The 144179-nt window shown below is 38.2% G+C and overlaps 1 protein-coding gene across 1 annotated transcript; it reads left to right on the top strand.

The window, feature by feature from the left end:
- The first annotated feature begins 11952 nt into the window (after positions 1-11952).
- STK31 (serine/threonine kinase 31) lies at positions 11953-98988 on the top strand. The gene is made up of 24 exons (XM_064290410.1): positions 11953-12094; positions 13362-13448; positions 13533-13585; positions 17834-17932; positions 20991-21065; positions 22632-22790; positions 27678-28036; positions 28955-29129; positions 44400-44515; positions 46336-46495; positions 49438-49560; positions 57960-58139; positions 60734-60850; positions 62056-62175; positions 63804-63935; positions 65588-65689; positions 74511-74591; positions 76394-76519; positions 77058-77183; positions 77511-77597; positions 78589-78738; positions 81282-81404; positions 95137-95205; positions 98432-98988. Exons 1-24 carry the CDS (start codon positions 11953-11955, stop codon positions 98660-98662), a joined length of 3192 nt encoding a protein of 1063 aa, XP_064146480.1. The 3' UTR covers positions 98663-98988.
- Positions 98989-144179: the final 45191 nt, after the last annotated feature.

The following is a 144179-nucleotide window of genomic DNA, read 5'->3' on the forward strand; positions in this document are numbered from 1 at the left end:
TAGGCTCTGCTTTAGGCACCAGGAATGGCCTTAGAAAGCAAACCCTTAGGATGGGATTCTGTGACTGGATCAGTCACTGGACAGATGGGATAACTGGTGGTAAGTGGGGCAGTGATACCTCCTAGCATGCAGGAGTGTCACAGTTACTGCAGGTGGGAGGTGAAGTGTTAGGCTATGCATAGTTGTGGTGTTAAGACTTGAATGGGAGTTGGAAGAAATTATAAAGATCTAGGTACTGGTTACTTATTGATAGCTGCTTTAGAATCCTTGAAAAAAGAAAATGGCTTAGGCTCAGGTTACCCACCTATCAGTTTAAACATGGGGTGAAAGCCAGAGTGCCTCTATAACGCTCTTGAAGGAAAACCTCATCTGCAGCTTCAGGACAGAATGTGCTGACAATCGGGCCAATGTAATACAGCAAAGGTGGCAGGGCTACAAAGGGAACTGAATGTACAGCTTCAGTAGTCTACCCATGTCAGCATGCTGACAGGATAATAATGGAACTCTCAACTATGGGTTGAGGACATTTGAGTTGTTGAGCCAGAGAATCATGAGTTCTCAGGTTTCTTTGGATTTCTGCTCTGACAGACGCAGGCTTCTTTGCTAGCGGAAACCAGCTTGTCTTTGTGTGGAGATCCTGCAAAGACTTCTTTTTTTTTTTTTTTTTTTTATTGTGCTTTAAGTGCACAAGTTTACAAATCAAGTCAGTCTCTCACACAAAAATTTATATCCACTTTGCTATATACTCCTCATTGCTCTCCCCCAATGAGGCAGACTGCTCCTTCCCTCCACTCTGTCTTTTCGTGTCCATTCTACCAGCTTCTAACCCCCTCTTCCCTCTCATCTCCCCTCCAGATGGGAGATGCCAACATAGTCTCAAGTGTCTGCTTGATACAAGAAGCTCATTCTTCAGCATTTTTTTTTATCCCGTTGTCCAGTCCAATCCCTGTCTGAAGAGTTGGCTTTGGGACTGGTTCCTGTCCTGGGCTAACAGAAGGTCTGGGGGCCATGACCACCGGGGTCCTTCTAGTCTCAGTCAGACCATTAAGTCTGGTCTTTTTTACAAGAATTTGGGGTCTGCATCCCGCTGCTCTCCTGCTCCCTCAGGGGTTCCCTGTTGTGTTCCCTGTCAGAGCTGTCATCGGTGTAGCTGGGCACCATCTAGTTCTTCTGGTGTCAGGCTGACGTAGTCTCTGGTTTATGTGGCCCTTCCTGTCTCCTGGGCTTGTAATTACCTTGGGTCCTTGATGTTCTTCATACTCCTTTGATCCAGGTAGGTTGAGATCAATTGATGCATCTTAGATGGTCCTGCAAAGACTTTATCTGAGGTAGTCTTATTGCCACATGATACTTGTCCTCCTCAAGACCCACTCCAGCTACCTCATTGACTCCAAACTCTGATGATTATAGAGTCAGGTCTCAGTATACCCCAAATAGGGAAATACAGCCCTCCCTCTAGGAGAACAGGTTATACTCTGAATGAACTGCAGATCCTGGTTAATATGTATTGGCAGGAACCCAGGAAACATGCCTGGTAGTAGATCTTGAGAATGTTGAATCAGGGGGTGTCTTGGTAAGATATAAGGCTTGATAGGGAAGAGTGACATGGGAGCACTCACTCATGATTCCGGCTTTAATGCCCTGGTGAGGATGTCTGGAGTCACTCCTAACATGCAGCTAGGAAGCTCCTTGATGATAAATGATGGTGTATAGAAGATGTGGTAGAAATGCCAGGTGTTACTTGGCCTGGTATTGAGAAAGGGATGAAAAGGCTCAGGGAAATGGGACTATTAATGGATTTATTATTTAAGACTGGAGAAGCTACCACCTGTCTTCCCCGGGAAGATCCAGATGACACTCATCACCAAGGCAATAAGAAATGTTATGATGAGGGGCTTACTGGCAACTTTGACAAGCTTGGCAGTGGCTGACCTCTACAGACTAGAATTGACAGGAAACATAGCCATGGAACTTGGCTCCCTGGTTTCAATGTAGGAGATGGAGGACAGGCTGTGGAACTTAACTGTCAGAGGCCCAGTGGACATAATTACCTTAATAAGCACCAAGCTAAGGATCTGTAAAGAAGGCTAATAGATCATGATGTTCTAAGGGGCAGAACAGAAGGACAGCTGATAAGGGTGTTGTTTGACTTATATAACTGCAACCCTCCCCTACAAAAAAATTGAGAACTGGTAAGCAGAAGACAAGGAGCCCTGGTGGCACAATGGTCGAGTGCTCGGCTGCTAACCAAAAGGTTGGCAGTTCAAACCCACCAGTGGCTTTACTTGGGAGAAAAGACCTGGTGATCTGCTCATACAAAGAGTACAGCCTAGAAATCCCTATGGGGCAGTTCTACTCTGTCATGTAGGGTTGCTATGAGTCCAAATCAATTCAACAGCACACAACAACAAACAGAAGGCTGACCTAACCATGATAATGAAAAACTACAGTTCCCCACCCAGGTTCCAGATCTAACACAGCTCAGATCTAGAGCCCACTGATGGAAGGCAGAGCCCAGATCCCCTTGAGAAAGGGTCTTCAAGTATATATGATAAACATCCCTTGGATCCTTCCTCAAGGAAGCAACATTTACTTATCAAGCCCAGTGATAAATGAAGTTCTGGCCCAAGTCCATCTCACAGTGGATACGATGGTTCTGTCACCACTCTTTATTTCTACACTCCCTAAGTACATATAATTGGGTAGATATGCTTAGAAACCAGGGCTTCCAACCAGTTCATTCTGGTTCAAACCCCTGCTAAGAATTTGCATTTCACCCCAAATATAGTGAATTAGAATCTACATTTTAACAAGATCCCCAGGTGAAGAATCAATATATTGGGGGTGGAAATGCAAATTCTGGAATGAACCAGTTTGAAGCCCTGTCTTAGTCAACTAGTGCTGCTATAACAGAAATACCACAAGTGGATGGCTTTAACAAGAAGAAATTTATTTTCCCAGTCCAGTAGGCTAGAAGTCTGAATTCAGGGCACGGGCTCCAGGGAAAGGCTTTCTCTCTCTTTTGGCTCTGAAGGAAGGTCCTTGTGATGCATCAGTATTCCCTTGGTCTGGAAGCATCTCAGTGCAGGAACCTCAGGTCCAAAGGATGAGTTCTGCTCCTGGCACTGCTTTCTTGGTGGTATGAGGTCCCCAACTCTCTGCTTGCTTCCTTTCCTTTTATCTATTGCAGGCCACACCTCAGGGAAACCCCCTTTACATTGGAAACACAAAATTACAATCACAAAATGGAGGACAACCACACAATACTGGGAATCATGGCCCAGCCAAACTGATACATTTTTGGGGGGACATAATTCAATCCATGACAAGCCCTGATAGAAACTGACAGAATCCATGGACCTATGCTGATACCTCTTGTTTCTTGCCCCAGGACTTCTCTCATGCTGCAGGCTTGGAACAGAGTTACTGCTCTAGGTGTCTCCCTGACCAATGGGTCGTGTAGACAGAAAATAAGTAAGGGCAGAAAACTTGAGTGACACTATTAACTAACTTGACCTAACTGACATTTATAGGACTCTCTAGCCAATAACAACAGAATATGCATTCTAATTTTTAGTGCGTGAGGAACATTTACTAAGATTGATCACATTCTAGGCCATAAAACTTATCTCAATAAGATGAAGATGCTTCAGATCCTACAAAGTATGTTTTCTGACTATAATGGAATTATTCTGACTAAAATTGAATTAAATTAAATAACATATCTAGAAAATCTCCAAATGTTTGGAAATTTTATAGCACATTATCTAACTCATATACCAAAGAAAAGTATTTTAATTTAATGAAAATAAAACCAACACTGCAATATTTCTGGGATGCAGCTACAGCAGTGCTTAGAGGGAAACTTATAGCATCAAATGCTTATATCAGAAAACAAAGATCTCAATTCAATCATCTCAGTAAGAAACTAGAAAAAGGAGAGCAAATGAATCGTAAAGTAAAAGATCAGAACGGAAATCGTTGAAATAGAAAAGCGATAAAGAAAATCAATAAAACCAAAGGTGTTTCTTTAAAGATCAATAAAGTTGATAAATCTCTAGCCATGCTGATGAGCAAACATAAATAAATAAAGAAATAGGTAAAATAGACACACATTACCAATATCAGAAATGAGAAAGCTGACACCACTATAGGGAATATTATGAACAACTTTATCCCAATGAATCTGACAACTTAAACGGACAAATTCCTTGAAAGACAAACTATCAAACTGTTGATCTGATTAGACAATATGTATTAGAGAAATTGAATTTGTAGTTAAAAATGTTCCCAATAAATAAAACTCCAGGCCCAGATGGCTCTACTGTGAATTTTACCAAGTATTTAAAGAAGAAATAATAACCAATTCTATACATATTTTTTCAGAAAATTAGAGTTGGGAATTCTTTCCAACTCATTCTATGCAGCCAGGATTACTTTGATAGCAAAACCTGACAAAGACATTACCAGAAAAGAAAACTTCAGACCAATATCACTCTTGAACATACATGCAAAATTTCTTAACATAATTTTAGCAAATTTAATACAATATATAAAAACAGTACTATATTATTATATTATTAAAAAAAGGGTTTATCTCAGGAATGCGAGGTTGGTTTAACATTTGAAAATAAATCAATGTAATTCACCATATTAATAAACTAAAAAAGAAGAACCAAATGACCATCTAATAGATACAGAAGTATATGACAAAATTCAACATGCATTCTTGATAAAAACTATCAGGAAACTGGGAATAGAAGCTAACTTCTTTAATCTGATAAACGGCATGTACTAAAAACTCACAGCTAACACCATACTTAATGGTGAAGGGCGAATGCTTTTCTTCTCAGATCAGGAACATGGCAAGGATGTTTGTTCTCATCACTTCTATTCAACATTGTACTGGAGATTCTACTCACTCCAATAAAACAAGATAAAAGAAATAAAAGGCACCCAGATTGAAAAGGAAGTAAAACAGTCTTTACTTGCATATGCCATGAGCATTTATGCAGATAATTCTGTTTAATCTACAAAAAACTATCACTAGAAATAAGTGAATTTAGCAAGGATGCAGTAAACAGGATCAATATACAAAATTGTATTTCTATATTTTTTATATATTAGCAACAACCAACCAGAAAATGAAATTAATAATACCGTTTGCACAAAAAATGAAATACTTAGAGATAAATCAGACAAAAGATGTGAAACCTTTACACAGAAAAATACAAAACAGTGCCAGCATAAATAAAAGGAAACCTAAAGAAATGGAGATGCATACTGTGTTCATGGATCCAAAAATACAATATTAAGATGTCATTTCTCCCCTCAAGTTGATCTGTGGGTTTAATGCAATCTCAATCAAAATCTCAGCAGACTGTGTGTATGTATATATGTGTGTAGAAATTGAAAAGGTGACTTTAAAATCACAGAAAATTCCAAAGCTAAAACAACTTTGAAAAAGAAAGTTGGAGGGCTTATAGTACATGTCTTCGAGACTTATTATAAAGTACAATAATCAAGACAGTGTGGTACTAGTGTAAATAAAGCAAATAGATTAATGTAACAGAATAGAGAAACCAGAAATAAATCTGCACATATATGGTCAATTGATCTTTGACAATGTTGCAAAGACAACTCAATGGAGAAAGGATAATGTTTATAACAAATGGTGCTAGAAAAGTTGGATATCCATATGCAAAAAAGTGAAATTTGATTCACAGTCACATCTTATACAAAAAATTAACTAAAAAAAGATTATAGACCTAAATGTAAATCCTAAATACAGAAAATTTCTGGAAGAAAATATATGAGAAAACTTTTGTGAACTGGGTAGCAAGAGATAGATAAAACACAAAAGCATGATCCATAAAAGACAAAATTGATAAATTGGACTTCATCAAAATTAAAAATGTTCACTCTTTGAAATACTCTTTTTAAGGGATGAAAAGCCAGTCTGGGAGAAAATTTTGCAAATATGAAGAAGTTGTATCCACAGTATATAAAGAACTGTCAAGCACTCAATAAGAAAACAATCCATTAAAAAAAAAAAAGGAAAAAAAAAAGATTTGAATAGATACTTCACCTAAGAAGATATATAGATGAAAAATAAACATATGAAAAGATGCTCAACATTTTTAGACAATAGGAAAATGCAAATTAAAACCACTATACATAAATGTCTAAACTTAAAAACACTGATTTATCAAGTAATGGTGGCAATATGGAGGAACTAGGACTCTCAAACACTGCTATTGGGAATATAAAATAATAAACTATGAAACAGTCTGGCAGTTTCTTAAGAAGTTAAACTCATACCTACTACATAGCCCAGGCATTCCACTCCTAGGTATTTACCCAAGAGAAATGAAAGCGTGTGTTACAGAGAAAAACTTCAACACTATTTCAGGTTAAAACAATTGCAATTGGGGAACTATGTAGCCCATTGAAAACAGAACCAGGTAGTCCAGAGTGGTTCCGTTATACAAATATTTTTATGGGGTAAAAAGATGAACCAAACCATAAGGAGGGCAATTACAGGGAAATCAATGAATACTGTAATAATCACACTCTGTTGTTGTTGTTAGGTGCCGTTGAGTCAGTTCCGACTCATAGCGACCCTATGCACAACAGAACCAAACACTGCCTGGTCCTGAGCCATCCTCACAATTGTTATGCTTGAGCTCATTGTTGCAGTCACAGTGTCAATCCACCTTGTTGAGGGTCTTCCTCTTTTCAGCTGACCCTGTACTCTGCCAACCACGATGTCCTTCTCCAGGGACTGATGGATCCCTCCTGACAACATGTCCAAAGTATGTAAGATGCAGTCTTGCCATCCTTGCTTCTAAGGAGCATTCTGGCTGTACTTCTTCTAGGACAGATTTGTTCATTCTTTTGGCAGTCCATGGGTATATTCAATATTCTTTGCCAACACCACAATTCAAAGGCATCAATTCTTTGGTCTTCCTTATTCATTGTCCAGTTTTCACATGCATATGATGCGATTGAAAATACCATGGCTTGGGTCAGGCGCACCTTAGTCTTCAAGGTGACATCTTTGCTCTTCAACACTTTAAAGAGGTCCTTTGCAGCAGATTTACCCATTGCAATGTGTCTTTTGAGTTCTCGACTGCTGCTTCCATGGCTGTTGATTGTGGATCCAAGTAAAATGAAATCCTTGACAACTTCAATCTTTTCTCCGTTTATCATGATATTGCTCATTGGTCCAGTTGTGAGGATCTTTGTTTTCTTTATGTTGAGGTGTAATCCATACTGAAGGCTGTGGTCTTTGATCTGATTGGTTACCGATTATTAATAGTTTTAGTGATTACAGATAGTTTCACAGGATGCTGAGATCATGGTCACAAGATACTTACATGTATTTTGTCTATCTTGAAAAATACCTTGTTGACAACAGCACTCAGACCGCACTCTTCCTGAGTATGTGTATTTTGAGGGATGCACTTGGTCACTTGGTCAAGAGCCCTCAGCTTATAGTTTCACATCCTGGTTTTGCCCGCTGAGAAAAAAAAAATGTTTTTCTCAAAAACATAGCTGTTAGTCTAGAAATCCAGTTTAAGATTAGATAGCATGGTGAGCAAATTATGCCTCTATCTTGTTGACTGCACTAGAAGTTTTCTTTTCCTGAGACACATAAATCCATACAAAGACTTGTACACATATGATCATAGTAGCTTTATTTTGAACTAACCCCGAACTAGAAAAAATCCAAATGTCTATCAAAAGGTGGATAAACAAATTGTGATACATCCAAACAATGGAAAAGTATTCAGCAATAAAAAGCAAAAAACTACTGATATGTATGACAAAATGGATGAATCTCAAAATAATTATGGTGAGTGAAAGAAGCCAGACCAAAAAATCAATATCAAGTTCTGGAAAATGCAAACTAATGTGTTGTTGTTAGGTGCCATCGAGTCGGTTCCGACTCAACGACCCTATGCACAACAGAACGAAACAATGCCCGGTCCTGCACCATCCTTATAACTGTTGTTATGCTTGAGCTCATTGTTGCAGCCACGGTGTCAGTCCACCTTGTTGAGGGTCTTCCTCTTTTCCGCTGACCCTGTACTCTGCCAAGCATGATGTCCTTCTCCAGGGACTCATCCCTCCTGACAACATGTCCAAAGTAGGTAAGACGCAGTCTTGCCATCCTTGCTTCTAAGGAGCATTCTGGTTGTACCTCTTCTAAGACAGATTTGTTTGTTCTTTTGGCAGTCCATGGTATTTTCTTCACCAACACCACAATTCAGAGGCGTCAACCCTTCTTCGGTCTTCCTTATTCACTGTCCAGCTTTCACATGCATATGATGTGATTGAAAATACCATGGCGTGGGTCAGGTGCACCTTAGTTTTCAGGGTGACATCTTTGCTCTTCAACACTTTGAAGAGGCCCTTTGCAGCAGATTTACCCAAATGCAACGTGTCTTGATTTCTTGACTGCTGATTGTGGATCCAAGTAAAATGAAATCCTTGACAACTTCAATCTTTTCTTGGTTTATCATGATGGTGCTCATTGGTCCAGTTGTGAGGATTTTTGTTTTCTTTATGTTGAGCTGCAGTCCATTACTGAAGGCTGTGGTCTTTGAGCTTCGTTAGTAAGTACTTCAAGTCCTCTTCACTTTTAGCAAGCAAGGTTGTGTTATCTGCGTAACGCAGGTTGTTAATGAATCTTCCTCCAATCTTGATGCCCCGTTCTTCTTCATATAGTCCAGCTTCTTTGATTATTTGTTCAGCATACAGATTAAATAGGTATGGTGAAAGAATACAACCCTGACACACACCTTTCCTGACTTGAAACCAATCAGTACCCCCTTGTTCTGTCCGAACAACTGCCTCTTGATCTATGTAAAGGTTCCTCATGAGCACAATTAAGTGTTCCAGAATTCCCATTCTTCACAGTGTTATCCATAGTTTGTTATGATCCACACAGTCAAATGCCTTTGCATAATCAATAAAACACAGGTAAACATCCTTCTGGTATTCTCTGCTTTCAGCCACAATCCATCTGACATCAGCAATGATATCCCTGGTTCAATGTTCTCTTCTGAAACCGGCCTGAATTTCTGGCAGTTCCCTGTCGATATACTGCTGCAGCCGCTTTTGAATGATCTCCAAAATTTCGCTTGAGTGTGATATTAATGATATTGTTCTATAATTTCCACATTCAGTTGGATCACCTTTCTTGGGAATAGGCATAAATATGGATCTCTTCCAATCAGTGGGCCAGGAAGCTGTCTTCCATATTTCTTGGCATAGATGAGTGAGCACCTCCAGCGCTGCATCTGTTTTTTGAAACATCTCAATTGATATTCTATCAATTCCTGGAGCCTTGCTTCTTGCCAATGCCTTCAGAGCAGCTTGGACTTCTTCAGTACCATCGGTTCCTGATCATATGCCACCTCTTGAAATGGTTGAATATCAACTAATTCTTTTTGGTATAATGACTCTGCGTATTCCTTCTTTTGATGCTTCCTGCGTCGTTTAATATTTTCCCCCATGGAATCCTTTCACTATTGCAACTCAAGGCTTGAATTTTTTCTTCAGTTCTTTCAGCTTGAGAAACGCTGAGCGTGTTATTCCCTTTTGGTTTTCCATCTCCAGCTTTTTGCATGTCATTATAATACTTTATTTTTTCTTCTCGAGAGGTCCTTTGAAATCTTTATGTTCAGTTCTTTTACTTCATCAATTCTTCCCTTTGCTTTAGCTGCCTGACACTCAAGAACAAGTTTCAGAGTCTCCTCTGACATCCACCTTGGTCTTTTCTTTCTCGTCTTTTCAGTGACCTCTTGCTTTCTTCATGGATGTGATGTCCTTGATGTCATTCCACAACTCGTCTGGTCCTCGGTCACTAGTGTTCAATGCGTCAAATGTATTCTTGAGATGGTCTCTAAATTCAGGTGGGATATACTCAAGATCATATTTTGGCTCTTGTGGACTTGCTCTGATTTTCTTCAGTTTCAGCCTGAACTTGCATATGAGCAATTGATGGTCTGTTCCACAGTCGGCCCCTGGCCTTGTTCTGAGTGATATTGAGCTTTTCCATTGTCTCTTTCCACAGATGTAGTCAATTTGATTTCTGTGTGTCCCATCTGGCGAGGTCCATGTGTATAGTTGCTGTTTACGTTGGTGAAAGAAGGTATTTGCAATGAAGAAGTAATTGGTCTTGCAAAATTCTATCATATGATCTCTGGCATTGTTTCGATCACCAAGGCCATATTTTCCAACTACTGATCCTTCTTCGTTTCCAACTTTTGCATTTCAATCGCCAGTAATTATCAATGCATCTTGATTGCATGTTCGATCAATTTCAGACTGCAGTAGCTGATAAAAATCTTCTATTTCTTCGTCTTTGGCCCTAGTGGTTGGTGCGCAAATTTGAATAACAGTCGTATTAACTGGTCTTCCTATCACTGACAGCGTCGTACTTCAGGATAGATCTTGAAACGTTCTTTTTGACGATGAATGCTACACCATTCCTCTTCGAGTTGTCATTCCCAGCATAGTAGACTATATGATTGTCCGATTCAAAATGGCCAATAACAGTCCATTTCAGCTTACTAATGCCTAGGATATCGATGTATATGTATTCCATTTCATTTTTGACGATTTCCAATTTTCCTAGATTCATACTTCGTACATTCCAGGTTTTGAGTATTAATGGATGTTTGCAGCTGTTTCTTCTCATTTTGAGTCATGCTACATCAGGAAATGAAGGTCCTGAAAGCTTTACTCCATCCATGTCATTAAGGTCAACTCTACTTTGAGGAGGCAGCTTTTCCCCAGTCATCTTTTGAGTGCCTTCCAACCTGGGGGGCACATCTTCCAGCACTATATCAGAGAATGTTCCACTCCTATTCATAAGGTTTTCACGGGCTAATGCTTTTCAGAAGTAGACTGCCCGGTCCTTCTTCCTAGTCTTTGTCTGGATGCTCAGCTGAAACCTGTCCTCCATGGATGACCCTGCTGGTATTTGAATACCGGTGGCATAGTTTCCAGCATCACGGCAGCACACAAGCCCCCACAGTACAAGAAACTGACAGGCACATGGGGGAAAACTAATGTATGGTGATAGAAAACATATCAGTGGTTACTTTGGGGGGGGCAGGTATTACAAAGGAGCATGAGTTAACTTTTGGGAATGACGGAAATGTTTATCTTGATTGTGGGGATAATTTTCACTTGTATATACATATGGCTGCTCTTATAAAATTTCAACTTTGAATATGTGCAGTTTATTATATATTAATTATACCTCAATCAGGCTTTAAAAAATTAGAGAGAGTTCTCACTTGAGCAAGGTATGCCACAAAGTCTAATATCTGCATAGAAGTGGACAGCGAAGATACAGTTTTTTCCCCCCACCTTAATGTGAGAAAAGCTGCAATGCTAGAGAGCGATGTTGATGCTTATGGGCTGAGAAATGCTGGCTTATAAAGTTACTAAACTGAAAAACTACTTAGCACTTACAAATGTCAATTTCCCCTTTCCAACTTGTAAAAGGAATGTTGGGTATCTTCTAATTAAGCTGTTTTAAAATTAAAATCAACGTGAGCCAATTCGTAAAGACAACAAAATCCACTCCATTGGCCTACGTCATTATTTGAAGCCTTGTGGAAGGAGCCCTGATGGCACACTGGTTACTCCTTCCGCTGCTAACCAAACGGTCAGCAGTTCGAATTCACCAGCCGCTCCTTGGAAACCCTACGGGGCAATTCTACGCTGCCCTATAGGGTTGCCGTGAGTCGCAAACAACTCCAAAGGAAAGGGTTTTGTAGAACGAACTGTCCTCAGCCGCACGAGACCTCGGTGCTGAGCTCTCTGCCTGCGGCGAGGGCACCAGCGAGCGCCTAGCCCCGCCCCTGCTTAGCCTTAAGCACGAGGTCTCGGCGGCCACGTGAGCGAGGCAGAGGCTGCCGCCAAACCCGGATGATCGCGCAGGCTCGTGTGCGCAAGCGCAGCGTGCGCCTGAGTCCCAAACGCCAGGGAGCGTGCGGTAAGGGTCTGCACGTGCGCGACAGCCGGGTGAGCTCTTGTCGCAGTGGCGGGCGGAGGGCTGAGGGCCTAGCATGTGGGGTCGGGGTCACTTCACTAGAGCTTCTGTGGCGCAAAGTGTGAGGTCAGTAAGTAGTAGCCCTTAGGGCAGGTGCGATGATGGCCGCCCCAGGGTTACTGTGGTTACGGTTGAGGTCGCCAAATCTCGGGCAAGGCCCTTCTCTTGGCCTTCCTGCGTCCTCGAGCTGAGGGTGAATGGCACCCTGATTCTGAATGTGGCGCTGGTGGGCGAAACCTGATTGCAGATAACTCTGTTCTCCGTGAAGAGGGGACACACAGGCCTAACCTGGGGTGAAACTCACCCTTTCTTTGCCTTCCTGCAAATTCCGTTTCCTTTAAACTTTAAGGAAACCCTGGTGGCGTAATGGTTAAGTGCTATGGCACCTAACCAAAAGGTCGGCAGTTCGAATCTGCCAGGCGCTCTTTGGAAACTCTATGGGGCAGTTCTGCTCTGTCTTATAGCGTCGCTATGAGTCAGAATCGACTCCACGGCAGTGGGTTTCAGTGGGTGGGCTAAAGTTTAACCCCCCTCGTAAAAACCGTGCCAGGGAGCTACCTGTACCCAATTATTACGAATTCTAGTCATGAAATAGAGATTTGGAGCAATAGGAATTGCCATTTGGTAATCCAGGCATGCAGAAAGTGATACAGTATCAGTTCCTTCATAATCATTGCAGAAGTAATTTTTCCTCCTTTGAAATAAGATTTCAAAATTAACTTATTCCACAAATAACTTTTCAGAGATGTAGGTGGAGGAATTTCCAAAGTAAAGGTTTTCTTCATTTTACTAAGTTTAAGACAATGTTTTCCAGAGAAATGTTTGATGAAATTGTAAAATACAGTATACTCAATAAGAAGACTAAAAGAATAAGTTACTGAAGAAAATGTCTTGCAACGCCACAGTACCAGAGTTTCAGATGATCTCCTAGTTATGGAAAGAGAAAAGTTATGAGCTCTGTAAATGTCGCAGGACAAAAAAATAATAGAACTTTAATACTTTATTCTTACAGTTTTTGTTACAGCTTAAAAATAATTTTTTCAAACATAGTAAATAGTACCAGAATGTCTTCAAAACAGATTCTTCCTCCAATACTGATCAGAAAGTAAAGTACGAAGAATTTTAAAATTTAACTGACCAAAAGCTTGTAAAATTGATTTGGAATTTGTTTGGGGAGCGCTATGTTTTTAATTTAGAGTTTGAAATTTGATATGTTTATTAATGACAAAACATTTTTTTATGAGAATTTTAACATACGTGGTTTAGTCTTTATTCACGTTACCAGATGATTATAATAACCTAATCAAGGTATTGAATTGTTTCAGTCTTTCAGGAATTGTCAACATGGACGAAGATCCACATTACAATAAAGGTACCGATGCTAATATTTTTGGGTGTAAGAGCTAGGTGATATTGATTAATGTCTAATTTTCTTTGTGTTGTGATTTGGTTTTAGTTGACGATGTTGTTGGAAGTCATGTAGAAGATGCGGTAACGTTTTGGGCACAGGTAAATAGTACCTCTGTTGATTCCTCTTCCCCTACCCCAGTAACCCATGTTCCCAACAAAAACAAAAATAAAAACACTGGGACATATTTATCATTGTTTTTTCTATTCCTAATGCCTAATTTTTTTATTCCTAATGCCTAATTTTTATTGAACATTATTTAGCACAGGCATTATTTAGAAGGCAGATGGCCATAGCCGAGGCTTCACCTGAGTTATGAGCGGTATATTTATAATAGATTGAGCCCCTGAAAATAAAAAAATAAAAAAAAATAAGGAAGATTGTGATTTCACTCAATTTAAACCAAGAATCTACCCCCCAGTGCTGTCGAGTCGATTCTGACTTATAGCGACCCCATAGAACAGAGTAGAACTGGCCCATAGAGTTTCCAAGGAGTGCCTGGTGAATTCGAACTGCCAATCCTTTGATTAGCAGCCATAGCACTTAACCACTACACCACCAGGGCTTCCAGAATGATCTAGGCTGCATAAATTGCACGAGATGCTGAGAGACTGTTGTATTTGTTAAGTTACAGCCCCATCTAGGGGTCTTTTTTAAGATTGTTTCTTGAAAGATATTAAGCCTTCACATCTCTGGTAATTTTTTCTAAATGACTTAATTTTCAATTTGAGACACGGTATCTTACTAAATGTAAAATTGGAAGCACTCCTGAACAATTTTCTAATTACTCTATACTTTCTATAGCGTGGAAACTCCTTTTTCAGGGTGGGATGAATTGGCAAGGTGGAAAATAGAAGAATTTATGAGAAGAAAAATTATAGAAGAACATTATTAACCCAGTGTTCTTAAATCTTTATATAAAGCATTTTGTAAAAGGGGTTATTCATAGAAATTTACTGTGGTAGATTTGTGTCTCTGCTTATGCACATATTCTCTAAAGGATGCACACGTATTCTGATTCTTTGCACATCGTGTGTTAATTGTACCTCCATTATGTTCCACAGTGTCCAAATTGGATGATAAATTGTATATTTAAGTTCGATGTATAGGGACATCATTTATTATTTTAAATAAGATTTTCTAGACTAACGTGTTGCTGTCGAATTGATTCCGACTCATAGCAACCCAATAGGACAGAGTAGTACTGCCCCATAGGGTTTCCAAGGAATGGCTGGTGGATTCGAACTGCTGACCTTTTGGTTAGCAGCCGAACTCTTAACCAGGGCTTCAAGATACAGAGTCACCCAAGTAATTTTAAATTTTATCACAGCAACATTAAAAAAAAAAAGGAAATATACTAATACATTTAATTTAATATAGCTAAAATATTAACATTTCAACATGATATTAGCATAAGAAATGCTAACAAGATGTTTTACATTTTTTAGTGCTAAATTTTTGAAATCCAGTGTCTATTTTAGACTTAGGCACATCTCAAATCAGACTAGTCGCTTGTGAAGTGGATAGTGGCTATTGTATTGATCAGTGCATCTCTAGACTTTGATTTCGGTTAAGTCCTATGTGAAGCTGTTGATTGAGTTTGGAATTATGATTTGAACTTAGGGCTTAAATGTATGATTTAAAGAGTTAGATCATAAATATGTTACGCTTTGTTGCAACTACACAACTTTGCCTTTTCTGCTCTTGTAGTGTAAAAGCAGCCATAGCCAATCCATAAATGAATATGCATAGCTGTGATCCAATAAGATTGCAAAAACAGGAGTTGGGGGGGGGTCGTAATTTGCCATCCTCTGATTTAAACTGTGATGTTGAGGCCCTTGTAAAAATTTAAACGAATTTCAAAAAGTCATGAGACATGTCTTAAATGAATGAAGAGATTAAAAATTAGTACTAGTAATGGTGTCCAAATGAACCTAATGATTATTTCAAGAAAACCAGAAAACCAAACCAAACCTGTTGCCCTCGTGTTGATTCTGATTCATAGTAATCCTATAGGAAAGAGTAGAACTGCCCCCTAGGGTTTCCAGGGAGCGGCTGGCCAGTCTCTTAACCACTGTGCCACCAGGGCTCCTATTCCAAGAAAGAAATTGTAAAATTTGGTTGGGGGTGTAGGCATGAAGAAGAGCAAATAGAGATTTGTTTTGTTTTTTGTTGTTGACGGGTCAGGTCTACTCACCTATGTTGTCTGTTTTTCTGCCGTAGTGAATTTTTACCATGTAATCCGCTTATACTAGAACACTTGTAAATTATTAGTATGCCCAGTTGGATGGGTGGCTGTTCAAGGAATCTTAGTATTTGACCTTATTTTGAAAGAAAGAGCTTCCATATATTTTAATCCATATAGCTACAAAGTCTAATTGTGTAGAATATTTTGGTATATTCTGATCTATGGAATGCTAATTCCAGGAGTTTTTTTTCAGAAAGACAGTGTCTGATGTGTCTTGTGGTCTGTTTACATTTAGTTTCCATTTTTACTGTACAGTGACATAGGTACTCATCCCGATGATCTTGGAACTGCTTTTCCAGAGTTTCTTTTCGATCATCATAATCATGTTCTTTCCAGTGTTACTGAATATTTTGTTGGTATAACATTTAGCACGTATGTATATTTAACTTTTCTTTTTGGAGTAACTTTTATAGAAAGTTGCAAAATTGGTACGGAGGGTTTCCATATATGCTTCACTCAGCTTTCCCGTCTAACATTTTACATAGCCGTAGTACGTTTATCAAAACCAGGAAATTAACACTGGTACATTGCTGTTAACTAAACTACAGACAGCATTCGCATTTCACCAGTTTTTTCATTGTCTTTTTTTCAGGATCCCACATTGTGCTTAGTCGTCATGTTTCCTTCCATTTTTCATAGTTCCTCAGTTTTTCCTTGTCTTCCAGGACTTTGACATTTTTGATGAGTACTAGTCAGTTACTTTATAGCATATCCCTCTATTTGGGTTTGTTTGATGCTTTCTCATAAATAGATTGGCAAGAATACCACAAAGTAAAGTTATATCCTTTTCACTGCTCATATTGGAGGTTTACGATGTTGATATATCTCGTTATTGGTGATAATAGATAGCCTTGATGCACTTGGTTAAGGTGGTAACTGCTGGATTTCTTCACTGTAAAGTTATGTTTTTGTCTTAGCAATCAATAAATGTTTTAGGGAGAGAGACTGTGAGACTACGCAAATGTCCTGTGTCTCCTTGACTTTTCATCCACTAATTTTATTTATTTTTTTGGTGCTTGACTAATAGTGATTTCCTATTCCTCTCAATATTTGTACATATATTAATTGGAATTATTCTTCAAGGAAGATGTATCCCTTCTCTGTGAGTTATTTACTTATATTAATTTGACCCCATGGGTATTTATTCCTTGGATTATAATCCAATACTGTCATTACTTATTCTGTTGCTTAAAGTGACCCAGTTTTGGCCATTGGGAGATCCTTCAGCTTGGCTTCTGTGTCCTTTAAATGTGACCCTATTCTTTTTTTTGGTACTTTACTTTATAGCACCACCGGATGTTCCAGAATCATCTTTTATTTCCTTGTCTCAAGCCTGGAATCAACTAGTCTCCAAGAAATTATGGTTCTTTTTATTGGAGATTGGTGTTCATAAACACAGATCTGGACAGTAGGTGTGCTTACTGCTGTTGGAGTGTACACACACCCACCCACCCACCAACTGTGAATTCATACTGATACTTTCCAGTTCTAACCTAATACAATCAGGTTCATTCTAGCGTGACTTCGTTCTTTACTTGTAATTTCTTTAACAGTTAGAAACCCTGCTATTATTAGGTATAATGTATTTAATTATCTCTTCAATCCTAGTGTATATCTAGTTTCCAAATTGCCAACCCATAACCCTGTGATAAACAAATTTACAGTATTTGTGTGCAGAGGAATGTATATATTTTAAAACTGTTTTTATGTGTTTCTTTTATAAATTCACACAGTAAATACGTGAGGAGATTCGACAGTTTAAGAAAATATGCCATCCGTTTTGAGTAATTGGAAATTGATCTACAGTAAAATCTAGAGATAATTATTGTGTAAAGCAACCTCTCCATATGATTTAAATAATATTTGGTACCTTGGTTTGAATTCTAAGTAATATGAACTCCTTGGGAAATAACCTTTTTCTATGGCCTGGTCCTATTTCTTATAAAGACATTATTTGAATTACAAAAGACCACACACATAAGAATTTGATTTAATTTCTAATAGTCCATAATCTTTTAAAGATCAAGCTTAGTAGAACTTTCAGTTGTATAACACAGCCAAATAGTATTTTATTGAATCTTAAACCTATTCTTCGTTATAGAGCATCAGTAGAAATAAGGATATTGTGAAGATTGGTTGCTCATTGTCTGAAGTTTGTCCTCATGCCAGCTCAGTTTTTGGGAATCTTGATCCAAAGAAGGTGAGCCATAATTTTGGATATAATTATTCTATCTCTCTTGTTAGCTTTCTTATTTGTGTAGGAATGTTACATTTTCCTATATGTAAGGTTTTATAGTTTTTGGGATTCTTGGTATTTGCAAGGAAGAAGCAAGTTTTTAGAATTTATATCAACTGCAGCCTTAATAAATTTATTCATCCAAATGTGTAAATGGCCAATATGCACATGAAAAGCTGCTCAACATATTAGTCATCAGGGAATGCAAATCAAAACCACACTTCATACCTACTAGAATGGTTAGACTGAAAAGGTCAGGAAACAACAAGTGTTGGCAAGGATGTGGAGAAATCAGAGTCCTCATACCCTGCTGATGGGAATGTAAAATGGTCTAGCCACTTTGGAAAACAGTCTGGCAGTTCATCAAATGATTAAACGCAGAGTTACCATATGACCCAGCAGTTCTACTCCTAGTATTCTACGCAAGAGAAATGAAAACATATGTTCACACAAAAACATATAGCACAAATTTTTATAGCAGCATTACTCATAACAGACAAAAGGTGGAATGGATAAACAAAATGTGGTATATACATACAATGGAATGTTATTTGGACATACAGAGGAATAAAGTACTGATACACATTACCACATGGGTTAACCTTGGAAACATAATGCTAAGTGAAAGAAGCCGCTTACAAAAGGCTGCATACTTTCTGATTCCATTCATATGAAAGTCCAGAATAGGGAAATCTGTAGAGACGAAGTGGATTAGTGATTGTTTAGGGCTAGGGGATGGGGGGCAAGTGGGATAAGGGGAGCTAGCTAAAGGAGACAGGGTTTCTTATTGAAGTGATGGAAATGTTCTGAAATTTACTGTGGTGCTGGTTGTGCATACTTGTGAATATGCTAAAAACCATTGAATTGTTCACTTTAAACGGGACAATTGTATGGCATGTGAATTATATTTCAGTGAAGCTGCTAAAAATACCATGTTTTATGTACTAGGCACTGTGTTAAGCACTGAATGTACAATGATGAATAAAGTAGAACCCTTGTCTTTGACACTAATTCAGAAAAAATCTGTAGGAGACCTTTTGAAGAGTAGTTTGAGTTATATTTTTTCCTTTGTTGAGGTATAATTCACTTAAAGTGTGTAACTTAAGGATACAGCATGAATGAATTTTGTTGAATTTCATGAATTTTTTTCCCCACCAAATATTGTGCTTTAGATGAAGGTTTACAGAGCAAATTAATTTCTCATTAAACACTTAATACATATATTGTTTTGTGACATTGGTTGCCAACCCCACGACATATCAGTACTCCCCCATTTTCAACCTTGGGTTCCCGACTTCCACTTGTCCAGCTTTCCTGTCCCCTCCTGCCTTCTCATCCTTGGCCCTAGTCTGCTGTGCCCGTTTAGTCTCACATACATGATTGAGCTGTTTATGTATTATTGCTTGTTTTATGGGCCTGTCTAATCTTTGGCTGAAGGGTGAACCTCAGGAATAATTTCAGTACTGATTAAAAGGGTGTCCAGGGCCATACTCTTGGGGTTTTTCCAGTCTCTGTCAGACCGGTAAGTCTGGTCTTTTTTTTTTTTTAATCTTTATCGTGCTTTGAGTGAAAGTTTAAAAATCAAGTCAGCCTCTCATACAAAAACTTACATACACCTTGCTACATACTCCCAGTTGCTCTCCCTCTAATGAGACAGCCTGCTCCCTCCCTCCACTCTCTCTTTTTGTGCCCATTTCGCCAGTTTTTAACCCCCTCTACCCTCTCATCTCCCTTCCAGGCAGATGGAGCCAACATAGTCTCAAGTGTGCACCTAATCTAAGAACCTCACTCCTCACTGGCATCCCTCTCCATTCCATTGTCCAGTCCAATCCCTGTCTGAAGAGTTGGCTCTGGGAATGATTCCTGTCCTGGGCCAAAAGAAGGTCTGGGGGCCATGACCTCTGGGGTCCTTCTAGTCTCAGTCAGACCATTAAGTCTGGTCTTGTGAGAATTTGGGGTCTGCATCCCACTGCTCTCCTGTTCCTTCAGGGGTTTTCTGTTGTGTTCCCTGTCAGGGCAGTCTTCGGTTGTAGCCAGGCACCATCTAGTTCTTCTGGTCTCAGGCTGATGTAGCCTCTGGTTTAAGTGGCCCTTTCTGTCTCTTGGGCTCATGATTACTTTGTATCCTTGGTGTTCTTCATTCTCCTTTGATCCAGGTGGGTTGAGACTAATTGATGCATCTTAGATGGCCGCTTGCTAGCATTTAAGACTCCAGACACCACTCTTCAAAGTAGGCTGCGGAATGTTTTCTTAATAGATTTTATTATGCCAATTGATTTAGATATCCCCTGAAACCATGGTCCCCAAACACCCGCCCCTGCTACGCTGGCCTTCGAAATACTCAGTTTATTCAGGAAACTTCTTTTCTTTTGGTTCAGTCCAGTTGTGCTGACCTCGCCTGTATTGTGTGTTGTCTTTCCCTTCACCTAAAGTAGTTCTTATCTACTAGCTAATTAGTGAATACCCCTCTAGCACCCTTCCTCCCTCCCCCTTCTCGTAACCATCAAAGAACATTTTCTTCTCCGTTTAAACTATTTCTTAAGTTCTTAAAATAGTGATCTTATACAATATTTGTCTTTTTGCAACTGACTAAATTGACTCAGCATAATGCCTTCCAGATTTCCTCCATGTTATGAAATATTTCACCGATTCATCACTGTTCTTTATCGATGCGTAGTATTCCATTGTGTGGATATACCATAATTTAAAACCAGTATGATTTTAAGCCTTTTTTTTTTTCTTTTTTTAATTTTTCCATTTTGTCTTTTGGGAGGCAGAAGAGTGTAATACACTCTGAAGTTAAATTGCCTGTATTTGAATCTTGGTTCTGCTGCTTCCTAGCTTATGCCTTTGGGCATAGTGTGGTGAAAATACTTGCTTCATAGTGCTGTTGTGGGAATTAAATACGTTGTTATGTATAAAGTGCTTCTTGTACAATCAGTGCCTAATCAGTAGTAACCATTATTCTGATCTACTTAGCGTGCTTTAGTTGGTTAAAATTTTGCCTTTTTTTCTCTTGTAGATTTATGGCGGATTGTTTTCTGAAGATAAATGTTGGTACAGATGCAAAGTGTTGAAAGTCATCAGTGATGAAAAGGCAGGAAATAAGTGTTTAGTTCTTTTGACTTGGTGAATTATGTATTGTAGTTCCAAACTCTGATGCTTATTTAGCCCTTCATTGTTTATTCATAGTAGTTATATGATCTGGTTCACTGAAATAATAAATTGATTGAAATGTACTTTTTCTTTTCTAGTGAACACAGAAGAGATTGCTTTTAAAAAAGAAAACATAAAAGTCAGGAATGTTCTTCTGAATTTAAGTTGTTCAAGACTTGATGATATAATTTGTAGGTTATCTTTGGTGACCAGTTCGTTCTTTGTACCTTAGTTCTTAATATTTGGTTCTTGCTAATGAGTAACTTTTAAAGTTCATTGTGTTAAAATTGACGAGAAGGAAAATAACATTTGATTGACTCTGAAGTTAGATTATTTTTTACATACTTGATATCAATATTGTTAATAATCTTATACCTGAATTAAATGTAATGAATTTCCTTTGTGTTTAGCAATTTTATTTTTCACATGTGAACTTGTGGGAGATTTTTAAGGGGACTTGGGGAGACAGGATTCTTAATAGCTGCTTGGTGGCAGTTAGTTGTACATTGCAGCTATGTAATAGCATCTTTGTAGGCTTTTCTTTAGTGTTTTTTCTACATCTGCTTTCCTAGCCTTAAAGCATTTTATATTTTATAGTACTTTATAATATTATATAGCTTTTTTACATATTTTTCTTTGTGTAATAAGGTAGCGATAAGTTGAAGCAGTTTGACTAATGCTGTGAATAACTTGGGTTCTTTTTTTTTAATCTTGTGATTTATTACTATCATAGGTAACAGTTTATCTTAGTGAAATGGACCTTTCTAATTGACATTTCCTTTGGATCACAGTGATCTGATCCCATTGTGCATGGGGTCTTCATGAGTCAGGGTCAACTCAGTGGCAGTTAACAACAGCACCAGTAGAGCTGTGCTCTATAATATGACAGCTGGAGATGGTAGTTTTTATTTGCTTTTGGGTTGGATTTAACTTCTTAAATAAGGGGCAAAATGAATTTTGACTTTAAAATAAATGAAAGGGCAAGATTACTTTTGACTTTGTAATAAATTATTTTTATTTTTTTTAAAACAGATGTAGAGCTAGAGGTAAGGGTGAATATGAGTTGTTTGCAAGGTCTGGTAACTGGAGTGTGTTCAGTTTTTTCAAAAGAAGTTTGATAATTTTGCCTTTCTTTTCAGGTCTTATTGTCAGGTCATCTTGAATTTCAGAATGATGATTGATTTTAACATCAGGAGAGAGAGGAGAGGACCATAAGCATCATGGGCTTATATTTATTTAAAATACCAATTGTTTAAAAAAAAAGTTAAAATGAGAAATGGTACTGATGGGATTTAACAAGTACTAAAAATAGACATCACTTTGTCTCATGGACTATAGGCTTTGTTCTGAGGTTATTTCTAGAGCTCTGTTTCTGACTGTTTTGTCAATTTTAGATAAAATGCTATCTTGATTTACAGGTAATTAATAGAAAGCAGCAAATTAGTGATTTCTTTCGTGATATTTAATCTAAGTTCAGTATTAGTATTTGGTTCTTATCCTTTTCCAGTGTCTGGTGAGGTACATTGACTATGGAAACACTGAAATTCTAAATCGATCTGATATAGTTGAGATTCCTTTGGAATTACAGTTTTCCAGTGTTGCCAAAAAGTATAGACTTTGGGGACTACAAATTCCTGCCGGCCAAGAAGTTACCCAGTTTGATCAGGCAAGTCACAGATTTTAAGTACGTTTATTAATGACAATAAAACTATGTACTTGAAACAAAATACAAGTGTAGTTAAATCTCACTAATTTTGTTTGATTTAAAAATGGATAAATAGGTGAAAAATAATGAATCATAGAATAATTCAGAAGCAATTATATAATGTATTTGTGCTCATCCTTATAGGGTAGAGGTTCTTGATGAACAGATAAGGGTGATCTATAAGGTAAATAAATGTGAATAGTTTCTTTTGATGTGAAAGCTTAAAAGGATAGCTTCTTATATGATAAAGTAATGTATAAAATTACTTTGATGTCTTCTGGTTTTGAGAAAGTATTAAGTAAAATATCACAAATTTCAAATTAATGGCGTTGTAATTAGTCAGATTTTATTGTTTTGGCAAAGGCTCGTACTGTTTGATATAGTAATTGACAGTGATGTTCTGTTAATCCAGATTCTAGTTTATAATCATTTCCATTGAATTTTGGGTTAGTAACCTAATCGTAGGAGCTTGGTGGTGCAGTGGTTAAGTGCTCGACTGCTAACTGACAGGTTAGTGGTTTGAACCTGCCAGCTCTCTGCAGGAGAAAGATGTGGCAGTCTGCTTCCATAAAGGCTGTTATTTTACAAATAAGGGAATTGTGGCCTAAAACAATGAAGTGACTTATTTAAAGTAATAAAGGTAATTAGAGCGCAGCGAAGACTAGAACTCAAGTCCTTTGCTGTTTTCATAGTATGTAAGATGACACAAATTTATGTTGATTAAGATAAACATGAATCAAGGGGAAAAAGCATCTTTAAGTTAGTTTTGGAATTGAAAGAGTAAACTTCAGTTATTGAGAATATTTTCTTACGCTACGTAGATTTCTCATAGGTGATACTGTATACAACTACTTGTATTTGAATGTTTAGTTCAGTAAAAAGATTATTGATTAGAGTTGATCTAACTGGCAAACTGAATGTTTTTTGGGGAAAAAAGTTATTGTTGAATGTACCTGCTTAGAAAGCCTGTTTATTCATTAACTCTGAGCCCAAGGCTCATATGTAATCTGCTATGTGAAATATTTGCTAATATTCACCATCCGCACCCCTACAGCTGTTTTTGTTTTAGTCATTTAGTATATAAAGCATGTAGAACTGTAATTCTTCCTGCAGAAGATACAAGATGAAACAAGAAGTCCATTTTATTTGTTTTTGTATGCTTCATCTCCCTGTCCCTGTTTGTTAGGTGCCAGATGAGCATCTAATTTATCTAGCATTTGAATGAATTAATGAATAGTAGAGATTCGTTTTTTTTTTTTTGAAGAACTGGCAGAAGGTGTTATGAGCACTAAAATAGCTTCAGCATGTTTTACAGCACAGTTGAAACTATTATTTGGAGTGATGGTTACAAATTGCTGAAGAGCAAAGGAAGATTAAATTACATCCCATATGCCTTATTTAAAAAATTATATATAAAGCCAGGGAATGAGAACTAGAGATTGGGATTTGGGTTTGACAATTTAATGTCCTTTAGCCTGTTTGTTAATATACCCAGACAGATTTTGTAAAGTAAAGGAGAAAGCAAGTGATGCTTTCATGTTCTGAATAAAGCTTACCAGTTTGGAAAACAGAATGAAATATATCTTAGAAAAGGGGTGTTAATCTTTTTTTAATGTTTGAAAGTGCTGTGTTTTCTAAGTCAGTGACAAGATTTGTTTAAGATAATTTTTATACCATCTAGACACTCAAAAAAAAATGCTTAAAAAGTACATGTATATGTCTATCTCCAGCTTACAGATTAGATTGGAAATACAACACATTTATAAGTATAAAAGTTAAGCATTTGACATTTACAAAAGAATATATAGTATGTATGTTCATGATAAAGTGTAATATTGAAACACACTTATATCATCTATCCTGTCATTCTTTTTGTTAGTAAGAATTGAGGAGAACTCAGATTTTATTGCAAGTTCAGCATTCTGTCTTTGTGGTCATATTTGGTCCAAGGAGAATCTAGTTGAACGATTTTGTATGTACTATGATTGGTGACCATAACCAAAAGGAGCTTGACTTCAAGGAGAAGTCTAAAAATCAGATTTCTGCATAAAAATTCTTTAAGTGTGGGATAGTTTACTTTTAGAACATTCTTTTTTAGGTAATTGGAACTTTTGTAGAAAGTTGATTATTTCCAGTTAAATTCGTACATTGCTGAAAGCCAGAGTGTCTTGAAATACTAAGAAATTCATACATTCATACATTTCAGTAATAATTTTCAAACACTTCAGTTAACATTGGTTAGGGGTAGAAATTGTACTAGAACTTCAGGTAGACTTTCATCAATAAGGGTTGAAACCAAGAGTTTTTTTTAATAGAAGCAGTTGACCAGTAAACTGCATTCTGATTGATAGAAATTAATCAGATGATACATAGAAATATGTCAGATGCGATATATTTCAGTGACTTACAATACGAATTTGTTAGCTTTGCCTGCTTGACCTCATTTGTTTGGTGATACCTTCCTGGACCACCTACACTATCTTGGTATTCTTGGTGCATTCAAGCTTTTCTATGTAATATGTCTATTAAAATTTTGAGAATTAAAAAAATTTTTATAACCCTTTTATTAATCTAAAATACTTTGCAATTTTTGGCTTGTGGATTAAAAAAAAAGTTTGTTTTCTATTTTTTGATAGGGATGGTTGATGATTCTTGAGCACAGGTACTTTGAATCTCCTTTTTTGCCCCTTTAGATATATCCTCCTAGTCCCAGGGGTTCTTAATTTGGAGTTAAGTTGTATCACAGTGTAACCATTTCCTTTGTAATCTTATGCGTTTTGTTTTATGCATTTAAAAACTGTTCTGAGAAGGAGTCCAAAGGGTTTACCAAACTGGTAGATCAGCCCATGGCACAAACAAGATTAAGAATGCCTATGTAGGTCTCATTTCTACCCTCTCTACTTGCATGGCTGAAAAAGAAAATGACAGTAGAGTTACTTTCTACCAATATTATATCATTTCTTAGACCTCGAAGATTTTTTTCTTTTCCTTCCCTTTCCCTTTCTGCTCTTTCCCTCTTTCTTCTCTTTCTTCCCAGCTTGCATTTTCAAGTTTTTATAAATTTTTAAAAAATTTTATTGTGCTTTAAGTGAAAGTTTACAAATCAAGTCAGTCTCTCCTACAAAACCTTATATATACCTTACTATATACTCCTAGTTGTTCTCCCCCAATGAGACAGCACACTCCTTCTCTCTACCCTGTTTTTCCATACCCATTCAGCCAGCTTCTGTCACCCTTGACCTTCACATCTCCCCTCCAGACAGGAGCTGTACACGTAGTCTCATGTGTCTTCTTGATCCAAGAAGCTTACTCCTCACCAGTATCATTTTCTGTCTTATAGTCTATTTCAATCACTGTTTGAAGAGTTGGCTTTGTGAATGGTTCCTGTCTTGGGCTAACAGAAGGTCTGGAGACCATAACCTCCCGGGTCCTTCTAGTCTCATTCAGACCATTAAGTCTGGTCTTTTTACGAGAATTTGGTGTCTGCATCCCATTGCTCTCCTGCTCCTTCAGAGATTCTCGGTTGTGTTCCCTGTCAAGGCAGTCATCAGTTATAGCCAGGCACCATCTAGTTCTTCTGGTCTCAGTCTGATGTAGTCTCTGATTTATGTGGCCCACTCTGATTCTTGGGCTTGTATTTAACCTTGTGTCTTTGGTGTTCTTCATTCTCCTTTGCTCCATGTGGGTTGAGACCATGTCTTTAGGTTGTTGTTTCCTTGATTATTGATATGATTTCTTAGTGGATTTACTTTCTTTGCATAAACTATATTATTTACGGATATCTAGTAGAAATCTAGCTAAAAATAAAGCTCTTACCTCTGAGATTTGGTCCATCAGGTTAATTACATCCCTATTCCAAGGAAGATATGAACCAGTATATTTGAGCAATACCATTTTTCTTATAACTTTGGTCTTTATATATTCTGGGAAATTATTTATTCCCTTTTTAGTCCAGAGTGCAATCAGGAAAGGAACTTAGAGAAATTTGGGAATAAAGAATAATAGTCAAATTAGACCATATCAAAGTAACTTTAGGGCTTAAAATTTTGTGGGGGAGTAGACAAATTGTTAAAAAAGTTTCAAGATATTTTCCAAACCCAGATATGCTTTCAGTATATCTGTGCTCAGTGCTGTGGATGATAATAATTTTAAGCTAATTTTGAGTTTAATTAAAAGTTAGCAAGCACCTGATTTCTCACATGGCTGCTTATATATGCCAGTTGTACAGAAGTGTCCCCTTTAAACAAAATTTTAAGAGGATTTTTGTTTAGGATTTTCTAACATCTCACATTCCATAATTTCAACTTGTTGACATTTTGTGCTTTGAATTGCTAATTTTGTTCTTGCTCTTACCTTACTTTAAAACTACCTGATTCTTTTTAAAGCTTTTTTTTTTTTTTTTAAGTTGAACACCTTTTCTAAATAACAGTTAATTTATCATGTAGCTCCTCAGCACACCAGTCTGCTTAGTTGGAGGTCAAAATAGTCAACACAAGCACAATCTGCTGGATTTAAAAAGATTATTCAAGGACATTTGATTAGTACATGTTTTAAAATTTATAAATACGGTTGCCTTAGTTATTGGTATTAGTCTGCTAACTCTATTAGCTCTGCTGGGTAGGTATTAGCTCTAGTTCTAGAAGGGAAGATTTTAGCAAGTCTGTAACTGGAATACGTTCATAGACATGCAGAAGTGTATTTCCATATAGCCAACAGTAAGGTAAGGCTGCTTTTATAGAGATTTCAGAGTGAAGAAATAACGTTTCTTGGGAAAACTGGGTAGAAGCAAAATATGTGAAGAAAAACATGTTGGTAGTTGGTTTATGTGTTCTTTCCTATCTTTCTTAGGGGAGAACCTTTTTGGGAAGCTTGATTTTTGAAAAAGAAATAAAAATGAAAATTAAAGCAACCTATCAAGATGGAACAGTTATTGCTCAGGCTGAATATGGCAGTGTGGATATAGGGGAAGAAGTAGCTAAGAAAGGATTTGCAGAAAAATGCAAACAAGCTTCCAGCACTAACGTCTGTGAGGAAAAAAAATCAGACACTGGCCAGCTTGCTCTCAGGAACCTCAAAAGTCCCATTCCCTTGTGGGGGCATAGATCAAACCAGTCAACCTTCAGCAAGTCAAAGGGGCGCTTGAGTGGGAGGCCGACTCTTGACTTGAAGAATGAAAATAATGTGGGAAATCACGTGACATTTCCAAAGTAAGGCTATGGTGGGCTTTTAAGTCTTAACTGATTTCTAATTTATATTAGAACCTCTTGTCATAGTAGAATAGAAGTCAAAGCTTAGGTTTTTTAGTTCTTAACTATGTCAGTGATTTGGGATGATAATGATTTATTATTTCTATTTTTCTCAAACATGTATTCCTTTAGCAGAAACATTTTCGGTAAAAACCATTGTGAAAGAAAATTGTTCCTGAATTCTTTAAAATTTACATGGCAACTCTTTTGAATACATCATCAAAAATAAAAATGTCCATCTAGATTTGAATTACTCAGGCAGAACCAGAATTTTATACGTTTGAAATTTTTCTTGTGACTATAAGAATGTGTTAGTGAGTTTCAATGAATTGCCTTTTCTAACAAAAGAGAGCCTTGTGAAAATTGATCGAGATGGAATTTGATTATTCCAAAAGGAGCTTACTTTTAGATAATTTTGAATTATACACTTGAGACAGAAAGCCAGATTTGATGTTTATATGTACTAAAACATTCACATAATCCTCTGTCATGCCATGGTGTCAGGTCTTGGGTGGTATAGCTGGCTTTTTGTTGGGATCTTATCAGTGATTTAGCAACTAAACCGTCAAAATGGGTGGGGGGGATGGAGAGGAGGGATTGTAAGAAACTGATATAGAAATGCTTTTTACTGTATTTGCTGGAGTTGATAGTGCTATAAGGCAGTGGAATTAGAGGCATTGTTTTTGAAATAGGACTTCAGTTATAAAATCTAGTTTGTATTAAATATTTTTAATGTTGAACTAGGTAAAGGTTTCAGATTAGTTTCCAAATTTAACTTTAAAATGTATCGTGGGTAAAAAGTGTAATTTAGTCTAGATTTCTGATCTCTGTCCGTTTATACTGGTTGGCTTTTAAAATGAGTCAATTTGTTTTTAATAGAGAAAGTTTGGCTGCTGGTGACTTTAATTTAAGGTCTAATGTCAGCCTGGCAAAAATTAAGCAGGACCAGAAACTGATTGAAGAAAATGAAAAGCTTAAAACAGAGAAGGAGGTTCTTCTTGAAAGTTACAAGACTTTAGAATTGAAAGTAGAACAGACTGCCCAAGAGCTGAAGGTATGTTCAGTGTCTTAAGGGAAAGAATGTCCAACTGGGGAATCTCTTTAATCGCCTGCTCATATTGTTTATTTAACTTCCTGTTACCTCTCATCCCTTTCCTTCTCCTTCCCTTCTCTCTTTTCTTGTATTTGTTATAAGATGAAATTTTTTTCTTGTATTGTAAAATAATCATTTTTGGATTTCATTGACTATTACATTTTCATTTTCTTTTCTGTTTTTTAAAAAACTCAACTATAGAAATTTTCAAAAGTTTACGAAAGAGTGAATTGAATAGTTAACTCTTACATACCTATTACCCAAATTTTACAGTTATTAACATGACCATTCTTTTTTTTAAGCTATACCTCCTGAGCTATTTTGAAACAACAAATTCCGTTCGTAATATTTCACTGTAAATGCTTTAGTACGTATCTCTAATAGATTTTTTAAATATAATTGCCATAATGTTCATAATTAAAAATTAATAATTCCTGAATGTCATTTAATATCCAGTCAGTGGTCACATTTCCTTTATTATCCCATGAGTGTCCTTTTACAGTCGGTATCTTGGAATCAAGATCCCCGTGAAGTCCATGCGTTGCGTTTTCGTTAATGTATCTCTTACAACACTTAATCTGCATCCTTGTGTTACTAACAGGCTTCTTTTATCCCTGCATATTTATGTATTTCCTTTTTTAGTAGTTAGATTTCAACATTTGCTCAGATTCAGTTTCAATTTTTTTTTTTCCCGAGAATACTTTGTAGATGGTGCTGTGTCTTTTCCACTTCGGTTTTTCAGAAGACTGACAGTGAGTTCAGGTGTTACTAGTCTGATTCATTATAGTTTTTCATCAACCTTTAACCTATGGATTTGGCAGTCAGCAATGATTGCTATCTGTAACCATTTTTTTTTTCCCATCAAGGGCTGTATTTATTAACTGGAAATTTTCAACTATTTTGTCATGCTGAAACATAGTTTGTTCAAGAAAGGGAGGATAAATATTTGATTCTTTCCTTTTATGTATCAGTTTTCAGAATAATAAGTTTATTCCTTAGCATTATCCAACATTGATCAGAGAGGGTAGTTTTTCTCTCTTTGAGTATCACTGTCATTAATAAATTTTAAGCATATTTAAAGTGCTTTAATCTTCTGTAGCCATTATTCTTTTTGATGCTCAGATTATCCCATCTTTGACCTTTAGAAGCCCTTTAAGTTGGCTGCCGTGTACTTTTGACATGATCTAGTCATGTGAAAGCTTCCTTGCTTTCTGGTGGAACAAGATGTTACATGTTCGTATTGTACATTTTTCTGACCCAGTCCTGGAAAGCAGTCATTTCTCAGAGGGATGTGGTTCCTTTTAGTGGAAAGAGGTATTTGGAGACTAGAATCTGGGTGTTAGTAATGTACATGGTTACTAATTTTGTCATTGCTTTTAGGCTTAATAGAATTTCTAATAGAGTTAGGAAATACAGTTTTATTTTTCTAATAGAACTTTATTGAGGTATAATTTCATACAGTAAAAATGCACAAATCTCATGTAGAGTTTAATCAATTTTGACAGATTATACACTCCTTTAATTATCACCCTTATCAAGACTGAGCTAACATACAGGATTGGATTTTCAGATCAGACACAAAGATCTTACCAAGTGTCAAACTTTACCAGTAATTTTAAGGAGAATCAGATGAAACAGAGTTCTGAACATCAAGGGTAGGCCCTAAATCCTGTATTCTTGTATCGGACATCACCTCTGGTAACTTTTATACACCAGTTTTGAAATACCTCCATTTTATATCCTAGAGAGTTGTGTATGTGACATAAATCCATAAATCATGGGTTTTGTCCACTGTAACAGAAAGATGTTTACCTGTGTTTTATTGATGTGCAGAGGCATTTGACTGTGTAAATCATAACAAATTATGGATAACGTTGTGAAGAGTGGAAATTCCAGAACACTTAATTGTGCACATGTAGAACCTGTACATAGACCACTAAGCAATTGTTTGAACAGAAGGGGGATACTGCGTGTTTTAAAATCAGGAAAGGTGTGTGTCAGGGTTGTGTCCTTTCACCAGACTTATTCAGTCTCTATGTTGAGCAGATAATTCGAGAAGCTGGACTGTACAAAGAAGAATGTTGCATCAGGATTGATGGAAGACTCATTAAGACCTGTGATTATAGATGACACAGCCTTGCTTGTTGAAAGTGAAGGGGACTTGAAGCACTTCTTGATGAAGATCAAAGACTACAGCCTTCAGTATGGGTTATATCTCAGCATAAAGACAATAGAGATCCTCACAACTGGACCAATAAGCAATGTCATGACCAAGGAAGAAAATACTGAAGCTGTCAAAGATTTCATTTTACTTGGATCCACAATCAGTGCCGGTGGAAGCAGCAGTCAAGAAATCAAAGCATTGGGAAATCTGCTGCAAAAGACCTCTTTAAAGTGTTGAAAAACAGAGGTGTCACTTTGAGAACTAAGTTATGCCTGACCCAAGCCATGATATTTTCAGTTTTTTTTTTTTTTTCATATGCATGCGAAAGCTGGACAAGCAATAAGGAAGACCGAAGAAGAATTGATGCCTTTGAATTATGGTGTTGGTGAAGAATATCCAATATACCATGAACTTCCAGAAGAATAAACAAGTCTGTCTTGGAAGAAGTACAACCAGAGTGCTCCTTGGAAGGGAGGATGGAGAGACTTCGTCTCATGCACTTTGGATATGTAGAAGGATGTCATGCTTGATAAATTTAGAGGATCAGTGAAACAGAGGAAGAACCTTAATGAGGTGGATTGACACAGTGACTACATCAATGGGCTTGAACATAGGAATGATTGTGAGAATGGCGTAGGACCTGGCCATGCTTCATTCTGTTGTACATAGGGCCGCTTAGAGTCAGAACAGACTCAACAGCTCCTAATAACAACATTCACTGTAACTAATCCTTTAGACAGAAGTGTCCTGCTAAGGGCATTTCAGAGATAAGGTCTCTTCTTCTTAGCAAATAATCTAAGCAAATTACCTAGAGATCTAGTTGATAGGGAGATTAGACTGGTTAAAACCCAAACACCAAACCCACTGCCGTTGAGTCGATTCCAACTCTTAGCAACCCTATAGAACAGAGTAGAACTGCCCCATAGAGTTTTCAAGGAGCGCCTGGCAGATTTGAACTGCCGACCCGTTGGTTAGCAGCTGTAGCACTTAACCACTACGCACCAGGGTTTCCATTGCCTTTTATTCTTTTTTCTGGAGGCATTCCTTTCTGCTTCTGTAAAGGGAGTAAGTGGATTACTGGCCATCTGCTTTGCCTCCCAAAGATATAGGCCATTTTCCTCAACCCCAGGAAGTTTCTTTCCAGCTGATTGTCCCCTCTTCCCACCCAGAGCAACTATCATTCTGTTTTATATCACTGTAATTTAGTTTTCCTGGTTTTGTACTTTACATAAATGGAATCATACGTACTCTTCTGTGTTTGGCTTCATTGCTTAATATCTGTGAGATTTATCTATCTAGTGTACATCAGATATTTCTCACTGCTGAGTAGTATTCCATTATGTCAAAGTACCACAGTTTTTTTCTTTTGTTGATAGGTATTTAGGTTGTTGCCAGTTTGTAGCCATTATGAATAAAGCCGCTATGAGTATTCTTGTACAAGTCTTTTTACAGAAATATGGATTCATATATCTTGGATTGTAAGAGTGGAATTTCTGGGTCAAAGGGGAGGTGTTTTACTATTAGAAACTTCCAAATAATTTTTCAAAGTTGCACCATTTACATTCCCACCAGCAGTGTATGGGAGTTTTTGCCCATGTCTTTTCCAGCTCTTAATATTATCATTCATTCTAGTGTTAGCCAACGTGCTGAGTGTATAGTGATATCTTAGTATGCTTTTAAATTGTATTTTCCTGCTGACTGCTGATGTTGAGAATTTTTTCATGTGTTAATTGGCTATTCAGGTATTTAAATAGGTAGCTGTTGAAGTATTTCCTCATCTGTTAAAGCTGGATTCTTGGATTTTTTCTTACAGATTTGTGGTTCTTTGTCAGATATATGTATTATGAAAATTTTCTTCCAGTCTGTAGTAAGCTTTTTCAATTTTTTTTAAATTGTGCTTTTAAGTGAAAGTTTACAGTTCAAGTTAGTTTCTCATATAAAAACTTACACACATTGTTATGTGTCCCTAATTGCTCTCCCTATCATGTTACAGCACACTCCTCCTTTCCACCCTAGGTTTCCCATGTCCATTCATCCAGCTCCTGTCCCTTTTTGCCTTCTCATCTCGCCTCTGGACAGGAGCTGCCCGTTGAGTCTCATGTATCTATGTGAGTGAAGAAGCACTCTCTTTATTAGTATCATTTTATGTCTTACAGTCCAGTGTAATCTTTGTCTGAAGAGTTGGCTTTGGGAATGGTTTCAGTTCTGGGCTAACAAGGAGTTTGGGGGCCATGTCTTCCAGGGTCCCTCCAGTCTCAGTCAGACCATTAAGTCTGGTCTTTATACTAGAATTTGAGTTCTGCATCCCACTTCTCTTCTACTCCATCAGGGACTCTCTGTTGTGTTCCCTGTCAGGGTGGTCATTGGTGGTAGCCGGGTGCTGTCTAGTTCTTCTGGTCTCAGGCTGAAGGAGTCTCTAGTTTATGTGGCCCTTTCTGTTTCTTGGGGTAATATTTTCCTAGTGTCTTTGGTGTTCTTCATTTTCATTTGCTCCAGGTGGATTGGGACCAGTCAGCGCATCTTAGATGGCCACTGGCTAGCTTCTAAAGACCCCAGATGCCACTCAACAAAATGGGATGCAGAACATTTTCTTAATAAGCTTTGTTTTGCCAGTTGACCTAGATGTCCCCCAAAAGCATGGTCCCCAGTTCCCCACCCCTGCTACTCTAACCCTCCACGTGTTTGGTTGTATTCAGAAAACTTACTTATACTTAGCTTTTGGTTTAGTCCAGTTGTGCTGACTTCCCCTGTATTGTGCATTGTCCTTCCCTTCACCTGAGATAATTTCTTACCTACTATATACTTAGTGAGTACCCATCTCATTCCCTCCTCACCCTCATAACGATTAATAAATGTTTTCTTCTGTGTTTAAACTTTTTCTTGAGTTCTTACAGTAGTGGTCTCATACAGTATTTGTCCTTTCACAACTGACTAATTTCGCTCGGCATAATGCTTTCCAGATTCATCCATGTTACGAGATGTTTCTCAGACTCATCGTTGTTCTTTATCGTTGCACAGTATTCTGTTGTGTGAATATACCATAATTTGTTTATTCATTTGTCCATTGATCGGCACCTAGGTTGTTTCCATCTTTTTGCTATTGTGAACACTACTGCAGTGAACATGGGTGTGCATATATCTATTCATGTGATAGTTCTTATTTCTCTAGGATATATTCTAAGGAGTGCGATTGCTGGATCGTATGGTATTTCTATTTCTAGTTTTTTAAGGAAGCGCCAAATCAATTTCCAGAATGGTTGTACCATTTTATATTTCCACCAGCTGTGTAAGTGTTCCAGTCTCTCCACAACCTCTCCAACATTTATTATTTTTGGATTAATGCTAGTCTTGTTGGGGTGAGATGGCATATCATTGTAGTTTTGATTTGCATTTCTCTAATGGTTAATGATCCTGAGCATTTCCTCATGTATCTGTTAGCTTCCTGAATGTCTTCTTTGGTAAAGTGCCTATTTGTATCCTTTGCCCAGTTTTTAATTGGGTTACTTGTCTTTTTGTTGTTGAGGGTTTGCAGTATCTTGTAGATTTTAGAGATAGACCCTGATCCGATTTGTCGTAGCCAAAAAATTTTCCCAATCTGTAGGTTGTCTTTTTACTCTCTTGGTGAAGTTTTTAGATGAGCGTAAGTGTTTGTTTTTTAGGAGTTCCAAGTCATCTAGTTTCTCTTCCGGTATTTGTGCATTGTTAGTAATATTTTGTATACTGTTTATGTCATGTATTAGGCCTCCTAGCATTGTCCCTTTTCTTCCATGATCTTTATTGTTTTAGATTTTATATTTTGGTCTTTGATCCATTTTGAGTTAGTTTTTGTGTATGGTGTGAGGTATGGGTCCTGTTTCATTTTTTTGCAGATGGATATCCAGTTTTACCAGCACCATTTGTAGAGACTTTTTCCCGTTTAACGGACTTTGGGCCTTTGTCAAATATTAGCTGCTCATAAAAAAAAAAGTGGATAAATTTGTGTCTGGATTCTCAATTCTGTTCCATTGGTCTGTGTATCTGCTGTTGTACCAGTACCAGGCTGTTTTGACTATCTTGGCAGTATAATAGTTTGTAAAATCAGGTAGTGTGACGCCTCCCACTTTGTTGTTGTTCTTCAGTAATGGTACTTCTCCACTGCCTCTTCCCTTTCCATATGAAGTTGGTGATTTGTTTCTCCATCTCATTCAAAAATGCCATTGGAATTTGGATTGGGATTGCATTGTGTCTGTAGATTGCTTTGGGTAGAATTGATATTTTCACAATGTTGAGTCTTCCTATCCATGAGCAAAGTATGTTTTTCCACTTATGTAGGTCTCTCTTGGTTTCTTGCAGTAGTGTCTTGTAGTTTTCTTTGTGTAGGTCTTTTATATCTCTGGTTAGATTTGTTCCTAAGGATTTTATCCTTGGGAGCTATTGTAAGTGGTATTGATTTCATGATCTCCCCTTTGACGTTCTCTTTGTTGGTGTGGAGGAATCCAACTGATTTTTGTATATTTATCTTGTATCCTGATATTTTGCTGAAATCTTCTATTAATTTTGGAAGTTTCCTTGTGGATACTTTGGGGTTTTCTGTGTATAAGATCATGTCATCTGCAAACAGAGATACTTTTACTTACTTCCTTACCAATTTGGATGTGCTTTATTTCTTTTTTCTAGCCTAATTTCTCTGTCTAGGACCTCCAGCACAGTGTTGAGTAAGAGTGGTGATAAAGGGCATTCTTGTCTGGTTCCCATTCTCAAGGGGAATGCTTTCAGACTCTCTCTATTTAGGATGATGTTGGCTGTTGTCTTTGTATAAATGCCCCTTATTATGTTGAAGAATTTCCCGTCTATTCCTATTTTACTGAGAGTTTTGATCATGGATGGGTGTTGGACTTGTTGTATGCCTTTGCTGCGTGAATTGATAAGATCATGTGGTTCTTGTCTTTTGTTTTATTTATGTAATGGATTACACTGACGGTTTTTCTAATGTTGAACCATGCCTGCGTACCTGGTATGAATCCCACTTGGTCATGGCAGATTACATTTTTTTTTGATACGTTGTTGAATTCTGTTGGCTAGAATTTTGTTGAGGGTTTTTGTGTCTATGTTCATCAGGGATATAGGTCTGTAATTTTCTTTTTTTGTGGTGTCTTTACTTGGTTTTGGTATGAGGGTTATGCTGGCTTAATAGAATGAATTTGGGAGTATTCCATCCTTTTCTATGCTCTGAAATACCCTCAGTAGTACTGGTGTTAACTCTTCTCTGAAAGATTGGTAGAATTCTCCAGTGAAGCCGTCAGGGTTTTTTGTTGTTGTTGTTAGGAGCTTTTTAATTACCTCTTCAGTCTCTTCTTTTGTTACAGGTTTATTTAGTTGTTCTACTTCTGTTTGTGTTAGTTTAGGTAGGTAATGTGTTTTTAGAAATGTGTCCATTTCCTCTAGGTTTTCGAATTTGTTGGAGTACAGTTTTTCGTAGTATTCTGTTATTATTCTTTGAATTTCAGTTGGGTCTGTTGTGGTATCACCCATCTCATTTCTTATTTGGGTTATTTGTTTCCTCTTTTGTCAGTTTGGCTAGTGGTTTTGTTGATCTTTTCTCAAAGCAGCTTTTGGTCTTGTTAACTTAATTGTGTTTCTATTCTCTATTTTGTTTAATTCTGCTCTAATTTTTATTATTTGCTTTTTTCTGGTACCTGATGGCTTATTTTGCTGCCCTTTTTCTATTTGTTTGAGTTGTAGGGTTAATGTTTTTATTTTGACTCTTTCTTCTTTTTGGATGTATGCATTTATTGCTATAAATTGACCTCTAAGCACTGCTTTTGCTGTGTCCCGGAAGTTCTGGTAGGATGTGATCTCATTCCCATTTGATGCTGTGAATTTCTTTATTCTGGTCTTAATTTCTTCTATAACCCAGTAGTTTTTGAGCAAGGTGTTATTCAGTTTCCATGTGTTTGGTTTTTTTCACTTGGTTTTCTGTTGTTGATTTCTACTTTTATGGCTTTATGATCAGAAAAGATGCTTTGTAGTATTTGATACTTTGGATTCTGTTAAGGCTTGCTTTATGGCCTAATATGTGGTCTATTCTGGAGAATGTTCCATGTGCACTGGAAAAGAAAGTATACTTGGCTGTTGTTGGGTGGAGTGTTCTGTAAATGTCTAGGAGATCAAGTTGGTTAATTGTGGCATTTAGATCTTCTGTGTCTTTATTGAACTTCTTTCTGGATGTTCTGTCCTTCACCGAAAGTGGTGTGGTGAAGCCTCTTACTGTTATTCTGGAGCTGTCTGTCTTTTCAGTGCCGTTAGAGTTTGTTTTATGTATTTTGGAGCCCTGTCGTCGAGTGCGTAAATATTTATCATGGTTATGTCCTCCTGTTGTATAGATCCTTTTATGGTTATGTGGTGTACTTCCTTATCCTTTGTGGTGGATTTTACTTTAAAGTCTGTTTTGTCAGAGATTAATATTGCCACTCCTGCTCTTTTTTTTTGATCGTTGTTTGGTTGATATATTTTTTTCTGTTCTTTGAGTTTTAGTTTGTTTGTATCTTTAAGTCTAAGGTCTGTCTCTTGTAGGCAGTTTATAGATGGACTGTGTTTTTTAATCCATTCTTCCACTCTGTCTCTTTATTGGTGCATTTAGTCCATTTACATTTAGCGTAATTATTGATAGGTATGAGTTTAGTGCTGTCCTTTTGGTGTCTTTTTTTTAGTGTTGTTGACAGTTTTTTTATTCCACTTAATTTTCTGCGCTATGTCATTTTTCTTTATGTATTTTCTTTTCATCTTTTTCATTGTTGATTTTGTATTTGCTGAATCTTTATGCTTTTCTTGTTATTTATTTTGATGGGTAGGATTGTTAGTTTCCTTTATGGTTACCTTGATGCTTACCCTGTTTTTCTAAGTTTAAGTCAATCTTTTATTTCTTTATATTGTCGTGATTTCCTCTCCATATGAAAGATCTATGACTACATTTTTTAGTCTCTCTTTATTGTTTTAATGTTGTCATCTTTTACATATTTACGTCTGTTTCCCTATTTTCAGTGTTTTAGGTTTGCTTTATTTTTGTGACTTCCTTGTCTGGACTGATACCTGGCTGCTCTGTCTTGTGTTCTAGTCTTGGGTTGTTATTGGTTTTCTGACAGGAAGACTCCATTTAGTATCTCTTATACTTTTGTTTTGACTTTTGCAAATTCCATAAACTTCTGTTAATGTGGAAATGCCCTAATTTCTCCATCATATTTGAGATGCGGTTTTGCTGGATATGCAGTTCTTGGCTGGCAGTTTTTTTCCTTCAAGGCTTTATATATGTCATTCCATAGCCATCTTGCCTGTGTGTTTTCTGCTGAGTAGTCCGAGCTTAGTCTTATCAACTCTCCTTTGTAGATGACTTTTCATTTATCCCTAGCCAATTTGAAAATTCTCTCTTTATCTGTGATTTTGGCAAGTTTGATTATGTCTTGGTGACTTTCTTTTGGAATCTACCTTGTGTGGGGTTTGATAAGCATCTTGGATGGATATCTTTTCATCTTCCAAGGTATCAGGGAAATTTTCTGCAAACAAATCTTCAACAATTCTCTCTGTATTTTCTGTTATCCCTCTGTGTTCTGGTACTCCAGTCATTCATACGTTATTCCTTTTGATAGAGTCTGACATAATTCTTAGGGTTTCTCCATTTTTTAAAATTCTTTTATCTGATTTTTCTTCAAATAAGTTGGAATCAAGTGTTTTATCTTCAATCTTACTAATTCTGACTTCCATTGCCTCAGTTCTGCTCTTAGGACTTTCTGTTGAGTTGTCTAATTCCAATTATTGGCACCTTTGAAGCTCTGATGTCGTGTCACCAGGTGGTTAGATTCGTTACTAGTTATGTGAGCCCAGGATGCTATGAGTCGGAATCGACTCGACGGCAGTGGGATGTGAGCCCAGGAGCCCATTTACTCCTGGATTCAGCTCAGGTGTCCAGGTAGTTGGTCACCAAGAGTGTGGTGCAGGCTCTAACCTGCAGTTCTGGAGGGACAGGGATGATGGGGGTAGGCACAGGTATCTGGCTGCAGAAGGGGGTCATGCACCAAGTAAGGCAGGAGGCTGACGGCTGCCCCTGAGTGTCTTGGGGGAAAACATGACCCTTTTCTCTAGAGTGTGTAGGTGGGTGAGTTTTGCAGCTGGACTGTGGGCACCCAATGTTGTTTGCTATAAAGACTGGGAGGCACACTTATTCTTGGACCTGTTTCAGGGATGGGTAGGTGGCGTGGGTGGAGCTACCAGTCCTCAGGCCTCTGGTATGGGTAGCTGAGGACCCTGCTTAATGGACAGAGTATTGTCCAATGTCACTCCACCATATAGCTAATACAGTTCAATTTAGGCTTCAGGTATATACCCTATTGTACTGTGCTAATGAGGGCCTACGCTTTTGAAATGGGCCACACAGGTCTATGCAGGGGTAAAAGGCAATCATAGTCCATGGACCCCTTGTGCCAGTGCCTAGGAAAAGGAGCTGTGTCTGCTCTGAGTTCCTGGCTTAGGGGAGTTGGCAAGTTATTTTTTCATGTTTGTTAATTTGTTCCCTCTACAAGGCTGAAAGAATGGCTCTGGGCTTGTAATGAGTCCTACTTTCGGCCCAGGGAATGCAGCAATCACTGATACAGGCCCAGGACCCGGTACAGAGCAGGGAGGGGGCAGGTGGATGGAAGACAGGTTCTTCCCAAATGGAGTGTTTTTTGATCCACAAGATTAGACACGTGTACTTGTATTTTGCCAGTTGGGTACTGCTCTTCACTGGCTCTGGAGGCTTGAGTAGACTCTGTGCTGCCTGGTCTCTCCCGATGTGGAAAATGCATCCCGAGCACCACTATTTGCTTCACTGTGGAAGCCAGCCGATCTGATCTGCAGGGTACTGGTTCCCGCTGGGTCAGGCCTGGCAATTCCTTGCAGCTTCTGAACCATCTCTCCCTCACCCAGCCGCTCAGTCTGATTGCTCACCTTTGCCTTTGATGTTCAGGGCTCCTAGATTGGCATTCACTTATTTTTTCTGGTCTTTGTTTCAAGAGGGACCAAAGGAAGCATCTGACTACTCCAGCATCTTGGCCCTGCCTCTCACAGCTGTATCCTTTTTCACTTTCTTAATGGTTTTTTTTGGCTAATAGAATTTTTTTATTTTGATGAAATCCAATATATCAGGTTTTTGTATTTAAAAAAATACAAAAAACATTTTTATGTCTGTTGCCTTTTTTTTTTGTACACTGTCCGAGAAGATATCCTGTGGTTTTACCTAGAATCTATAATTTTTAAATATATGAACTATCTCAAATTTGTTTTTGTTTATAGTATGAAGTGAGGGGTTGAGTTTTTTCCCTCATGTAGATGTACTTCTCTTTTTCTTATTGCATTGTTTTGGCATCTTTGTTGAAAAATCAATTGACTGTATAACTGTGGGTATTTTTTTCTGTTGATTTGTGTATTTTTATGCCAGGGCAACACTGTCTTAATTACTGTAGCCCTATGGTAAGTCTTAAAATCAAGTAGTCCAATTGCTCCAACTTTGTTCTTTTGTTTCAGAATTGTTTTGGCTATTTTGGTTCCTTTGCTTTTCCATATAAATTTTAGAATAAGCTTGTCTAGATTTATAAAATATCCTTCTGAGATTTTGATTGAAATTCTGTTAAATTTGTAGATCAATTTGGGGAGTATTGATACTTTACTGTGTCGAGTCTTCAAGTCTAAACATCGTATGTCTCCATTTATGTAGGTCTTCTTTGATTTCTTTGATCAGCATTTTGTAGTTTTTAATATATAGAAGGTATGCATATTTTATGCATATTTTATTAGTTTTTACCTAAGTATTCTTTTTTATGAGCTATTGTAAAAAAATTTTTTTTTAATTTTCGTTTCTAACGGGTCATTACTGGTATATAGGAATATAGTTGAATTTTGTGTGCAGATCTTGTCTTCCTGATATTGCTAAACTCACTTGTTAGTTACTAGTTACATTCAGATTTAGAATTATTTTTGCTTGCTGAATTGACCATTTATCTTTATGAAATGTCCCTCTTTATCACTGGAAATATTCTCTGTCCTGAAGTCCTCATTGCCTGATTTTAATACAGCCATTTTTGTATGGCGTATCTTTTCTATCCTTTTGCTTTTATCTGTCTCTTTATATGTAATAAATGTTTCTCATAGGCAACATGCAGTTGAGTCCAGGCTTTTTCCATGCAGTTTGATAATGTCTTGCCTTTTGATGGGAGTGTGTAGTTCATTTTGATTTTATATAATTACTGATGTGGTTGGGTTTACGTCTGCTGTCTTTCCTGTTGGCAGCATTTTTTCTTTGTCTCTTTTAAAAACCATAACCATTCATCATCTGATGTCCAGTTTTGTCTTTTTCCTTTTAACAAGTAGATTAATAATAAATTCAAGACATTTAAGAAACAGTATGAGCTCACAGTTCTTTTAGACTTACATTATTCTTTCCCTCAGTATTTTATAGTTCTCATCCAAATGCATTAACTAGCACTTTGTGTTAAAAACTTGCTTTAATGGAGTCTTTTCAAAACATGCTATGTGTTTTTCAAAGATAACTATAACTGTTTTCCCAATCCTATTTTTTAGATTTATGTACTGTTTTGAGTAATTATCATAACAAGTAGAACTGATATAAACACATTTAGGAACAAATGTAACTGATTTTTCATGGTCATGCCACTCAATAAGAGTGGAAGGTTATGAGTATAACTGAGCACTGGCTACTATTAATAAGCATTCAGTATGTTCTGGTCCTCTCCTTTATTTTACTAAAGGATTGGAGAGTGTGAGGACAGGAGAGCATGTTGTTTAAATACTGAGTAAAAGTTCAACATTTATCTATGAAATAGCTGGTTTGTAGTATAATTGGAGTAAAATTGCCAGGTCTTTATTTATATTATTGGTGTATACATTATTTAAATGTATTTAAATTTAAACGAGAGGTGATCCAATAGAATGCAGAAATTATCAAACAATATCATTAATATCAAACACAAGTAAAATTTTGGTGAAGATCTTTCAAAAGCAGTGGTAGCAGTACATAGACAAGGAACTGCCAGAAATTTAAGTGGGATTCAGAAGAGGATGTGAAACGAGGGATATCACTGTTGATGTCAGATGGATCCTGGCTGAAAGCAGAGAATACCAGAAAGATGTTTACCTGTGTTTTATTGACTGATCAGAGGCATTCAACTGTGTGGATTGTAACAAATTATGGATAACATTGAGAAGAGTGGGAATTCCAGAACACTTAATTGTTCTCATGAGGAGCTTGTACATAGGCCAAGAGGCAGTTGTTCGAACGGAAGAGGATACTGTGTGATTTAAAGTTAAGAAACGTGTGTGTCAGGGTTGTATCCATTTACCATACTCATTCAGTCTATATGCTGAGCAGATAACAGGAAAAGCTGGACTATATGAAGAACGGGGCATCAGGATTGGAGGAAGACTCATTAGCAACCTACCATATGCAGATGACACAATCTTGCTTGCTGAAAGTGAACAGGACTTGAAGCACTTAATGATGAAGATCAAAGACTACAACCTTCAGTTTGGATTATGCTTCAACATAAAGAAAACAAAAATCCTCACAACTGGACCACTCAGCAACATCATGATAAACAGAAAAGAAGTTGAAGTTGTCAAGGATTTCGTTTTACTTGGATCCACCTTCAATGCCCATGGAAACAGCAGTCAGGAAATCAGATGGCGTTTTGCATTGGGCATATCTGCTGCAAAAGATCTCTTTCAAGTGTTAAAAGGCAAAAATGTCACTTTAAGGACTGAAGTGTACCTGACCCAAGGTGTGGTGCTTTCAGTCGCCTCATGAGCTTGTGAAAGCTGGACAGTGAATAAGCAGACTGAAGAGGAATTGACGCCTTCCAATTATGGTGTGGGTGGAAAATATTGACTATATCATGGATTGCCAGAAGAATGAACAAATCATTCTTGGTATAAGTATAGCCAGAATGCTCCTTAGAAGCAAGGATGTTGAGACTTTGTCTCAAATACTTTGTACATATTACCCGGAGGGACCAGTCCCTGAAGAAGGACATCATGCTTGGTAAAGTAGAGGGTCAGTGGAAAGAAAGGAAGACCCTCAAGAGATGAGTTGACACAGTGGGTACAACAGTGGGCTCAAGCATGATGATAATGAGGATGGCGCAGGACCGGGCAGCGTTTCCTTCTGTTGTGCGTGGAGTCGTTATGAGTCAGAGCTGACTTGATGTCACCGAACAACAGTAGCAACAACGTACGTTATTTAAGCAGCCTTGGAAACCCTGGTAGTGTAGTGGTTAAGTGCTATGGCTGCTAACCAAAAGGTCGGCAGTTCGAATCCACCAGGCACTCCTTGGAAACCCTATGGGGCAGTTCTGTCCTATAGGGTTGCTATGAGTCAGAATTGACTCGACGGCAACGGGTTTGGTTTTAGTTTTTGGGTGACGCAATGGTTAAGTGCTTGGCTGCCATAAAAAGCTGGTGATTAGAACCCACCAGCTGCTCTGTAGAAGAAAAGACCTGCATTCTGCTCATGTAAAGATTATGGAGCATTTCTTTTCTGTCATACAAGGTTGCTATGAGTCGGATTTGACTGGACGGCATATAACAACATGCATTATTTTGGATGATCATGGTAGACATGTATTTGGGAAATCACTCAGGAAAAGGGAGTTTAATCTACCTTGCGTCAAAGAAATGATATTTTTGATTCTTTTGTAATGCAGAGTGGCATAAGACTTCATCAGAAAACAAATTGTTCATAATCATTTGGGATCTTTGTTTTCTATGGACACCGTTTATCTTTAGAAAAATCAAAGTATTAAAGGTACAGTATGTGAAATTTTGTTTCTCTTTGACTTCTTGTTAGGATGAAATATGAGAGTCTCTAATCTGTGAAACAGATTATCTTTTTCAGATTCCAACTAATTGGGTAATCAGTATTTATTATTATGTAGCCATATATGTATATATTTAATTTGGCTTAATTATGTCTAAATTTTTTGAAATAATAGCAGAAATACAGTTCCTAACTTATCTCAGTAGCATGTGCCTGTTCTTTGTTTCAGCAAGAGAAAGCAACTACTATGGATTTGACTAAAAATTTAGAAAGTGCTCTGAAGACTCATGTAGGTACCAGAATGAAAGATCTAGCGGCTAAGGTTGAGATGTTAAAAGAAGTTAGGTAGGTAAAAGTATATTTTTAAAAGGATAATTTAAAATAATTGCATATTAGTTGATGCTTTGTTTAAATTATGTGCCTACCATTTTTTGCTTTGAAATTTAATCTTTGTGTTTTTATGACTTTGAAGGGAGAAACTAAAAATAGTTATTCTTGAGATGAATTTGTATTATTCTTCTCAGTGTTCTTTTATTACCTGGAAGCTATAGTGTCCTAAGTTCATCTTTGAGAGTGAAATTTAAAAAACAATAACTCACAACTTGTAAGTGGTGGTTTGATGGGAACTACCATGTCCAGTTGTTTTACTTGGGGTTATTTTCAGGACTAATCTGAAACGAAAGTATCCAAATTACTTTACTCTGTCTAAAGATATAATTTATTATTTGCAAAGTGATCCTCATAGAGCCAGAAGAAAAAAGGAAATTGTTTAGCAAGTCATGTGCAGAGTTTATTCAGCATTTCTTGAAGTTTATATCTAAATTATACAGATATTCTTACCCTAGCAGAGGGTTACTTTATTGTTGGCTAGAGATAATGTATCACTTTTTTCTGGAGTTTCGATAAAATAGTTCTCAAAGCAGTCTAGTTCCTTTTTCATGCTATGTGCAAAACTCAACTAGCTGTCCATTTTCTCGTGTACTTTGAAACACTAAAAAGGTGTTGCCTTGAATGAATACTGCATGTTGGCCTTTTCAATGGAAGCTTTTATTTTCCAGTATAAATCTATCAGTTGGCATCTGGTTTATCAGTCTCCTAAGAGTTTGAGTTATTTGGTCCCTTTAGAACCTAATCAGTTTTGAAGCACTGCCAAAAATCAAGTGGCTACATTTGCAAAATTGTGAGCAGACTTTGGACCAAAATGACCCAATGTATTTTAATTCATATTTGAGGAAAGAATATGCTATTAGTAATCTACTTGGAATATTGGTAATCTACTTGGAAATTAAAAAAAGGAATACCTTTGGACCTTGTTGGTTTTGCTAGTTGCCTGCTGTCTGATTGCATTTTTAAATTTAGCAAACACTAGCCTGGTTGTTAGAGTGCAAGGACTGTGTGCCTTTAGCCTTGGCAAGTAAGGTTGGCTAAATATGATTTTTTTTTTTTATTTTCACTATTTCTCTTTTATTGTGCTTTAAGTGAAAGTTTATAAATCAAGTCAGACTCTCATACAAAACCTTACATACACCTTGCTGTATATTCCTAGCTGCTCACCGCCTAATAAGACAGCACATTTGTTCTCTCCACCCTGTGTTTCCGTGTCCATTCTGCCAGCTTCCGTCCCCCTCGGCCTTCACATCTCCCCTCCAGACAGGAGCTGCCCACAAAGTCTCATGTGTCTACTTGATCCAAGAAGCCCACTTCTCACCAGTATCATTTTCTGTCTTATAGTCCAGTCCAATCCCTGTCTGAAAAGTTGGCTTCAGGAATGGTTCCTGTCTTGCGCTAACAGAAGGTCGGAGACCATGACCTCTGGGGTCCCTCTAGCCTGAGACCATGAAGCCTGGTCTTTTTACTAGAATTTGGGGTCTGCATCCTCCTGCTCCTTCAGGGATTCTCTGTTGTGCTCCCTGTTGTGGCAGTCATTAAATATAATTTTTTTAAAAAGTACTTGCAAATCTAATTGTAGGCTAGACACTGAAGGTCTATTTGATATCCATATAATATAATTTTATATAAAAGTTTAAAAATATACTTCTTTATAGCCACTGCTGTAAATAGTAACTTTAGATAATTACTATTTAAGTGTAACTTTTTCTCTCATAAATTTTCATATTTTTCGTATATTGGTCTTTTCCTTTTTGCTCTTTTTTTTTTTTAAACAGGCGTGTGAACGTCAGTGTTCGTTTTGGAGATGACCTCTCAGATGCTATACAAGTGTTGGATGAAGGGTGCTTTACTACCCCAGCTTCCTTGAATGAATTAGAGATAATTTGGGAAGAATACAGTCTGGCTCAGGAGAAGATTAAAACTTGTCAAAATGTGGTGGGTTGAGAATTCAGGAAAAAATTAAAATCTTAATCTGCTGAACATAAGGAGATATTTATCATCTTTTGAGAAAGCAGGGGGGTGGGTGGTGCACATATTGTAATGGCATTTTATTTGCCTGAAATATTTTTTTTTACAGTATTTTCATAGTATATCATTTAATTCCTTTACTGGCCTTGTCAGAAAGGACCAGTAGATAAATGATCATTGTGGACAAAGAGGTAACAAAATCTTTTTTTCCTTTTTGCATAAGAATTTGACCTTTAATTAACTCCCTAGCTTTGTTTGCTTCGTCATCTGATTAAATGATATTTCAACCATGTTACTAGGCAGTATAGTAAATATAACACCTGATTGGTAAATTGCCTCTGGACTGGGAGGAAGTATAAATAAACTACAAATGCTTGCTGTGGACTTTTGTAACTGGGCATGCCCCGCTAGAAACCCAGGAAGCTATGCCTGTGGAATTTTTATAAGAGATGCAGTGGATTTGAAGGGCGTGAGATTTCCAAGCCAAGGTGGCTCCCACGCTCACTGATATGGATGTCATCTTCTGGTCTGAGTGGCATGTTTTATGCTGCAGCATTGGACTATTAGATATTGTCTCAGCCACCTATTGAGAGGTGGTTTTGTGGGCTCGGAAGGGGCATGAAGAATAAAATATTTCAGATGAATTTTTCATTTGCTTAGGGGCATGAAGAATAAAATATTTCAGGTGAATTTTTCATTTGCTTAGATACAAGTATGTATTATTTCCTGTTGCAGTTCTCTTTAGTTTGTTGAATCAAACTGAACAGAAATCTTCGTTTTCTCTATAAAAGTATTCCCTGCAGTAATCATATGTAGCACCTATGATGAGCTCTGTAATTACTGTGTTTTGAGTTGTTCCATCATACGTATTGGTAGTTTCTGCGTCTGTGAATTGTATCCTGAACGTCTATTCCCTATTCCTACCTAGGTTGGCCAGTTGGGAGCCTAACTGGCTCTGAACGAGAAACATCAACAGGATAACTTAGGCCTTTGGAAATGCCAGGAATGTTTAGTTTGGAGAAAGGGTTAGATTTGGGTTTTTTTGTATATTACATCTTAACTTCTGATTATGAAAGAAAAAACGGAGAGCAGAATTAATAATTTTTGAATCCATAAACTACAGATAATATTACGAGTACTTTATAAACTTTTTCCTTGCATCATCTTTAAGATGGGCATTTTTATCCCCATTTTATTAATGAGGAAGGCCCACAGGAGTTGAGTAACTTGCTCAAAATTCCATAGTTCTAAATCTTAATATGGAATTTGAACCCAGATCTGTCTGACTACAAAGTATATTCTCTTTCCATTTAAACTGCACTACCAAATATATTAAAATTACTTATGTATTTTCATGTAATTGAGCTGGAAAAGAACTGCTTCTTTTGCTTTGCTTTGTTTTTGTGGCTTGAGCATAGGAGAGTAATTCAAGGCAGAGAGAGAGAGGGCTTAATGTATTCCAGTAGTACAAGTTTTTTTTTTTTTAAAGCAAATATTTGTTTCTATCACTGCTGATGTTGCAGGGCTGACTTTTAGGCTTCATCGCCTTAAAGGTCATTTGATACACTGGTGAGGCAGAGTATTGGATAAATACAGAAACATAATTGCTACTCAAATGAAGTTGCCGTTTTGTTTCCTTATGGTACATAATTTAGACCTTAGACTTGTTATTTTCATTTATGTATTTTTCACAGTTCCTTGACATGGTTGCCACATTTTTTTTTTAATGAAAGAAGTGAGTCTCGCTAGAGGCTCTTTCCTTTTGTCTTTGTAGTTATAAAATGGTCTGGTTCTGCTTAACGAAGAAAGAATATCCCCAGATCCACACTTTTAATTGTATGTGCCAGACACTGTCATAGGTGGTGGAGACACAAATTTGTTTAAGACATGATCCTATGTTTATCTTTCTTGGGTACAGGATGGATATATAAATAGATAATTTCAGTATAGTGTGTTAGGTACTATAGTAGAGATAATGCATAGGGTTCTTAGATCTTTCTCACTTACGTATTTTGAATATAGCCTTTTGGGAGGTCTTACCCTCTTGGAATTTAACCAAACCTTGAAGAATGAGTAGATGAAGAAGTTGAGGGTGGGATGGGAGTAGGAAGGAACCAACGTGTAATTAATAATAATGTTGTTAGGTGCCATTGAGTCAATTCTGATTCATAGTGAATCTATAGGACAGAGTAGAACTGTCCCATAGGGTTTCCTAGGCTATAATCTTCATGGAAGCAGATTGCCAGGTCATTTCTTCTACAGAGCTGCTGGGTGGGTTCAAACCACTGACCTTTTTGGTTGGCAATCAAGTACTTAACCACTGTGCCTTAATTAATAACAGGAACTTACATAATTTTCTCAAGAAAACCAAAAATTTCGTTGTCACAGAAGTAATGGGGAAAAAATAAAGTAGAGCAGGATTATTGAACTTAAGTGTCCTTATTTTTAATTAAGGGAAAGGAAGTTCTGTCAGTTTGGTGGTCTAAGTCTTAATATGTTGGGAGAATGTAGTGTTGAATGCTTCTCTTACAAGCTAGGATGGTGAGACTTCGTCTCACGTATTTTGGATGTGCTATCAAGAGGGACCAGTCCCTGGAGAAGGATGTCATGCTTGGCAAAGCAGAGGGTCAGTGAAAAAGAGGAAGACCTTCAGTGAGATGGATTGACATATTGGCTGCAACAATGGGCTCAAACGTAGCAACGATTGTAAAGACGGCACAGGACTGGGCAGTGTTTTGTTCTGTTGAACAGGGCTGCTATGAGTCAGAAGCAACTCGGATGGCAACAGACAACAACAACAATAATGTTAATTTTACATATTTTGATACCTGAAAAAATATATATATAGGCCAATGTATAAAAAATACCTGACGTATTAGTGATGGTTATTCTTTTTTTCCTTCCTCCAGAATGAAGGGAATATTTTGATTGCTAAAAGAAATGAAGTGCAACAGAAGCTGTACACGGCAGTAGATGTTTTTATTCTGGAAGTAGATGAGTTACCTCTTAATAAACGCTTGGAAACATTGCAGGTTGGAATTAAAAAATGAATTTTAAATATAAACGAACATATGATTTTAACATTTGAGAGGTAAAATTAGCATTTTTCTTGAGACTTCAGATAGCACTGATGCCTACAAAAGTTTTTCTTCTCTTCTTTACTGAATTAGAATTTCTTTTTAATGGGATGAAAATTTATATTAATATGTTTATTTGTATGTGTGTATTCTGATAATAAGGTAAAATGGCCAGACACTATAGACTTGCTAGATCAGTATTCATTGGGGAAACTAATGGAAACGGGCAGGAGCAGTAGTAGGCATGTGGGCCCAGTTGCCTGTTGCATTCTAGCAGAAGATCTAGTAGAACAGCATATCCGAGTTAGGGGGAGGGACTCTGATCCTTGAATTATATGGCTTTTAAGCTCCATGATTGTGTATGTTCCTCCTCTCGTGTGATCAGGGGTTGGAATACAATAGCCATATGATACGGTGGAACCTTGTCTTCGGCCCTGTTCTGCCACCACAGCAATAACTTTAATTTGGGGTGAATGAGCGTGACAGTGTTAAGTTATTCCATCTATTAACATGATAGTTCTTTACTCTTACTTAGGTCTTTTTTTATCTTCTTTAACAGTGTCTAAAATTGTTCTCTGAAAGGTCACATGCATTTTTTTTGTTCATTTAACTCGTAAATACTTAAAAGTTTTGATTGCTTTTGTATTATTTTTTAATTTTCTAGTTATTTTTAATGACAAGATGAATATTAATTTTTATGTATTGATCTCTCTCTGGTGTCCCTATTGAACTCTCTCTTCATTCTCATTTGTTAATACTCTTTGAGTTTTCTATGTGGATGTGCCATTTAAAAATAATAACCCTTTTATCTCTTCTTTTTTTGAATTTTTACTGCATTGTTTATCTTTAGTACTAAATTGTACAATAACTGTGATAGGTAGTATCCTTACCTTGTTACGAACTGCAAGGAATGAGCTTGCTGGAAAGCTGGAGAGAGGGAAGTTCAGGGACATCTGGGCACTGTCTCTTTTTATCCAGTAAGATGAAAATGTAGCTTTGATGATGCTGTGTGTGGTTCAGGGACATTGGAGCCCTAGTTTGAAAGATTTCCCTAAGTGGGATTGCATAAATAGTGTGAGTTTTTCCAGAATGATGAAGTAAGCCTTGGATATAAAAGGCCATTAGTGTAGTAAAAATTTACCATTCTACAAAGCAAGCCTCTGCTTTGCATAGTGTCATGGCAACTTTGTACCCATATTGGGGACTTTGGGACCCAACTGAAGTTACTTGAACATGCTTCATTTGCTTTTGACCTATGTAACCATTGTTTTCTCATAAGTTTCGGTGGAGTGGTTAATTAAATTGAGAATTTAAGCTAATATTGTGCATGTGCATACTCATATGCAGTCCTGAATTCTTCCTTCCAGTTTTTATAACATTTTGATTTAAAGTCTATTTTGTCTGATATTAATATAGTCATCTCAGTTACTCTTTTGGTTATTATTTGCATGGAAAATTTTCATTCCATCCTTTGACCTTCAGTGAATTTCTAACTTTGGGTCTAAAGTGTGTCTTTTGTAGACAGCATATAGATGGATAATGTTTTTGAAATCCATTCTGCCAATCTCTGCCTTTTGATTGGAGAGTTCAATCCATTTATATTTATAGTAGTTAACATTTTACTATTTGTTTTTTTTTGTGTCTTATACCTTTTTTATCCTTCTTTTCCTCTAATACTACCTTTTTGCATGTTCAGCTGATTTTTTTTGTACTGACCGATTTTAGTTCCTTTCTTCTTGTGTATATTTTGTAGCTATTTTCTTTGTAGTTACTATGGGGATTGTGTTTAACATTCTAAATTCATTATAGCCTACTTTAAATTGGTACTAACTTCAGTAATATACAATACTCCTGCCCCCTTTATGTTGTTGCTATCACAAATTATATTTTTGTATGTCATGTGCCCAGTAACATAAATTTATAATTGTTTTTTATGCATTTGTTATTTGAAATTATGTAGGACATAACAGCTAGAGTTACAAACCAAAAATACCATAAAACTAGCCCTTATATTTGCCCATGAAGTTACCTTTACCAGAGATCTTTGTTTCTTTGTACGACTTCGAGTTATTGTCTAGTGTATTTTTATTTCAATCTGAAGGACTTCCTTTAGCATTTCTTGTAGGGCGGGTCTAATTGTAATGAACTCCTTCAGCTTTTGTTTATCTGAGGATGTCTTAATTTTGTCCTCATTTTTGAAGGACAGTTTTGCTGGATATAGAACTCTTAGTTGACAGTTCTTTCGTGACTTTAAATAAATGGACAAGTACAATTTTTTTAAATGAAAATCATGTTTTATAAGTTAGTGCCTGTATAAGTTTGGCAGTCAAATGAATAAGCCCCTGTAAAGGTTTTTTTTTCTTCTCATTAATTGTTAGCAAACAAAGGTTGAAATAATCTTTAAAGCTCTTTTTTTAAAATTGTGGTGAAAATACAACAAAATATATGCCATCTCAACAATTTCTGCATAAACAGTTCAGTGACATTGATTATGTTTTTCAAGTTGTGTAAGCATTCTTGCTCTCTTTTTCAAAATCATTCTATCACCATTAACATAAACTCAATAACCCCTAAACAAAAAATCTTCCTTTCTCCCAGAAGTAATAACTGTGGATAAGAATTAGGACAAAGCTGGTTCCTGTGAGACAGAAGTAAATATACCCCTGTTCTGCAACTTCTCTACCATTTCTGATGCCTGGCATTCCCCATATGGCATTCTTTCTCTGTTGGGTTTGATAATTCATTGAAACAGTCACTGAGAACCCAAGGAAACAACATAACTGCAGTAACAACTTTAATAACAGTTGTTGTTAGGTACTGTCAAGTTAGTTCCAACTCATAGCTACCCTGTGCACAACAGAAGGAAACAGTGCCTGGTCTTGTGCCATCCTCACAGTTGTTGCCATGCCTGAGCAACTGTTGCAGCCATTGTGTCAGTCCATCTCATTGAGGGTCTTCCTCTTTTTTGCTGACCCTCTACCAAGCATGATGTCCTTAATAACAGAAAAGGATATAAACAAATGAAGATATGCAAAGGGTGAGGTTCTAGAGGGATCTCAGTGTCTAACAGGAGACCTGCTTACCCTTCCTGAAAACAAATGTTCATTTCCACCCATCAGGATTTCAAACAGGAAACTCAGTGACATCACTTGGCAAGCTCAGCTACTGGTTGCTCATCTCAGCTCTCGGCTGGGGTTCAGTCTTTATACTCTGCTGTCACCATCTAGGTCTGCTTGTTGTTTCTACTTCTAGTACCATTGCAGCTGCTGTCTCCATCACCGTCACAGGCTTACCTGGTTGGGAGGTTCATAGAGGAAGCCCTCCTACTCCCACCTTGTTCTCTCCTGGCTCTTGTGGATTAGGAGGCCCCATCTGAGCCTCCGTGTTACAGAGTTTTTTTTATCAGTCATGGGGCAGGCCCCCCAGCCAATCTGTGTAAAGGTTAACTACAGGGTAAGGCCCTCCCATCCAACCCTACTAAAGATCAAACTGCCCAGGGCCCAACAGCCAATCCTGGTGTTTTAGTTATCTAGTGCTGTATAACAGAAATACCACAAGTGGATGGTTTTAACAAAGAGAAGTTTATTCTCTCACAGTCCATTAGGCTGAGTCTGAACTCAGGACACCAGCTCCAGGGGCACACTTTTCTCTCTCTGTCGGCTCTGGAGGAGGGTTCCTGTTATCAGTCTTCCCTTGGTCTGGGGACATCTCAGCACAGGAAGCTTAGGTCCAAAGGATGCACTCTGCTCCCAGCACTGCTTTCTTGGTGGTATGAGGTTCCCATCTGTCTCTGTTGGCATTTCTCTCTTATATCTCAAGAGAGAGCACCTGAAGACACAATCCAATCTTGTAGATTGAGTCCTGCCTCATTTACACAACTGCCGCCCATCCCCCCTCATTAACATCATAGAGGCAGGTTTTACACCATATAGGAAAATCACATCAGATGACAAAATGGTGGACAGTCACCGGATACCAGGAATCATGGCATATCCAAATTGATACATTTTTTGGGGGACATAATTCAATCCATGAAGCCTGTTAAACGTCAGACTGGGCAGGACTCCTCAGCCAATCCAGGTAAAGGTTGGTTACTGGGAAGGGCCCTTAGCCAGTGCAGGTAATGTTTGGTTACTGAGTGGGGCTCCCCAGCCAATCCAGTAAAGGTCAGATCAGGTGAGGCTTTAGAACCAGGACCAAAAAGCCAAATAGTTTTTTTTTATTTTCCACACCATGCACCTCCTTTCTCCTGCCCCTGGTAACTGCTGATAATCTTTGTTTTCTATATATTTGTTTATTTCATATAAATGAGACCATACAGTTTTTGTTCTTTTGCAACTAACTTTGCTCAGCGTTGTGTTTTCAGGGTTCATTCATGTTGTGGCATGCGTCAGGACTTTCTCTTTATGGCTGAGTGTATTCCATTGTGTTTATGTACCACGTTTTGTTTATCTTTTCATCTGTTGATAGGCATTTAGGTTGTTCCCACCTTTCAGCTTTTGTGAAGAGTTCTGTAATGAACATTGGTGTACAGGTTTCTGTTTGTGTACCTGCCTTCAATTCTTCCGGGTATATACCTAGGATTGAGATTGCCAGGTCATATGTTGGTTCTATGTTCAGCTTTTTTTTTTTTTAATTTTTATTGCGCTTTAAGTGAAAGTTTACAAATCAAGTCAGCCTCTGACACAGAAACTTATGTACACCTTGCTACATACTCCCTGTTGCTCTCTCTCTAATGAAACAGCCTGCTCCCTCCCTCCACCCTCTCTTTTCGTGTCCATTCCTCCAGCTTCTAACCCCGTCTACCCTCTCATCTCCCTTGCAGACGGGAGATGCCAGTATAGTCTCAGGTGTCCACGTGATCCAAGCAGCTCACTCCTTACCAGCATCCCTCACCATCCCATTGTCCAGTCCAATCCCTGTCTGAAGAGTTGGCTTTGGGAATGGTTCCTGTCCTGGGCCAACAGAAGGTCTGGGGGCCATGACCACCGGGGTCCTTCTAGTCTCAGTCAGATCATTAAGTCTGGTCTTTTTATGAGAATTTGGGGTTTGTATCCCACTGCTCTCGTGCTCCCTCAGGGGTTCTCTGTTGTGCTCTCTGTCAGGGCAGTCATCGGTTATAGCCAGGCACCATCTAGTTCTTCTGGTCTCAGGGTGATGGAGTCTCTGGTTTATATTTGTTAAACTTTTTGAGGTACTGCCAAACTGGTTCTCACAGTGGCTATACCATTTTACATTCCCCCAGCAGTGAATGAGGGCTTCAGTTTCTCTACAATTGCCAAAACCTGTTATTTACTGTTTTGTTTTTTTTTTTTAAACATTGCCATTCTACTAGGAGTGAGGTGGTATCTCATTGTGGCTTTGATTTGCGTCTCCCTAATGGCTAATGGGAAACCCTGGTGGCATAGTGGTTAAGTGCTACAGCTGCTAACCAAAAAGTCACAGTTCAAATCCACCACGCGCTCCTTGGAAACCCTATGGGGCAGTTCTACTCTGACCTATAGGGTCGCTATGAGTTGGAATCGATTTGATGGCAATGGGTTTGGTTTTTGGTTGATGGCTAATGAGGAGCCCTGGTGGCACAGTGGTTAGGAGCTTGGTTGTTAACCAAAAGGTCGGCAGTTCAAATCTACAAGCTGCTCCTTGGAAACTGTATGGGGCAGTTTTACTCTGTCCTAAATGGTCACTATGAGTTGGAATCGACTGTCCAGCAATGGGTTTTTTTTTTTTTTTTTTGGTGAATGGCTAATGAGGGGGAGCCTGGGTGGTAGGTTAAAGCGCTGGGCTGCTAACTGAAAGGTTGGAGGTTCAAACTCACCAGCTGCTTTTCAGAAGTTATGGCAGTCTGTTTCTGTAAAGATTTATAGCCTTGGAAATCCAATGGGACAGTTCTACTCTGTCCTACAGGATTGCTTGATTTGGAATTGACTTGATGGAAATGGATTTGGCTTGATTTTATTTTTTTTTCGATGGCTAATAAAAAAGCCCTGGTAGCACAGTAGTTAATAAGCGCCGGACTGCTCATCGGAAGGTCAGCGGCTGAAACTCACCAGCTGCTCCACAGGAGAAAGATGTGCATTTGGCTTCTGTAAAGATTACAGCCTTGGAACCCCTATGGCAGCAGTTCTACTGTATTGTGTAGGGCTGCTATGAGTCATAACTGACTCGACGGCAAAGGGTAGTGGCTAATGACGTTGAGCATCTTTTCATGTGCTTGTTGGCCATTTGAATATCCTCCTTGGTGAACTGTCCAAGTCCTTTAGCCATTTTTTAAATTGTTTGTCTTTTTGTTAAGTTATAGAAGTATTTTATATATCTTGAACAGGAGACCCTTATCGGTTATATGGTTCTTGAAAATTTTCTCCCAGTCCGTAGGTCCTCTGATGAACAAAATTATTTAATTTCTATGAGGTTTCATAATTTTATCTTTTGCTGCTTGTGTTTTGCTCGGTTGTTTATAAAATATCCTATCCAAAGGCCATTTTTCCTTTCGACCTTTGATGATAATAGTCCATTGTCTGTAATTGTTTGATGATAATAATCCATTGGTGATAATTATTTGAAAAGCCTTGTATCAGTTTGTTTTTTGTTCTTCTGTAGGTAATCTTTTTTTTTCCTCCGGAAGTTTTTAAATTTTCACTTGACTTTGTTCCTAAATTACACTATAACATGCTTAAGTATAGATATAATCTGGATAGTTTAGTACTGTCTAGGCCATTTCAGTCTGAAGTTTTATATTTTATATCTTTAATTCTAGGAAACACTTGGCAATTATTTCTTATATTGGTCCCTTTTACTTTTTCTCTAATTCTGAAATATCTGTTAGACGTTTAAACTTCTACTTTTATTCTTCACATATTTTAACTGTTTTTCCATTGCTTTTTGTATGTTTTTATCCCTTTCTGTGAGTTTTTGGAGGGATCCTTGACTTACCGTCTAGCTCACTAATTGGTTCTTCAGTTAATGTCCTTCTGCCATTAGGCGATACATTGTGTTTTTTATTTCAAAGAGTAGTTCTTTCATACCTAGTATCTTCAGTTGGTTATTATTTATAACTGTTTGTTTTTTCATTGTGTTTCAGTGTCTTCTCTTTTTGGTAAGAATATCTGTTACGCTTATTTTGAGTTCTTAATATTGTGTGGCCCACTGATTTTGGTTTTCTTCTTATAAAGTGGCTTAGTTATATTTTTTTAGAGTGCTTGTGTTTTTCATATATTTTGTCCTCCCTTCCAGCTGCTTCCAGGTTATCATGTTCTCTTGGGACGATAAGCAACCTTAGTTCTGAGAGGACAGGCGAAAGTCTGGACCACAGCTTAGACCACTGCAGATCAGGTTAGGGAAAAGGATGGGGTGTTTCTCAGAGTGGAGACAAGTCTGGGCTCAACTACTCCTTGTTTGCCTCTCTCCCAGATGATCTTACTCTTCAGTGAATTTCCCAGTCTCTCTACTTCAGTCACTGCTATTTTCCAGAGGGTACCACCCTTGGGTGTAAATGCTTATCAGATGTTCAAGAGAAAAGGAAAGGAGGGGGAATGCTCCGGAGTGGCCATCTCTTCTGTACTGGTTATGAGTTTTGGCCTTACCTGTGTTGTGCTGTGCTTGTGTAAACCCATGGCCTCTTTTTGGTGTTGGGCTGGTGCTGGTGCCAATCTGAGGGAGAGAGAAAGGCATAGGTTATCTTTTCCCACAGGCTATCCTGTGCTGTGGCCTAGGACTTTTCCTACTTGAAGTGGCTTTACTCATTCATTGCTGAGCACCAGTCATCCTCTGTTTTTCCAAGGATTTCTCAGAATTTTTTGATAAGTTTTCCTCTTGTCTCTGTAGCATTTCTAGGGTTTATTCCTAGAAGGAGACAGCAGCTATGCTGGCTTCTGTCTTGCCTCTTCCAGTCCTTCTTTAATGCTTTTAAGAGCGTATACTTAATATGTCTAGTATTTTTCCTTAATTGGAATTACATTGTATATTTTGGTGTATAGTTTATTTACTTTTTTTAGCAATAGGTCTTGGAAACTTCCATGTCAGGATAACCCGTAGTAATTCTTAAAGTCACAGAGAAGAGGGTCATTTCTACTTAAAAATATAAGAATATAAAATGTGCTATTTATAACTTTAATTCAGTAAGGTTATTTATAACCTTAATTCAGATAATATATTTACTTTCACTATTGAAGCTTAAGTAAAGTTCCTTCCAGTAGTTTTTTGTTGTTTTCATCTCTTTCTAATGATTCTACGTATTATTTACACAGTTCTCAAGGATGAGGACTCAGTATACTGGTTTTGTGTCTCTTGGATCCTAACACAATGCTTAAATTCCATGATACCCACTTAATAAACAGAAATATATCTTTTTGCAGGATTTGTCATCCTCCTTAGAAGCAGTGTATGGACAGGCCAAAGAAGGGACAAACTCTGAAGAAATACTTGAGAAATTCTATGAATGGAAGTGTGGTAAAAGAGAGGAGTTCAGCAATGTTAGAAGTGAAACACAGGCTTCTCTCCAAAGTCTTGTAGGATGGTTCCATAGCACCTTAAAGGTAATAAGAGCTCCTGATAGTGTTTGCACCATAAACCAGGGACTGTGTTCCTTTTTTTTTTTTAAATAATTTTTATTGTGCTTTAAGTGAAAGTTTACAAATCAAGTCAGTCTCGCACATACAAACTTATATACACCTTACTGCATACTCCCATTTACTCTCCCCCTAATGAGTCAGCCTGCTCCCTCCTTCCAGTCTTTGCTTTTGTGACCATTTTGCCAGTTTCTAACCCCCTCTACCCTCCCATCTCCCCTCTAGACAGGAGATGCCAACACAGTCCTAAGTGTCCACCTGATACAAGTAGCTCATTCCTCATCAGCATCTCTCTCCAAACCATTATCCAGTCCAATCCACGTCTGATGAGTTGTCTTCGGGAATGATTGCTGTCCTGGGCCAACAGAAGGTTTGGGGACCATGACCACCGGGATTCTTCTACTTTCAGTCAGACCATTAAGTCTGGTCTTTTTATGAGAATTTGGGGTCTTCATCCCACTGTTCTGCTCCCTCAGGGGTTCTCTGTTGTGCTCCCTGTCAGGGCAGTCATCGGTTGTGGCCAGGCACCATCTAGTTCTTCTGGTCTCAGGATGATGTAAGCCTCTAGTTCATGTGGCCCTTTCTGTCTCTCAGGCTCATAATTATCTGGTGACCTTGGTGTTCTTCATTCTCCTTTGATCCAGGTGGGTTAAGACCAATTGATGCATCTTAGGTGGCTGCTTGTTAGCATTTAAGACCCCAGACGCCACACTTCAAAGTGGGATGCAGAATGTTTTCTTGATAGAATTTGTTTAGCCAGTTGATTTAGAAGTCCCCTTAAGCCATAGTCCCCAAACCCCTGCCCTTGCTCCGCTGACTTTCGAAGCATTCGGTTTATTCAGGAAACTGCTTTTGGTCCAGTCCAGTTGAGCTGACCTTCCCCATGTTGAGTGTTGTCCTTCCCTTCACCTAAACTGTGTTCCTTTTTAAATTTCCAAATGTAATTTAATTCTTTTCTTTGAGAGAAGAGAGGGGTAAGGAAACAGGAGTAAGAGGGAGGAAGGCAGGGAAGAGGAAGAGGGAGGGAGCGTATGTGTGTAGGTGCGTGATAGGATGCAGGAGTGAAGGATTTATGTTCTGTTTAGGAGATACGTGAAAACAGCCTTAATCAGGCTGTGTTATTGTAGTTCATTACAAGCATACTGTATATTTTACAGGTGTAGAAATAAGAGTATGTGTGTATGTATGCTTCAGAGCATAGTAGAGCTTTTGTCTTCATAGTCTTTTTTTTTTTTTTAAGCAAGAAATACGTGTTCTAGCATTGGTGGCCAACTAGCCATGCTTACAATAATATTTTCTTAACTCTTTGACAATGTGTAAATCTTTTAAGTTTTAGCTATCTTAAAGATCGTAAAGATATCTCAGATAAATCGGGAGCATTAGTCTCAGTTGATAGTAGATATTTTAAAAGATCTTTCATGTCTCATCCTTTTTGGTTCTTACTTATTTATCAGTAAAGATGCCCTGTAATTTTCCAGAAAGCTCAGGAGCATGTGATTTTTTTAAGTTTCCAGAAAGCTTAGGGGCACATGATTTTGCATAATGTATTCAGAATCGTAATTGAGTTTTGGCCTGATTTTTTTACTGATTCTGTGCTCTTCTACCTGTTTTATAACTTGCTCAGAAAGGGCAAGGATAACCATGCTGTTATCTGTGGAATGACTTCGAGTATATATTTCTAGCTTTGTTTTGGAGGAAAAAACGCTTTAATCCCCGTCTACTTGAAGCACTTTCCTTGTTTTTAGTGCTTTGTCAATACATTGACATAACTTAGTTATTTCTTTGCCTTTCTTTTGTTGTTACTGATCATAAATGTGTTTCTCTTCAGGTCAGTTATTAAGTTGTGGCTACTTTTCCTTTCCTTTCCATTTCCATAGCTGTTTCCCTAATCCAGGTCTCCGTAATCACAACACCGAATCTCTGAAATCGAAGTGACTGCTGGTGACCCTTTATGTTCTGTATCTTATATTTTGGGACCCTGATTTTATTCTATTTAACACCTTATGATAAAGTTCATTTCCTGATAGAAAATATCTTTGCTTTCCTAATGAGATGGGAACCTTTCTATGTTTAATTTTTAACTAAAAGTTAATCTCCAAATTCCTAAATACTAGCAGGTCATTAGCAAGTACCATACATAATCATATCCTTTTTTTGTTCAAGAGATGATCTCGTGTGCCTACTACCTGTCAGATCTAAATTTGCCACCTGAGTATTCAATGTTCTTTACCAGCTTTTAGCCAGATTGCTTCTTTTATTCTTCCCAGAAATTATCTTCTTGGCCTTTTCTCTGTTTTTCCTCATACTTTTCCTCTGGATTTTCCCTTCTCCACTCTTAACCACAAATTACAAAATAAGAGGTTTCTTTAGGTGTGTGAAATCTCTTCTCAGATACCTAGAGATACACAGGTTTTGTGAGGGTAGATATTTTATCTTTTTTGTGTACCCTTATTTTCTCCACGTTGTCCAGTGCATAGGGTAATGCTTTACTCCTAGCTTTGAAGATAACAGTGAATGTAAATTATATTGTGTGATATTTTGTTTTTGTATTTGCAAATGAGGTTTTTGATCTAACTGTGGAAGAACCACTGACTGCTGAAGACACAATTGATAATGTTGATGAAATCCTAGAGAAGACTGAGTCAAGTGTCTGCAAAGAGCTGGAAATGTCTCTGATGGTGAGTATCGATACTCTATCATTGCTTTCTTTGAAGCAGTATGGTTTCTCTTGCTAGTTAGAAAGTATTAACCAATAATATGGCTTTTTTTTTTTGCTAGTTAGAAAATATTAAGACTGGTCTTAGCTTTCTTCTTATAAACCTGTTCGAAGTAGATTTATTTCAAGTAGTCTTGTATGTTGGAGCCCTGGTTGCACTGTGATTAAGAGCTTGGCTGGTAACCAAAAGGTCGGCAGTTTGAATCCACTAGCCACTTCTTGGAAACCCTGTGGGGCAGCTTGACTCTGTCTTATAGAGTCGCTATGCGTTGGAATCGATTCGACGGCAACCGTTTTTTTTTTTAATATGTGAAAATCTTATTCTTCCACAGGGTGGCATTTTCATTTGTGTAGGACATTGCACATTAAAAAAAAAAGTGATGTTTAATTTTAACAAAACCCTTGTTAATCTAAGTGGTTCAGGTTTCTATGTCATTTGATTCTTGAGTCCATCATACCCATTGACTAAAAGAAAAGACTCCTTAAAGTTTGTGAAAATTTATAATAAAATCTGTGACAACTTTGGAAGTGGACAACAAGATTATTAGCCTCCTTTCTCTACTGTATATATTCTGTATTGCTGTGTCAAGGTAAAAATTAGTGTAACTCTGTGGAAGAGCATTTTGTAATCTTAACATTGCCCATTGGAGCTCTTTCCTAGTTATTCAGTCTGCTTTTCAAAGTCTCAGGGGTTATGTTTTTCATTTTATTTATTTTTTATTTTTTGCAATTTTATTCATATTAGCATTAAAAGTACATCATGTGCTACTGTATTACCCTTTTTGCCAGGTATTCCTGATTTAGGTTGTTTAGTCAGACTTGATTTGAGAAGTAGTTGCTAATAGATGATTTCTAAAATTAAGTGTTGATGTTCTATATATTGTTTATTATATTTATATTAAAAAAAATAGTATCTCTCATTTTCTTTAATGGTATACTCGAGACAGCTTCAGGAATAGCAGTGTAATGGGAAGAAATTCCCCACGTGAACATTTTTGATATATCAGTTTCTGTCCTGTTAGGAAGAGATTTGTGTTTAAGGAATATTTTGAAATGATAGAGTGTTTGTCAAAGGTATCATCTCTGAAGAGTATCCATTGTTATTGAAATTTTTAACTATTTTGGATACTCCTTTGTATTTAATCCCATGTGTGTGATTTCATTCAGGACCAAGGTGATCCAGACAAGGAGATCATTTTAAATACATATAGTCAAGTACTGCAAAAGATTCGTTCAGAGGAAAGGCTCATTGCCACAGTACAGTCCAAGTACAAGGACAGTGTGGAGGTGGGATTACACTTTCTCCTGTTGGTCTTAAAGAATGATGCTTTGCATTTTTTTAAAAATTTTTTTATTGTGCTTTAAGTGAAAGTTTACAAATCAGGTCAGCCTCTCATACAAAAATTTCTGTACACCTTGCTATATACTCCTAGTTGCTCTCCCCCTAGTGAGACAGCACACTCCTTCTCTCCACCCTCCGTTTTCATGTCCATTCAGCCAGCTTCTGACCCCCTCTGCCTTCTCGTCTCCTCTTCAGACAGGAGCTGCCCACATAGTCTCATGTGTCTACTTGATCCAAGAAGCTCACTCCTCACCAGTATCATTTCCTATCATATAGTCCAGTCCAATCCCTGTCCGAAGAGTTGGCTTTGGGGGTGGTTCCTGTCTTGGACTAACAGAAGGTCTGGGGATCATGACCTCCAGGGTCCTTCTAGTCTCAGTCAGACCATTAAGTCGGGTCTTTTTATGACAATTTGGGGTCTGCCTCCCACTGCTCTCCTGCTCCCTCAGGGGTTTTCTGTTGTGTTCCCTGCCAGGGCAGTCATCGGTCGTAGCTGGGAACCATCTAGTTATGGTCTCAGGCTGATGTAGCCTCTGCTTTGCATTTTTTAATACATATGTTTTTCTCAAGTAATTTAGTACCTAGTGTATATGTAAATTATTATTTCTAGAAAAACACTATAACTGTTGCTAGTAGTATGTAATTAAATTTACAGTACAGTAGAGATGGTGACCTTTGTTAATATAAGCATATTGAGTTTTTTGAGTAAGTCTGCAATTTGATTTTCTTATGTCCATTAAAACATAACTTTTATCCTAATTTTCTTTCTACCTATGCAAGTTTACTGTAGAAAATTTGATGTATATAAAAAGAAAAAATAATTGCATTATTGATAATCTCCTTACCCTAAGAGATATAGTCACTGTTAGTTTCAGAGTATTTCCTTTTTGACTGGTTATTTATATGGATGCGTGTTTATTATATGCCTTGCATTATTTGTAAGCTTCTTCAAAAATGTTTTTTACTTAATGGTATATTATGAACATCTTCCCGTGTGATTAATGATTCTTCCTTAATGTCATTTTGAGTGGCTAAATCATTACCCATTGTATGGTACGTACAACATTATTTAACCTTTCTTTTGTGTTGGACGTTAAGGTTACTTCTAATTATATTCTACCATCAGTAAGACTGTACGTAATATTTGTACATATTTTTTGAATATATTTCCTCAGAATAGATTCCTAGAATTGTAACTAGTGAGTCAGAGGGATGAACATTCTTAAAACCTGATACATATTCTCAAACTGCTTTTGGGAAAGGTGATTTCAATTTGCATCCTCACTAGCACTTTTTATTTATATCCTAACTACTAATGCATGTCTCACTGTACTTCTCAGCTTGAAGTATTTGCTTAATCTTTGCACTTTGATTGCTGGAACTGATAATCTTTTATATAGAATTGTGGATAATTGAAAAATCAAATGGTAGAATTGTTTTGTTGAAGGTTGAGAATCTCTTAGTGCTTCAGTTTGAACTCAGTAAATACTAGTTGAATTATAAGAGAAATGATAAATGGTCAGTTGGTTGACTGATGTGTTTGAAAATACAGTAACCTCTTTTTCTCACTTAGTTTAAGAAGCAGCTTATTGAGTGGTTAAATAAAAGTCCCAATGTGGATCACTTGCTATCCATTAAGAAGATACTGAAAGGCTTAAAAGCTCAACTGAGGTGGAAATTGGTTGAAAAGAATAATTTGGAAGAAGTAAGGAAACACTTGCTTCTTACTGAACTCTGTACTTCCTTTTACTTGACTTTGCTTCATAAAATTAATGCATATGCTTTAAAATAAGAGAACCATTATTCATGTTGTTTTATATACTTTATTTTTTTTCCTCTGTGCATGTGGATAAAATTGTGATTACATTAATAGTGTAGCCATTTTCTCATGTCATTAAATACTTTTTAAAAAGAATTTGTATGGCCGCCTTGGTTTTTAGTAATACGGGCGTTTTAGAAATATTTTTGAAGATTGGACTGTTAGAATGTTCGTTTTAATACAAGCCTACTACATGCAAATTATGGCATCCTTGAGTACCGCAAACAGTTAAGCACTTGAAAGGTTGGCAGTTTGATTCCACCCAGAGGCCCCTCAGGAGACAGGCCTGGTGATCTGCTTCTTGAAAAGTTACAGCCTTAAAGACCCCATAGAGTAGTTCTACTTTACTCACCGCGTGTTGGAATTGGTTTAGCCGCAACTAATAACAAAAACATGCACAGATGTTAGGGTGATTCCTCAAAGGCAGAATTTTGTCAGATAGTACTTTTAAGACCATGATGTCTTTTGCTAACTCTCTTTTTATGGTTGCACATAACATTTCTTACAAATATTTTTTGTTGTTATATGATAGCAGAACTGGATGGATTAGGATGCTCTAATCTGGACTAACCTTCTTCCTTAGGATTGATACTTTGAGAATAAACTGGCAGTTTTATGTGTTATCCTGATAATTCGATTTAAATACAAAAGAGACCTATGTTACACCTCAATCCGATTTGGACTGGCTCTCTTCCTTTTCTGAGCACTTAATTGGGGGGGATATAGGGGCTGGAAACCCTGGTGGCATAGTGGTTAAGAGCTACCGCTGCTAACCAAAAGGTCAGCTGTTTGAATCCACCGGGCACTCTGTGGAAACTCTGTGGGGCATTTCCGCTCTGTCCTGTATGGTTGTTATGAGTCGGAATCGACTTGACAGCAATGGGTTTGGTCTTTTTTGGGGTTTTATAGGGGCTATTTCAGAACTAATTTAATAGTTCTTAAAGTTTATCCAGTTTTAGTCTATTCTGGGCTATGGAGGATGGGGTCTTCTTTAGTTTGATTTTTCACCTTTTGGAGAATTATATCTGACTTTTAAAGTATATATACCTTTTAAGATGACTTATTTATTATCATTGGAGTTTTATGGAATTTTTTGTAATTACTGTATTGTTTTTCCTCTGGTAGACACTCCACACATTTATATATTACATTTTTTTTTTAAAACCAAATCTCATCTAGAAAATGATTCCAGGGATTCCAGTTGTATTTTAGCCCTGTCTTACATTTGCTTTATGATGGCAGTTGGTCATGTTTATTTTGTAGAAAATCTACAGCAAATTAAGAGACAAGAAAAAGCTGTGTAACTGATTTCGTCTTCATTTTTTAGAATTTGTAGGTTTTGAAAAGTTGTGTGAGAATAAACTGATCTATATATAATTCAACAAATGTTTATGTGAGTCTATTATGTGCTAGGTATTGAAGGATACGTGGAAATCAGACAGAGCAATTTGCTGTAGAAGTTACACTAATTATCACTAGGAAGACTTGTCTTAGTCTACTTTTAAGCCTGCAAGATCATTTTTTCTTTTTTATTGAAGTCTGATGACCATGATGGATCTGAAGTTGAGAAAATAAAACAAGAAATAATCCAGTTGCGTAATAGTGTCTTTCAGGAAATTTATCATGAGCAGGAAGAATATGTAAGTATTTGATTCTTTGAAGTTTTGAATTAGGTTTTTATGTAGAAATTGAATTCAAGTATTGATTTTATGAAGGGGACTATAATCATAAGGCTAGAGGTGTTATGGCAGCCCGGGGGTGCAGACAGTGAGGCACTTGGCTACTAATTGAAAGGTTGGCAGTTCAAACCCACTGTGAAGCACCTCAGAAGAAAGGCCTGGTGATTTGCTTCCAGAAGGTCACAGCCATGAAAACCCTATTCAGTGCAGTTCTGCTGTGAAACACATGGGGGTCTCCATGAGTCGGAATTGACTCAGTGGCACCAGGTGGTACCAAACAAACCAAAACCAAATCCAGTGCCGTTGAGTTGATTCTGACTCATATCGACCCTACAGGACAGAGTAGAACTGCACCATAGAGTTTCCAAGGAGCACCTGGCAGATTCGGACTGCTGACCCTTTGGTTGGCAGCCGTAGCACTTAGCCACTACACCACCAGGGTTTCCCAACTGGTGGTAGAGGTGCTATATTGGCATAGTAATGTTTATGTGAATTTAGAAAATATCTGATGACAAAATAACTCATGACCATTGCACCACATTTGGAAATTACAGAAAATTATAAAGAAGACGTCACCTGTAACTTTCCTACTCAGTGGTAACAGTGGTAATTACTGTTAACTTTTAACTTATTTCCTTTTAGTCTTCTTTCTTGTTTTTAGAAGAACTGAGATTATACCACAAATATACTTTTTAAAAATAATTTTATTTTGGAAAAATACATATAACAAAAAATTTGTCATTGAACTATTATTAAGTGTTCATTAGTTAAATTCACCATATTGTGCAGCTACCACAGTTATCTATTTTCAAGTTTTCCCACACACCAGACAGAAACTCAGCACCCCTTATGCAATAACTCCCCATTCTGCCTTCTCCTCAGCTCCTGGTATCCGCTGTCTCTATGCATTTGCCTATTCTAGATATTTCATGTAAGTGGGATCATATATTTGTTCTTCTGTGTTTGATTTAGTTCACTCAGCACAATGTTTTCAAGGTTAATGCACGTTGCTGCGTGTATCAAAACTTCATTTCTTTTTGTGGATGAATAATATTCCATTGTATGGTATACCACACTTCGTTTATCCGTTCATCTGTTAATGGACTTGTGGGTTGTTTCCACCTCTTGGCTATTGTGAATAATGCTGCAGTGAGCATCGGTGTTCAAGTATCTGGGAGAAACATACTTTTGCATACTGCTTTTTTTCTGTTTAACATAAAGTCATTAAATAAGGATATTTTCTTTTTAACATAAAGTCATTAAATAAGGATATTTTCTTTTATCCTCTAAGAACAATTGTGCATAATGCTGAATGAAAACATTAATGGGGCAGCATAATTCAGTTAAGAATATAATAAATAAAACCCCCAGGTTTTGGGGGAAGTTCTGTCTTTTCTACCACTAATTATGTGATCTTAGGAGAATCAGTGTATTTTCTCTCTAAAATGGAAAGGATATTGTGTTTTCTATCCCATGACTGTTAGGGGAAAGAAGTTAAGAAAAAGCACTTTGAATACAAAAATACTACCAAAATATAGGCATTTAAATCATTATGATTTATTTAGCAAATTCATCTGACTTTGTGTAACTCGTTATTCACCTTATAGACTCTGGATAAAATAGCTAGCTATATCCTAATGACAGGTAGCCAGAAGTACTGCTTAATAAACGTAATAAATGACCTATTTTATATCCTAATGACAGGTAGCCAGAAGTACTGCTTAATAAACGTGATAAATGACCTATTTTTTTTGGCAGGGATCCTCAGTTTTCACATTTGCTTCCAAGAGACTTTTTTTTTTTTTAATAACTTTATTAAGCTTCAAGTGAACGTTTACAAATCCAATCAGTCTGTCACATATAAGTTTACATACATCTCACTCCCTACTCCCACTTGCTCTCCCCCTCTTGAGTCAGCCCTTCCAGTCTCTCCTTTCTTGACAATTTTGCCGGCTTCCCTCTCTCTCTATCCTCCCATCCCCCCTCCAGACATGAGTTGCCAACACAATCTCAAGTGTCCACCTGATATAATTAGCTCACTCTTCATCAGCGTCTCTCTCCCACCCGCTGACCAGTCCCTTTCATGTCTGATGAGTTGTCTTCGGGGATGGTTCCTGTCCTGTGTCAACTGAAGGTCTGGGGAGCATGGCCGCCGGGATTCCTCCAGTCTCAGTCAGACCATTAAGTTTGGTCTTTTTATGAGAATTTGGGGTCTGTATCCCACTGATCTCCTGCTCCCACAGGGGTCCTCTGCTGTGCTCCCTGTCAGGGCAGTCATCTATTGTGGCCGGGCACCAACTAGTTCTTCTGGTCTCAGGATGATGTAGGTCTCTGGTTCATGTGGCCCTTTCTGTCTCTTGGGCTCTTAGTTGTCGTGTGGCCTTGGTGTTCTTCATTTTCCTTTGCTCCAGGTGGGTTGAGACCAATTGCTGCATCTTAGATGGCCGCTTGTTAGCATTTAAGACCCCAGACGCCACATTTCAAAGTGGGATGCAGAATGATTTCATAATAGAATTATTTTGTCAATTGACTTAGAAGTCCCCTCAAACCATGTTCCCCAGACCCCCGCACTTGCTCCGCTGACCTTTGAAGCATTCATTTTATCCCGGAAACTTCTTTGCTTTTGGTCCAGTCCAATTGAGCTGACCTTCCATGTGTTGAGTGTTGTCTTTCCCTTCACCTAAAGCAGTTCTTATCTACTGATTAATCAATAAAAAACCCTCTCCCACCCTCCCTCCCTCCCTGCCTCGTAACCACAAAAGTATGTGTTCTTCTCAGGTTTACTATTTCTCAAGATCTTATAATAGTGGTCTTATACAATATTTGTCCTTTTGCCTCTGACTAATTTCGCTCAGCATAATGCCTTCCAGGTTCCTCCATGTTATGAAATGTTTCAGAGATTCGTCACTGCTCTTTATCGATGCGTAGTATTCCATTGTGTGAATATACCACAATTTATTTACCCATTCATCCGTTGATGGACACCTTGGTTGCTTCCAACTTTTTGCTATTGTAAACAGAGCTGCAATAAACATGGGTGTGCATATATCTGTTTGTATGAAGGCTCTTTTATCTCTAGGGTATATTCCTAGGAGTGGGATTTCTGTGTTGTATGGTAGTTCTATTTCTAACTGTTTAAGATAACGCCAGATGGATTTCCAAAGTGGTTGTACTATTTTACATTCCCACCAGCAGTGTATGAGAGTTCCAATCTCTCCGCAGCCTCTCCAACATTTATTATTTTGTGTTTTTTGGATTAATGCCAGCCTTGCTGGTGTGAGATGGAATCTCATCGTAGTTTTAATTTGCATTTCTCTAATGGCTAATGATCGAGAGCATTTTCTCATGTATCTGTTGGCTGCCTGAATATCTTCTTTAGTGAAATGTGTGTTCATATCCTTTGCCCACTTCTTGATTGGGTTGTTTGTCTTTTTGTGGTTGAGTTTTGACAGAATCATGTAGATTTTAGAGATCAGGCGCTGGTCGGAGATGTCGTAGCTGAAAATTCTTTCCCAGTCTGTAGGTGGTCTTTTTACTCTTTTGGAGAAGTCTTTAGATGAGCATAGGTGTTTGATTTTTAGGAGCTCCCAGTTATCGGGTTTCTCTTCATCGTTTTTGGTAATGTTTTGTATTCTGTTTATACCTTGTATTAGGGCTCCTAGGGTTGTCCCAATTTTTTCTTCCATGATCTTTATCGTTTTAGTCTTTATGTTTAGGTCTTTGATCCACTTGGAGTTAGTTTTTGTGCATGGTATGAGGTATGGGTCCTGTTTCATTTTTTTGCAAATGGATATCCAGTTATGCCAGCACCATTTGTTAAAAAGGCTATCTTTTCCCCAGTTAATTGACACTGGTCCTTTGTCAAATATCAGCTGCTCATACGTGGATGGATCTATGTCTGGGTTCTCAATTCTGTTCCATTGGTCTATGTGTCTGATGTTGTACCAATACCAGGCTGTTTTGACTACTGTGGCTGTATAATAGGTTCTGAAGTCAGGTAAGGTGAGGCCTCCCACTTTTTTCTTCTTTTTCAGTAGTGCTTTGTTTTTTGCTTATCCGGGGCTTCTTTCCCTTCCATATGAAATTGGTGGTTTGTTTCTCTATCCCCTTAAAATATGACATTGGAATTTGGATTGGAAGTGCGTTAAATGTATAGATGGCTTTTGGTAGAATAGACATTTTTACTATGTTAAGTCTTCCTATCCATGAGCAGGGTATGTTTTTCCACTTAAGTATGTCCTTTTGAATTTCTTGTAGTAGAGCTTTGTAGTTTTCTTTGTATAGGTCTTTTACATCCTTGGTAAGATTTATTCCTAAGTATCTTATCTTCTTGGGGGCTACTGTGAATGGTATTGATTTGGTTATTTCCTCTTCGGTGTTCTTTTTGTTGATGTAGAGGAATCCAAGTGATTTTTGTATGTTTATTTTATAACCTGAGACTCTGCCAAACTCTTCTATTAGTTTCAGTAGTTTTCTGGAGGATTCCTTAGGGTTTTCTGTGTATATAATCATGTCATCTGCAAATAGTGATAACTTTACTTCTTCCTTGCCGATCCGGATGCCCTTTATTTCTTTATCTAGCCTAATTGCCCTGGCTAGGACTTCCAACATGATGTTGAATAAGAGGGGTGATAAAGGACATCCTTGTCTGGTTCCCGTTCTCAAGGGAAATGCTTTCAGGTTCTCTCCATTTAGAGTGATATTGGCTGTTGGCTTTGCATAGATGCCCTTTATTATGTTGAGGAATTTTCCTTCAATTCCTATTTTGGTAAGAGTTTTTATCATGAATGGGTGTTGGACTCTGTCAAATGCCTTTTCTGCATCAATTGATAAGATCATGTGGTTTTTGTCTTTTGTTTTATTTATGTGATGGATTACATTAATGGTTTTTCTGATATTAAACCAGCCTTGCATACCTGGTATAAATCCCACTTGATCATGGTGAATTATTTTTTTGATGTGTTGTTGGATTCTATTGGCTAGAATTTTGTTGAGGATTTTTGCATCAATGTTCATGAGGGATATAGGTCTACAATTTTCTTTTTTTGTAATGTCTTTACCTGGTTTTGGTATCAGAGAGATGGTGGCTTCATAGAATGAGTTGGGTAGTATTCCATCATTTTCTATACTTTGGAATACCTTTAGTAGTAGTGGTGTTAACTCTTCTCTGAAAGTTTGGTAGAACTCTGCAGTGAAGCCGTCCAGGCCAGGGCTTTTTTTTGTTGGGAGTTTTTTGATTACCATTTCAATCTCTTTTTTTGTTATGGGTCTATTTAGTTGTTCTACTTCTGAATGTGTTAGTTTAGGTAGGTAATGTTTTTCCAGGAATTCATCCATTTCTTCTAGGTTTTCAAATTTGTTAGAGTACAATTTTTCATAATAATCTGAAATGATTCTTTTAATTTCATTTGGTTCTGTTGTGATGTGGTCCTTCTCATTTCTTATTCGGGTTATTTGTTTCCTGTATTTCTTTAGTCAGTCTAGCCAATGGCTTATCAATTTTGTTAATTTTTTCAAAGAACCAGCTTTTGGCTTTGTTAATTCTTTCAATTGTTTTTCTGTTCTCTAATTCATTTAGTTCAGCTCTAATTTTTAGTATTTGTTTTCTTCTGGTCCCTGATGGGTTCTTTTGTTGCTCACTTTCTATTTGTTCAAGTTGTAGGGACAGTTCTCTGATTTTGGCTCTCTCTTCTTTTTGTATGTGTGCATTTATCGATATAAATTGGCCTCTGAGCACTGCTTTTGCTGTGTCCCAGAGGTTTTGATAGGAAGTGTTTTCATTCTCATTGCTTTCTATCAATTTCCTTATTCCCTCCTTGATGTCTTCTATAACCCAGTCTTTTTTCAGGAGGGTATTGTTCATTTTCCAAGTATTTGATTTCTTTTCCCTAGTTTTTCTGTTATTGATCTCTAGTTTTATTGCCTTGTGGTCTGAGAAGATGCTTTGTAATATTTCGATGTTTTGGACTCTGCAAAGGTTTGTTTTATGACCTAATATGTGGTCTATTCTAGAGAATGTTCCATGTGCGCTAGAAAAAAAAGTATATTTTGCAGCAGTTGGGTGGAGAGTTCTGTATAAGTCAATGAGGTCAAGTTGGTTGATTGTTGTAATTAGATCTTCCGTGTCTCTGTTGAGCTTCTTACTGGATGTCCTGTCCTTCTCCGAAAGTGGTGTGTTGAAGTCTCCTACTATAATTGTGGAGGTATCTATCTCGCTTTTCAATTCTGTTAAAATTTGATTTATGTATCTTGCAGCCCTGTCATTGGGTGCATAAATATTTAATATGGTTATGTCTTCCTGGTCAATTGTCCCTTTTATCATTATATAGTGTCCTTCTTTATCCTTTGTGGTGGATTTAAGTCTAAAGTCTATTTTGTCAGAAATTAATATTGCTACTCCTCTTCTTTTTTGCTTATCGTTTGCTTGATATACTTTTTTCCATCCTTTGAGTTTTAGTTTGTTTGTGTCTCTAAGTCTAAGGTGTGTCTCTTGTAGGCAGCATATAGATGGATCGTGTTTCTTTATCCAGTCTGTGACTCTCTGTCTCTTTATTGGTGCATTTAGTCCATTTACATTCAGGGTAATTATAGATAAATAAGTTTTTAGTGCTGTCATTTTGATGCCTTTTTATGTGTGTTGTTGACAATTTCATTTTTCCACATACTTTTTTGTGCTGAGGCGTTTTTCTTAGTAAATTGTGAGATCCTCATTTTCATAGTGCTTGACTTTATGTTAGTTGAGTCGTTACGTTTTTCTTGGTTTTTATCTTGAGTTATAGAGTTGTTGTACCTTTTTGTGGTTACCTTATTATTTACCCCTATTTTTCTAAGTAAAAACCTAACTTGTATTGTTCTATATCGCCTTGTATCACTCTCCATATGGCAGTTCAATGCCTCCTGTATTTAGTCCCTCTTTTTGATTATTGTGATCTTTTACCTATTGACTTCCATGATTCCCTGTTATGTGTATTTTTTTTGTTTTAATTAATCTTAATTTGTTTGTTTTTGTGATTTCCCTATTTGAGTTGATATCAGGACGCTCCGTTTTATGACCTTGTGTTGTGCTGATATCTGATATTATTGGTTCTCTGACCAAACAATATCCTTTAGTATTTCTTGTAGCTTTGGTTTGGTTTTTGCAAATTCTCTAAACTTGTGTTTGTCTGTAAATATCTTAATTTCGCCTTCATATTTCAGAGAGTTTTGCTGGATATATGATCCTTGGCTGGCAGTTTTTCTCCTTCAGTGTTCTGTATATGTCGTCCCATTCCCTTCTTGCCTGCATGGTTTCTGCTGAGTAGTCAGAACATATTCTTATTGATTCTCCCTTGAAGGAAACCTTTCTTTTCTCCCTGGCTGCTTTTAAAATTTTCTGTTTATCTTTGGTTTTGGTGAGTTTGATGATAATATGTCTTGGTGTTTTTCTTTTTGTATCAATCTTAAATGGGGTTCGATGAGCATCTTGGATAGATATCCTTTCGTCTTTCATGATGTCAGGGAAGTTTTCTGTCAGGAGTTCTTCAACTATTTTCTCTGTGTTTTCTGTCCCCGCTCCCTGTTCTGGAACTCCAATCACCCGCAGGTTATCCTTCTTGATAGAGTCCCACATAATTCTTAGGGTTTCTTCATTTTTTTAAATTCTTTTATCTGATTTTTTTTCAGCTATGTTGGTGTTGATTCCCTGGTCCTCCAGATGTCCCAGTCTGCATTCTAATTGCTCGAGTCTGCTCCTCTGACTTCCTAGTGCGTTGTCTAATTCTGTTATTTTATTGTTAATCTTTTGGATTTCTACATGTTGTCTCTCTATGGATTCTTGCAACTTATTAATTTTTCCAGTATGTTCTTGAATAATCTTTTTGAGTTCTTCAACAGTTTTATCAGTGTGTTCCTTGGCTTTTTCTGCAGTTATCTTAATTTCATTTGTGATATCATTAAGCATTCTATAAATTAGTTTTTTATATTCTGTATCTGATAATTCCAAGATTGTATCTTCATTTGGGAAAGATTTTGATTCTTTTGTTTGGGGGGTTGGAGAAGCTGTCATGGTCTGCTTCTTTAAGTGGTTTGATATGGATTGTTGTCTCCGAGCCATCACTGGGAAACTAGTTTTTCCAGAAAATCCGCTGACTGGTACGCTGGCTCCAGGCTCTGGAAACAATCGCCGCTTCCCCGTATTAGTTCGTTCTCCGTCTCTAAATCTGTGTTTGTTGTTCAGGGTTCGTAGATTGTTATGTATGTGATCGATTTACTTGTTTTTCCGTGTCTTTGTTGTAAGAGGGATCCGAGGTAGCGTCTGCCTAGTCCGCCATCTTGGCTCCGCCCCCTGCTTCCAAGAGACTTTTGTAGAATTACGTATTTATTTTTCTTCCAAGATTTTTTTTCTCCTAAATGAAACAACCATTATTTTTAAATGTCACTGTGTTCTTAATATTTCTTAATATTTTAATAAATAATGAGTTTTAAGATTCAAATTGGTTATCACACTTTTTCAGTACAGTACCTGTGGAAGTGAGCTGTGGACCTTGACCTTAGGCGAGAGCTTTTGTTTATATGTGTATATAAAGCTTAAAATTGGAAACTAAGTTTTTCTTCCATTAGTAAGATGGTCATTTAGATGTCTAGTGACTGTTAGTTTTCATTTGTTATTTCCTGAAATATAAGGCGAAGTCAGTGATTATGCATCTTGTTAGATAATGTAGTAAGGCAGATGCTGTTGTTATTTTTTCCCAATTGAATATATATTGATTTACAATAAAAATAATTTTTTTTTTTTTAACTTTAGGCAAAGCTGAATAGCTTGGTACAGAAATGGTTCCCTGAGCTGCCTCTGCTTCATCCTGAAATAGGATTGCACAAATACATGGTAAACTCTGTTTTCACTGAGAATTACCACTTTCCAGAGAGTGTTGAAAAGTGACAGTGTTAAAACTGTGTGTCAGTGTTACATTTACAGAACCCTTACTGTAAAAACGTTCCTTATGAATAGTTCCTGAGTATTATAGAACTTTTGCTCAATATTTAGTGCATATTTTTACATTTATTTTTATGTTGATTTGCAAGTTTTTCCTATTCCTTATGCCCACTCAATACATTGCATGACATTTATTTGATTTGTAGCTGTTTAGTTTTGAAGCGGTAAGTAGATAATTTCTAACTCCTGTATGAAGAGTTGGAATAAAAGCAGAATAGTGCTAGCCATTGAGGAATTTAAACAGAATGTATCTTGTAAGTTTAAGCAGGCTGGGAGAAGGTTTTAGAGAAGTTGGTTAAGGTAGAGATACTGATGTGGGTATGGGTTGCTATGTAGGCGGCACTTGAAGGCTGGGAGATCAGTGTATTAGACAGGAAAGTAGTATGGAGCAGGGTTGGTGAACTCTCACGCTCAGTGCCAAATCAGTTAGATCTGTGTTTTATATTGCCTGCTAAGGACAAGGAACTAAATGAGACATTTATTCTGGACAACTGTCATTAAGTCACAGTGATAGGTGTAGTACAGAAAGGGATGTTGACACAGACTTGTGATTTTAGCATCACAAGTATGTGAGATTAAAGTCTCTTAAATTGTTAAGCAATTACTGTAAAGTCCTTCAGTACTAAGACTTTAAAGCGATCACACTTTTCCCTTGGGAATTATTTCATTCAGGCTTTAATGACTATCTCATGCTGTATGGGTAAGTGAATATATATTGTCTTGAAACTATGTGGACTTACATATAATTTAAAAGTTATATGTATTCACTATATAGGACTTGAAAATTAATGGCTTTTTAAAAATATGCCATTCTGCTTTATTGCAGAATGTTACAAAAAGGTTTGAATCATGGCTTATGAAAGCCTTTAATGACGTTAAGATGTTTAACAGTAAATTTATGCTTAGGAATCACTCTTTATAGTCACTGATTATATAATATTGTGGATTAAGTAAGTATACAGACAACACTTCAATAAAACCCTGAACGTATTCCCACAACCCTTCCTGCTAAAGCTACTCTACAATAAAACTTAGCTTGATATAAAATGTTGAGCATGAGTGTAGTGCAAAAAATTATTCCTTTTAACAAGCAGCAGGAATATGTAGTAGAATTAAAATATATGAAAGCCATTTCCACTTTTGAGGAACCCACTTAAAGCAGTGGCAGAGGTGGTAGTAGTCATAATTTTTAAATATTTCTCATTCCTGTTCTAGAACCACCTTTTTTTGTCATCATTTTTATATTTTAGAAAACACATGAGTTTTTCAAGTAAACTTCAAGGTTTCTCAGAAGCATATCTGGTTAGTCCCAGCCATCTCCAGAATCTGTTCTAGACATGTAGCAGCAAGTAAATGTATGGTGATTACACTTTGGATGGGAGCAGTTCAAGAGCCAGGAACTGGGAAAAATACAAAACTTCAAATGTTTTTATTTTATTGGTTTCACTACTAGCGTTGATAGTGTCTAATCTGTCTAATAGTATGTAACTAACCATGGAGCCCTGGTGGTGTAGTGGTTAAGAGTTTGGCTGCTAACCAGAAGGTTGGCTCCTTGGAAACCCTATGGAGGCAGTTCTACTCTGTCCTGTAGGGTTGTGAGACACCAGTGAGTTTATTTTTTTTAACTAATTATGTTGACGATTTGAAAGTACTGGGATTGTTTGGATTCAACTGTAACAAAAACTTGCACCTAGAAATCTGGTGGTCTTCTAACCATGAGCTTGGAACGAGATCTTCTTGATGCTGAGCCCATGAAGGAACTTAGTAGCAAGCGTCCTCTGGTATGTTCTGAGGTTAATGGGCAGATGATTCTTTTAAAGGTAAGTTTAAGTTCTTCTGACTTGTGGGAGATTCAGAAGTGTAAAGGGGAGTTGTTGTGTTACTTTTTAGGAAAGTAAAAACCCACTTTTTGTTTTTTAAAAGTGTATGAGTTGACTGGCATGATGATTATGGACCCAATTTGGTTGCCAGGACTAATTTTGAGTTTTAACTTTCCTCCCTAAATAATGTATGTGTTTAATAGGATATATTTGCTTTCTTTTTTAGGGTAAACTTAGTACATTCTATCGAAGAGTTTTTTAAAGTTCTTGCTTTTCTCTTTGAAATCTCAGCTCCTTTGCCAACGCAGTGTTTATACTTCTTCATTTCTTTTCTTCACTGAACTGAGAATTAATTTGGCTTTAGTGGCAAAGCTATAGGTAGAATTGTTCATTCTTTTCTGTATTACAGTATTCAGAGCAGATAGAAATAATTACTTGTTCTATATAAAAATCATTTATTATGTTTAAGTTGGAATGATGCATAATTAGTGTGGGTTTTTAATCTTGGAGTTACCAGTGCTGTTTCTTTTGGTACAAGGGCTATTCTGTGGATATTGACACAGAAGCCAAGGTGATTCAGAGAGCAGCAGCTTATCACAGAGCTTGGAGAGAAGCTAAAGAAAAGTCTGGGTTATTACCATTGATATTCCTGTTTCTGTGTAAGGTAAAGTTCTTAAGTCAACCTCTTACAGAACACATTAAAATAAGTCTGTCATGGGGTCTTTTTCTTAGCTGAGGTGTGTCATGTGGTGTAAGCAGTTATCTGGTATCAACATTTTATTTTTTTTAACCATAAGTCTTAGGAGCAACCTGATGTTGCAGTCAGTGACATTGACAACATTAATCAATTAGCTTCAAGTTTTAGAGCAGTAACTCATTTCTTTTAACACAAAACTAAAAGTATCTTGTAGAAATCGGTGTATACTAACAATATGATGAAGAATATTTTACTTTGAGTCACATTCTATATTGATCTGTTTTTCTTTATTAGTCTGACCCTATGGCTTATCTAATGGTGCCGTACTATCCCAGGAAAAACCTGAGTGCTATTCAAGCCAGTATGCCTTTAACTTCAGAAGTAAGTGAAAAACTCTATTTCCATGGATATATTAAATGTGCAAATAACACCTAATATTTTTTGTGTGTGTGCTTTAGATGAAGGTTTACAGAGCAAATTAGTTTCTAATTTAACAATTAACATGTTTTGTGACATTGGGTACCTAATATTTATTGTGGGCATACTATATTCCGCATGATATATACTGTGCAAAATTTTTGGTTTATATTATCCTGTTTCATTGTCATATCAACCCTGTGATGTGAACTAACCCATTTTACAGATAAGAAAAATTAAGCTCAGAGGGATTAAGTGACTTGCATAGGGTCCTTCAGCCAGAGGCAGAATTAAGACTTGAACTTAGGTTTCTCTGGTTTCAAAGCCCATCTGGTTCCAAAGCCCATGCTTGTAACAATTGAGTTGTGCTGCATGTAAATTGCCTGGTATAGTACTTGGTATTATAAGTGCTTAAGTGGCTCCATTAGAGTCCCTGGGTGGTGTAAACCGTTAATGTGCTTAGCTGCTGACCCAAAGGCTGGGGGTTAGAATCCACTGAGAGGTGCCTTGGAAGAAAGGCCTGGTGATCTCCTTTCAAAAAATCAGCCATTGAAAACCCTGCAGAGGACATGACATGCATGGGGCTGCTATGAGTTGGGATTGACTCGATGGCAACTAACAACAATGACAACAAATTTAGAATTGGTAATAAAAGAGGCTCTGACTCTTACCTGGTAACACTATTTCACTTTTTTTCTTTTGCGGATACTTTACATGGTCATTATTTTCCAATTTAAGTCTTTTTAGAGACAGTAGACTAATATATGTGGTATCACTGGTTATATAATCAGGACTTCATCCAACCTTTAATTCTTCTTCTAGCTGTATTCTTATTAAAGGTTCATTGTGGAGTTCTTTTACTCACTTTTGGAACAATCTTTTAATTAGAGAGTTGGTTCAGGTATTAAAATGATTTTCTTAATTTCTGACTTCTTTTGTCTGTACGTATCTATAGGAGACTTTAAAGGTCATGAAAGGTGTTGCCCAGGGCCTGCATACATTGCACAAGGCTGACATAATTCATGGATCACTTCATCAGAACAATGTATTTGCTTTAAACCGTGAACAAGGAATTGTTGGCGACTTTGACTTCACCAAATCTGTGGTAAAATAGCACTTAGAAATAGGTTCTATTTAGTATTACTGGGCAGTAGTTCAGCACTTACACATATGACAGTCTGTCATAGGGTCTTTTTCTTAGTTGAGGTGTGTCATGTGGTATAAGCAGTTATCTGGTATCAGCACTGAATTTTTTTTAACCATAAGTCTTAGGAGCAACCTGTTGTTAAAAATCAGTGACATTGACAACATTAATTATTTTATCATCATCAAGAAATCACTAGGAAATATGCAAAGAAAACTAGGTTGCAATTTTCCAACCCTCCTCTACTGTGTGTGTTCCCTCTCACCCCAGATTAGATTTAAAAATACGTGCTTAGCTCTCTTTTGATTAATAATGGGTATTCTTAATAGCGTTACCTAGGAACCTTGGACTTGCCATTTAAGTTTGGTTCAGCCACAGTGGCTGTTAAATTGGTGCCATGTTAACTCAGAACAGGCAGTTTGTAGAGATAGCAAAGATCAGACAATTAATGAGCATGTTGTAATTTTTTTTTTCTTGGTAGAATGTATAGTCACAAAATATATGAGGGAGCAATTCCTTTTTTAAAAAGAGTGTCTTTATTGAGATAAAATTGACATACCATAAAGTTCACTTTTAAAGTTTACAATTCAGTGGTTTTTAGTATATTCACAAAGTTGTACATTGATCGCCAGTGTCTAATTACAGAATATTTTTATCACCCCCTAAACAAACAAACCCTATACCTACTAGCAATCATTCCTCGTTTTCCTTTCTCTTCATTCCCTAGACCACTAGTCTACTTTCATTCTTTATGGATTTGCTGCCTATTCTGGACATTTCCTATAAATGGAATCATACAATCTGTGGCCTTTTGTGGTAGCCTTCTTGCGCTTAGCACAATATTTTCAGTGTTCACACATGTTGTAGAATATATCAGAACTTTATTCCTTTTCTGATTAAATAATATATCTTTGTATTGTTAAACCACATTTTATCTGTTTATCAGTTTATCAGTTGGTGGACATTTTGGTGGTTTCCACTTTTTGGTTATTATGAATAATACAGCTATCAGCTTTCACGTACAAGTTTTTGTGTGGGCATGTATTTTCGTTTCTGTACCATTTTTACATTCCCACCAGCCATGTTTGAGAGTTCCAGTTTTTCCACATCCTTGTCGACCCTTGTTATTGTCCAAGGAATTCCTTTTTGACATGCTTTATATTTCGGTCATCTACAAGTCATAGGGTAATACCACCTGTGTACATGTAATCTCAGTAGTTTTCATATTGTACTTCAAAAGATGAGAAAGTGAAAATATAAAACTAATCAAATACTGGATCATGCAGGATTTATACAAAATAAATTTGCTGTAATATTTTATCACGTGAATTTCTTTGAAAATTAAGAAAACATCCCAAGAAAAGTAACTAAATTACGAATTTCAAAAGATCCTCAGCTTTTAGGGAGGGCCTGGTTAATTTACATTTTGAGTATATCATTTACATGACTATAGACGCATTACTCCAAGAATTACTCTTCCTCTTTTACACTAATTTGTTAGCTGTTATTATCCCCAGAACATTAAAATTATCTATTTTGAAATATTTACCTTTTGTTCCATTTTTCACTCCACTTTCAGATCGAAGTATTGTTAATAAGAGAAATTTGAAAAGTAGTTTGTGATCAGAGCATCACTGCTTTGCTTTTTAAACTTTAAAGGGCATATGAATCACCTGGGGATCTGGTTAAAATACAGATTTTTGTTCAGTATTTCGGGGATGGAGATTCTGCCTTTCCAACAAGCTCCAAGGTGATACCAATGCTGCTGATCTTTAGACCACATTGTGAAGCAAGAGTCAATATCGTAGGTAGAATAAAGATAATTAACAGTTATCTGCCATGTGCTAGGCATTGTGCTAATTACCTTTATATTTCAATAACTCTTTATAAGGTAGATACTGTTTTCATTTAAAGAATTAATTTGGGTTCAAAGAAGTTTAAAACCCAAGGTCACACAACAAGTAAATGGGAGAGTGGGGGTTGCAGCCAATGTCCGTCTGAATCCAGGGTTCACTGATCATCCTGTGACATATCTGAAATGGTGTATTTAGGAAAGGGTCAGTTAAGGAAGAGGAAAATATTTTGTGTAATTTCAGTTTTATTTTTTAATTCAGAGTTCTGAAATTTTATTATTCAGAATTAGAGAATAGCATTGCCACTTGCCCTTTAGAGTCCAAATATTTAATCAAATAGTGGTTGTTTTGATTCTCCCTGAGTCTACACTGTAAATGTAACAAACTTCAGTATTAATTTTATGGGACTGATATTTAAGAGTAACTTACAATAGCAGAAATCTAGCTAAAAATATTTAAAGCAAGAGAGAATGAAATATTTTTCATTAAATATATTCATGTAAAATATATATGTAAAATAAAATTAATTTTATTCATACAAGATTATTTCAAAGAAATTGGTCTTTCTTGTGTGTGAATTGAATGCAGAGTACATGACAAAAAGCCAGCTCAACTGTGTTGTCTCTGAAATATTTAACATTGTTTTTGTAGAGTCAGCGTGTCTCAGTGAACATGATGGTTGGTGATTTGAGTTTGGTATCACCTGAGCTAAAAATGGGAAAACCTGCTTCTCCAAGTTCAGACCTGTATGCTTATGGCTGCCTTCTATTGTGGGTATGTTACTTTTTTATTTAAGTAGATCAATCATTTATACACATATTTCCATTTGTAAGGTGATGCTTTTATAGTGGTTCTCCCCAACATATTAAAAAATAACTAATTTCCAACATATTACTCTGGATAAAAAGCAGTGGTATGTATCTAGTAGAAAATTGGGGTTTCTGTTACATTTTATCATAAGCCATTGATTTACTTCTATCTCTTTTAATTATTGGTGTGTTGTGTACTTTCTACCAACTGGTTTCATAAATATTCTCGGTATCATGGTGTTGGCTTCGTTTTATTAAAGAAAAGGCTGATACTGAAGATGATTTTGTCCTACATTTATTGGGGAGCAATTCATGCATATGTGGAAGATGTTCAGTGAGCCTTAGGTAAATGTTTCTGCTTTCAGGGTAAACCAAATAGCTCTTTCTTATCTGTGAATCAAGAGGGATCAAGAATTAACAAGGCAAGGATGTCTCTTCTCGCTTCTTCTATTCAACATTGCACTGGAGGTTCTAGTCCAGGAGTGATAACACCATGCATGTAGACTCAATGTGGTATGGAGGCCAGTTTTTCTCAAGTTGGTGTATGGGTTCAGTGCAATTCCAATAAAAATGGGAGTAGACTTTTTTAAAAAGAAATTGACAATCGGATTCTATAATTTACATGAAAACGCAGAGGACCTAGAAGAGCCAAAATAATCTTAAAAAAGAACAAAATCAGAGAACTCAGACTACCTGATTTCAAAACTTAATAAAATTACAGTAAACCAAGATACTGTGATGTTGGTGTAAAGTTAGACATATAGAGCAATGGAAAAAATAGACACACTAGAAATAGACCCACAAATATGCAGTTAATTAATTTGTGAAAAAGGTGCCAAGGCAGTTCTATGAGAGAAAGAATAGTCTTTTCAGCAAATGGTACTGGAACAATTGGGTATGTATATGTACAAATAAACTTTGATTCATTCCTTGTAGCATGTATAAAAATTAAAATGTATCACAGACCTAAATATAAAACCTGAGCCTCTGAAACTTCTAGAAGAAAGCATAGGAGAAAATCTTAACTGACTTTGAGTTTGGCAAAGAGTTTTTAAATAGGACACAAGAAGTATCAACTTTATATAAAAGAAAACAAAGCCATAATTTGGACTTCATCAAAATTCAAAACTTTCGTTTTTCAGAAGTCTCTTAGAAAAATTAAAGGCAAGCCACTGCGCAGAAGAAAGTATTTGGAAAATATATACATGATGAAAGACTTACATCCAGATTATAAAGAACTCTTATAACTCAGTAATAAGAAGATGATCCAGTTAAAGTATGGGCAAAATATTGAAACAGATACTTCACCAAAGAAGATATCCAGATGGCAAATAAGCACATGAAAAGATGTTCGGTATCATTAATTATTAGGGAAATGCAAATTAAAGCCAAAATGAGATATCACTCCATACCCATTATATATTGTTCTCTCTTTGTCTCTCACTGTATACACACACACACACACACACATTAAATTTGTGTATCTGTTTCTTTGCCACACTGCCATTACCACACTGTATTGATTACTGTATCTTTTATACAGTAAAACTTTCAAATGCCAGAACCTGTGTAAGGTATAAACCTGTCAGAAAATGAAAACTAAAATATTTTCCACTAACAGAGAGCAGTAGAAAAGTGGTAAGACTGCACCCTGTCAAAGGTGGAAAAGTTGAGAGATCTGGAAAACAAGGCAGTCCTATTGAGTTCTGGCTCTCACAGGTTTTACTGTAGTAAGTCTTAAAATTGGGTAGTGTGATTCTTATTTTTCAAATTATTATAGCTATTCCCGTACTGTCTTAGTTATCTAGTGCTGCTATAACAAATACCACAAGTGGATGGCTTTAACAAAGAGAAATTTATTTCTTCACAGTAAAATAGACTAAAAGTCCAAATTCAGGGTTTCAGCTCCAGGGGAAGGCTTTCTCTCTCTCTGTCGGCCTTTTCAATCTTCCCCCAGACTAGGAGCTTTTCTGCATAGGAACCCCAGGTCCGAAGGATGTGCTCTGCTTTCTTGGTGGTATGAGGTCCCCAACTCTCTGCTTGCTTCTCCTTCCTTTTATCTCTAAAGAGATAAAAGGTGGTGCAGGCAACACGCCAGGGAAACTCCCTTTACATTGCATCAGGGAGGTAACCTGAGTGAGGGTGGTGGTAACAATCCCACCCTAATCCTTTTAACATAAAATTACAACCACAAAATGGAGGACAGCCACACAATACTGGGAATCATGTCCTAACCAAATTGATACACGTATATTTGGGGGGACATAATTCAATCCATGACAGTACCTTTGCTGTTCTGTATACATTTTAGAAACAGCTTGTCTTTGTATACAAAAATCCTGCTGTGATTTTGATTGTTATTGCATTAAATCTGTAGACCAGTTTGACCATTGACATCTTGGATGATTTGCATCTTTACTCTGTTGAGTCTTTTAATCCATGGACTACATTTATTTAAGTCTTCTTTGTTTTTTTTTCATTAGTATTTCATTGTTTTGAACATTCAGATGCTACACGTTTTGTTAGATTTATACATACTGTGTTTTTTTTTTGAGCTATTGTAAATGGTATTGTTTTTCTCTTTTAATTTGTTTTCCAAATGTCGATGGCCTTTTTTAAAAAAAATTATCGATAACAAACCTAGTTTAGTATCAGACTTCACTTAGACTTTGACCTCCCTTCTCAAAGCATTAGGCAGCTTCAGCTTATAACAAGAAGCAGACCCGTTGCTGTTGAGTCAGTTCCTATAGGGCAGAGCAGAATTGTCCCATAGGGTTTACAAGAAGTGGCTGGTGGATTTGAACAGCTGACCCTTTGCTTAGCAACTGGAACTCTTAACCACTGTGCCACCAGGGTTCCATAACAAGAACCGGAAAACCAAATCAGTTGCTGTAGAGTCGATTCCAACTCATAGTGACCCTGTAGACTCATAGCGACCCTATAGGACAGAGTAAAACTGCCCCATAGGTTTCCAAGGAGTGGCTGGTGGATTCACATTGCTGACCTCTTGGTTAGCATGAGCTCTTAACCACTGTACCAGCAGGGCTTCATAAGAAGGACACATAGTGTCAAATATACAAAAGGGCAAAAAGTCAGGACTCAAGGACTGTGTTTAAAAAGGTAATATTCAGAATTAATCTGGAACCATTATCAAAGGACCATGAATATTACTTTATGGTTTTTAAAAGTTTTAGAAATAGCAAAAATAAAGGTAACAGTTTTTTTTTTTTTTTAATTAAACTTTAGAACACTGGATATTTGGTTTTGGATGATTTTTGTTATGAGACCAGATTAAATGGTGGGAATATTCTGAAGACTGCCTTCAACCACATATAATTAAAGTGCTTGAGTGTTGGCAACTCTTAGCTTCCTGTAATAGACCATGTTTTTTAACTGGTACATTTAAAAGGTTGTTTTATTATGAAGTCCTTTGTACTAATGTTCTTCAATATTTCTTGAGATTATGATGAGATTCTTAAATGAAATATTTTCCTAGAAGGCAGTTTTTAAAAAATAGAGCAGTTCTGATGTTGTTATATTGAAAAAATATTTGTGTTTTTATGGGAGAGGGCAAGGGTTACTGCTAGTGAGGAAGCTGAATACATTTAAAGAGAAATGAATGGTTGCAGTTATTCAGATGATACTTTTTCAGTGTGGCCTTCCCTAAAAGGCAACCATCTTTCCTGTTTAACTTTTCTCCTATATATTTCTTTTATTTATTTTTATAATTGCCTGTTCTCCATTAGAACATATGCTCCTTGGGGGCAGGAGTTTGTCTGTCTTGTTTGCTGCTGTATACTTAATGCCTAGAACTAGTGCATAGTGTTGTTGTTAGGTGCCATTGAGTTGGTTCAGACTCATAGCAGCCCTGTGTGCAATAGAACGAAACACTGCCTAGTCCTTTGCTACCCTCATAATCATTGTAATGCTTGAGCCCATTGTTGCAGTCACTGTGTCAGTCTGTCTTGTTGAGGATCTTCCTCTTTTTTGCTGACCCTTTTCTTTACCAAGCATGATGTCCTCATCTAGGGGCTGGTCCCTCCTAATAACATGTCCAAAACATGTGAGACAAAGTCTCGCCATTCTTGCTTCTAAGGAGCATCTTGGTTTACTTCTTCCAAGACAGATTTGTTTGTTCTTCTGGCATCCATGGTATATTCAATGTTCTTTGCCAAAACCGTATTTCAAAGGCATCAATTCTTCTTTGGTCTTCCTTATTCATCATCTAGCTTGGTGCATACTAGGTCCTCAGATATTAGTTGAATGAATGCATACCTTTATGTTATGAGAATGAGCATTTAAATTTTAGCCTCAATTATGTGCTCAAGTATTAGGCTTTTTTTTTTTTTTTCTAGTTTGTAAAGGATGCCATGTTTCTTTTGTGAGTTCAGAGTTTATCTGTTGAACTCTCATTTATGGCCCCTTGTACCTTTTATTCTTCAGAGCCTTCCCTGAAGATTTGATTTCTCCTCCCCCCCACCCCAACTCTTAATGCATTTCTAGAAGATGTTAGTGGTCATATTGGTCACCCATTGAACAACCTAATCTTGCATTTTTTGCACTTCCTTAACAATTTGAGACTTAAGCCTTCATGCAGTTTCAGTCAGCTGCCAAAACTAGGATTTTGTGATTAACTATAGTTTTTCTTTCTCAAAAATAATAGAATCCAATATATTTTTCTTTGGATAGGAAGGCCTTCCTTATTCTCTCATCTTACTATATCTGCTTTTAAATCGCTAAAATGTTTTTTTCACTGTCTACATCTTCTTCCAGTCCATTAGCAACCTCCTTGCTTCTCTTCCTTTCTTATTCAGCCTTAGCCCTATCCTAAAACATCTAAACTATGCCCTATATTCCCTTTTACTCCTATTCTTCTATTTAATCTCTAGAAAAACCCCAATTCTAGATGTGTGCAATGGTCTGAAATGTATGTGTATGCTTTTAAAAAAAAATTCTTCCTCATTTTCTTCATTCCAAAAATCTTACTTCTGTGTCTGAGTAACTTTTTAAAAGACTTCTTGTTGTTAGGTGCTGTTGAGTTGGTTCTGACTCAAAGCGACCCTGTGTACCACAGAACGAAACACTGCCTGGTCCTGTGCCATCCTTAGAGTCATTGTTATGCTTGAGCCCATTGTTGTAGCCACTGTGTCAGTCCTTTTCGTTGAGGGTCTTCCTCTTTTCTGCTGACCCTGTACTTTACCAAGCATGCTGTCCTTCTCCAGGGGCTGATCCTTCCTGGCAACATGTTCAAAGTATGTCATATGCAGTCTCGCCATCCTTGCTTCCGAGGAGCATTCTGGTTGTACTTTTTCCAAGACAGATTTGTTCGTTCTTTTGGTATACTGAATATTCTTCTCCAGCACCACAATTCAAAGGTGTCAGTTCTTCCATCTTAATTATTCATTGTCCAGCTTTCACATGCATATGATGAGATTGAAAATACCATGGCTTGGGTCAGGTGCACCTCAGTCTTTAAGGTGGCATCTTTGCTTTTCAACACTTTAAAGAGGTCCTTTGCAGCAGATTTGCCCAGTGCAATGCATCTTTTGATTTCTTGACTGCTGCTTCCATGAGTATTGATTATGGATCCAAGTAAAATGAAATCCTTGACAACTTCAGTATTTTCTTTGTTTATCATGATGTTGGTTATTGTTCCAGTTGTGGGGATTTTTGTTTTATGTTATGTAATCCATACTGAAGGCTGTGATCTTTATCTTCATCAGTAAGTGCTTCAAGTCCTCTTTACTTTCAGCAAGCAAGGTTGTGTCATTGGCATGACACAGGTTGTTAATGAGTCTTCCTCCAATCTTGATGTCCCATTCTTCTTCATATAGTCCAGCTTCTCGGATTATTTGCTCAGCATACAGATTGATAGGTATGGTGAAAGAATACAGCCCTGACGCACACCTTTCCTGACTTTAAACCCCTCAGTATCCCCTTGTTCTGTCCGAACAACCGCCTATGTACAGGTTCTTCATGAGCACAATTAAGTGTTCTGGAATTCCCATTTTTTGCAGTGTTATCCATAAAAACAAAACACGACAAACAATCCACAGTAGTTCTTTATGCATTGTTTTCTGTGACACAGCAGCATCCTAGTTCTTCTTTTACTCTGTGACTGGACATTTCTTTTAATCCTCTTTGGTGTCAGTTAAATGTTGGTGTCCTAAGGATTTTGCCTGTGGCTTACTAAATTTTTCACTGAACAGCCTTTCCTTGGGTGTTCTCATTTACTGTCATAGTTTTTAGTACCATTTATTTGTTAGTGGTTGCCAGATCTAACATCCTCTCACTAGAGTTTCAGACATTTATATATGCCTTCCTGCTGGTCAGCTTTACCTTAATTAATCTGATACCTTACCTTGTTCCAGAAAGAATGTAAGGCAGTTCACAGAGGGACATTAAAACAGAGCAAAATATCATAAATTAAAAGTAGACAAGAAGAAATAAAACCAAGGATAGGCACATAAAGTAGAATCACAAATGAGAATACCATAAAATGCATACCACAGAAATCTATTTAGAGATGTTACTACATAATGCATATGCAGCTGTTCCTCCCTTCTTAACCTCATAACAGACACTGAAAAATAATTATGGTCATGTTCGGTGGGCTGAGATACGGCCTCCAAACAGTACCCATAAAAAATAGTACTGATTGATCAGGGCTGGTATGTAAAAACAAGCCTATTTGCCATCCTTGATAAACATATTTTCTGTGAATGGGCCACTAGGCTAGCTCCAATCTTACTACCAGGAATTATAAAAAAGGAAATCTAGTATGTTGTACTAACCATTATCTGTAAGATAAGACCAATTAGTTAGGACAAGTGTAGCTATTTTCCTTTAAAAACTTTTTTTTTTTTAATTGTGGAAAGTTCTACACAAAACTGAAAAAAACAACTTAAACACTTCAACCACTTTCAAATGTCAACATTTAATTTTTTTTTTTATTCTTCATAATTTACTTGGATCCACAATCAATGCCCATGGAAGCAGCAACCAAGAAATCAAATGACATACCCCACTGGGGAAATCTGCTGCAAAAGACCTCTTTCAAGTATTGAAAAGCAAAGATGTCACTTTGAGGACTAAGGTGTGCCTGACCGAAGCCATGATATTTTCAGTTGCCTTGTATGCATGTGAAGGCTGGGCAGTGAATAAGGAGGACTGAAGAAGAACTGGCACATTTGAATTATGGTGTTGAATATACTATGGATTGCCAGAAGAACGAACAAATCTGTTTTAGAAGAAGTACAGCCAGAGTGCTCCTCAGAAGCAAGTGTTAAGACTCTGTCTCATGTACTTTGGACATGGTATCAGGAGAGACCAGTCCCTGGAGAAGAACATCATGCTTGGTAAGGTAGAGGGTCAGTGAAAAAGAGGAAGATTCTTGTCATGGATTGAATTATGTTCCCCAACAGAGAGAGAAAGTCTATCCCTGGAACTAGCACTTTGAATTTGGAATTCTAGCCTCCTAGACTGTGAGAGAATAAACTTCTGTTTGATAAAGGCATCCACTTGTGGTATTTCTGTTACAGCAGCACTAGATAACTAAGGCAAAATTTGGTACCAAGAGAATGGGATGCTGCTCTGGCAGATACCTAAAGTGTGAAAGCTGTTTTGAAAAGGAATGGATGGAAGCTGGAAGAGTTTTAAAAGTGTCTAATAGTAAAAGCCTAGATTGCCTTGAAGAGACTATTGGTGGAATAATGGACATCTAAGGCAATTCTGATGTGGACTCGGAAGTGAGGAGAGCTGTTACACTGGAGACGGTGCAGATGACAAAAAGAAGCAGCAGCAGAGAAACGGCAGCAGCAGAACTAGGAGACTGGCATGAAACAGTGCTAGAGCCAACCCATGGAGCGAGAGAGCCGAGTACCTTTGAACAGGAAGCTTCCTGGCAGAGTGGGGTGCCTTCGGGCACTGATCAGTGGAGCTAGGATTGCCGACCCAGGGAGCAAGAGAGCTTGAGTGCCTTCTGGCAAAAGTTTACTGGCGGAGGGGGGTGCCTCTAGGCACTTAGCAGTGCAGCTCAAGAGCTTTGGAACATTTGCCCAAGCTGCACACGGGTGGTGAGGCCTGAAGGGCTGTGAGGCCAAGGAACCAGGAAGTAGAAGCTGCAGAGACGAGAAACACAGGAAACAGAGCTGCCTCAGTCTCAAAGGGTAGGGCCATGGCCTCTGGGGCCTCAAAGGGTGGAGTTGCCACTCAGATGGACTAGGAGAATGGGGCCATCCAAAGCTGAGGGAGCAGAGTTACCTCGAAGATGGAACTGAAGCCTAGGACCAAGAGACCTCTACTCAGAATCCAGAGTGCGGCCAATACCTAAAGGCTGGAGGGCAAGGCATTGCCTAAATGGTCTTAGAGAACAGGATTATTTTCAAACCTTGAGAGCTAATGAAACGTGTTCTGCTGACTTGCTTAGTGCCTGTTATCCCTTCTTTCTCTCCAGTTTCTCCTATTTGTAATGGAAATGTCTAGCTTGTGGCTGTTCCATCATTGTACTTCGGAAGCACATAACTTGTGTTCTAGATTTTACAAATGAAGAGGAATTTTTGGATTTTGGGCTTGAATTAAGACTTCTGCTGTGATATGATGGGGTGGATGTGCTTTACATGTGGCAAGGACATGGCTTTTGGGGGAGCAAAGGGTTGAATGTCATGGATTGAATTGTGTCTCCAAAAAATATATGTCAATTGAGTTAGGCCATAATTCCCAGTATCGTGTGATTGTCCACCATTTTCTCATCTGATATGATTTGCTTATGTGTTGTAAATTCTACCTCTGTGATGTTAATGAGGTAGGATTAGAGGTAGTTACATTAATGAGGCAAGACTGTCTACAAGATTAGGTTGTGTCTTAAGTCAGTTTCTTTTGAGATATGAAAGAGAAGTGAGCAGAGAGATGGGGACCTTGTACCGCCAAGAAACAAGAGCCAGGAGAATAGCGTGTCCTTTGGACCCTCGGTCCATGTACTGAGAAGCTCTTCAACCGTGGAAGATTGATGACAAGGACCGTCCCCCAGAGTCAACAGAGAGAGAAAGCCTTCCCCTGGAGCTAGCACCCTGAATTCAGTCTCTAAAGTCTCCTAGACTGTGAGAGAATAAAGTTTTGTTTGATAAAACCATCCACTTGTGTTTCTGTTATAGCAGTACTGGATAACTAAGACAGTCCTCAACAAGATGGATTGACACAGTGGCTGCAACAATGGGCTCAAACATAGCAGTGATTGTGGGGATGGTGCAGGACCAGGCAGTGTTTTGTTTTGTTGTACACAGGATCATTGTGAGTTGGAACCACCTTGATGGCACCTAACAACTATTCTTCATAGTGAGACTAAGGACCTTCATAAAGATAGCATTCATATTCCTATAGCCCAAGTCACCTCAAATTTAAAAAATGAAAATAGGAAAAACGTATTGAGTGTTTACTGTGTGCCAGTCACTTTGCAAGTATTTAAGCAATTTAATCCTTATAGTAGTAGCCTTAGAGATGAGGAACCTGAAGCATAGAGAAATCAGATGATTGTTCCAGAACTCCATGAGTAGTAAGAGGTAAAACCAGGATTCAAACCCAGATACTGTGCCTCCAGAATCTTTACTCTACCACTATACTATTTCTCCCCACCATCTCACAGACAGGCTCTTCTAGTCATCTGACCCAGCAACCTTGTAGTCTTCTTTGATTCTTCCAACTTCTTTGTAGTGAATTGAATTATGTCCCCTCAAAAATGTGTGTATCAACTTGGTTAGGCCATGTGTGGTTGTCCTCCATTTTGTGATTGTAATTTTATGTTGAGAAGATTAGGGTGGGATTGTAACACCACCCTTACTCAGGTCTCCTCCCTGATCCAAGGTAAAGGGAGTTTCCCTGGGGTGTGGCCTGCACCACCTTTTATCCCTCAAGAGCTACAAGGAAAGGGAAGCAAGCAGAGAGTGGGGACTTCATACCACCAAGAAAGCAGCACCAGGAGCAGAGCATGTCCTTTGGACATGGGATCCCTGCGTCTGAGAAGCTCCTCGACCAGGGGAAGATTGAGGACAAGGACCTTCTTCCAGAGCCAACAGAGAGAGAAAGCCTTCCCCTGGAGCCGACTCCCTGAATTTGGACTTGTAACCTACTAAACTGTGAGAAAATAAATTTCTTTTTTTAAAGCCATCCATTTTTGGTATTTCTGTTACAGCCACACTAGATGACTAAGACATTCTTCATCCCCCACATCTAGTTAATCAAGTCTTGCCATTTTTACTGTCTTACGAATTCTCAAATTTCTTCTGTCTCTCTTAAGGCACTGTTCTAGGTCAGGATCTCATCTCTTACTTGGCCTGCTTCAACAGCCTTCTAACTTATTCTATGACCTTCAATTTTATTTATCTTGATGCAGGATAGGGCATAGTTTTGAGGACTTTATTATGTCAGGGTTCAGTCGGGAAAATAGAAGCCACTATTCTATATATTCCAAGTATAAAGGGTTTTAATACAGGAATTAAAAGTTTTCACAACCATTGGAAGGGCTGGGAGACTAAGGTTAGGGAAACAGTCGTCTACTATTTCATATTTCAGCCTGCAGTACTTGAAGCAGATGGTTCTTAAGATGCTTGCATCATATTTTTTATTCATTATGCCAATCTCTGCCTTTTAATTGGAGTATTTAGACCATTTACATTTAAGATAATTACTGGTATATTAGGCTTAAATCTGCCATTTTTTTTTTTTTGGTTCATCTTGTACTCTTTTTTGCCTTCTTGTGGTTACTTGAACATTTTTTTAAGGGTACATCTTTATATACAGTGTTTTTGAGTGTATCAGTTTCTATAGTTTTCTTCATTAAATATACATACACAGTTGATCACAGACTGTTGGTTTTACTGTTCTAACTTTTTGAGTGACATGGTAGCCTTACTTCCATGTAGGTTCCATTATGCTTCTGACTATTATGTATCAGATGGTGTTACAATTTTTTTTTTTTAATGTACTTTAGGTGAAGGTTTACAGAACAAACTAGCTTCTCATTAAACAGTTAGTACACATATTGTTTTATGACATTGGTTAACAACCCCACGACATGTTAACACTTCCTCATCTCAAACTTGGGTTCCATATTACTGGCTTTCCTGTTCCTCCTGCCTTCTAGTCCTTGCCCTCGGCTGGTGTGCCCCTTTAGTCTCATTTTGTTTTATGGGCCTGTCTAATCTTTGGCTGAAGGGTGAATCTCACAAGTGAGTTCATTACTGAGCTGAAAGGGTGTCCAGAGGCCATACTCTCAGGGTTTCTCTAGTCTCTGTCAGGCCAGCAAGTCTGGTCTTTGTTTTTGAGTTAGAATTCTGTTCTAAATTTTTTTCCAGCTGTCTCTGGGATCTTTTATTCTGATCCCTGTCAGAGCATTTAGTGGTGGTAGCTGGGTATCATCTAGTTCTACTGGACTCAGTCTGGTGGAGGCCGTAGTAAATATGGTCTGTTAGTCCTTTGGACTGGTCTTTTCCTTATACCTTTTGTTTTCTTCATTATTCCTTGCTCCCAAAGGGGTGAGACCAGTGAAGTATCCTAGATGGCCCCTCACAGTCTTTTAAGACCCCAGATGGTACTCACCAAAGTGGAATGTAGAACATTTACTTTATAAACTCTATTATGCCAGTTGAGCTAGATGTTCCCTGAGACCATGGTCCCTACAGCCCTCAGCCCAGCATTTCCATCCCTAGGGAGTTTGGATGTGTCTGTGGAGCTTCTGTGACCTTGCCTTGGGGTGTTAAAATTTTTGTTTGAGTTATCATAAATGATTCAGAAAACTCATGATAAGAAGGGTAGTCTATAGTACTTACCCATATTTATCTTCTTTCCTCTGTTATTCTTCCTTCTTGAAGCTCTGAGATTTTTTTAAAAAATAGTTTTCATTTGAAGAACTTCCTTTAGTCATTTAAGTTTATGTCTTCTAGTGAAAATTTCTTTGTTGTCCTTCATCTGAGAACGTCTTGATTTTACCTGGCTTGGGTCACCTTTTTATTGGTTAGATTGTAAGACACCATGTCATTGTGTTGTCCCCTCATTCCTGGAGTCTCTAACCAGTTTGCCTTCCTCTTTTAAACTTTCAGAGTTCTCCTTTGGTTGTCTTTTGTGCTATTTCCAAGTTTTATAGTTGTACTTAGTGGAAAGGTACAAGAAGAGACTGGAATTCTTTAAGTTATAATGTTTGGACCTTATTTGGATCTGATGCCTATACACTGGGAAAAAAGTAAAATAATCTATGATATAATTGAAAATTTGAATGCTGAATATTACTAAAATTTTTTAACATGGTAATATTGTCATTTTGCCACAATAAAAGACTCTATCTTTTAAAGATACGTACTAAAATATTTACAAATGAAATAATGAGATGTATAAGATATACTTAAAAGTAATATGGGTGAGTTTATGATAGGGCAAGAGTGGTCATTGGTTGAGAGTTGTCGGGGCTGAGTGAGGGATCCATGGGATTCAGAATATGTTATCGTGTGTAAGAAATTCTCCATATTTAATAATTTGAAATTTTTTAGCTTGCGTTTCTTGAACACAGGTTAGGTATCAGAGTGTACGGAAGTTTGCTTGATATATGTTTTTTGTAGCTAATTTACAAGTATTGGTGAAGCCAGCATGATAATAGGCTACTAAGTTTTAATACATTTGTTTATAAGGTGAGAAAGTATTAAAGTGCTTATACTGTGTGTATCAACTCTGATCGATATTTATGAGCCCATGGAAGCAGCAGTCAAAAAATCAAATGACATATTGCATTGGGCAGACCTGCAAAAGACTTCTTTCAAGTGTTAAAAAGCAAAGATGTCACTTGGAGAACTAAGGTGTACCTGAAACAAGCCATGGACTTTTCAGTTGCCTCATACGCATGCAAAAGTTAGACAATGAAAAAGGAAGATCGAAGAAGAATTGATCCATTTGAATTATGGTATTGGCGAAGAATATTGAGTATACCAGGGACTGTCAGGAGAATGAACAAATCTGTCTCGGAAGAAAACCAAAAAAACCAAACCCAGGGCCGTTGAGTTGATTCCGACTCATAGCGACCCTATAGGACAGAGTAGAGCTGCCCCATAGAGTTTCCAAGGAGTGCCTGGAGGATTCGAACTGCTGTCCCTTTGGTTAGCAGCCGTAGCACTTAACCACTACACCACCAGGGTTTCCAGTCTCAGAAGAAGTACAGCCAAAATGCTTCTTAGAAGCAAAGATAGTGAAACTTTGTCTGATGTACTTTGGACACGTTATCAGGAGGGACCAGTCCCTGTAAAGGAAATTGTGCTTGGTAGAGAGAAGGTCGGTGAAAAAGAGGAAGATCTTCAATGAGATGGATTGACAGCCTGGCTGCAACAGTGGGCTCAAACATAGCAACAATTGTGGGAATGGCACAGGACTGGACAGCATTTCATTCTGTTATACATAGGGTCACTATGAGCCGGCACTGACTTGAGGGTACCCAACAACAACACATCATCAACTCTGGTTGATAGTTTATGAGCCCCAGGAAATGTTTGGTTGTTTGTGAACAAATAATTGTTATGGACATGTTTTTATTCTGCTAGAGTTAATGTGTTTTCTCGAAGTGAGCTCTAACACCAGGATCTGAAGAATTTCAAATTTGACTTTTCTATAGGAACAATATTTTGATACATTGGGAATTTATCCATTCTCATTTTCTTTTATAGCTTTTGGTTCAAAATCAGGAATTTAAGACAAATGAAGATGGAATCCCAGAAGTGGATCAGTTTCACTTGGTACGTCACCTTTTTGGCATTTATTGGTTTGAAACATATAGAATAGTTGTTCAGCCCTGGTGGTGCAGTGGTTACGTGGTTGGGTGCTCACTGAAAGGTCGGAGTTCAAACATATCAGCTGCTTGGCAGGCAATCTGCTCCTGTAACGATTACAGCCTAGGAAACCCTATAGCACAGTTCTACTCTGTCACATAGGGTGACTTTGAGTCGGAATTCACTCGGTGGCACACAACAACAACACTTACTAATATTCTATGAGGAGTCCCTGGGTTTTACAAGCAGTTAATATGCTTGGCTGCTAATTGAAAGTATTGGAGGTTTGAGTCTACCCAGACTTTCAGAAGAAAGGCCTGGCAATATATTTTTGAAAAACCATGTGGAGCATATGTCTGCTCTGGCACACATGGGGTTAACATGAGTTGGAGTTGACTCCACAGCAACTGGTCTGGTTTAGTTTTTTAGTAGCCTATGAAATTAGATTTTTAAAAACACACATTAGATACAGTGCTTAGGAGCCTTGCCTGCATTTCTTGTGTTGTAGCAAAAAGCATTTGAGATAACTTTTGGGAGATTAATGAAGCTATACATTATATTATATTACATACATTACAAATATTTCCTGGCTATCTCTGTAGAATGGAATAACAGAGAATTCTGATAATGGTTTACATCCTTATCATGGTGGTCCTCAACTTAATACATTTTGATGAAGCAAGCTGCCATTTTGGAGATCTGGCAAAGAATTGAGGATGATAATAATAAGAATTGTGGACAACCAGAGAATACTGGGAATCATGGCCTAGTTAAGTTGGCACACATTTTTGGAGGATACAATTCAATCTGTAACACCATCTATTTTAGTTTGTTTTTTATAAGAGATTACCTTTCCATTTGTTCCTTAATTGCATTTTAAAATTTTACAAATTTTTATAACATGTGAGAACGAAGAGCTGACCTGTTTTTTCCTAGTACTTACATGATTTTGGAAACCCTGGTGGCATAGTGGTTAAGTGCTATGGTTGGTAAACAAAGGGTCAGCAGTTTGAATCCACCATACACTCCTTGGAATCTCTAGGAGGCAGCTCTACTCTGTTCTATAGGGTTGCTATGAATTGGTGTCAACTACTGCAACGGGTTTGTTTTTGGTTTATATGGTTTTAGTTTTTACATTTAGATTTTTGATCCATTGGGACTTTTCCTGGTATTTGGTGTGAAGAATAGGTTCAGTTTTCTTTTTTTCTCCTGGGTGTCCAGTTGTTCCTCCTCTCCCCCGCCCTCCCCCATTTCAAGTGCCACCTTTCTACACACTAAATTTTCATTTGTGCAGGAGTATATTTCTGTTTTTCCTATTTTTTTTCCGTTGGTTTGTTTATTCCTACCCCAGCACCACATTCTTTTAATTTTAGAGGCTTTATAATAGCTTTTAATACTTGGCAGGGCTAGTTTCTTCCTCATTGCTGTTTTTAATCAGAGATTTTTGGCTATTCTTGTTATTTTTCTAAATGATCTTTACAGTCAACTTGTTTCAAGGGTAAAAAACTGATTGTACTAATGGACCACAACTACCACAGCCTCCACCAGACAGAGTTCAGCACATCTAGATGGTGCCCCGGCTACCACCACTGACTGCTCTGACAGTAGAGGGTTTCAGACAGAGCTGGAGAAAAATGTAGAACCAAAATTCTAACTCAAAAAAAAGATCAGACTTAACTGGCCTGACAGACTGGAAAAACCCTGAGAATATGGCCCTGCGACACCCTTTTAGCTCAGTTATGAAGTCACTCCTGAAGCTCACCCTTCAGCCAAAGAAAGATTAGACAGGCCCGTAAAACAAAATGAGACTAAAGGGGCATACCTGCCCGGGGGCAAGGACTAGAAGGCAGGAGGGGTTAAGAAAGTTGGTAATAGGGAACTCAAGGTCAAGAAGGGAGAGTGTTGACATGCCATTGGGTTGTTAACCAGTGTTATAAACAATATGTGTGCTAACTGTTTAATAAGAAGCTAGTTTGTTCTGTAAACCTTCATCTAAAGTACAATTAAAAAAAAGAAGAAACTATTTCTATTGGAATCATGTAAACTTTGTAAATTGGTGAAAGTTGACACATTTATGGTAGTCTTTTTTTGCCCCAGAACGTATGACTTCCTACTTGTTTCAAATCTACTTTTGTGCTTTTCAAGAAGATGGATTGTTTTCCTCATTGAGGTTTTATACATTTTTAGTTATGTTTGTACCTAGGAGAAGTATTATATTTAAATATATTTAAAAACATACTCTGCAGAGTGCAGTATGAGCATTGGCATACATTAATTTAGAAGATATTTATTGAATGTCTGCTAATGGTTAAGTGCTACAGCTGCTAACCAAGAGGTCGACAGTTCAAATCCGCCAGGCACTCCTTGGAAACTCTATAGGGCAGTTCTACTCTGTCCTATAGGGTCGCTATGAGTCGGAATGGACTCGATGGCTGTGGGTTTATATCCCAGACAGTGTTCTAGTTGCTGGGGATGAAGTTATAAACGAATGAAAATTCCTGACCTTAAGGATCTTAGAGTCTAGTGAGGGTCACTTGCACTGTGCAGGTGTTTTTTTCTTTAGTGTGATATGTTCTCTGGTTGGAATAATTACAAGGAGCAAATACAAGGTGCCTTGGGAGGTGGAAATAATGGAACACAGCAACATCATAGAGTTGTTTACATGTGACAATACAATGAACATGTTTTGAAATAGTGGCATATGATAAATCCTGGCTCCCATAATGATTATGATAATATTAGTGGAAGTAGAAGGTTTCTCAGAGGAGATCACTTCAAAACTGAAACCAGAAACAGTTGATTAGGTGAAGGAAGGTTACTCTTCCAGGCAGAGGAGGCTCATTGTGACATTTCCACAGTGCCAAATTCTCACTCGTGCTCTGTACAAGAAGGAAAATGGGAAGTCATGAATTGCTCTGTTGTTTTTGAGAGTATTCAGCTGTAATTCTCTATTTCCCTTTATATTTTACCCCTGTAATTCAATTTTTTTTTTTTCACTTACTGGAGGTATCCCTTTTCAGTAAAAAGTAGTTGAATTCTATAGGAGTGTTTAAATAGACAAATTTTGATTTCAGCTCCATATCACTGACCGAGAGTATTTCCGAGTTGGATTCACCTTCATTAAAGGTGTGTCCTTTTGTTTGTTGTAGTGTTCGTTTTGTTTCTAAACATGTGCTTTGTTTTTTCTTTGCAGGATGATCATGTCAAATCCCTCCTTTTTAGCTTGATTTCCTGTAGGAATTCAATGACTGCTGATCAAGTTTTGAATGCGGAATATTTCTTGCTACCAAAGGTGAAATCAGTTCCAGACCCAGAAGAAGAAGATACTGGATATACCAGATATATAGAGGAAGAAGAATTAAAGATAGAAAACTTGGATAAATATAAGGAAAAGACAAGAAATGGTGATGACAACTTTGATTGATAGATTAGTGTTATCTCTTTTGTTACAAATGTTCTGTTGAAAAAATTTTTGGCTTAGTTAAATAAACAAAAAAATCTAGACGTGTTCTGGAACCACTTGGTTGTGTCTTTGGTATTCAGGTTGTGAAAATAAAAGATGTTCGGCTGTGCAAAAAAAAGTTATGCTTTGACATTTAGTTTAACTCGGAGGTATTAAGGAAGGATTTTCTGTAGTTACTTTTGGGAACCGAGTAACTAGATTGTGACACTTGTAACATAAAACGTTATTAGATTGCTGGACAAATCCTATACAGATTTCTCAGTATGTTGTCAGCTGGTGATGAAGGGTGTGATAACTTTTGTTCAACAAACATTTGCATGATATCTTCCTTGTACCCAGCTCTGGGAATATAAATAAGACATAGGTATCACAATCATTGAACTTCTGTAAGAAATCAAGCTAAAAGGGAGGGATTTGACTTGATCATCCTGGAAAGAAAGAAAAACAGATTTTCAGAAACAAAACCAACAGTAAAACAAACAAAAGGATATACTTGTAATGAAGAGGAATCCAATTCAGTTCTTCTACCCTATCACCAGAATGCTAGATTCCAGGATAGTACAGGAGGAGACTGTTGGAAATCTATTTATAATAAAGTAGGTGAGAGGTGATGAAAACAAGATCTAGGGAAGAAGAAATAGAGCTGAAGCGTATGGGATGGATAAATGTAAGAAATAACTAGAAGGCAAAATCAGTTGGATTTGGTGATTGAAGTGTATATAGACCAAAGTAGTATGGCACAGTCTAGTTGCCTATTCAATATCCAATCTTCCTTTAGTCATTAGTAATAGATCCCCAGTTTTATTTTGGGTGGCAGTGTACGCAGCCAATAGATTACATTTCTTAAACATCCTCTGCTTTTGAGGCATTTTGACTAAGTTTTTGCAAATAAAGCTCAGCACAAAAAGAATTGTTATTGGATAATAATGAATGCTAAATTAAAGATTGATCATGCATGTTAGATAGTAAAAGTTCTAAAAGATTCTGCAGAAGAAGTTTTGTTTAACCCGGTACTTACCGAAGTTGGCAATGAGATCTCTTTTCACATACTTGTCTCTTGTGAAACTAGTGTGAAGATCAGATTTGTGAAAAATACTTAGTATTTAACTTTTTATTTCTTATTTTAAAATGGCAAATACTCCACTCACTCTGATAAAAAGAAACACAGTCCTTAGTACCACAAATGTCTCCTGAAGTATTTGTGTGTATATGTAAGCGCAGTGGGAAGGCAATCAAATTGTGGCAGTTTGTGGATGATGCAGAATGCAATATAAGTTACAAGACAAGCAATAGTGTATATCACAACAAAGAAGAGGAAGGGAAGGAGGGGGTGATGAGAATGAGGAATAGATATTTGACTTATTTTGGAGGAGCAGTAAGATTTTGCTTGTTTGGTACTGGAAGAAGTGTATTTCAGACCAAAGAAATTAGGAAAGCTCAAAGGATGGGTTTGGGAGTTTGGGAAAGGGTGAGAAATTGGCTGGAGTATAGGATATTCATGGGGGGAGCTTAGAAATAATTCTGGCAAGGTTTTTGGGTATAGATCTTAAAGGGTTTTGAATTGCTCTATGAGAGGTGAGATTTTATTACATAGTTATAAGTAGCTGAATCACACAGCCCTATTTGTTTCAGAATAAAATAGCTAACCAGAGAGGATGATTTGGGCATAGAAAGATTGGAGGTTAGGAAAAAGTTGAGAATGGTACATTTTACTCAAGCAGAGAGAATGTCCTGTTTTAGATCAGGGACTTCAAAAGGGCAGAATTAAGAGTATAAACTGTTTCTCTGAGGAAATTTATGGAAGCCTCCGCTCCATCATAGTATTAGCCCTAAGACATCTCAGCTTGTATTTGAATGTCAACATTTGTTAAATTTCTCCTTAGCATCTATCTTTTAACTCAGCAAATGGTGTGCTTTAACCACTTAGTTGTTGGTGTAATCATATATTCTGCGGCTAAAACTACATGCAGAAACACTTCTGGAAAGATGGAATAAGGATCTCTGAAAATGTACTTCCCCATAAAAGCAAAGAGAACATGGGCAAAAATTGTCAAAATCAACTTTTCCAGAACTCTGGAAATTAGAGGCTTTCGACTGAGGACTGATTATTCAAGAAAGCTGTCTGAATCTCAGTAAGAACAGCAGGCTTTGTAGCATTTTCATTTACCCTAATCCTATGCCTCTGTACCCAGCCCTGGAGTAGCATTGTAAACATGCAGCCTCACAACCATGTTAGCTGTGATAACCAGAGACCTCACAGCCACTGAAGTGGGCAGAATGAGTTTGGAGCTTTCCGAAAGGTACCATTGCCAGAGAATTGTCACCGTTTGACCTGTTTGGCAGCCCTACACAAAAGTTTCATTCATTGGACTTGTCTTTATTTCATTTTACTCAGTGGAAAAAACCTTATCCCTAGAGAATTTGTCGAAAACAATCATGGTAATTACTTAACATCACAACTACCTGAGATGGTGATACCAGTTGGGGCAAAGAAATAGGAAAGTGTAGCCTATGAGGCATTGAAAAGCCCTAATTCCCAGGGATCTAGAAGGCTTTGCACATGTGCAGAGCTGTGCACCTACCCAGGAAAGACATGAGAAGCCCTAATCTCTCACCTCTGACCTTGAGGCCCTGAGAAAGCAGTAAGTTAAGGCTGATGCAGTGTTGTAAAATACCTGAGTATTGACAGTGTTCCCCAACACACATAGCCTCACAGCAAAGGTTGAGAATACTTACTGTTTCAAGGCATTTAAGGAAAAGCCTGTCCAACTGTTAGCTGACCATTGTGATAGTGATTATAGACTGAAAATTAGTCTAGGAAAATCACTAAACAAACAACAATAACAGCAATAACAATCCTGAGGAAGGCAAGAAATCTGATTTCCAAAGTTGTCACAATGTATTATTTAAGATGTCCAGTTTTGAACAAAAAAATATGAGTCATGGAAAGAAAAACATGGTTCCCACACAGAGGGGAAAAAGTAGAAACTATCTTTTTTTTTTATCCCTGAGGAAACATGGATGTCAGACTTAGTTGACAAAGACTTTAAATAAGCTAAATATGTTCAAAGAATTAAAGGAAACAGTTATTCTAGAGAATTAAAGTATGAGGACAGTGTTTCACCAAATAAAGAATATCCATAAAGAGAAATTTTAAAGAACCAAATAGAAATTCTGGAGCTAAAATTAACAATAACAAAAAAATTATTAGAGAAATTCAACAGCAGATTTGAATTGGCAAAAGAAAAAATTAGCAAACTTGAAGATAGGCCAATTGAAACTATCCAGTGTGAGGAAGAGAAAAAAGAAAAAAAAAATGAACAGTGTCTCAGAGACCTGGGGGACACCATTAAACATACCAACATATGCATAATGGCTCAGAAGGAGATGGGAAAAAAGGACAGGTATTTGAAGAAATACTGGCCAGAATTTTCCCAAATTTGATGAAAAAATTTCATATTCAAGAAGCTGAATGAACTCTTAGGTAAATTAGATCCAAAGAAATCCACAATTAGACACATTGTAATCAAGCTATTGAGAGCCAAAGACAATCTTGAAAGCAACAAGAGCAACATACGATGCACAAATGATCTGCAACAAGTTTAACAGCTGATTTTTCATAAGAAATCATGGAGACCAGAAGTCAGTTGGATGACAAATTCAAAGTGCTTGAAAGAAAAACAACTATCGACCAAGAATTCTATAGCCAGCAAAATTAAGGTGAACTTAAAATATTAATTTATGACAACATTCCCCAAGATAAAAACTGAGAAATCACTAGCAGACAACCTGCCCTAGAGAAAATAATAAAGGGAGTCTTTAAAAAGGATACTAGTGTTGGGGGAACGGTCTGCCTTACGCCTCCCATCCAGGTTGCTTAAGTAAAAGCCTTGGGCCCAGAGCATTCTCTGATAAGGAGGCTGGGAATTGGGTCACCTTATCTCTTCTGGTTTCTTCTCGTCAGAGAAGACTTCTCCCCGTTCTGAGCATACAGTAACTTTCTCTGTCTCTTGCATGTGCACAGACACCATATGGCATCTGGCCAAGCCCACTTCTATATCTGTTCCTGGTGGGGAGGGAACAGGGCCTCTCGTACTGTGGCATAACAGGGGGAACGTGCCAGATTGTAAGAGCTGGCCTCAAGGGGTGGGCTGAAGGGGAAACAGTCTTTGCAAGACTGAACATGAGCACCCTCATGTGGCTTGCTAGTTCACTACAGTTTGCTGAGTCACGTAAGTCCCTGCCATGTAGCCGCTATTGTCCACCATTGCTATAAAAACCTCTGCTCTCCCACTGGGGAGTATGAAAATCTCCTTTGGTCCTGCAGCTGCCCTCGACTTGCCCTGTCAGTAATTCTCCCTAATAAACTCCTTTGCTGTCATCCTGGAGTTGCCTGCTTTTTTCTTTGGTCTCTTGGTGCCCCCCATTTTTGGCGGTAAATTTCACATTCTTGGTCCATGCCTGGACAACTAGACAGTAGCTCACATCCACACAATGAAATAAAGAGTACTGGTAAAGGTAACTACATAGGTAAATATAAAAGTATAAATGTATTTTTGTAACTCTTTTCTGACTTAAAACTACATAAAGCAATAATTATAAAAGTGAGTTGATGGGCTTATAATGTGTAAAGATGTGATTTGTGTGGCAGTAATAAAAAGGGCTATATTGGAGCAAAAATTTTTTTAGTATTGAAATTGAGTTGGTATTAATCCAAACTAGATTGTTTTAAGATTTTAATTGTGATCACCAGGGTAGCCACTAAGAAAATACCTAATAAAAAATAGTAAAAAGCAACAACAAGAGATTAGTACATTAGAAATATCTGATTATTATAAAGAAAGCAGTGATGGAGCAGTAGAGGAACAAAAAAGACATAACACATATAGAAAACAAATAGCAAAAGGGCAGACATAAATCCTACCTTATTAGTAGTTACATTACATGCAAAAGAACTGAACACTCCAAAAGGCAGAAACAGGCAAAATGGATTAAAACAAAAACATGACACAACCATATACTGTCTACAAGAGACATACTTTAGATTCGTGACATTAATATGTTGAAAGTAAAAGGGTAGGAAAAGATATCATGTGAAATGTACCCAAAAGAGAGCCTGATTGGCTATGCTAATATCAGACAAAAATTATTACTAAAGACAAAGAAGAACAGAACTAAAGAGGGTTATAAGGGGATGCTATGAACAACTGATGGCAACAAACTAGATAACCTAGATAAAGTGGACAAACCAATGAAACTGACTCAAAAAGAAAGAGAAAATCTTAATAAACATAGCAAGGAGATTGAATTAGTAATTAGATACTTACAAAGAAATTACCAAGTAATTAGATACAAAGAAGAGCCCAGGCCCAGATGGCTTCATCAATGGATTCTACCAAACATTTTAGGAAGAATTAGTACCAATTCTTCACAAACCCTTCCAAATAATAGAAGAGGGAACACTTTCTGTTTTTTACCCTGATACCAAAACCATAAAAAGACATCAGAAGAAAATAAAACTACAGACCAATATCCTTTATGACTATAGATGCAAAAAATCTCAACAGAATACTAGCAAATGGAAGCCAGCAACATATAAAAGGTATTATACACCATGACAAAATGAGATTTATCCCAGGAATGCAAGGCTGGTTTAATACTCGAAAGTCAATTAGTGTAATACACTGTATTAATAGAATAGAGGACAAAACCACATGATAACAAATGCAGAAAAAGCATGACAAAATCCAACGCACTTTCATGATTAAAAAATAAACTAAGAATAACAGGGAACTTCCTCAACTTGGTAAATGGCATCAATGAAAAACCCACTGCTAACATCATACTTAATGGTAAATGACTGAAAGGTTTTCTCTAAGATCAGGAACAATACAAGAATGTCCACTCTTGCCACTTCTATATAACATTGTACTGTCAGTTTTAGCCAGGGCAATTAGACACACACACACACACACAACGCAAAGGGAAGAAAAGGTATCAATTGGAAAAGAAGTAAAACTATCTCTATTCACAGATGACATGATCTTATATGTAGAAAATATTAAGGAGTTCATAAAAACTTTTAGAACTAATGAACACATTAACAAGGTTACAAGATTCAAGATCAATATACAAAAAATCAGTTGCATTTCTATAAACTAGAAATGAGCAATCTGAAAATGAAATTAAGAAAATTTCATTTATAATATAAAAAAAAAACCCCAATACTCAGGAATAAATTTAATAAAAAGAAATGTAAGACTAGTACACTGAAAACTAAAAATACCATTGAAAGAAATTAAAGAAAATCTAAATAAATTGAAAGACATCCCATGTTAATGGATTGGAAGACGTAATATTGTTAAGATGGTTCTTATTGTGTGCTGACGAGTTGATTCTGACTCATAATGACCCTACACCACAGAGTAGAACTACCCTGTAGGGTTTTGTAGGCTGTAGTCTTTACGGGAAGAGATTGCCACGTCTTTTCTCTCACAGAGTGGCTGGTGTGTTTGAGCTGCCAATCTTTTGGTTAGCAACTGAGTGCTTAACCATTGCTCCACAAAGGCAACTGGTTGAGATGGTAATACTCCCCAAGTCTTCTAGAGATTCAATGCAATTTCTATCAAAATCCCAGGTGCCATTTTTACAGAAATTGAGAAGCTGACCCTAAAATTCATGTGGAAATGCAATGGACCCAGAATAGCCAAAACAATTTTGAAAGAGAAAAATGTTACAGGACTTAACACTTCCTGATTTCAAAACTTACTACAAAGCTATAGTAATCAATACACTGTGGTACTTGAGTAAGTTGGACATATAGATCCATGGAATAGACTTCAGAGTCCAGGAATAAACTCTTACATGTATGGTCAGTTGATTTTCAACAAGGGGACCAGGACAATTCAGTGAGGAAATAAGTATTTTTAAGAAATAGCTCTGGGACAACTGGATGTCTACATGCAAAAGATAGAAGTTGGACCCCTAACATACCACATAAAAAATTAGTTAATCATTCATAGACCCAAATGTAAAAGCTAAGACTATAAAACTCTTAGAAGAAAACAGGCACAAATTTCTGTGACCTTTTTTTTTTTTTTTTTGGGTTAGGCAAATTTTTTTTTTTTTTTTTGGGTATAATACCAAAAGCATAAGCAACAAATGAAAAATTAAATAAATTGAACTTTATCAAATTAAAAACTTTTGTGTTTTTAGGTTTTATTATCAAGAAAATAAGAACAACCCACAGAATGGGAGAAAATATTTGCAAATCATGTATGTGTTAAAGGACTTGTATCTAGTATGTATAAAGAACTTTTTACCACTCAGTAATAAAAAGACAAATCATTTAAAAAATTGGCGAAGGCTCTGAACAAACACTTCTCCAAAGAAAATATGCAAATGGCTAATCAGCACGCGAAGAGATGTTCAACATCATTAGTCATTAGGGAAATGCTAATAAAAATGGACGTGGAGAAGTTGAAACCCCCATATATCACAGTTGGGACTTAAAATAGTGTAGTTGCTTTGGAAAACAGTTTGGCAATTCCTCAAAATGTTAAACCATATGACCAGTCACCATAGGACTCCGCAATTCCACTCCTAGGTATATTCCTAAGAGACATAAAAACATGTCCATACAAAAACCTTGTAAACAAACGTTCATAGCAGCATATTCATAATGGTCAAAAAGTGGAAATAGCTCAAATGTCCACCAGCTGATGGACAGGTAAAATGTGATATATCCATACAATGGAATGTTATTTGGCAATAAATAGGAATGAAGTACTGATAAATGCTACAATACGGATGAAAGTTGAAAACATTATGCTGAGTGAAAGAGGCCAAGTATAAGACTACATATTGTAAGATTCCATTTATTTGGATATTCCATATCTGGAAATTTCCATAGCAGGTGAATCTCTAGAGACAGAAAATAGTTTAGTAGTTGCCTGATGCTAAGAGGGTAAGGAATGACTACTAATGGGTTCGGGATTTCTTTTTGGTGTAATGAAAATGTTCTCAAATTAGATAGTAGATACGGTTTTACAACTGTGATTATACTAAAAACTGCTAAATTGTACACTTTAAAAGGGTTAGTTTTGTGGTATGTGAATTATATCTCAAAAAGCTATTGTATGAGAATAAACTACATGCATGTGCTCATTCATCCCATAAATATTTGACCGTCTTCCAATTGTCAGGTATCTTATGTTGCTCCCTTGTCGCCTACTAATCTCCCTGTGTATGTCTCACCTAAAAAAAAAAAAAAGAGACCTTTATTTCTGATTTGTGAGATTCAAGTCTAATACGTATATTCTGTATATGTTCTTAAAAATATAGTTTCCCAGTGTCTATACCCAGAGATTCTGCCTCAGTACATCAGAGGTAGGATGCAGAGTCTACATGTATAATGAGTACCCCTTAGCATCTCTGATGCTGCTAATCCAGGGGACCAAATTTACATAGACTACTCTGCAAGATTGTGCCTTCAATTTTGCCAACCACATTTTTGTCTTTTATTCATCCCTTGCCTTGTTAAAGGAGCTCTGGTGACACAGTGGTTAAGAGCTTGGCTGCTAAAAGGTCAGCAGTTCGAATCCACCAGCTGCTCCTTGGAAACCCTGTGGGGCAGTTCTACTCTGTCCTATAGGGTCACTATGAGTCAGAATTGACTCAATGTCAGTGGGTTTGTTCTTTTTGTTATCTTGTTAAAGACTTCTGGATGATGCAAATGGTTTGCACTGGTCTCCTAACCTAAAGGTTGGTGGTTTGAACCTACCTAGTGGTGCCACTCTACTGTGGGGGCTTGTGTGTTGCTGTGATGCTGGAAGCTATGCCACCATTCAGATACCAGCAGGGTCACCCATGGAGGACAGGTTTCAGCTGAGCTTCCAGACTAAAACAAACTAGGAAGAAGGACCTGGTAGTCTACTTCTGAAAAGCATTAGCCAGTGAAAACCTTATGAATAGCAGCAGAACATTGTCTGATATAATGCTGGAAGATGAGCCCTCCAGGTTGGAAGGCACTCAAAAAATGACTGCGGAAGAGCTGCCTCCTGAAAATAGAGCCGACCTTAATGACATGGATGGAGTAAAGCTTTTGGGACCTTCATATGCTGATGTGGCACGACTCAAAATGAGAAGAAACAGCTGCAAACATCCATTAATAATCAGAACCTGGAATGTATGAAGTATGAATCTAGGAAAATTGGAAATCGTCAAAAATGAAATGGAACACATAAACATCAATATCCTAGGCATTAGTGAGCTGAAATGGACTGGTATTGGCCATTTTGAATCGGACAATCATATAGTCTACTATGCTGGGAATGACAACTTGAAGAGGAATGGTGTTGCATTCATCGTCAAAAAGAATGTTTCAAGATCTATCCTGAAGTACAACGCTGTCAGTGACAGGATAATATCCATATGCCTACAAGGAAGACCAGTTAATACGACTATTATTCAAATTTATGCACCAACCAATAGGGCCAAAGGTGAAGAATAGAAATTTTTATCAGCTGCTACAGTCTAAAATTGATCGAACATGCAATCAAGATGCATTGATAATTACTGGCAATTGGAATGCGAAAGTTGGAAACAAAGAAGAAGGATCAGTAGTTGGAAACTATGGCCTTGGTGATAGAAACAATGCCAGAGATCGAATGATAGAATTTTGCAAGGCCAACGACTTCTTCATTGCAAATACCTTCTTTCACCAACATAAATGGCGACTATACACATGGACCTGACCAGACGGAACACACAGAAATCAAAATGACTACATCTGTGAAAAGAGACAATGGAAAAGCTCAATATCATCAGTCAGAACAAGGCCAGGGGCCGACTGTGGAACAGACCATCAATTGCTCATATGCAAGTTCAAGCTGAAACTGAAGAAAGTTAGAGCAAGTCCACAAGAGCCAAAATATGACCTTGAGTATATTCCACCTGAATTTAGAGACAATCTCAAGAATAGATTTGACGCATTGAACACTAGTGACTGAAGACCAGATAAGTTGTGGGATGACATCAAGGACATCATTCATGAAGAAAGTAAGAGGTCACTGAAAAGACAGGAAAGAAAGAAAAGACCAAGGTGAATGTCAGAGGAGACTCTGAAACTTGCTCTTGAGCATCAAGCAGCTAAAGCAAAAGGAAGAATTGATGAAGTAAAAGAACTGAACAGAAGATTTCAAAGGGCCTCTCAAGAAGACAAAGTAAAGTATTATAATGACATGTGCACAGAGCTGGAGATGGAAAACCAAAAGGGAAGAACATGCTTGGTGTTTCTCAAGCTGAAAGAACTGAAGAAAAAATTCAAGCCTAGAGCTGTAACAGTGAAGGATTCCATGCGGAAAATATTAAATGATGCAGGAAGCATCAAAAGAAGATGGAAGGAATACACAGAGTCATTATACCAAAAAGAATTAGTCGATATTCAACCATTTCAAGAGGTGGCATATGACCAGGAACCGATGGTACTGAAGGAAGAAGTCTAAGCTGCTCTGAAGGCATTGGCGAAAAACAAGGCTCCAGGAATTGACAGAATATCAATTGAGATGTTTCAACAAACAGATGCAGCGCTGGAGGTGCTCACTCATCTATGCCAAGGAATATGGAAGACAACTTCCTGGCCAACTGATTGGAAGAGATCCATATTTATGCCTATTCCCAAGAAAGGTGATCCAACTGAATGTGGAAATTATAGAACAATATCATTAATATCACATGCAAGGAAAACTCTGCTGAAGATCATTCCAAAACGGCTGCAGCAGTATATCGACAGCGAACTGCCAGAAATTCAGGCCGGTTTCAGGAGAGGATGTGGAACCAGCGATATCATTGCTGGTGTCAGATGGATCCTGGCTGAAAGCAGAGAATATCAGAAGGATGTTTACCTGTGTTTTATTGATTATGCAAAGGCATTTGACTGTGTGAATCATAACAAACTATGGATAACACTGCGAAGAATGGGAATTCCAGAACACTTAATTGTGCTCGTGAGGAACCTTTACATAGATCAAGAGGCAGTTGTTCGGACAGAACAAGGGGGTACTGATTGGTTTCAGGTCAGGAAAGGTGTGTGTCAGGGTTGTATTCTTTCACCATACCTATTTAATCTGTATGCTGAACAAATAATCAGAGAAGCTGGACTATATGAAGAAGAACGGGGCATCAGGATTGGAGGAAGACTCATTAACAACCTGAGTTAGGCAGATGACACAACCTTGCTTGCTGAAAGTGAAGAGGACTTGAAGCACTTACTAATGAAGATCAAAGACCACAGCCTTGAGTAGGGATTACATCTCAACATAAAGAAAACAAAAATCCTCACAACTGGACCAATGAGCACCGTCATGATAAACAGAGAAAAGATTGAAGTTGTCAAGGATTTCATTTTACTTGGATCCACAATCAACAGCCATGGAAGCAGCAGTCAAGAAATCAAAAGACGCATTGCATTGGGCAAGTCTGCTGCAAAGGACCTCTTCAAAGTGTTGAAGAGCAAAGATGTCACTCTGAAGACTAAGGTGCGCCTGACGCAAGCCATGGTATTTTCAATCACATCATATGCATGTGAAAGCTGGACAATGATTAAGGAAGACCAAAGAAGAGTTGACGCCTTTGAATTGTGGTATTGGTGAAGATTGTTGAATATACCATGGACTGCCAAAAGAACAAACAAATCTGTCTTGGAAGAAGTACAACCAGAATGCTCCTTAGAAGCAAGGATGGCGAGACTGCGTCTTACCTACCTTGGACATGTTGTCAGGAGGGATGAGTCCCTGGAGAAGGACATCATGGTTGGCAGAGTACAGGGTCAGCAGAAAAGAGGAAGACCCTCAACAAGGTGGATTGATACAGTGGCTGCAACAATGAGCTCAAGCATAACAACGATTGTTAGGATGGCGCAGGACCAGGCAATGTTTCGTTCTGTCGTGCATAGGGTCGCTATGAGCTGGAACCGACTCGACGGCACCTAACAACAACAACAACAGTGATGTCACAGAAGAAAGACTTGGAAACCTGCTTCTGTCAAGATTATAGCCAAGAAAACCCTATGGAGCAGTTCTACCCTGTAAAGCATGGGGTTGCCATTAATCCAAATTGACTTGAAGGCAAGTTTGGTTTTTGGTTTATCTTGTTAAAGGGAGCTGCACTCTCTGACCCTGAATGTGTATGAATGTGTATGGATAAAAAAAAAAAAAAATTGGGAATCTCTATTTTTTTTTGTATCTGTGATTAAAAAAAATTTTTTTTTATTGTACTTTAAGTGAAAGTTTACAAATCAAGTCAATCTCTCATACAAAAATTTATATACATCTTGGTATATACATCTAGTTGTTCTTCCCCTAATGAGACAGCACATTTCTCTCTACCCTCTATTTTCGTGTCCATTCGGCCAGTTTCTGACCCCCTCTGCCTTCTCATCTCCCCTTCAGACAGGAGCTGCCCACATAGTCTCGTGTGTCTACTTGACCCAAGAAGCTCACTCCTCACCAGTATCATTTTCTATCCCATAGTCCAGTCCAATCCCTGTCTGAAGAGTTGGCTTTGGGAATGATTCCTGTCTTGGGCTAACAGAAGGTCTGGGGACCGCGACCTCTGGGGTCCTTCTAGTCTCAGTCAGACCATTAAGTCTGGTCTTTTTATGAGAATTTGAGGTCTGCATCCCACTGCTCTGCTGCTCCTTCAGGGGTTCTCTGTTGTATTCCCTGTCAGGGCAGCCATTGGTTGTACCTGGGCACCATCTAGTTCTTCTGGTCTCAGGCTGATGGAGTCTCTGGTTTATGTGGCCCTTTCTGTCTCTTGGGCTCATAATAACCTTGTGCCTTTGGCATTCTTCATTTTCCTTTGCTCCAGGTGGCTTGAGACCAATTGATGCATCTTAGATGGCTGCTTACTAGCGTTTAAGAGCCCAGACGCCACACTCCAATGTGGGATGCAGAATGTTTTCTTAATAGATTTTATTATGCCAATTAACCTAGATGTCCTCTGAAACCGCCGTTCCCAAACCCCCACCCCCTGCTATGCTGGCCTTCAAAGTATTGTTTATTCAGGAAGCTTCTTTGCTTTTGGTTAAGTCCAGTTGTGCTGACCTCTCCTGTATTGTGTGTTGTCTTTCCCTTCACGTAAAATAGTTCTTGTCTACTATCTAATTAGTGACTATCCTTCTTCTTCCCTCCCTCCCTCCCCAAATCAAAACTACAATGAGGTTCCATCTCATTCCAATAAGGCTGGCATTAATCCAAAAAACACAAAATAATAAATGTTGGGAAGGTTGTGGAGAGACTGGAACACTTATACATTGCTGGTGGGAATGTAAAATGGTACAACCACTTTGGAAATCGATTTGGCGCTTCCTTAATAAGCTAGAAATAGAACTACCATATGATCTAGCAATCCCACTCCTTGGAATATATCCTAGAAAAATAAGAGCCTTTATACGAACAGATATATGCACACCCATGTTCACTGCAGCACTGTTTACAATAGCAAAAAGATGGAAGCAACCAAAGTGCCCATCAATGAATGAATGGGTAAATAAATTATGGTATATTCACACAATGGAATACTACTCATCAATAAAGAACAATGATGAATCCATGAAACATCTCATAACATGGAGGAATCTGGAAGGCGTTATGCTGAGTGAAATTAGTCAGTTGCAGAAGGACAAATATTGTATGAGACCACTGTGATAAGAACTCGAGAAATAGTTTATTTACCCCTATTTTTCTATGTTTAAACCTAACTTTTATTTCTTTATATTGCCTTCCCTTCTTTTCCATATGAAAGATCTATGACTACATTTCTTAGTTCCTCTTTTTTGTTTTAATGTTGTCTTCTTTTACATAATGACATCACTGTTTCCCTGTTTTGAGCGTTTTTTTTTTTTATCTTGATTTAATTTTGTGGGTTGACATCTGGTTGCTCTGTACAGTGTTCTAGTCTTGGGTTGATATTTGATATTATTGATTTTCTAGAGAACTCCCTTGAATATTTCTTGTAGTTTTGGTTTGGTTTTTACAAATTCCCTAAACTTCTGTTTATCTGCAAGTGTTCTAATTTGGCCTTCATATTGGAGAAACAGTTTTGCTGGATATATGATTCTTGGCTGACAATGTTTTTCCTTTAATGCTTTATATAAGTCATCCCATTGCCTTCTTGGCTGCATGGTTTCTGCTGAGTAGTCTGAGCTTATTCTTATTGATTCTCCTTTGTAGATGGCTTTTAATTTATCCTTAGCTGCTATGTGGATTTCGATGAGCATCTTGGATAGATATCTTCTCATCTTTCTCGATATCAGGGAAGTTTTCTGCCAACAAATCTTCAACAATTCTCTCTGTATTTTCTGTTATCCCTCCCTGTTCTGGTACTCCAATCACTCGTAGGTTATTTCTCTTGATGGAGTCCCACATGACTCTTAGAGTTTCTTCATTTTAAAAAATTTTTTTTTTTCTGATTTTTCTTCGACTATATTGGGTGCCAAGCTATATCTTCAAGCTCACCAATTCTGTGTTCCACTTGCTCAATTCTGCTCCTCTGACTTTCTGTTAAATTGTCTAATTCTGTAGTTTCATTGTTAATCTTCTGAATTTCAGATTGCTGTCTCTCTATGGATTCTTGCAGCTTATTAAATTTTTCATTATGTTCTTGAATAACCTTTTTAATTTCTTCAACTGCTTTATCTGTGTGTTCCTTGGCTTATTCTGTGTATTGCCCGTTCTCCTTCCTGATCTCGTTCCTGATGTCTTGAAGAGTTCTGTATATTAATCTTATGTATTCTGCATCTGGAAATTCCAGGAAGGTACCTTCATCCAGAAGATCCCTTGATTCTTTGTTTTGAGACCTTGTTGAAGTGATCATGGTTTGCTTCTTTATGTGATTTGATATTGACTCTTTTCTCTGAGCCATCTATAAGTTATTGTGTTAGTTTATTTTATGTTTGCTTACTGTATCCTAGCTTCTTGTTTTGTTTTGATATATCCAAATGTATACAAATAGGTAGCTTGAGTGAGCTAGTTTGATTATTTTTGTCTTTGAAGCTGTAATGTCCTGTCACCAGATGGCTAGAGATGTTATCAGGTAGAAGTCCATTCACTTTTCTTGTATGGATTCAGCTAAGGTGCACAGGTAGTTGGTCATCAAGTATGTGGTACTGGCTCTGTCCTACAGTCTTAGCGGGGCAGGGGTGATTGGTGTAGGTACAAGTATCTGGCTGCAGCAGCAGGGGGTCATGCTCTGAACAAGGCAGGGGGCTGACAACCATCCCCCAAGTGTCTGTGAGGAAAGCGCGTCCCTGTTCCCTAGAGTGTACAGGTGGGTGAGTTCTGCAGATGGACCATGGGCACCCAATGCTTCTGGTTTTATGGACTGGGAGGTACCAGTTATCCTTGGACCCCTGTTGTGGGTGGCTGGGTAACCTGAGTGGAGCCACCAGTCCTTAGGCCCTTGCTGTGGGTAGGTGAGGATCCTGTTTAATAGGCAAAGCAGTGTCAAACATCAAACACCCACCTCTCCACCGCACAGCTGAAATAGTTGCAGTCTGCCAACAAGGGCCTATTCTCCTGAAATAGGCCCACACAGGTCCACGCAGGGGGGAAAGGTATTCAAAGGCCACAGACCATTTATGCCTGGACAGGAGCCACTTCTGTCCTGAGCTCCCTAGGTTAGCAGAGGTGGCAGATTATCTTTTCCCCAATTGTGAATTTATTCCTTCTCCAAGGCCAGGAGAATGGCTCAGGGTGCACAGCAGTACCTATCTCAGGCCCAGGGAAATCGACAGCCACTGAAGCTGGCTTGGGGGCTGGGGGTACAGTAAAATATACGCAAGTACTTAGCTTTTGCTGAGAGTGCCATTCTTTTCTGGTTCCGGAAGTGTGAGTAGGCTGCGTGGCCGGCTGTTTCTCCCTAATGAAATTGCGGCTGAACATTACCACCAGCCCACCATAGTCGTTGCTTGGAATGGTGCCTGAGGGTTCATGGTGATTCAGGTCCAGGTAATTCCCATCTGCTTCTGAACCACCTCTCCCTCACTCTGCCACTCTGTCCATTTTCTAACTTTGCCTTTGAAGTTCAGGGTTCCTAGCTTGTCATAAATATAATCGTTTCACTTGTTTTTTCGGGTCTTTGTTGTAAGATGGTCCACTGGAAATGTCTGAGTACTCCACCATCTTGGCCCTTCCTCAAGAAATAGTTTTAACAGAGAAGAAAATATTCTTTGATGGTTATGAGAGTGGGGAGGGAATCTTTATTTCTTAGCTCTGAATAGACTGAAGAAATCACAAAGGGAAAAAATCGATAGATTTGAATATATAAAAATCAATGCAGTGAAGATAACTAAAGGATGAGAACTGGTCCATCCTGCATGAACTTTAGGAGACAAAGGGTTGAGAGTTACAAAACATAAATTGATTATTCAAATTCACAAGATAAATATGATTTCAATAGACAAATGTGAAAATAAATACGTGAAAAAAATTAAAGTAAAAAAATGCAAATTAACCTTTGGATCATCTTGTAATGACTAGTAACATTGTAATGACATTTAAAAACATGTTGTTGGCTAAATTGGTGCAGTTATTCATTAGTGATAGCAGTGTCAGTTTGGTAGGAAGCATGTTGGTCATCTATTTTGTGAGCCATAAAAATACTTATCTCCTTTGAGCCCAATGCTATGAGTCTTAAGAATACATATAAATGTTCAATTAGAAATTGAATAAATGTGGAACAGGTTTATTGTTTAATAAGACATAGTAAATCAAAATAATAGACTGTTACACAAGCAAGGAATTACAAAAACACACATTGTGCCCCTACACAGGGGAAACAATACCTAAAAATGTATTTGTGGTAAAAACATGAGGTGCTGAAAACATTTTTAAAAATTCTTATTTTTTCTAACATTTTGTTATGAACGTTTTCAAACATACAACGAAGTTAAAAGAATTTTACAATGAGTATCCGTATACCTGTTGCCGTCAAGTCAATTCCAACTCATAGTGACCCTACAGAAAGAGTAGAGCTGCCCCACAGGGTTTCCAAGGAGCAGCTGGTGGGTTGGAACTGCCAACCTTTTGATTAGCAGCCCAGTCCTTAACCACTGCACCACCAAAACCCAGTACCCAGTGCCACCAGGGCTTCATAAATATCCATATACCCATCACTTAAATTCTACCATTAACATGTTGTTAAACTTTATCATATTACTATCTACCTTAAACTTTTATATTGGTTTTTCATTAAATGTTATAAAATTTTTTTTCACCCAGCTAGCAAGTAATAATGTGCCATTGTCTTGAGAGAGACTTATTTTGTTTAATAGAAGGATATCTTAAACTTCAGTTAAGCAGTTCAGGAGAACGGTTTCTTGTAAGTTTGTGTATGGCCACCAGGTGTAGCTCTGGCCCCATAGCATCCTGGGATCAGCATCTGCAGGGAAGATTGTAGTAAGGGCTATTTCTAAATGAAATCAAACTTTCGTTTATTTGGGTGAGGGTGCAGTAAATTTCTCCTTTATTAAGAACTAATGTAATAAGTAAGCCTTAATGCAGAATCTAAACCCTGTTCCTCAAAGGAGGTCAAGGACTTGGTTTAGATGATATATTTTCTGTACTGTTCAAAAAGTCTTTGCCACAATTTCCCTCGCCTGAAACATGACTTTCTTACTCCACAGCCTCCAGTTGTGGGATAACCCAAACCTAGTGCCATCGAGGATTAAAAAAAAAAAACAACAAAAAAACTTATATTAGCTGTTATTTTAAATAATAATTTCAGGAAGGTTTAGATTAGTCATGGAAATGCATATATTCAGGTTTTTTTCATATAATGAAAACTCATCACAAGTATAATTTCCCTTTCAAGTGATTATTTGATTAAGGTCTTATCTCCTCAAACAGAAATTACTGAAGGTTTGGGGCTGTACCTAGTACAATGCCAGGCATTCCATAAATATTTGCTGAATAAGTACATAGAAAGGATGATTTGAAACTTTTACCAAAGGCTGTTTTATAACAATTGGCAAATTTACACTTTAAAAAGTATGCTTGTTCCATGTTTATTTTCTTTTAATGATGAAAGAATCGATTTTAAATGTCTTTCATGGTTTAAAAAAAAACTTCTAGATAAAAATATTTTTGTGTTTAGTTGTGAAAAAGAAGAGTATAGTTATTTTTTGAAGGAAAGAAAAGCCTAACTATGTTGAAACCCATTTTAACCAAAAATATTTTTTCTTTGCTTCTCCTTAAAGGAATCCTTAGTTTCTCTCCACGGTAGGATGTCACCAACTGTCAACTTGTTTCTGTCTTTCAGAGAATAAAATCATGGAAGTAAATTAAACTTGTCTACTGGAATAACTAGGGGAAGCATTTTCAAATCAAAGCCTTTTTTTAAAGAAGAGAATATTTGATAAGCTGTTTATCAAAAAAAGTGGTTTTTCATAAAATGAAGCCATTTGGAGTAAAAAGTCGGGAGAATTTTAGTGTATATTGAGGAGGTGTCTCTCTCAAAGTTATGCTTCTGAAGTTTTGGTAGGAGGGTAGAAAGATTCATCAAGGGAGCAGACAAGGAGAATTGAGACATATAAGAGTCACTGTTTATAGATGAACTCTCATCTTGCAGAACAGGGAAGTTCCACAGAAACAAGGTAACAAATTTATTTTGCTCAAAAATCAAATTATTGTCATATAATTTTTGTTTTATCATTGAATTTTGTGTTTACATAATTCTTTCAAGTGAAGTTTTTTTTTTATTTGTGCATTCTGAATTTTTATTTTAATATAGAGTGGAAACAGACTAAATATCCAACAGTTGGAATGTGGTTAAATCAGTTACGGCTTATATAAGCATTTGGTGAAATGTTACATAGCAATTAAAAATGAATGAAACACTGTATATTTTGGTAATATAGGAGGTACTGAATCTTATTGCTGAGAAATATTGTTGTTAGGTGCCAGCCACCAAGCTGGTTCCAACTCATGGAGACCCTATGTACACCAGAATAAAACACTGCCCTATCTTGCACCATCCTCACAATTGTTGTTATGCTTGAGCCCGTTGTTGTAGCCACTGTGTCAATCCATTTCAGTGAGGGTTTTCCTCTTTTTCACTGACTCTCTACTTTACCAAGCATGATGTCCTTTTCCAGAAACTGGTCGCTCCTGATAACATGTCCAAAGTGTGTGAGATGAAGTCTCGCCATCCTTGTTTCTAAGAAGCATTCTGGCTGTACTTCTTCCATGAGAGATTTGTTCATTCTATTGGCAGTCCGTGGTATATTCAATATTTTTCACCAACATCATAATTCAAAAGCATCAATTCTTCTTGGGTCTTCCTTATTCATTGTCCAGCGGTCACATGCATATGAGGCAATTGAAAACAGCCCGGCTTGGGTCAGACACACCTTAGTCCTTAAAGTGACATCTTTGCTTTTTAACACTTTAAAGAGGTCTTTTTACAGCAGATTTGCCCAATGCAATATGTTGTTTTATTTCTTGACTTCTGCTTCCATTGGCGTTGATTGTGGATCCAAGTGAAATGAAATCATTGACAACTTCAATATTTTCTCTGTTTATCATGATGTTGCTTAGTGGTCTAATTGTGAGGATTTTTATGTTGAGGTATAATTCATATTGAAGGCTGTAGTCTTTGATCATCAGTAAGTGCTTCAAGTCCTGTTCATTTTCAACAAGCAAAGTTGTGTCATCTGATATAATGCAGGCTGTTAATGAATCTTCCTCCTATTCTGATGCCCCTTTCTTCTTCATGTAGACCAACTTCTAGGATTATTTGCATACACATTGAATAGGTATGGTGAAAGGATACAACCCTGAAGCACACCTTTCTGACTTTAAACCACACAGTATCTCCTTGTTCTGTTTGAACAACTGCCTCTTGGTCGACTTACGGGTTCCTCATGAGCACAGCTAAGAATTCTGAAGTTGCCATTCTTTGAAATGTTATCCATAACTTGTTATTATCCACAGAGTGGAATGCCCTTGCCTCGTCAATAAAACACAGGTAAACATCTTTCTGGTATTTTCTGCTTTCAGCCAGGATCCATTTGACATCAGCAATGATATCCCTTGTTCCATGTCCTCTTCTGAATCTGGCTTGAATTTCTGGCAGCTCCCTGTTGATGTACTGCTGCAACTGCTTTTGAGTGATCTTCAGCAAAATTTTACTTGCTTGTGATATTAATGATATTGTTTGATAATTTCTGCATTCTGTTGGAGCACCTTTCTTTGGAATGGGCACAAATATGGATCTCTTCCAGTCGGTTGACCAGGCAGCTGTCTTCCAAATTTCTTGGCATAGACAAGTGAGTATTTCCAGCACCGCATCTGTTTGTTGAAAACATCTCAATTGGTATTCCGTCAATTCCTGGAACCTGTTTTTTTTGCCAATGTCTTCAGTGCAGCTTGGATTTCATTCAATATCATCTTGATCATATGCTACTTCCTGAAATGACTGAATGTCAACCAATTCTTTTTTGTGCAGCTACCTCTGTGTATCTCTTCCATCTTCTTTTGGTGCTTCCTGTGTCATTCAATTTTTTGTACACAGAATCCTTCAGTATTGCAACTCATGGCTTGAAGTTTTTTCTTCAATTCTTTCAGCTTGAGAAATGCTGAGCGTGTTCTTCCTTTTTGGTTTTCTGTCTCGAGGTCTTTGCATATTTCATTAAAATACTTTGTCTTCTTGAGCCACCCTTTGAAATCGTCTGTTCAGCTCTTTTACTTCATCTTTTCTTCTGTTTGCTTTAGCTACTTGACATTCAAGAGCAACATCCATTTTGGTCTTTTTTTCTCTCTCCTGTCTTTTTAATGACCTCTTGCTTTCTTCATGTATGATGTCCTTGATGTCATTCCACAACTCATCTGGTCTTTGGTCATTAGTGTTCAATGAGTCAAATCTATGCTTGAGATAGTCTCTAAATTCAGGTGGGATATACTCAAGATCATGCTTTGGCTCTTGGGGACTTGATCCAATTTTCTTCAGCTTCGACTTGAATTTGCATATGAGCAATTAATGATCTGTTCCTCAACTGGCCCCTAGCCTTGTTCTGACTGATGATATTGAGCTTTTCCATCGTCTCTTTCCATAGATGTAGTCTATTTTATTCCTGTGTATTCTATCTTCGAGGTCCATGAGTATAGTTGCCATTTATGTTGTTGAAAAAATGTACTTGCAATGAGGAAGTCATTGGTCTTGCAAAATTCTGTCATGACATCTCCAGCATTGTTTCTGTCACCAAGGCCACATTTTCCAACTACCCTTCTTCTTCCTTTCCTACTTTCGCATTCCAATTACCTATGATTATTGATGCATATCGATTGCATGTTTGATCAATTTCATACTACAGAAGCTGGTAAAAATCTTCAATTTCCTCATCTTTGGCTTTAGTGGTTGGTGTTTAAATTTGAATAATAGTCGTATTAACTGGTCTTCCTTGTAGATGTATGAATATTATCCTATTACTGACAGAGTTGTACTTCAGGATAGAACTTGAAAGTTTTTTTTTTTTTTTGATGATGAATGCAATGCCGTTCGTTTTTAATTTGTCATTTCTGGCATAGTAGACAATATGATTGTCTGATTCAAAGTGGCCAATACCAGTCCATGTCAGCTCACTGATGAATGAAATACTGTACACTTTGGTAATATGGGAGATATTTTGGAGCTCTGGTGGTGCAGTGGTTGAGAGTTTGGCTGCTAAACAAAAGGTCAGCAGTTTGAATCCACCAGCTGCTCCTTATTTTTATTGCTGACTCATATCTATTATGTATAGCCTGAAGGCCTGGGACTTTGGAAAGCCTTTACTGGTTCTTAATTTCCTTGAAAGGTAAGTAATGCCTACAATGCATACCTGTCTTGAATACCTCCTCCTATACCTTTCTTTCTTTTTCTCTTCCTTTTTTATTTTCCTCCTCTTTCCCCTCTTCTCTGCTCCTCTTTCTTCTCTCCTTTCTCCTCCTTGCCGCCCTCCCTTTTTTTCTGCCATTGCACATTAGTGTAGAGAAAACAAATTAGTTATTGTTGAAAGAATTAAATTGCTGGTTACAACAGATATTTTGGGGACATAAAATATTTCTTGAAAAACTTCATACTAAGGTCCAGACTCAGGTTATTACTATTATGGTTTTAAAATCACTCCAAATATTATGGAGATTAATGTTTTGATGTTTATTTACTTGAACATCATGATTTATTTTTATCTGATATCAGCTCCATATATGGCAATAAGCTGGTAACTTCAAGTTACAATTGCTATGACAGAGTATATATGAAAGATGCAAGCATAATTTTGATCATGATTATTGTACTTGGGCGAATCATGGCTTGCATCATCTTTTGTGATTCAATTTATGATTCACAAAATTTTATTTTCACTGTATCCTTTTTAACCCTCACATAAGCATCAGCTATAGCAGATAAATACGTGATGACAATTTTGCCTTAGTAGAAAAACTGGAATAATTTCTTTTGGCCTACTACAAAAAATTTCAGAATTTTTTTTTTTAGCAAACAATAAACTTTATGTGCCCACTAAATTATCACTTTTTTCCCTCTAATAGTGTGTTTAGAACCATGTTGAGATGTTATTTAAGATGGATTTTTCACTTCTTAATGAGCTTGACCAAGTTATTTCATTGTAGTTTTATAAGTTGGGAAGGGATGTGATTTGTTATAACCAATGTGAAAATCTGAGCAAGGGAAGCCATAGTTGATTATAATATAATTAAGTAAACCCTTAGACTCTGATACAAATGATTTCAAAATATGCTTTGGTTGTCAGTTGAATCTGCTGTTGTTAATTCTCACTTCCATTTGTGTTAAAAATTTCTGAGGTCTGAGAATGTTATTTTGTTTCATACTTAAAGGCTACGTAGAATCAATTACCACATTGTGAGGGGGTGGGGAGGGTTGGGGTGGTGGTGGTGAGGGGTGTAGAGTGGTGGGATCCACTCTATGCAAGGCATTTTGGCTACATTATCTCATTTAATATTTTCATTATTATTATTGTGGTAAGTATACACATATATTTATATACAAATATGAATATACAGCAAAAACATTTACCATTTGAAATTTTGTACATGTGAAATTCACTGACATTAATTACGTTCATCAAGTTGTGCAACTGTCACATCTGTTTCTAAACTTTTTCCATCACCCTTAACAGAAGCTCAGAGCCCCTTAAGCAATGACTCCTTCTTTCCCCCTCCCTACCATCCCTGGTGCCCATTAATAAACTTGGGTTGCTATCAAACAAACCAAACCAAACCCCGTGCCATCGAGTCGATTCCGACTAATAGAGACCCTATAGGACAGAGTAGAACTGCCCCATAGAGTTTCCAAGGAGCGCCTGGCAGATTCGAACTGCTAACCCTTTGGTTAGCAGCTGTAGCACTTAACCACTACGCCACCAGGGTTTCCATGGGTTGCTATATACTTTCTTATTCTATGTATTTCATGTAAGTGGGATTATACAATGTTTGTGCTTTTGTGATTGACTTATTTCACTCAGCAAAATGTTTTTAAGGTTCATCCATAACATGGCATGTATCAGAACTTAACTTCTCTTTATGGCTGAGTAATATTCCACTGTATAGAGAGATAGATATATAGATACAGATATATAGATATAGATACATAGATATACCACATTTTCTTTACCTGTTGATGGACATGTAGGTTGTTTCCATCTTTTGGCAATTGTAAAAAGTGGAACAACCCAAATGTCAATCTTAAGACTGGATAAATAAAACGTAGCCTATCCATATGATGGAATACGGTAGATAATCATTATTTCCAGTAGTTATGTTCTATAAAGTCGTAGTTTGGTGCCATCGAGTCGATCGATTCCAACTCACAGCACTGCCCTATAGGGTTTTCTTAGCTGCAAACTTTACGGGAGCAGATCACCAGGTCTTTGTCCTGTGGAGTCACTGAGTGGGTTCAAACCATTATCCTTTTGGTTAATAGCCAAGTGCTTAATCACTGCACCACCAGGGGTCTTTGTGTTTCTGTTTAAATATATTTAATATATATTGTTGATTCATTAAGATTGAACTCACTGCTAACAGCACTATAACTCATGCCTGGAGGAAGCTTATCCAGCACATATATTTTCTCCGTAAAGCACATCACAGCCTTCTTATGTTCTACAACACTAAACAGCACTCCAGCACTATGCTTGGGGGCCATTTTAAACAGTGAAATAACCAACAAAAAACACGATACTAAGTAGACTATGAAAAGGACACTTGTTTAAAGAATGAGAGTTGAAACAAGGAGGCAGCGTGTAGTTTTGTTTGACCTGGGAAAATGTGCCTCAGGTGACTCAAATTTTTCTCTGCTTTGTGCCTGTCCATGAAAGACCACAAAAGTGTTATGAGTACCGATTTTTGGGTTACAAATAAATTTTAGCAAATAGGAAATTCACAAATACAAAATTTGTGAATAATGACGATTGACGGTATTATTTTGCTATAAAAAGAAATTAAGTACTGGTGTATGTTACAACATGGATGAACCTTGAAAACATTATGCTATGTGAAAGTAGCCAGTCACAAAATACCATATATTGTTTGATTCCGTTTATATGAAATGTCCAGAGTAGGCAAATCTATAGAGACAGAAAGTAGATTAGTGGTTGCCAGGGGCTGGGAGTATTGGGGGTAAATGGAGTGTGACTGCTAATTGGCGTAGGGTTTCTTCTTTGGGTGATTAAAATGTTCTAAAATTGAGTGTGGTGATGGTTGTATAATTCTGTGAATGTACTAAAAACCATTGAATGGTAAACTTTAATGAGTGAGCTTCATGGTATATAAATTATATATCAATAAAACTGTTAAAAATAAGTCATGGTTCGTCTATTTGCAAATATTTTCAATATGATAAAAAATAAAAGCAAAGAAGAAAACATGAGTATTGGGAGTAACTGGTCAAAGGTCACCAGTGAACCAAGGCTGGGAGAAACAGTTGTAGCCTGGCTTGTAATGGCTGCTCAAGACCATAGGCAGCAGCACACAGGTCTTACCTCACCCCCATCCCAGCCATGATACTCCTAATACCGTGCAAATGTAAGTAGGACAGAAGAAAAAGGAATGCATTGAAAGATAATTTTCAAAAAAGGATAAAACCATGACTCATATAGATATAAAAATGAACACATGTTAAAGATACTAACTCATTCAGTGAGGGAACTAGGCAGATGTTATAAACAGTCCATGTGAGAATTCAAAGAACAGACATAGAGTTGTAAAATAGCTCAAGGACAATGAACAGGGCTAGAATCAGAATACATGTGGACAATGCGTGGTTATAAAATAGCTGAACAATGGAAGGCTACAATTAGATGGCTTGGAGTGTTGTAGAGGACATCACTCCAAGTTTTCTATCTTCTGTTGAAACAGATTTTTTTTTTCCTCTACAAATATTTGCCTCAAATAGGCCACGATTCGGAAGGAGGGTTAGGATAGAATAGGGTGAGAAGGAGTGAGAGTGGAAAGACAAAACCATCCAACTGTTTATGCCCAGAGCTATAGTCCTGACAGGAATGATGGAGGCATGTACTACAGACAAGAGAAAGGGAGATTTATTGTGACAGTAGACAGTAGCTAGCAGAGCAGAAGGACACAAAATAGGAAAGGGACGGGTCACTGAGGTGAGGGAGAGGAGAACTTAAATAGATAAACTTTGACATATACTTGATGTCATGGATTGAATTACGTCCCCCCAAAATATGTGTCAACTTGGTTAGGCCATGATTCCCAGTACGGTGTGGTCGTCCTCCATTTTGTGATTCATGTAATTTTCCTGTGCATTGTAAATCCTAATCTGCCTGTGGTTAATGAGGCAAGATTAGATTATGTTAAAGAGGATTAGGGTGGGATATAACACCATTACTCAGGTCACATCCCTGATCCATTGTAAAGGGAGTTTCCTTGGGGTGTGGCCGGCATCACCTTTTATCTTACAAGAGACAAAAGGAAAGGGAAGTGAGCAGAGAGTTGGGGGACTTCATACCAGCAAGAAAGCAGTGCTGGGAGCACAGTGTGTCCTTTGGACCAGGGGCCCCTGTGCCTGAGAAGCTCCTAGACCAGGGAAGATTGGATGACAAGGATCTTCCTCTAGGGCCAGCAGAGAGAAAGCCTTCCTCTGGAGCTGACACCCTGAACTTGGACTTCTAGCCTACTAGACTGTGAGGGAATAAACTTCTGTTTGTGGAAACAATACACTTGTGGTATTTCTGTTATAGCAGCACTAGATGACTAAGACACTTGATCAGATGGACATAGTCACAGAGGCAGTCCAGGCTAGACCCCTGCTTTTAAAATGCAAGGCCCAGTCATTGCTCAAGAAGTGTTTAAAAACAATGACTGATTTTTCAAGTGACCAATTTACCTAATAACCAATTTGCCAACATCAGTTTACCAAATGATTAATACATTAGATAATCAATTCACCAATTTCTTTTAGTTTTGCTGTAACATTGGGAAATTGGTCATTCAATGAGTTGGTTTTCAGTGAAATGGACTACTTCCAGATTCCGATCCCCCAGGAAAACCAACTTGCCAAAGTTCAGTTGCCTTTTGTAAAGCACACTCTACATTTATTAATTTATGCATTCATTCACTGACATTTTTTTAAGTACTGTGTCAGGCACTATTTAAGAGTGAACCTTCTGCCACTAGATCTGAGGAAAAAAAAATCAAAGGGAAGGAAATACTTTCATCCATAGTAGATAATACATAATTGACAAATATGTCTTATTCTCATAAAGAAGAAGAAAATTTCTACCAAATATTGGAAAATGAGAAGTATCTATTTGGAATAAGTGTGTAATAAGACATGGGAAACTGGCTAAAGACCCAACAAATATCTATGGAGCCTTTTCACATGCCTGCACTATGCTAGGTAAGGGATAACGGAAGAACTACAGGAAGAACCCAAGAAATGAATACATTTGGGGTTTTTTTCTAAATTTTAATTTTTATCGTCATCTAAATGAAACTTTACAAATCAAGTCAGTCTCTCATATAAAAATGTATATACACCTTCTATATACTCCTAGTTGCTCTCCTCCTAATGAGATAGCACACTCCTCTCCACCCTCTATTTTCGTGTCCATTCAACCAGCTTCTGACCCCTTCTGCCTTCTCATCTCCCCTTCAGACAGGAGCTGCCCGCATAGTGTCATGCGTCTACTTGATCCAAGAAGCTCACTCCTCACACCAGTATAATTTTCTATCCTATAGTCCAATCCAATCCCTGTCTGAAGAGTTGGCTTTGGGAATGATTCCTGTCTTGGGCTAACAGAAGGTCTGGGGATCATGGCCTCTGGGGTTCTTCTAGTCTCAGTCAGGCCATATAGTCTGGTCTTTTTACGAGAATTTGGGGTCTGCATCCAACTGCTCTCCTGCTCCCTCAGGGGTTCTCTGTTATGTTTCCTGTCAGGAAAGTCATTAGATGTAGCCGGGCACCATCTAGTTTTTCTGGTCTCAGGCTGATGTCGTCTCTGGCTTATGTGGTCCTTTCTGTCTCTTGGGCTCATAATTATCTTGTGTCTTTGGCGTTCTTCATTTTCCTTTGCTCCAGGTGGATTAAGACCAATTGATGTATCTTAGATGGCCACTTGCTAGCAATACATTTGGTTTTTAAAGTTCACATGTAAGTCAACTGTTTGACACAGATTCCCCATTTTTCACAAAGAAATGAACAGGGATTAGATTTCTGGATCAACTCACAGAAGTTTAGCCCACAATTTAACAGTGAGCACAGCAAGAGAAGGCAGTGTGGTTTAGTTTAAAAACCATGGACTTTGGGATCAGTTGGATCTGAATTTAAGTGGTTAGGTAACTCTGGGCAAAGTACTTAAGTTCTCTAAATCTCATCTGTAACACGAGAATGATAATGTCTACCCCAAAGTAATTGGTGATTAAATGAGATAATATAAAAGTCCTTCTCTAAGCATTCCCTATGTTTTTGTATGTAGACAAAATACTTTTGTCGTTTTTTTCCTGCCTTCTCAAGAAGAGCAAAGTATAATTTAATATTTTAGTGACTCTAGTTCATCTTGTGCTATAACATAGTAAGAGAGATCCTCAGGAGCATTTTACTTACATAGGGCTAGTTCTTCTACATTAAATGGTCCTAGAGTGTTATGCTTTTATAGTTTAGATGCCTCACTTTCACTGTAAAGCATCACTTCTGGCTGTTATTAGTGTCTACTTCTAGCTTTATTATTTACTACTCTTAATCTGCTGGGGAGAGAACCCAGAAGGCTTGACTCATTAAAATTGCCCCAGGCGCTGCCTCAGATTTTCAGCTGAGGGCAGGTGCTTTCAGGCAGCCTCAGGAATGATGCGGTTAAAGGGCTTGCTGGAGCCCCCTTTTGGGCTGGCCCAAACTTTCCCAGAGCTGCACTGTAGTCAGAGACTCCTGCTACCCAATCTTCCCTCTTTATTCTCTCCTTTCATAGGTATGCCATACTGCCATGTGTCCAGGGGCCATACTTTCGGGGTTTCTCCAGTCTCTGTCAGACCAGTAAGCCTGTTTTTTTTTTTTAAATGAGTTAGAATTTTGTTCTACATTTTTCTCCAGCTCTGCCTGGGACCCTCTATTGTGATCCTGTCAGGGCATTTGGTGGTAGCCATTCACCATCTAGTTGTGCTGGATTCAGTTTGGTGGTAGTTGTGGTCCATTAGTCCTTTGGACTAATCTTTCCCTTGTGTCTTTGGTTTTCTTCATTCTCTCTTGCTCCAGATGGGGTGAGACCAATGGAGTATCTCAGCTGGCTGCTCACAAGCTTTTAAGACCCCAGATGCTACTCACCAAAGTAGAATGTAGTAGAATTATAAACTGTGTTATGCCAATTGAGCTAGATATTCCCTAAGACCACGGTCCCCATAGCCCTCAGCCCAGTAATTTGGTCTCTTAGGGAGTTTGGATGTGTCTATGGAGCTTCCAAGACTGTGAGGCATTGGGATTTTTGAAAGTTCCCCAGCAAAGTTTGAGAACCACTTAACATAATCCCTTTAGACTCTTTAGAAGATATATTTGTTTATTCATACAACAGACATATATTAGGATCTTCTTTGTGTCAGACACTGGGGTAAATGCCAGGGCCTAGTGGGAGAAGCAGACATATAGATATTATTTATTAACTGGAAAGCACCATATGTTGTGGAGTCCCAGAGAGAGGAAAAGTTTTGTCAGAAAAGCCTCAAGATGGAGTCTTGGGGAGTGAATAGGAATTATCCAAATGGGGTGTAGAGGAATTGCATTTCTGGGGGAGGCAATGTGGTATAAAAGACATATTTTAAGATATATCTGGTTAGGGTATGTGCTTGGGAGAGGGGCCAGAGGTAAATCTGGAAAAGCTAATTGGGGCCATGTTGTGATGAGCCTCATAAACTCAGGAGTTTGTTTGGGTTTTATGCTCCTGTTTTCTGCCTGTACTGTCTGATTTCCCCAGTTGCATTGAAAATCCTATAAGAATGGATTTCCTATTGACAGTGAACAAGCCAATGGAGGTATTTCAGGGATAAAGACCAGGTTTGCCTTTGAGGAAGATTACATCGGTGGCAAGACATAAGGTGGATGAAGACATAGAGACATCAGGGGAGAAATGGTGGCGTTAGAGAAGGGCGAGTGGGTTTGCAGGGTATGTAGGGTGTCTTTTTATCCCTCAGTGCCCAGGATGGCACCTGTGCCCTCCATTCGTGGTGTAGAGGAACGAACATGAGTTTAGAAACCCACCAGAACTGGGTGTCTATCATTTAAGAACTGAGTGACTTCGTGGAAGATGCTTAACTCCTCCTACTCCTCTTACCTGTAAAATGGGGGTTATACTGCCTATTCAAGGTGGAGACAGTGTATGAGAGGTTCTGGCCCCAGTGTTTGCCAGGTAATGAGTGCTCTGTCTTAGTCATCTAGTGCCACTATAACAAAAATACCACAAACGGGTGGCTTTAAAAAACAGAAGTTTATTTTCTCACAGTTTAGAAAGCTAGAAGTCCGAATTTAGGGCACTGGCTCTAGGAGAAGGCTTTCTCTCTCTGTCGGCTCTAGAGGAAGGTCCTTGTCTCTTCTGAACTTCTGTTCCTGGGTGATCTTCATGAGTGCACTGCATTGAATGGGGACTAGGCTGTCTATATTGCACACGAGTCTGGCTTAGGTAAGCTTTTTCTGTTCAAATGTCTAATCTTCAGTTGTTTGTTATTATGTGGTCACAATTCTCTCTAGCTTACTTGTCTCCGTCTAATATTTATGAGCTCTTTTAAGTAAACATTGGAAAGTAATACAATGCAATGCCCTGCTAATAGAAAACAGCTGGGGGAAAGAGGAGTCCTTTTAATGTTTATTGCCAATCTACCTCTACTAAAATCCCCAATTGAGATAAAAGCTATCTGGGAGAAACACAGAGCTGAAACCTGAACTAACAATACAAACTTTCTATATAGTAGGTCTTCAACCAGGGGCTTTCTAGTCTTTGAGGATTTTGTGGGTGCGTCTTTCTTAAGTTCAATCACACATTTGAAGAACTCAAAATAGAAAACACAGTGCATGTCAATAGCAGCACTGCATTAACCTCAGTCGTTTTAAAAATTGAGAGATTATATGGTTTTGGTGGTGAGATTTTTTTTTTTAATTATATATACTAGGCTTTAATATGTCTGCAGACTCCGAAGGATCATCTCTTATATAAGTAGAATTATGTATTTTTTCAAGTTCAAGGTATCCTCTGAAAAAGTTTTCAATTTGGTTGCTGGTTTGGTCTTATCCGTGAACAGTGTTGAGCACTGTAATCAGAGAACTGGCAACACATGTGGGGAGAGGTAGAGGGCGATTGCTTCCCTGGCGGATAGGGCAGCCTTGAGGGAAAACAGCTATCATTTTCATTTATGTGATTCTGTTCCATCTGTATCAGAGATTGGCGAGGAATGGGAACAACAGATGCCCTCAAATTAAAAATTAATGTTTAAGTTGGCTATTATTTGGAGAGTCCCAGCACAGCATAACTGGAGCAGAATCTGAGGATCATTTATTCTGGTTCCTTCCCTTTTAGGAACCAGAGGTGAATTGATTTGAGGAAAGTTCACCTCTCCTGACTCTAATTTTTCCATGAAACATGATTTTTGCCCCTTGTATATATTTTTTTAAACTAACTAATAATTTAAAAAAAATATGTCCTCTGAAAACTTCTAGTTTGCCCTGCATTGGGTAAATTATGTAATATTGTAACCAATCAACTAGAGAAATATGGATTCTATTAAAAATATGCATACTAACTTTTTAAAGTAAAAACTATAGTTAAACTATATCTGGTTTCTCCTCTTTTAAAAAAACACAGCTTTTATAAAGTATATCTTTTATAAAGTATAATCAACCAGTTATTCACTCATTCATTAATATATTTTTGAATACCCATTATATATCAAGCTTGAAATGAAGAATCCATGGACCTGATCCTGGAGTGTAGTGGAAGAGACTTGTCTGTAAATACATAGTTACTCCTGGAGGGCAAGGCTCGCATCTGTTTTGTTCACCACTTTGTTCCTATTGTCTAGTGAGGACAGAGGGCATCCAATTATTATTTTGAATAAATGAACGAGTGGGGAGGATGGATCACATATGACTTCACAGAGGAAGTGGTTTTTAGCTGGTTCTAACTATGAGTCGGAATCGACTCGATGGTAACGGGTTTGTTTTTTTTCAATCACTCAAGAAGACTTGTCTAGAAATAAAGATAGGAAGAGGTGTGATACAGAGCCTGAGCAGGAATTTTCATCTGATTTCATGTCCTTTATTTGACATTGATTTCATCTGATTTTAGCCTGAGATACCCAGTGCCCATATAGTGAGCTACATCCTTGAACAAAGTCCCGGGATGGAGGTGAAAAATGGAGCTGGAAAGCAAGTGCTCTGCTCCCTACTTAAAAAGAAACCACTGATACTTTGAAGCAGAGACAGAGGGAAGGGAATGAATTTTTTAAAAATTCCCCATTTAACATTTATTACATTCTTTTACATATTTTGCCTCATTTAATACAACTCTGAAAAAGAGGTATTATTTCCATTTTAGAGATGAGAAAACACGCTCAGGAAGACTGAACAACTTGTCCAAAGTTGTATAGCTGTTAAAGTGGTAGAGCCAAGATCGGAGGCTAGTTTCTTACTTCTAAATCCAGCAACCTCCAAGGCGCATGCTCTTTTCATTATCTCTCCTTACCAGCAGAGTTGCAGGCCTTAAGCAGTCAGTAAGTTCCTATAGTCTTACTATCTACCATGATCCCAAATTCTTAAAATCTGGGCTTTAGTTCAGTAGAAACACAAGAAATGCTGTCTCCAAGTTTCTCCTAAGTTACTGAAAATCTATTTGGGGTAAAGTTTCATTTGGTGTGTTTGATAGTGTAACTCATCCCAGTTCTGCCAAATAAAGGAGAGGAAGCTTGAAGGATAGGCAGTAGAAGGAGTGAGGGAGGGCAAGCACGAGGGAGAGAGGAAGAAGGGCAGGGAGGGAGAGGAAGGGAGAACACACTTATCAGGGAGTGGCTAGAAGAGAAGGAAGTTTTCTAGGAAGGGCAGGACTGGTTTCAGATGGGAAATGGGTTGTGGCAAGGAGCTAAAGGCCACACACACTCGTCTACTTTCAAACACCTTTAAGTGGGTGCCACTTGGCACAGTTGCTCATGCTTGTGCACAGAGACCATGCACACCCAGACACACACGTACACATACCACTGTTAGGTCACCCACACTCTCCACCACTTCCCCCACTCAGATGGACGCTAGCACAAACACAAGTCACAGGTCTCCTCACCTGGCCTCATCCCTGGTGTTCCATAGGCGGCTTAACTGTAAGCAACAGGACAAAAATAGCTCAATGACCCCCTCTGGCCCTGGATTCTGAGGCAGGAACAAGATGGAAAGGTTCAGAGGTGTCAACACAGGCACATCTTTATCCACTGATGACTGCTGCCATTGGGTCCCTAAATGTTCCTCCCTGGGGGGATAAAGGGAGAAGGGAGACCCCATTTCTCTTTCCTGTTCCCCCTGCCCCACCCACCTTCTTGATAAGAATCTGTTTGAAGGAAGCCCCTGCCAGGCCATGGATTCCAGCAGGGACACAGCTGGATCTCTTAAAACACAAGGGGAGATATTTATCTTTCCTCTCAGCCCCCTTGCCCCCTCTCCACTACCTCCTCCTGGGTATTACCAGACAAGGGCGCTGCCTGGTGAGACAAATCAGGTAAGATTGAGCTGGGCCCCTGGTACCTACTGCTGCTAAGAGTGTGAGCAGTGTTAGAGGAAGGGTAGGCAGGAAATCAGGGTGGGAGGGGCAGGTAGGGCATGAACTAGGATGCCTCTTCAGAGTTTGTTCAGCTCTTCTCTCTTCCCCACTCCACACCACACCTCCCCCAGCTATTAGTGTGCCCCACCTCTGGAAAAGCTGAATTGGGATTTGATCCCTGGCTAGTTGCTGGAGTTCCGGAGCAGCTGTCCCAGGCTTGGGGAGGTGGGAGGGGGCCAGGAATGCTGGGGCTGAGGCCTGGGCTGCCCCAGACAGAGCCGGCTCTGAATTCTGGGAATGTTTGTGCAGCTGGAGCCCATTAGGGGAGGGAGCTGGGCCGCTTATTAATCCCAGCCTTGTTCCCCCCACCCCCAGGGGCCAGGGCCCTGCACACGAGTGGAGGAAAGGGGGCTCTGGTAGGGAAGGCCGCCCCCAGCCCTCAGCCCCCCTGATTTTCTGAGTCTCAGACAGGAGCTGCAGAGAACTGCCTAGTGCACATGTGTGTGTGAGCGGTATACACCCACATGTGTGAGGAGATAAGTGTGGTGTGGCAGCCAGTGTGTGGGTGTATGTAAGGGAGCTGTGGGGGCCTAGGTGAGGCTTGATAGAAATGCTCCTACCTGAAGGCAGGAGGCACAGAGTGGTGGTGTTGGGGGGGTGCTGTATATTCCTCAGGGATCCTCACCTGCCCGTCCCAGCTCCTGCTGGCCGGCACTCCGGCTAGTGGGAGAAGAGGAGGGGATGAGTTCTTGTTGCCTTAAGTATTTGAATGTGTACACAGAGAGCTGAGGAGTAAGTATGGAGGCAAAGCCTCCATGTGCAGCCACGCAAGTTGAGTCCTACAAAAACTCCAAGGTTGCCATTTAGAGACTTTGAGGTGAGAAGAATCTCCTGGGGTTGTGCAACGTATGGACCTTCTAAGCCACACACAGCGCTCCTGGGTGTAGGCTGGGAGTCTGGAAACCTGGGTTTGATTCCAAGCTGGGACTATTGTAGGATGTGGTACAAACGGTGGTGGCACTGAAACCAAAAATGCCTGGCGTGGTATTCCACCTCTCCTGACTATTTGTGGGGTCTTGGGCACATTTCTTAATCTCTTTGAGCCTAAATTCCTTTATCCACAAACTGGGATAGGCCTGTTCTACGTATCTCATAGGATTGTTGAATAGATCATATTCATTTTTCCGTCCGTCCGTCCATCCATCCAACACTTCTTTTTTTAAAAAATAATATTCATTGTAAGAAATATCTTGAAGATTTTCCCCAGTGTTCCAAAAGACAAATGATTTTTGAAGTCTGAATGTCTTCCTGCATGTTTAGTCAGAACTAAGAACTTATACGAAAGGAGAAAGAGGGAAGAAAATATTAAAATAGAAGGGAGAAGAGGGAAAGAAATAAGCGTATACATACAGTAAAGCCTGCAAAAGCTGGAACTTGGCAACAAACACTTCTTGAATGGCTACTATATGCCACGCACCCTGACCATTGAGAGCACATACTTAATCTTATGGGGTGGAGTGGGGTTAGTCACACCAACAGAGTGTAAATTTGGAAAGTGCTCTAACCAGGTGCCGTGGAGGGTGGCAGATGAAGCACTGCTCTCCAGCCTTTTACATACATGTTCCTAGGTTGCTGTCTATGAAGGTGCTTTGTATACTGTAAAGCTCAGCCTAGTGTGGGAGGTGGCTGTGTCAGGATCCTCTGGGACAGGGACAAGGCTATAGATAATTTAGTGTTGTATTTAAAAATAAAACTCACAAAAAGTTAATGTTGCGTGTAAGTATCCTTTCAGATATGAAGGAGCACTGGTGATGCAGGGTTAAGTGCTTGGCTGGGAGAAAGATGTGGCAGTCTGCTTCCCTGAAGATTACTGCCTTGAAAACCCTGTGAGGCAGTTCTACTCTGTCCTATAGGGTCATTGTAAGTTGGAATCGACTTGATGGCAATGCGTTTTCAGCTGTAACTCTTGAACCAGGGTAGACCTGTTGGGAGGGGCTGGACTGGACCAGGGAGTTTGTGGGTGCAGTAGAACTTCTAAGAGTGTTTTCCTTTTCTTCCCTCTGCCAGGTCCCCACATAGTCATCTGGCACAGCTGGGAAAATCAGTTGCTGAGCACTAACAACTCCTTTAAGTATTCTCTATTTGTGGAATGTTTTTTTAAAAGAAAATTTATTTTACAAAGGTAGACTTGAGTAGGTTATAGTCTAGAAAATCAATCATTTGGGATAGAATTTCAAGACTGTGATAGGTCAGTCTGGGTTAACACAGGTACAACCTTAAAATCATACCACATAGACAAGACCCACTCTGCTGTGGGCAAAGATGGTGCTGCTTGTTCCAGGATAACAGCTTCTTGGGGGGAAACACTGGGTTACAGTGTTTTTTTTTTTTTTTTTTTTTGTACCATCACCTTCCCATAATGCATCCATCCAGTGAGAGAGGTTGGAAAGTGAGCTAGACTGATAAAAACATACAGAAAAAGAGACGACAACTCACTGTTCCCCTAGGAGCGGTCATTACTGGGAAGAGTCCCTTAGAGGGTAAGGAGAAAGACACAGCCCATACATGGGCCCCTCGGGCAGAGTGACAGCATACAAACGGTCCCTATTAGCTCTTGTTCTGACAGCTCAGGCTTATTTCCCCAGGGCCATGACTGTCGAGAAGGATGTATTTTACCTTCTGAGTAAGAAACTTTCCTAGAAATACGAAAAGGTTCCACTGTACCTGCTGCCAGAGGGGAGAACAGAAACTGCCAAGTGTACAGGCCATCTTTCAGTACCAGAAGTACTCTGCATGTGTGGCTGCTCTCTCCTCTCCATTCCAGTAATAACACCTGACCAGGAGCACTGTTTTTTTTTTCCCACTAATTTTGACAGGTTCTCCATGACATGGGTGGGGAACAGCCTTTGTGTTGCTGATGCTACAGGAGCAAGGATTAATCACACCTCAGGGCTCTGTTTTTACCCACAGGACTACCTCCTGATGCTTTCTGTCTATGTAACATTTTCTTTTTCTCTTAGTTTGCTTCTTGGAATGTTGTCGATACCCTCTCATCTGAATTTTCAGTCTGCCTGTCTTTGCCTTTTGCACAGGCATAAGGTCGAGGTTTTCTTTAACTGGCAATTCTTTATCAGTAGGTGGAATATTAGAGATGGACTGAGGGGCTATTCCTACCCCACTTTTAGTTTCAGATAATTCTTATCTCCACCCAGGCCCTGGCATTTGCTGCTTCCCAGAAACATAATTGGGTCTGTTTTCTGGCTTTTATTTTTTAGCTTTAAATAAAATCCTTTTCTTTGGTGATAACCAGCTCCTAGGAAATGGCAACTATTACCATATCCACCAACAAGCCCTTTAATGTGTCAGCTACAGAAGAAAGGGACATGGCCTATTTGGGTTACCGATTTTTCCTCAACTTTTAGTAGGTCTATGTCAACATTTAGAGAAACGCTGGTGGCGTAGTGGTTAAGTGCTACGGCTGTTAACCAAAAGGTTGGCAGCTCCAATCCACCAGGCACTCCTTGGAAACTCTATGAGGCAGTTCTACTCTGTCCTATAGGGTCGCTATGAGTCGGAATCGACAAGCCGGCGCTGGGTTTTGGTTTTTTTATGTACACATTACTGGAGCCCTGGTCGCGCAGTAGTTAAGAACTTGGCTGCTAACCCAAAGGTCGGTGGTTCAAATCCAGCTGCCACTCCGTGGAAACCCAATGGGGCAGCTCTACTTTGTCGTATAGGGTCTTTATGAGTTAACTCGATGGCAATGGATTTAGTTTGGATTTTTTAGGTGAACATTTAAAGAGCTCACATCGATTTTGAAAAGGACCACACAGAAATAGAGTGGAAGTCAAAGGGGAGTTGAAAATGTCAACTTTAGCTTCCCTGTTGACGGGTCTTGTAGCCATCTGGGTCAGAGGAGGAGGACTCTGGCTGGCAGGAAGCTGTGCCTCAGCCTCTTGACAAATCCGCCCCGAGAAACGCTCCCTGACAACGTGGCAGTGGAAGTGCTGCCCCTCGGCTGCCTTCATCATCCTCAGGGCACAGATAGGGTTGGGATTCGACAGGAGGAAGTTTTTTTTTTTTTAATGTTTCTCCCACTTAGTGTTTCTGGCACCCCATTTTGGCCCAGGCAGTCACCTAGCTCTGCAGGCAGTACTAATCTCACCTAGGCCCACAGTGGGGAGGATATCATGTTGCCAGCGTCAACACCGCAGACACAAGTGAGTGGCAGCCCACTCTCCACACGTGAGGCCTGGACCTGCCGGCCGCCATCTTGAGCCGGTTGAGCGTAGTGGACGTGGAGCACCTTTTCACCTGGAGCTTGCTGGGTTGCGCAGTTAGCACATCCGGCTGGCGTGCCTTGTTCCCTTGACATTTCCCTGGCTGGGTTTGCAGTCCTGTGCCTCCTGGTTTTCCATCAGTGTTTTCCGGACAGTTTCTGGGCCTTTGAAATTTCAAAGGACATGGAGATTGCGGTATGTGACCTTTTCCTCCAAGTTGCTGCGCTCTAGTTTCAGGCTGCTCGTTCTTCCTTCTTTTCTGTCTTTCCCTCCCCCCCCATCTCCTAATTCCCCTTTCTCTATTATGTTCTTATGCATGGCACTGATTCTGTCAGCAGAAATAGATAAATATTGCCTAATTTCCATCTTATAAATAATAATGCTCAGACTTAAAAAATTTTTTTTGAAACATGTAAAAGTAGAAGGAAAAGAAAAGAAAAAAAAAAAAAAACCCAAACTATAATACCATCACCAAAAGACAATCCTCTCCTTCCTCAGTCTTCTTTTCTAGCCAGACTAGATGCAGATATTTCATTCACAAAAATAGGCCTGTCAGATATCTGTGTCCCTGGGTGGCTCAAATGGTTTGCTCTCGAAAGTGGTTTGAATTCATGCAGCAGCTCTGGGGGAGAAAGACCTGGAGATCTGCTTCTCTAAAGTTACAACCTAGAAAATCCTATAGAGCAGCTATACTTTTTAACACATGGGGTCACCTTGAGTCAGAATGACTCCACGGCAAAGCCTTTGGTTTTGGCTTAGATACTTCTAGGCAAGGGTAGTTTTATGAGCAAGGGAGGCAGTGGGTGCAGGGGAAAGAGTGTAGACTGACCTGAGCCTGAAAAACGGCATAACCACATCCTGCCCATGTGACTGTGGACAAGTTAATCTTAACTCTTAGAGCCGCAATTACCTAATGAGTATAAAAGAGGAATAATAAAATGTGACTACTGCATATTAAAGAAAAAGCTATACAAGGGCATCCCTTCACAGGACAGATGTTCAACAAATGTTTGGTGCAATGATATTATAACTTAAAAAGTAGGAAAATGTCTTTGTGCTCTTGAATGAAGTGCAGGCGATGGGGTACTTAGGGCTGGGACGGGGAAGAGGTGTGAGAAAGAGGCCTGCTGGGCAGAGGAATTTCCAGAGCACATCTGGATTCCACTCAGAGGGCTCACTTTGCTGCTGCAGAGACCAGTTGTGCAACCCTAAACGCTACTTCCCCTGAGAAATCTTCCTTGACGTTTGTTCCTTTGTGGAAAAGGGAATCCTCTTCTCCCTTTGTGACTTCATTGATGAAATTAGCAAATCATGAAGTCATTTAAAGAATTGATGCCTGGATCCTTCCCATGCCTATGAGTTGCCCAGCCCAGTGCTGGGCATTCTTTAAGTGATTGTTAGATGCTGGGATAGATGGATGTGTCCGTGTGTAGTGCACATCATCAGCAGTGCAAATAAGCTTTGCTTACACAGGGTGCTTGGGGGCAGTGGGACTATGTGTGTGGGCATCTTTTTGCAGGGGCTCGGAGGGCTTGTGGTACAGCAGAAAAAAGGGAGGGGGCAGACTCTAGAATGGAGAGATGGTATGTTCTCGTATTGAAAGTATACACAAACATCCCTTTTGGTTTTAGCCCTTGTTCAATATTCCCGAAAATCTATCGGGATTCAATGCTTCTTAGACGTTCCACTGAAAACTCCCCAAAGCAAAAGAGACCCGCAGTGTGTTTGGAATCAGAGTCTGAAACTGCCTGAAGCATGCTCACAGTTTTTTGAAGTTTTTCATTTTATCTTTAAAATTCATAGACATGTTGCATTAGACGTAATAAAACATCCAACTTTGTTTCTATACTAAATTTACATTTTAAGCTATTTTCCATTCTTTCATATAATTGTCCCTCTCCAAATCTCTGAGTAAAAATGAGCTTTAGGAAGATGTGCCATGTTTGTCCCACAACTTGGTGCGCCTCCTGGTCTTGCTACCATGTAGCCCTAGGGGAGAGTGAGCCCAGGATGCATAGTATGTAGTGTACCTTCCTGCCCTGGTAAATAAGGTACTTGATCATTTGAAGAGTGAGAATATTATGCCTCTGGGTGACTGGTTCTCCCTGATGAAGATGTTTGACATATGAAGTACAACTAGAAAAATGAGACTAATAAACTTACATGAATCTTGGGAAGCCTATCTCCTTGTTTTATAATCCCAGTGTTTGGTCATGGGTGGCATCACTACTGATTCTGCCTTCTTTGAAACTGTTGTTTTTTATGGGACTAACAACTTGTTGATCTGTAATTTTTTAAAATAACATCCTTTTTTTCCCTTTTAGAACACCAAAAAGAAAAAAAAAAAATACTGGGCTAACTAAACGTTCTAGGTGGTCAAATGCAGGAATCTGCATTTGGCATTCCCATGACTCCTGTTTGAGAACACCTTGCCTTTGGGACATCCTTTCTCTCTCTCCTAGCCATGCATTTCATACCACCAGGAAATAAAAGAGGGTGGAAAGCAAGCAGCGTTTGTTAGACCTGTATAAAATATCACAGGTCTGGGAAGGGGCCTCAAGAGTCCTTTTGGTTCCCTTATGCATTTATAAGCAGAATGAAATGGATCATATGTGTACTTCTCTCTTTAAGAGAAAGAAATGATACATTGTAGGTTATAGCTTCCAATGCTTAGAGTATGTGTGTGAATTGTGATTCCCTATCCCAGTTCTGGTCTTAGCACCTTATAGCAGCCCATAAGAGCTTCCTGTGTCCAGTGAAAGTACCACATCTTAGTAAGAGCAACATATTAGGGTTGTCTAATTTACATATGCACAGCTACTAACCGAGAGCCTGGACGTTCAAACCCATCCAGAAGCACCTTGGAAGACAGGCTTGGTGATCTGCTTCCGAAAGGTCACAGCCTTGGAAACCCTACAGAGCAGTTCTACTCTGCACATATGGGGTTGCCATGAGTTAGAATTAACTTGACAGCAACTAAGAATAACAATTTACATATATATAAAACTATAAGCAGATAGTTGGGGGTATCAGAAGAGTCTAATGTGTAAGTGTACTCACTATATCTAGGAAACCCTGGTAGCATAGTGGTTAAGAGCTACAGCTACTAACCAAAAGGCTGACAGTTTGAATCCACCAGGCACTCCTTGGAAACTCTATGGGGCAGTTCTACTCTGTCTTATACAGTCACTATGGGTCGGAATTGACTCGACGGCAACGGGTTTTTTTTTTTTTTAACCATATCTAGAATCAAAACATAGAGTTGCCTAATTTGTATATACATGAAAACTAAAATCAGTACCTTAGAGTTGCTTAATTTACAACTATATTGTTTACAGAACCAACATGTACAGATCTAGGACCAGTCTATTGGTGTCCGTTAATTATAAAATACTTAAACTTTCATAGCTCCATGACACATGTTCTCCTTCCCTTTACCTGATCCTGGGAGGCTGAACCTCTGGTGAAAGATTCTGGACCTTGCTGTGTTAAGAGCCATCATTAGTGTGGGCCAGGCAGCAGTGGGTGGGTGGGGGAGCACATCTATACCTACAGGTTGATAGTGGGCCGTCACAGATCCTGCCTAGAGAGTTTAACCAGTTGCTGTCAAGTTGACTGTGACTCATGGCAACTCATGTGTATAGAGTAGAACTGTGCTCTCTAGGGTTGTCAGTGGCTGATTTTTCAGATGTAAATTGCCAGGCCTGTCTTCTAGGGCACCTCTGGGTGACTTTGAACCTCCAACCTTTTGGTTAGCAGCTGAACACATTAACTATTTGCACCACCCAGGGACTCCTGGAGGGTGTTACTGTGGCCTTTTACTCCTACCCCAAAGAGGCATATTTGTATTAATAAGAAGGTTTACTGTAGGTAGGTTAGGTAATTTCTTTTTTTTTTTTTTAAATGTAATTTATTTTATTTTTTGTTGTTGTTGAGAATACATACAACAAACATATACCACTTCAGCACTTTCTACATGTACAATTCAGTGACATTTATTACATTCTTCTACTTGTGCAGCCACTCTGACCCTCCTTTTCTGAGTTATTGCTCCCCAGTTAATAGACTCACTACCCCCTAAGGTTCCTATCCAGTCTTTCGAGTTGCTGTTGTCAGTTTGATCCCATGTAGATAGATCTTAAAAGAGCATAATGTTCAAGGCAGATATTCTTTACTAGTTAAGCTAAACTATTGTTTGGTTTTATGAAGACTTTAGGGTATCTTTTTGGTTTAAGGTTTAAAGATTATCTCAGGGCAACAGTTTTGGGGTTCATCCAGCTTCAGGGGTTCCAGAAAGTCTGGATTCCATGAGAATTTGCAATTCTGTAATCCCGTAATTTCTGATTGATTTATTTTTTGTTGTATTCAGTTACTCTATTTTGTTTTTGTGTGCTGTTAAGTCAATTCTGACTCATAATGACCCTATAGGACAGACTAGAGCTGCCCCATAGGATTTCCTAAGCAGAAATCTTTATGGGAGCAAATCATTAGGTCTTTTCTCCTGTGGAGTGGCTGGTAGGTTCGAACCACTGACCTTTCAGTTAGCACCCGAGTGCTTAACCATTGCACCACCAGGGCTCCTTAATAACTCTATAATAAATACAAATAATTTGAAAAGTATCTGTCTGGTGGGTTTTCCACACCATTATATCAAAGCAGGTGGAACGGGTGTAGGTCTTAGACTTTAAAACAGTGTATCTCAGATCTCATTCAGAGCAAAAGGTGGCTGTGGTCAGTGGTGAGAGTACCAATTTGGGGCCGGAGGAGAAAGGGTGGCTGATGAAGCTGCTGGTTGCTGCTTTCAGTCATGGCTCAGGACTTTATTTATATTTTCAAAACTTGAGGATTTATTCAGAATTTTGTCACGTATGGAGTGGTTTAGTACTTTGGAGAATTTGAGAAAGAATTAAAATGATGCTGAACTTTAAAGAGAACTAAATAAAGAACAAAGCAGCAGGAAGTGCTGTGTGCAGAATAAGGATGGGCTCTTTTCTCCTCAAGGGTGCCAGGCATGAAAAGTGCCAAATGGCAATTTATTTTCTTTATATAACGTATAAATGAAGTATTTGTCTATCAAGGCTGTCAGAAGTGAACACAGTCGGAAAATCAGTGACTAACTTGATTTGAGGGCTAAAAGTGTTTTACTTGTCTTTCCACCTGTGATGCAACATTGCTGTTTTCTCTAGGAGTGAGTAAATGTTAGGGCACAGCCTTTGGCACCTGAGATACACAGCTCCTGACTCATCTAGTTGGCCACTTGAAAGTGTTTATTCAGAAAATGGACATTTCACCTCAGTCTTTTCTCATGTGGTGTGAACAACTGAAGGTTCTGTTGCAACAAATACCCAAATAACAGCTAATAGTTGTATGTTTGTGCAGTTATTCATATTCTATCTATGTTGGGATATACATGATTATGAAGAATATATAAATATATATGAAATGTTTAGGGAAGGGTTGGTGAATTTGTAGGAAGAATTTTCTTTACTGGTGTAGGTATACCTCACTTTACCTTTTAAGGCTATGTGTATATACATCAAAATTCCAAATAAATTGAATTGTATTCGAAAGTACCAGGAACACTTGCTAGTAAAGAAACTCAGTGGGTAAATAATTTTACAAAGTGAATGTATATTCATTTTTCCTTTATATAATTTCCATTTATTGGATTTGCTTAAAGAAGGAGTTCTCCTGCTACATCTGTATTATTCTGAAAACCATGGGAAGGGCTTATGTTTGTAGTAAATTTGATCGGGCAGCACTCTTTCAAGTTCTTAACAAACACATAACATTTTTTAGGATACCTGTAGGCCAGGGCTTCTAACCAGTTCAAACTGGTTCATGACCAATGAAGTGAAGCCACAACAGACCTGGATTTTTACAATTTTGGTGATCCAGAACAATAACTAGAATGGGAAGAATTATGGGTCGAAGCCCTGAAATGGGAGATTCGGAAGAGGCACAGTGAGCCCTTTCAGGAGCCTGATGCATAAGATTGGATCATCGGCAGGACTGTGGAGAGTGACACATTCAAAGCGGCACAGTTGGCCACCATCTTTGAGAGGGGCACCGCTGTCTCCAACTCTGTTCAAAGTCCAACAGGCAAGAGATTTGGCTCCTATGCAACACGTACACTGCACTTGTTTTCTAAGAGGGAGATTAGGTTTCTAGTAGGGCTTTGACCTGTAATTTTTCTGTTCTAGTTCACCCAAAATTAAAAAATTTGGGTCTGTTCCAGTTTTACTTCCTCAGCTATAACAACTGGGAAGAACTGACTCAAAGTCCTGCTGTAAACTAAGGAAAATGTGGAAGGGATTAGAGGTCATTGTGTATTGAGGTGGTGTTTCCATTCTTTACAGATCTAAAATCCAGTTCTAATGGAGTGACCCTTAGGCTTCTTCTGAATAGTAGCTACAGTGAAACCTGTGGGAGTCTGAACTTGAAGGGACTGCCTTGTTTTTCCAGGTCTCGCAAGTTTTCTGCCTTTGATAGGGTGCAGTCTAACCACTTGCTTTAGTGGAAAATATTTCACTTGTCCTTCTCTGACAGGTTTCTATCTTATACAGGTTCTGGCTTTCACAGGTTTTACTAACAACTGGCTGAAAAGAGATTAAGGAAACATGAAAACAAAAAACCCACACCCATTGCCATCGAGTCCATTCATACTCATGGTAACCCCCTGTTTGACAGAGTAGAGCTGTGCTCCATAGGGCTTTCTTGGTTGTAATCTTTACAGAAGCAGATCACCAGGCCTTTCTTCTGTGGTGCCACTGGGTGAGTTCAAACTGCCATCCTTTCAATTAGTAGTCAAGTACAAATCTTTTTTGTTTTTTTATTGTACTTTAGAAGAAGGTTTACAGAACAAACTAGTTTCTCATTAAACAGTTAGTACACATATTGTTTTATGACATTGGTTAACCACCCCACGACATATCAACACTCTCCCTTCTCAACATTAGACTCCTTTTACCAGCTTTCCTGTCCCCTCCTGCCTTCTAGTCCTTGCCCCAGGGCTGGTGTGTCCCTTTAGCCTCATTTTGTTTTATGGACCTGTCCAATCTTTGGCTGAAGGGTAAACCTCAGGATTGACTTCATTATTGAGCTGATAGGGTGTCCAGGGGCTGTACTCTCAGGGTTTCTTCAGTCTCTGTCAGGCCAGCAAGTCTATTGTGATCCCTTTCAGAGCAGTCAGTGGTAGTAGCCAGGTACCATCTCGTTGTACTGGACTCAGTCTGGTAGAGGCCATGGTAGACGCGGTCCATTAGTACTTTGCACTGATCTTTCCCTTGTGTCTTTAGTTTTCTTCATTCTTCCTTGCTCCTAAAGGGGCGAAACCAGCAGAGTATCCTAGATGGCTGCTCACAGGCTTTTAAGACCCCAGATGCTACTGACTGAAGTACAATGTAGAACATTTTCTTTATAAACTATGTTATGCCAGTTGAGCTAGACATTCCCCAAGACCATGGCCCCCACAGCCCTCAGCCCAGCCATTTGGTCCCTCAGGGAGTTTGGATGTATCTGTGGAGCTTCCCCATGACTTTGCCTTATATAGGTTGTGCTGGCTTCCCCGATATTGTGTACTGTCTTACCCTTCACCAGAGTTACCACTTATCTGTTGTCTATTTAGTGTTTTTCCATCCCCACCCCTCCCCTCCCTCATAACCATCAAAGATTGTTTGTTTTTGTGTGTAAACCTTTTCATGAGTTTTTACAGTAGTGGTCTCATACAGTATTTGCCCTTTTGTGATTGACCATTTCACTCAGCAGAATGCCCTCCAGATTCATCCATGTTATGAGATGCTTCACAGATTCATTGTCATTCTTTATCGTTGTGGAATGCTCCGTTGTGTGTATGTACCACAGTTTGTTTATCCATTCATCTGTT

Source organism: Loxodonta africana, chromosome 8, assembly GCF_030014295.1.
Source record: "Loxodonta africana isolate mLoxAfr1 chromosome 8, mLoxAfr1.hap2, whole genome shotgun sequence".
Taxonomy (NCBI): domain Eukaryota; kingdom Metazoa; phylum Chordata; class Mammalia; order Proboscidea; family Elephantidae; genus Loxodonta; species Loxodonta africana.

Excerpts from the sequence above, each read along its gene's own strand:
- STK31 (XM_064290410.1), top strand. The coding sequence starts at position 11,953 with ATGATCGCGCAGGCTCGTGTGCGCAAGCGCAGCGTGCGCCTGAGTCCC. Across the intron at positions 49,561-57,959 it reads AACGCTTGGAAACATTGCAG|GATTTGTCATCCTCCTTAGA; the intron begins GTTGGAATTAAA and ends ATCTTTTTGCAG. Across the intron at positions 95,206-98,431 it reads AAGTGGATCAGTTTCACTTG|GATGATCATGTCAAATCCCT; the intron begins GTACGTCACCTT and ends TTTTCTTTGCAG.